Source organism: Hyalella azteca, unplaced genomic scaffold (genome assembly GCF_000764305.2).
Source record: "Hyalella azteca isolate HAZT.00-mixed unplaced genomic scaffold, Hazt_2.0.2 contig11784, whole genome shotgun sequence".
In the NCBI taxonomy this organism is placed as follows: Eukaryota; Metazoa; Arthropoda; class Malacostraca; order Amphipoda; family Hyalellidae; genus Hyalella; species Hyalella azteca.
In genome coordinates, this window is record NW_025941768.1 from 1 (window position 1) to 129049 (window position 129049).

At 38.3% G+C, this 129049-nt stretch overlaps 4 protein-coding genes across 11 annotated transcripts; 1 reads left to right on the top strand and 3 right to left on the bottom strand.

Moving 5' to 3' along the window:
- The first annotated feature begins 6472 nt into the window (after positions 1-6472).
- LOC108679714 lies at positions 6473-35784 on the top strand. 3 transcript variants are annotated; one of them, XM_047883002.1, is made up of 18 exons: positions 6473-6755; positions 10250-10400; positions 10940-11083; positions 24974-25206; positions 25667-25828; positions 26558-26724; positions 26992-27116; positions 27633-27812; positions 28163-29174; positions 29589-29691; positions 29928-30027; positions 30244-30612; positions 30724-31077; positions 31234-31335; positions 31486-31917; positions 32167-32292; positions 33084-33191; positions 33894-35784. In XM_047883002.1, the coding sequence occupies exons 1-18, from the start codon at positions 6700-6702 to the stop codon at positions 34110-34112; spliced, it is 4143 nt and encodes a 1380-aa protein (XP_047738958.1). In that variant the 5' UTR covers positions 6473-6699; the 3' UTR covers positions 34113-35784. The 3 variants fall into 3 exon arrangements, with proteins under 3 accessions (XP_047738958.1, XP_047738959.1, XP_047738960.1); XM_047883003.1 differs by having other exon boundaries at positions 26612-26724; XM_047883004.1 differs by lacking the exon at positions 33084-33191 and having other exon boundaries at positions 6474-6755.
- Positions 35785-36970: 1186 nt separating this feature from the next.
- Positions 36971-45014, bottom strand: LOC108679760 (spermidine synthase-like). The gene is made up of 9 exons (XM_018168484.2): positions 44935-45014; positions 42893-42995; positions 41815-41873; positions 40182-40302; positions 39838-39933; positions 39328-39508; positions 38714-38796; positions 38410-38556; positions 36971-38004 (listed from the first exon to the last, which is right to left on the bottom strand). Exons 2-9 carry the CDS (start codon positions 42962-42964, stop codon positions 37864-37866), a joined length of 900 nt encoding a protein of 299 aa, XP_018023973.1. The 5' UTR covers positions 42965-42995; positions 44935-45014; the 3' UTR covers positions 36971-37863.
- A 7512-nt stretch (positions 45015-52526) lies between these two features.
- LOC108679732 (transmembrane protein 41B) lies at positions 52527-60473 on the bottom strand. 6 transcript variants are annotated; one of them, XM_047883008.1, is made up of 9 exons: positions 60456-60473; positions 56864-57074; positions 56471-56599; positions 56137-56186; positions 55708-55819; positions 55362-55537; positions 53999-54090; positions 53375-53503; positions 52527-52914 (listed from the first exon to the last, which is right to left on the bottom strand). In XM_047883008.1, the coding sequence occupies exons 2-8, from the start codon at positions 57067-57069 to the stop codon at positions 53426-53428; spliced, it is 843 nt and encodes a 280-aa protein (XP_047738964.1). In that variant the 5' UTR covers positions 57070-57074; positions 60456-60473; the 3' UTR covers positions 52527-52914; positions 53375-53425. The 6 variants fall into 6 exon arrangements, with proteins under 6 accessions (XP_047738964.1, XP_047738962.1, XP_018023938.1 ...); XM_047883006.1 differs by lacking the exon at positions 60456-60473 and adding an exon at positions 60105-60233 and having other exon boundaries at positions 52527-52895; XM_018168449.2 differs by lacking the exon at positions 60456-60473 and adding an exon at positions 60105-60232.
- A 1216-nt stretch (positions 60474-61689) lies between these two features.
- On the bottom strand, positions 61690-67878 carry LOC108679723. The gene is made up of 4 exons (XM_047883005.1): positions 67820-67878; positions 66902-67222; positions 66363-66832; positions 61690-64309 (listed from the first exon to the last, which is right to left on the bottom strand). The coding sequence occupies exons 3-4, from the start codon at positions 66444-66446 to the stop codon at positions 61796-61798; spliced, it is 2598 nt and encodes an 865-aa protein (XP_047738961.1). The 5' UTR covers positions 66447-66832; positions 66902-67222; positions 67820-67878; the 3' UTR covers positions 61690-61795.
- Between the last annotated feature and the right edge of the window lie 61171 nt (positions 67879-129049).

Consider the following 129049-nt stretch of genomic DNA (forward strand, 5'->3'; position numbering starts at 1 on the left):
TAGGCTTGTCAAAATAAGATACTAACCTAGCTGCCTAGCATACTTGCAGACAGATCCAAGTCTAAGTTCATTTTTGGTATATCTCTGCCTGTGGCTGGATTCTGATGAATCTTAATTGTATTAAATAGGTATTCTGATATTAGAGCTACTCTACTGGTTTCCTGACTCTAGTGCAAACAAAGGATTTTTCTGGTAACTATTTTTATTTTTGCAATTCACTTTAGAATTTAATTCAATATCTATTGCAACTAAGAATTTAGAGCAAAGTCTAAAGAAGATGCCAAGCAAATTCACCATGTAAATTTGAAAGCGTTTTGATTTAGTCTTTAGGGAGTCCAGCTCCATCATGCATCAATACCAGCATCATCAGTATGGCAATCTGCGTAGGATGTTGGAATGACTTCACATAACTTCTACATACGGGTTTCTGAACACCGCGGACGGAGCTAGCATTTGAACTTACTTCTTGGTAAGCCTCCCCATTCTTCCATTCCATGCGCCTCCATTCCAGACAGCAGACAGTGCAATGTGGCTGTATCTGAGTGATTTCAGGATACTCAGCTCTGCTTCTGGTTGCTCGGATTTGGGGATTTTGGTGTCTACATATCTTCAAACAAAAACCATCCCTCAATAATGCATTTAGTTCATATTCTCTTGAAATAGTGAATTGCTAGGCTTTCATGGTTTAGAGTTTTTTCCTCAACTTTTATTCCTTTTGCAACCCCTAAGACTGATACAATAAGTTGTTCTGATCTAGTTCTGTTTTTTGTTATGATGTTTTGTTTGGTCTTGTTTGGTTTTATGACCTATTGTAGAATTTTGACTTATAAAATGATTTTAATCATTTCTAGATTGTCAAACTTATGATGGACCTGGACTCCAAAACATTTTCAATATCGATATGGTGAATTTGCTTGGCATTTTCTTTGCTTTTAAATTCCTTGTGAATTTGCAATATAAGTACTATTGCAACTATACTGGTATGATGGAATCCATGGTAGTTATTGGTCCACTTGTAGGTTTTAAAAGTGAAAAACTAACTAGTTAAACTGAAAAATTGGGCCAAAGCCAGCCACAAATAAGAGAGAATCCTGAGCTTGTAGTCAATTCTGTAATTTTAGAAAAATTCTGGCCAATATTCCATATTGGCTTAGAAGTTCTTGTTTGGAAAGGTTAGGCACTATCATCAGTCTTCACCAGGCTAACTTGCTCTTGGTTTCAATCTCAACAAAATTATATGTTGATAAATATGAAAGGATAATCAAGTAGACTTTTTATCCATTTATTGCCAGGCTTACCTTACTAATACATGTTGAAGAATTATATCAATACATCTGCTTTTGCTTGTGGAAAATTGAAAAAAAGTTTTCTAACGAGTAGGTTAACTTGCCTTGCCATGGCTGGGTAATCCCTGAAATGAATACTAATGGAATAATGAAGCTAACTTATGTTGATTAAATAAAGACTTCTTCAAACCCATAGTTTTGCATTTAATACAGAACTTAAAGATGACCCTTTCCTGGAAATGTGGAAATATTCCGTGTCTTTTAAAGCATATTTATTGTTTCCAATTATAAAAATCAAATTTCAATGTTTTATTTAATCTATTGCTCCCATTTTGCCCATTTTTTTTTTTTTTTTTTGCATTGCACTTTGCAATGACTTACCATTCTTTCACTGAAAATAAATTTGTAGGTCCAGGTAATATCCTGGCACTATAAATATAGGAAAGACCCTGAATAGCCCCTATGTATATTATATTTTTGTAGTGCCAGGTCTTGTACACAAACAAAGTTTGGCTGAAATATTATAAATGGGGAAGAATAAGCAAACCAATACAGGGTAATTTGGTGCTTTAACATATGAAATACACTGCACCATCAATTGCTCTTGGCTTACTGAAATCTTGGTGTGTCATCTCATTATCACTAATCCATAGATATTTAACACATGTAGTGATGAAGCAGTGTTAGAACAATGCACTCTTCAGTTAATTTGAGTAGAATTAGATTTATGCACTTGCATGCTTTCATGCACTTAGAGGCATACCTTGTGTCATATTGTGATTTGTAGAATTCATTTTGCCATTTATTTTTATCATGTTTTCAGGTTGTAATTTGGGAGAACATTATAATTTCTTTATTTCAAGTATGTTGTTTGTTTCTATGAATTATGTCAGCTTGTGATTTGCAGTAATATTATCTGCTAACATTCCTGCATTTGCTTTGCCATCCTTGTCACTGATCTTGATATTGCAAAAACTGATATCACAAAAATTGCAGGCTTTGCTAAGAAGAAGCACAGACTTTATTTATGGTATAAAAAAAAAAGATGATCCACTGGCTGTGTTAAGTGATGTTAATGATGAAGAGGTCTCTGCCATACAACTTTACAAGACATTCTGAAAGGCTTTGCTGGCTTCATCTAAATAAGGCTTTTCATCCTGCATAGATCTATCTATTGCATATCTTGCACACCTGTTCAAGTTCATTTGTTTTCCCTGACTGACATCACTGTGATATAAAACAATCTCACAAATATTTTTTTATACCTAATAAAGTAGACCTTAGCAATAAGATGTATAAATTAAATTAACATTGATAATAATTGATTTGATTAATTAAAATGTATCTAAGGCCAGCTTGATATTGCAAGTGTTCTGTAGGTTCTGAATTATAGAGAATTGTTTATTTGCTGGGTCTCTATAATATGCTTAGCACATTTCAATACATTTTCCTTTGCAAAAATATTGCCAAACTCATGCAAATGTGTATAAATGGCAGTGTCTACAGATTGTGAATTGCAATTGATACATAAATCACAATAAAATTACAAAAACTTGAAAGCTTTCTTAGAGAATTTTGGTTCTCTTCTTATCCCCTGTAGTTCATGTGAGGTTTCTATGACTCAAGTCCCATATATTAATGTTACCCTTTTGATTGGTTAAATTAAATTGAGCTTGTTGGTTTTAGGATACATTTGTGGTAAAGTTCTGACATGGAAACGAAGTGATTCCTTGAAGTCCTTGTTATTATTTCTAAAACAGGTGAACTGTAATATGCATTTTATTTGTCAATATAGAATTTGAGGTGTTATATTCTTTATCAGCACAAGAACAATTCAGTATTTCTGAAAAATCTTTAGGAAAATGGGAATTTTGCCAGCTAGACATTTAAATTATTTTATAATAAATAAATGCAGTTATCAGTTTTGGTGATAATGAAAATTTGTTAAATCATGTAATTGGGTCTGATTTAAAAAAAATTGTCTCGAGCAAGCCTTGATTTTTGAGCCTGGTTCTTCCATAGTAAATTAAATCAATTTGATTGCACATGTTCTAGTTTGCAGAGACCAGAAGTTTCCGTTTGACTGTACTTATTTTAAACTTCTCGGAGAGCATAGGACCCCATTTTACCTCACATATTCTCTCAAAGACCAGAAGTTAGGATTTTAGCCATGCTTTTCTTGTTAATTGTCGCGGGCAATGTTGCGGAGGAGAGAAGTAGGGTGCTTTGTTTTCCATCTCAACACGGGCGTCGCCTCGAGTGTTATTCCTTCCGGTGCGCTAATGCGTCTAGTCTTACCTGCACACGGGCAAGGCAGAGCCCGCTTCTGTACATCTTCAGTATGGACAGATTTACGTGTGAATGAAGTATAATATTTTCCTTTACTTATTTTACGTCTAGAATCATGTAAATTTTAGGCAGCCTGAAAACGAGCTGATAAAAACAGTCCTGTTGAAATCTATACCCGATAACGAGAACAGATTAGCAGTCATGTTGACATCTATGCTCGTTTTTTACTAAAACCGCCGCGAATGCTTATGTCGTCAGATTCCACTGATTGCTTGTCAAATGATATGGCAGTATTCGTATCTATGAGTATTGCCTTTTCACATTGTATGTATTGACTACTTCCGATCTATCTGCCAAACTGCCTTTATCAGCCAGCTAATTAAGATGTCGCCAAATGTTTCTTTCTGCTGGTCCGGTATTCGCAGTTAATTAAATAATTTCTTTATAACCCGATGAAAAATTCGATGCTATTAATTAACGGATGAAGTTAGCGCCCCTAATATTAATATTCGTTCACAGTCAGTCTGTCCCTGCACTTGGTCTGTAGTTTATAGGGAGGGGCCTTATTCGTCAAGAGCTCAGTGCCGCTTATAGCGCGTAAACCAATCCCCTACCCAGCCAGCCGAACTCCCACTCTAGTGCAGTAGTTCTCATAACTTCATTTTAGCGTTCCGTTGGTTGTACTTTATATAATAATCGTGGTTAGTAAAATACTGGTAGAAGTGTTTGTGTTATGCTTTACCATGTAAACTATTGTCAAGATACATTCAAGCGGCAAATGGATTAATATAGCACGCTGAGTTTGATAACATGTTGAAAAATTGATAAGAAATAAAGACGCCCAACCAGGCGGTACATGCGTGTTAAATAAAGCTCAAAATCTTGTCGCATCATCCGTTACCTGCTTCCAAATGTATACATTTTTCGAAGGTAATCCTAATGAACCTACTACTACTAATTAATGTCCGTAAACATCAATCGTCGCTGAAATCGCAGTTGCGAAGCACACTGATGTTTTTCCTCTTTCGTTGAAGGAAAATATGTACGCATTTCTGTCAAATGAGGATACCTTCTACTTGTTGCATGGAAGATGTCTTAGAAGAAAAAATTATTTGCTTAGGTACATGTCTGCGGTAAATTTTTTTAATTACAAATATGCTTACTGCTGGTATAGAATACTGTTTGAGAATCTATGAAAGTTTCAATATTATTCACTTTCGGGATAAAGTACCTTGTAAAGTCTGTTGATATTTACTGTGTTTGTATGGCTGTGTTGGAATTTAAATGGCCTGGTGCCCAGCCCTGCTCTCTCGAGCAAAATATGTAGCCTGAGTGCGTCCTAGTGGAAGCATCAATCAGCTGTGAGTGTTTACGAACGGGGCCTGTGCTGCTTTACTTCTATACTTTCTGCGTGTGTTGCCCTTCTCTACTGCTCGTTTCACCTTCTATCCTGTCTTGCTTGGGAACATTTTTCGTATCTTATTATGGCTTTTTCGGCTCGTTTGACTCCAGAGAAGGCAAAATTCTGCCAACTTTTGTTTGGACCTGTCATTTCTTTCGCTTTCGGTACTTGTGAGTTCTAATTATTAATGTTAACAGTTAGATTTCGTTAGCTATTCCATGTGCACGTTTCCAGATGTGGATAGACGTGCTTTCTGTTTATCAGCCTAAAAACCGTCAGTGTTCGATACGAGTAAATTTACTGTGTTAACTAGTTTGTGCCTTCGCTCATTTTCAGTGTCATAGTTTTATCCAGTTATTTTGATTTCAAATTCCTAGATCAAGTCATTTATTTTGTTAGTTACAAATTTGAGTAAATTCATGTAAAATGTCACATTTTTATTATATATTTTATATCTAAAAAATTTCTTCAAATTGCTTGGTCAGTCTCCGATATGTTCTATTATTGACAAAAAAAAATGTAGACCTGCTTTCTTCCTTTAAAAATTATGAGCTTTTCTTCATCAAACGTTGTACTGGCTTAGCTTTCTATAGGTCATAACATTTTCACGATTCATAGCCTCAACTTTTACTTTACGACGCACTTACTTGGTGTTGAGGTCCCACCATTCATATTACTTCAAGACCACTTGCTGCAATGAACCGAGTGGTTTTCAAGGGTCAAAACTCAAAACATATATTTTTCGATCTTTGTACATGAAACGATGAATTAACCGCATGATTACTTTTTCTCTTTCATCTTCCCTTGCTCTTTTATCTTTAAGTATTTTTCCTACGAAGCGTTCTGGTTAACGTGGCGACCTGCACTCAAAAAATTGATGGGTTGTATAGTCCAAATAGTGACACACTATCTTACTTATTTTCACGAGCAGATAGCGGACGTTGCAATGACACGCCATTTTGCGTTGTTGAACCGGATACAGAACATGACCCATACTAGGAAAAACAGGGCATCACTATTGGGACAACTGCTCACTCATTTCCCTGAGTATGTTGCGTTAGTGTTCCCTCTACTAGGCGATGTGAGCGCCCTGCCCTCAGTTGGGGCACGGACTTGGCCCCGAGCGTTGCCTCTATAGCACTCGTGACACCTAGACGTTGCTTGCTAGAAACTATCCATCTTAACAATCACCGTCAAAAATATTGGTTATTTTTATACTTCTTTTTGTTTATTTTTATCAGTTTATTTTTTATTATCCGTCTTAACAATCATCGTCAAAAATATTGTTTATTTGTATCCGTCTTTTTGTTTATTTTTATCCGTTTATTTTTTATTATCCGTCTTAACAATCACCGTTAAAAATATTATTTATTTGTATCTTTATTTGTTTATTTTTATTCGTTTATTTTTTATTATTCGTCTTAACAATCACCGTCAAAAATATAGTTTATTTCCCAAATCGTTCACCTAATCATGTGGTTTTAGTTGACGGTTTTCACTAGATGAAAGTTTGTTGACAACCGTAGAGGAATTAGTACAGCCTTAGTGCGCAGTAGCATTACTTGAAGTATATTAGTACAGCATTAGTACATTACCAGAGTTGGAGCCTCTTCTGTCTACACTTTGATCTGTTCTCGAATGGACATTGGAAATAGGTGAAGATAATTCTCTGGTGTTAGTAGTCGTTCCCTTGTGAAGTTTAGAGAACTTCTTGACTTTAGAATGGACGTCGCAGAAATGCGAGCGCACCGCCGAGTATGGTCGTGGATACAGCGTTGGTGAGTGCCTTTCATACGAGCCTCTTTCTTAGACATTCTGAGAAATGAGGACACTTTGTTCAAATAGCGATGCACGTATTTCCCTTGTGTGGGTCATCTTGATCTAATTTGGCCCGGCAAAAGGGTGTATCTGTAATACGCCCAGGAAATGTCGCTATTTGGACAATAATTCTTTGACTTTTCTCAGTGTAATCGCTGACGTAATCATAACTTAAGTAACTATCGTCATTTTGCGTTTGAATGTCTGCGATCGCTGGATTGCTCAAATTGTCATTATTTTGGGGGTTTGCAATATTAGATTTTTTTATAAATCCGCTCCCGTGACTTAGTTCTCGAGTTCCCTACTGCATAAACTCCATCTATGTAGTATTTACTTTCCGATCAGTCGTACTTCACTATTTACATCTTAGTGGACTCTCATTCGTCATCACACATTCCATCGGTATGCATTCACTTCTCTCTCGTAGATTGTAAACAGAACCAGTCTTAGGCTAGGTTAAGTATTGATGTGTTCAGAGTGCACACTCACCTTAGTGAACCCGGATTACCTGATCATATCTGCCCGGGCAGCAGCTGTGGCTGCCATGTGCGCTACAGCTGAATGATAGCAGCAGCTGTGGCTGCCATGTGCGCTACAGCTGAATGGTAGCAGCAGCCGCGGCTGCCATGTGCGCTACAGCTGAATGATAGCAGCAGCTGCGGCTGCCATGTGCGCTACAGCTGAATGATAGCAGCAGCTGCGGCTGCCATGTGCGCTACAGCTGAATGATAGCCACAGCTGCAGCGTTGGTCTTATCGCTCCACTAGCACCACATGGCCCAGCCTCAAGTCTTGACTCTCATATCATCGCTGCCTCCATCACCGTATCCTCATAAGGGCTCTAATCTACATCTAGACTTCCGACTCCTCTGTCGACTATATCTTCATTCTAGAACATGGTTCAAAGCGCATATTTGAAATTATTTGGGGTTTAAGACTGCCCCGTAATTCTTTCAATAAATCCCTAACCTTACTGTGTAGACTTTGTACACTTCTCTCTGCAGACTTCAAGGCGTACGTCGTTGCTTTATTTCAACTCGACACTCGTTTATCCTGAGTGGTGTCCGATTCGCCATGGCGCATGATGAAATTTGATTTCTCCAATTTTGCAATGATTTTGTTTATGCATAGGACCATGCTTTTAATGCAAGATTCGCAATTGATATTTCATGCACATTATACATGACAAGGTGCGGTCTATTAGGAGAACAAATGCCGGCGAGCTTGGGTACTTGACAGCTAATCTGACGAAGAAGTACTTAATCGCGTTGCTCCTAGATATCGTATCAGCGAATCATAGACAAAGAAAAAATGTCAGAGATCAGTTTGAATTGATACTTTATGTATGATGTATGTATATCAATGAATGGAAATTAGCTTTGTTTTAAGCGTTTAACTTTCCTTACACTGGGCAACGAGTTCTGAAGAATGTAGATATTTTTTTTGTGCCTAACACTAGTTGTTTTCTATCGTGAGTCTTATTTTCATTACAATTTTTGGGGGAATTTTATCAGGGAATTGTTTCTGAGATACCATCGCGATCGTTTTAGTAGCAAATTGGAATTCGTGTTTTCTTCTTCAAAACTATTTACTTTCAGTGATTTTGCACTTCCATTCGCGATTAATTTTAACATAAAACTGTTATCGTTCTGTCGATATGAAACTTAGTTATGCTTGCTCGTTAAGCACCATGATCCAATTGGCTTGGAAGACATGTTTTTGCACTAGTGTCTTATTTTAATGAGAATTCTCTACTGTCAAGCTGACACTCCTCTCGCTGGCGCTTGTTTTCAATGTCGGGGACGAGAAACATCCTCTACTCCAACTTCCCCCTTACTTCCTGATGTGCTTCTTTTGTTGCCATGCCCCTCCCTCTTTCCCTTCCCGCTGATCCTAAACTCACGTCATCTCCCCGGCATGTTGCTGCTCTACCTGCCGCCTCCCTATACCTCTACTGTCCCGACCTGTTCGCTACTCATGGTCTTGTATCCTATTTACAAGATTCGTACGCGATACTTATATACGTATACATATGTTCTGCCAGCGAAATACGTATGTCATTTTTTCAATATTATGCCCACTTGTAAGCTGTGTTTAAATTCTTTTGTCTGAATTCGCTGTCGGTCCCTAGTATGTTACTTGTTTGTTAACGTTCACAATTTTACCATAGATAATTTGAATTGCAAGCTTGGGCTTGTGGTTTGCTTTATTCCGAGTTGAACCTTCGTCTTTTGGTTTTATTGGCGGCTAACCACCGTGGCCGTCCACAACCTCAGATTTAATTGCGCTTAGTATTTATTACTTCCTTGAATTCGATGGTTTGAATTGGACTGCCGCAATTTTAGTCATAGTTGAAAACATGTTGTCATACTTCAAACATTATATTCACTGAGAAAAATGTTTCAGTGTAAAGCAATGAATTGACAATGAACATTATAAGTTAACAGTTTTACATAAAATTGCCTTATTTTTGTGTTTTTAGTAGCTACCGATATTTACATGTTTCGCCCCCAATAATTACACAGTTTCTTCGATCTATCTGCATTATGATAGATCTATCTCTACTAGAATGGTCGAAACCAGATTTCATAAAATCAAATTAAACTTTGAGCTCCTATTTCTCCTCTGTGAAGTAGGCTGTGGTTTTGCGGCTGTAGTGCCGCTATACTCATTAATATTTGAGGTTTTATGCCTCTTTACAATCCTGTGGTTTCGATTTGGAATGCGCCTCAGCATTCCCAATTGCGTGTGCCAGTTCAATAGTATAAGTTTTTGTGGGAATGGAATTCTGGGAATTTTTGTAGGATTGGAATGCTGATGTTTGGAAGTTTCAAGAACCTAGTGACAAATCGTAGCTAATTATAAAACAATTTAATAATTTTCATGAACCATAAGCTAATATTCGCCGGATAATCGACATCTCGATTTTAATGCATTAACCGATTGAATAGTCGGCAATTTAAAGTCGCGGAAGAATTGCCTCTTAATCGATCTTGGTGTTAATTTTTAATCAGCTTTTTATAAATGAGTGATCTTTCAATGCAGGAACGAAGGCAAGTACACGGTTGCATTGTTTTGTCTTGTCACAATTAGTATTTTGTTGAACTTATTTAGCTCGGTATTTAAAATGGAAGTTTTTGATGCCCATAAAACACAGCGAGTGCATATTAGCTTTATTTCATCAGATGTAATCACGAGTATCGAGTAAATATACATATCCAGTATAAAATAAATCCATTGTATAATATATCCATATATAGTTCTAAATTAATTTCGAAGTTTAGAACGAATTATTTCGCTACCCAGGAGAAAGACAGCGAGTGCATATTAGCCTTATTTGATCAGATGTAATCACAAGTACGTACCGAGTAAACATATTATATCGATTATAGAGTATATCCATGTATCCCTCTAAATTAATTTCTATGTTCAAAACGAATTCTTTCTCTACGCAGGAAAGACAGCGAGTGCGCTAGCGGCGGCGAAGATGCGAGCGACGACAACGAAGACGAGGGGTCGTTAGAGGACGAGAGTCTCGCCTCGTCCTCGTCTGGCGCCGCTAAGAAGCACGTCAACAAGGGCCGGTGGACTAAGCAAGAAGACGAGGTGATACTAATATTTTATACTAAATTATATTATATTATCTCGTTATTATTTTCATAATTGATTCATACACAAGAAATCTTGCTCTTCACTTGTTTGTAACATCAGGTATAGTATGTAGTAGCGGTAAACCTTCACCGTACTATAATATATTTTAAGAATTATTCAGAGGTTTCCCTTATTTTGTCCTACTCTTTTATTATCTCGTCATTATTTTCATAATTTCTTCACACGCAATTGAAATTGAAGAAATCTTGCAATTAACATTAACTTTGACGTCATGCACGTTGATGACTTCCTTAAGCCCATTTTGATATGTATTTATCGATTAGGACCGCTCATTTTTCACCTTCGGACCTGGTTGATGAAACAAACGCATTCTCAGATCATAAAATAAATTGACGTCTTAAAATGATTTTCCGAGTATCGAATGCGTTGTTCGCTGTCATTAATAATTTTGACAATCTCATTCGAAGTTCTTATATTTTTGTCGTATCAAGTATATAACTGATTATAACTGTAGGTTTTGCTTTACCTCACAGAAACTGAAGTGTGTAGTTGAGGCTGAAGGCGAGAACTGGGAAGCCATCTCTTCACACTTCCCTGACCGCACGGAGCTGCAGTGCCAGCAGCGATGGCAGAAAGTCGTCAACCCAGAGCTCGTCAAGGGGCCCTGGACCAAAGAGGTCAGTTTTTTTCAATCTAATTAATTAATAGCTGGAATCAAATTAAGGTATATCTGTGTAAGGAATTTGTTATGACAAATAGCGGTTATCCCAAGTTTACAACTAGATTGCGGACCGAAGTTGACTAGGAACAGAATATTATAGTTAGTAGGGTTGTTGACTCTAAGTTCCTATCCTCGACGAACGTCTTTTTCTGCTGTGTACCTTATTGGTACTAGATAAATGTTGTTGTAATAAACTATATTACGGAAGGAAGTGATATGTACCATATGTAGTGAAGAAAGATGACTTGGAGAATATCGAACATATTACAATCTGCTATCTAATTAATACATATCTGGTATCTAATTAGATATCCGATTCCTGTATTAATAAAAAAAAAATATATACCAGTAAATATCTTGAATCTGATCAAAGTCCATCTGAAATCTATTTAAACGTAGTAAATTTGTTCTCCAAAACATCGTTGCAAGTAATAAATTTCTATAAAAATTAATTTTATATTTAGAAAGTAGAAATATAATTTCTTTCGAGATTATGATTGTGATAAATTCATTATTACGGGGATCGTTCGTACCACATTATCCGTTCGAAACTCAGGTCTTTTATTGACGACTTATTCCATAACAAGAGCGAAGATAATTTTCAAAAAGAAGTGCATTTCTCAATCGTATCCGCAAATCACTCCACCAGATAGTTGGTTTACTGTAGAATTTATCTATCAAAGTTAGCACGTTTTCAGGTACCTAATCTGTATAGCATGTTGAATAACGAGCTCTCCGTTCAATTTCTTTTACTCACACTTAGATAATTTGGGCGTATTCATTATATTACAAATAATTGTGAAAAAAAAAGGCATTGAAGAATTCTATTGTATTGTTTTGAGCAATTGTTTTGTGAAGGCTTTGACATTTCTCTCGTCACACCCTTCCAGCTCACTGATGAAATGGATTAAAGTAAGTTCCTTTGAATTGTTCAAGTTGATATTTTGAGGGCCAAAATTATTGTTTTGTATTATTTTTGTTGGTGTAAGATAATAAATAACTCATTTAATTAGTTTTTGATTATAGATGCGTGTTTTTTTGACGGTTAATCCGGAATCGCCTGATCCTGCCACATTCCTCTTCACACAACACAAGGCACTGTATATACGATATGACCTGATCCCTCGGTCCGGTTTTTTTCTTTTTTGTACTTCACTGCGTGCGACGTCGTTGGATTATTTCAAAGAACTGGAATGCTGAGTTATTTCCATATTTTGTTGCCTCATGTCAGACCCTCTCTTGGTTCACACGTCTCACGCAGTTGCTTTTTTAATAAAAACGACGGAACGCGGATGAGAACAATCGGTGTCAATTTCATGTGTGTTTTTTTTTCATATGTGTCTTTTGTTTATGTTTCACCGCTTATGTTACCTGTCAGTAAAGCACTTCACTTTAATTGTGTCCTGGGAATGATATGCGTTCCTATAGTATTGGAAATTGATTAAGGGATTGATCGTTATTAAAGAAGTACTTCTCGGCTCCCATTACCAAAAATTATTGCAAGAATCAAGCTTTTTGATGCAAACGACTGGTGAATTTGTTTATAAATATTTTGATAAATTCCTTCTTAATGAAGAAACGGTGAATTTTTGCAGTTTTTTTCCATTTTGAGTTCCAATGTATTCTTGCTTTCAATTAGCTATAATTTTTGTAACGCATCGAACTTGATTGATTATATGTATCTTGATATTACATATGTATATATGTACAGGGGTCTCGTAAGCCTGTACCAATATGTCATTAAATTATACGAAATTTGAGGACTCAAATGAACGCTAATCGAACCCTCCGCGGTGGGCAGCCCTCCAGCCTATTTTTTGATGGCTTGGTATTAGGTTTTGTTCAGAAGTAGCCCGGCCTCAATATTGCGGGCAAAAAATATCCAGATTGGTACCTGAGAACCCCGATGCCTTAGTTTATACTAATGCCCATTACAGATGCATGGAACTTTAGGTTGGCCCGCTCTTCAGAATTGCTTAGAAAAAATTAACCCACACCCCCTTATACATAGACTTTATGCGTCTTTTCTGCGATACTCGGGAATTGAGTCGCGCTTATCATAGTTTGATGAATTGACAGGTCCTAAGCCGAGCCTTCAATAACTTTTTCAGTGCGTTTTTCCCTCAATAGTTTTTTCTTTAAGGCATTATAGGTACAAGCTTCAAAAAAGTACGTACGATGGCTTGGATGGTAATTTCATGGTATCATCGATGCATGAAGGTACCAGAGTTAGCTTGCATATTGTCATTGCTCGAGCCGTTCCCTGTCAACGTCCGTTCAGCTTACTGGAAAAAAATATTGCTATCAGAAAATGCTTTTGGTAATAAATTTTTTAATTTCATGTCTTGACTCTTGAGTGCACGTTTCTTCCATCCTCGCTCAAAAACCGTAAAAATGTTTCTATTTTTTCGTGTACCCAGTTTTTGGGATGTTGATGCATCTTGTGTTACTATCGAGTTAGTTTACCAATATAGAAGAGTATTTGATAATTATTTCGTTGGTCCGTGCCGTGGCTTTTATTCTGCAAATAAATATGAAGAACGTACACAAGGCATGGACACTCATGAACTTCATGAATATTTCCTCGGCAGAATTTTACAAACGTCGTTTTATTCATTTGTGAGCTGAATGATTTTGAAGCGCATTTTCGTCTCCGTATATCTCGAGCATTCTCCATTGGCGCGGTATATATGCCGCAAATAATTTATTAAAATGTTCACACTGACACGATCGAGATTCAGAAAAGATTTGTCGTACTAAATATAGTTGCTAGCATTAATGTCTTGCATACATGTTGCACGCAAGCATTGCCGCCACCAACTTAGTGTGCTTCTAGACATACTTGCAAAATATTCGGGATAAGTTTCCGGCGTAATAGCTGCTGTTACAATTGGTATAATTTGTTTCTTATGTATCTAGGCATTGAAATTGTATAAGAAATGAATTGAAATAAATTTTGACCTTGACCTAATTGTGGGGTTCTTTCGCAAAATTTGCCCAGTTCTAGCGGTACATAAGCGACCTGGCGCGCGCACTGAGCAATGAGTCAGGGTCAACATTATGCCCCAGCGGGACCATGGGTTAGGCCTACAGTCCGACCAGCTGTTGTGGTTGAACATTAGCGAGAGTGAGTGGTTCTGCTCTCTCTACAGAACAGGCCAGGGGTTGTCCTGGTAATTGTTCTGCTCATGCTGATCTCATTTCATTAATTTCAGCCTCAGTTGTTTTTTTAGTTTTTTTTAGTTGTTGTCACGACTTCATCGGATCGCTCCGAATAAAAATTATTGCGAAATTGCGTGTACACAACGATGAATTTGCGGGAACATGTCGTGACGAAAAATTGTGCATATTCTAAAGTAGTTTCGTTTTTATCTTTTTCGATAAATGTTTTTTTCCTTTACACTATTGCAAAATGTTTCGTAACTTCCATTTAAGCGCACGTCTTTGTTTCCAAAACACTAGAGTAATTAAAGTTAAGGATGTATTTTTTTACGTTAAACCAACCGTCATTACGTTCTGTTTCGTTATAAGAAGGCATGTTCCGTAGCTTTAGTTAACTAAGAAGCGTCGTTGCTGCGATGATGTTGCAGCGCTGAGCACACGATAGCTCGAGGCTGGCGCCGTAGCTGCGTTCGTGGGAACGCTGCCTCAGCTTCCCGGCTCGCGCGCGTCCTGCATTCCGACCGAGCTGTGTTTGCTCAACGCGTTGCCATGGCGACCTGACTCACTCCTCCCTCCCTCCCGCCTTCCTTTCTATCTCGTTGTGAACCAGTTTCCACTTTATTTCGTCTTTATCTCCTCCCTTCCTCTCTTACTTCCATCTCGTCCCCTAGCCGTAGGAAACCAGTTTCCTCTCTGCAGCAACTTCGCGTGGTTTTCATATCGCCTTCCTCTCATCCTTGTCTTTCCTTTTATCTCCTGCCTTTATTGTAATGAACACGTTTCCCCTTTTGCTGCATCTTCGTTTTTTATATCACGTGCTGAGTTAAGTGGAGCAGTGACGCAATTTGTACGATAGTTCATATTCTACTCTATCATGAGCATCGATCCTCTCATTAATCTATCTCGCGTTCTTATGTAGTTCTGTGACGGCTGTAGTTACTGGAATCTCAGTCAATATATTATATGCATAATAATAAGTTTTGTATAGTCGGTTTGTTAGCATATTTTCATCGTGGAATTCTGCAAACAAATTGAGAAATCGCTTGACGATCATACTTGCTCGAATCGGTTTTACTTTTTTCAAGTTGTATGAGCCTCTACCTGATCCACTTACTTTTGATCTACGCAATATTAACTCGAAATGTTAACTTTGATTCTACGCAATATTAATTCGAAATGTTAACTTTGATTCTACGCAATATTAACTCGAAAAAGCACGTTGGTTATTTCGGCAAATGATCAGTTTTTTTAGTTATCTACATCGTATATTATCTGGAAGCTCGGCTGATCATGACAATTATAATTTTATTATTGCATCATAGATGCTCACCGCTCCCTGCCTTGTAAACTGGTTGCGTTCAATCGGCGGATATATCTGCTCTTTTGTGCTTGTGATCTGAGAGCCATGCTTTTTTGGAGCCGGTACTGCCATTGTCGGAGTGAGGCATGATCTGAGCATCTCGCGCCCAAAGCCTCATCTTACGCAAGATATCGAACTCCGGCTTTATGACCGCCTGTTCCGCTAGCTTTGTTTGATCGCAGCTCAGCAACTATGGGAACCTTTCAAAACCTGTCTTGGATGCTGTTCTTTTGCGGCTTACATTGCCTGCGCCTCTGCGAATTCTGCGTGCGTATTTTTTCGCTAGTTAAATCTGAGTTTCGTGGTGTAAATTTAGACATAGTACTAGCTAGCTTGTGTCGCGCCGTGCACGAGTTTTTGACAACTCCATGAATTCTCAATCTATTTTGGGTTTGTCTTCTCTCGGTAATATTGAATGAATTTTGACAATCTTGCTTGCTTCATGTTAGCCAGCAAGAAAAAACAGGACCGACGGTATATTTTCATTTTGATTTGTTAAAAAAAAATTTAGTTACCTAAATCCTTGAAGATTTCAGTGCGTGTTGTCCATAAATGTTAAAAAACTAATTTTTTTTGTTCTAATTTATACTCCTGATAGTGTAGATCAAAATGGCTTCCTATTTCTTTCTTTGGCGAGAGCGAGAGTGGAAGTGGGGGAACGGTAAATATAGGAAGAGGACGTAGACGGGCAGGAAGCACAAAAGCGTGGTTCGGCTCAATAGGGCGGCACAGCTCAGGCTGGTGCGCTGCCTTTCACAATTATTCATTCGAGTCTCTAAAGAAAAGTTTAGGTGAAGCGATTACGCAATGACGCTCATTCAACGACAGGCTCGGCTACTCTTGAGCAAGACTTGCTCTAAAGTCTCGTGCTGCAAGGAGTCTTGCGTCTCGCTGCACTAGTATGAAGAAATACTCAATTTCTCAAGTTCATGTAAATTTGTAATGATGCTATGTGGGTGCTTATTATTAATATTCGTTAATTAGTAACCACAAAGAAAGATGGAAAATATGGATTGCAAATTAATTGGTTGATACGACCGCGAAGGTTTGTCCTGGATTTATGATTGAATATTTGAGTTTTTAAAAAATTTCACGTTATGTTTCGCTCGTCTCTTTAAAATCATAATTTGAGGAAAATTTTCCGGGTATGGTAGATATACAAGTTTTGTGATGAATTTTTCTTGTCCGTTTAGACTTTTTCCTAATTTTATAACAGCATGTGAAACAAAACTTGATGCATCAATTCTATCGTGCACTCGCCTATTTTCGACACTCACCTATTGTGTCTTATTTTCATTGAAGAAACAAATGTTGCTAAGCACGTTCTTCACTGGAATAGATATGAACTTTCTCAGGTTTTCATACGTTTTTAACGTCTTAGTTTGATTGTTATATCTCTCGTTTAATAACGTTGCCATCCAAATGCACGTATTTATATCACGTTGTTATCGCTTTCGTACTAATTTATTTATCTCATCTATAAGACCTTATACCTCGAGTTTAGCTGGCTGATTAACTCTAGAAATAATTGATCAGCGTTAACACCAGCCCACCTTTCATTGACCACTCGTGATGGGAGGTAAGGATTTTTACTTAGACGAGCGCCGCAGGCTACTATGGGCAGTCGGTCAGGTGCCTCTCTGTCTTGTCGATGCCCAGCCAGCAGGTAGGTTTCCATGCACGCTTCGTCGATACCGCCAATTTCTTCCGCTTTTCTGTGGTCACACTTTCTTATAATGCGTGTCAGGAGATAGACCAAGGGTCTTGTGGCTGGAATGGGAATTGTTCCTGTCTCTGAACCAGAACGTGATTTCGTGCTCGTGAGATGTTCGTTGCCTGTGGCGAGTAAACGCGAGCTCCATTGTTAGTCTGGCGTTTATGACCATTATAAATTTTCAGAGTGTAGTGAACATGAGTTTGCGTAACGTAAAATTTTTATTTTTATTAAATGTAACAACTATCCGACAGTCGTTGAAATTGTAGTCGATACTAGGTTCGTTGAAAGCTCGGGTAAATGATTGCAAGTAACGTATGCGCACAGTGTACTGTTGGGTTTCTTTAATATGTACACCCGCTTCTAACGCTAAAACGGTGCTTGTGCTTAGCTGTACAAATTATCTAAACTTGAACCACAACAGAGTAAAATTTCCATGTCAAGACGCCGTATAACAATAGCACACTTTTTTGGCTCTAGTTATTTGTCCATCAATTGACCTTTGTCAAAACATGAAAGAGCGAAGAGCCTGGAGTGTTTAGCCGTTCTTCCCGCGACTATATAGTCTCTTATTATTTTGATGAATCTCAGAGGAACGGCTGTTGATGTAATGAGACACCGAGCTCGTTAGTGCTCTCTTTCTCGTTTTCTCAAGCTTAGACTTTTTCTCTGACTATTGAAAGGAATTCATCGTGCGCATTGTGGGCCTATGTTTGTTAAAGTGCTTTTTTATCCTGTTTCGGCTTAGAACTTCAGTGAGCTTCTTCAAGGAACTGGGATCTCGCTGTCCAATCCTTTTCTTGGGCGCTTTTCTTTGTGTTATTGAGGGAGGAAAGAACTATACGGCATTTTATTGCAGGTGGGCTTTGGAGGAGACGTAGATTCGTTTAGTTAGCTCTTTCTCAACAGCTAGCCTGATAATGCCCATACATGATCTCAGAGTATAAACCCTAAACTCTCTGCGCATTGTAGATTCAGCTCATGTTCGTCAAGTTCTCTAACATACTTGTGTAGAGTTTAAGAGATGTTTCTAAGGTTTAGTTACTCCACGAGCTGGTATTTTTCGCCACTGCTATACTCATCCAATTAAATAAATACGGGGTCAAAGTATTTAATTTTTCTGTACTATTAAAATAAAAAGTATGACTTGATTCGCATATGTGATGTATTGGTAATAATGAGGAAACTTATGCGCAGAGAAAGCTTTGAATATTAGAGCCCTTTTGAAATATATACCTTCACATCACATTGAGAGGCCTGCACTGTTCCTGCTCTACCTGTTTTGCATGGGGCGAGTGCGCGAGCTTCCTTCCCCCTGTGGCTGTCACAGTCCGCTGCTACCCTTCCACTTCCTTTCATGTGTGCTCGAGGGGCTCAGACTCTCACGCTCCGTTTTTTGTTTCTCTTCCTTCTTATTCAACCTGAATTCCTTGCGTTTGCTATTCGCATGTTACACTGGGGTTGCATAACCCAACATTGCGATGGGCATCTCATATTCCACATCTCAGAATGGCGATTTTTTTCTTGTTTCGGATGGTAGTTGGTTGGTTTAATTTATGAATTCGTATATATTAATGAACGTATGATGTTTGAAACCCAATGCATGTTAATGCTTAGACTCTCTTAATTTCGGTCGCTAAACTGAACCTTTCACTCGCCTGCCTCGTGAAAAGTGCTACAAAAGGATTTTTCGAAACTAGTTTAAAAGAATTTATTATTTATGCTGCACTTTGCCAATATATCCGAGAGTATTAAATTCTTAGGCTGAAGATTACCGTAATCATATAAGGCGTAGATGCCAGGTAATCGTATATAAGTTTGAGCCGTCACGGCCGAAACGAGTGTAGCACGCGGGTTGCCTGCTGTGATGGCCTCAGCAGCTGCTGCTGCTACTGTGCGCCGGGCCTGCGCGTGCTGCGGAATGCGGCGCCTCTGAGGGATGGTTGGGGGATCTGCTAGTCGGCCATGGTGATGGTTAGCGATGCTAGGTCCAGATGATAATGAGTAAACTGATACTAGTTCCAGATGATAATGAGTAAACTGATACTAGTTCCAGATGATAATGAGTAAACTGATACTAGTTCCAGATGATAATGAGTAAACTGATGCTATTACGAGATGATAATGAGTAAACTGATGCTATTACGAGATGATGGTGGGTAAAGTGATGCTAGTTCCATGTGATAGTGTATGCAGTGTTGCTTGTTCGAGATGATACCGAGTAAACTGATGCTTGTTCGAGATGATAATGAGTAAAGTAATGCTAGTTCGAGTTGACAGCGGTTAACGCTGTGCTAGTTAGAGATGATGGTTAGCGATGTGGTTCGAGGTGATGGTGGGTAAAGCGATGGTTGTTCGAGATGACGGTGGTTAATGCAATGACAGTTCGTGGTGATGGTTAGAGCGATGCTAGTTTGCCAAAGTGATCTCTATAGTGATGGCTAGCGATGCTATAGTTCGTAATGATCGATGGTGGCATGGTGAATGCCGATGCTAGTTCGTGGTGGGGACGATAGCTGGCAATGCTAGTCTGTGATGGTTGTGGTGATACCGCGATACTAAATCCGGTTTCTAATGATGGGGCGTTGCCACTTTTGATGTAATGTGGCGCTAATTCCTTTGCACGCTCAATATTGATCGTTAGACTGAAAATTACGAGCGTCGAGAACTGTGAAATGTTTAGCGTGTCTACCTAACTGTTGAAAAACTAAATTAAATAATAATAAGATCGATGATGAAGAAAGTGAAATGCCGATTCTTTTTTTATTCTCCTGTCGTAGATTTTTAATATTAAAGTTAATACCTTAAAAATATTAAAATATTGGGCGTTGTGTCCTAAATAGTTTTTGGTATTATATAACAATTTACACTGTGATAAATTCTCTCAAGTAAGATTGAAATCAACTGCGTTTTATATTAAAAGTGCAAGTTCATTGATGGTAATACATATTATAATTTATTTTTTATATTACGTTATTTATTTTTTAATTATAACTTTTAAAGATGTTGGAAGATTTCCCCCTTGGTGTTTAAAATTTCAGTTCTACGCCGTTTGGTTGTACGCTTCGTTATCGGTGTTAACCATCCTTTGGATAATTAGGTTTTAAATCGACGTTGCTGTATTATTTCGGCAGGGCTTAGCTGATGACAGTCTTCTTTGTGTATAATAAGCCATTCAAGAGCCTATGTATTCTTTCATCCTCCATGACAAGCGTGGGTGAGGGACTTGAGTTCTAAAAAAGTCGCCTGCACAGCCATGCGAAATAATAAAGTGACATTCCTTAGCGAGGTAGGACAGGTTATGGCAATCGCTATTATTTGGCCCCTGCGCTCGGAATAAAAAGTGTGTGACTGAGGGAGTTAGGGTTGAGGTGTTTGAAGGGGTGTTGGATGAGGGTGCGAAGAGGAGGGAGTGAGAGGGAACAGTTCGCGTTGTTCCGGTCCCGCCCTTAACTTCCGACTGCCACTCCCTGTGAATTCGTCTCTGGCTGGCTGCCGTCGCCGCTTCGCTTTTTTGTCTGCATGAAATATTTCGGCATTTTGTTTATAGTTATTCGGGTAATTTTATTTAACAATGAAATTAGTAAATTTAATATATCTTTTGAGTATGTGGATGGATCGCTCCTTCCTTGTAGTTTCAGCCGTTATATTTATTACCTCTATTGCCGAAAATTTTTTCTCGGTGGAACGAAATTCCCCTCTGAATTTCAAACGAGGGATTAGGTGATGGTTTTTAGCGCATTTTCTCGTTTATGGACAAAATGCACTACTGTGCTCACCATGTCCGTCCGTCTGTCCTTCCGTCCGTAACTTCACGTTTTCGTCGACGAGAAAATGCGCTCTCTGTCACTCACTGCAGTGAGTACTGAGTTATATTTTTTTATCTCGGCGTGTAAATCTAGAGTTTGAGGCAACACGTTGAATTAAAGTAAGTAACGTGGTTTCGCAAGTACGTTGCTCTTTATTCATGCATTATTAGTTCGGCTCTAGTGAAATTATTTTGGTTCATTTATTGCGGAGCAGCGTTCCATTTTCATGTCGATAAAATCGAGTTTTTATGCGTTTCCTGTAAGTACGTTGAGATTTTTAAGTGTGTTTTACTTGATATAAATTGTGTTGTGTCATTCATGTTTTTTCTGCCATTCATGTTAAAGCGTCAAATCTCTTACATCCGCTGAGCCACGAACATCGCGTATTATGCGTATCGGTGCTGTGCACCTGTGCCGTAGGTACGGTCTCTTCCCTGCCCAAGGTGGGCTACTTAGCATCTGTCCCGCTTCCGCTGCTCCGGGCCATTTTGTATATCCACGTTCTGCTTACAAAGCGAAAATTTAGGCACGGATCAGGATGCCGAAACAGTTCTCCGCCTCAAACATGGCATCTTGCCATTTCATGTGTTTCTGATTATGTTACGATAGGGCTATAGGGATGAGGCGTTACGATAGGCTATAGGGAAAGAAAATTTATAAATTTATCGCTTCAAAGATGCAATTATGCCATTTTTTGGTTCTTTACAATTTACATCACGTTACTAATCCATTATTGAATATTGATTACCGCCCAAAATCTGAACTTTGGTCTAGTGTAAGCAGTGTCCCACATCAATTACTGCTAAATTAACACTTCTCAGTCGTACCTAGTTGCATGGAATATTCCTAGCCCTCTTCTCAGTGAAGTGTCGAGACATCTTCGGTGCCAACTCGAGGGACTCCCTGCCATGTATCACCGGATCGTGGGAAAGCAGCACGGCACAGGTGTGCGCTGTACCTGAACGCGTCGCGGGGAGCTGGTCGCGTGTTTAAATTTTTGGCGGCAGTGGTGCCGGTTGGTGCGTGAATCTAGTCGTGACCCTGCGCTGGCCTCCTTCGGTATTTCCCACGCTGCCATCGCCTCCCCACATCTATAATTTTTTGTCCTTCAACGATATCCTGTCGATATTATTTCAAAGATATTTCATTATTTGAAACTAAGACTTTTCCTTCTGTCTTTGAGAACTCGAAGGTGTAAACGATGAACCGATTGCAAAATACTATCAAAGATGCTCAACAGGCTGTCTAATTACTCGGCCTTTTACTCAGCACTTCATTAGACACTGTTTCAGTTATGCCAAGATGCTTGTTCCTTTCTTGAATATTTTATCGATGCATGCTCATATCTGAGCCTGATAAATCTTCCTTTATATTACCTTTAACACAACGATCTGTTAACAGGGGGCAAACATTGCCAGTGGACAAAACGAATTCCGCCAGCTAAATGAACAGAATGCCAAAAGATTGCATTGAATTCATTGTGTGTAAGAAATGAAACAAAAGCTTTTCATTCTTTGAGGTGTCAACGACACTTGCGATGTGCACACTGGCCGCTTCCTTCCTCTAGAGAAGCTTCCTGCGAACCCGCGTTCCGTTCCGGGCGATGACTCACTTGGTCTTCTTTTTTTATGTGAAACTGATCTCTCGGCCTTGTGTTTGTGGGAGAAACTTATATGTACAATTCAAAATGTATATATTTTTATATATTTGTTTATATGCGTTATATTTATTTTATATATGTACAATTTACGGAACAAATTATTACTTCGACATACCTTGGGATAAAAAGAACCCGATTTTTTTTATTGTTACGCAAGTTTTGTCATTATTGCCTCGTGATCCAACAGACGTTTGATAGATTGCTTAATTCTACCCTCAACTGGTGGCATGAGATTTTCTTGCAACCCTCAAACCGAGCTACAGACCTTGGCGAACACCCAATTAATTCCATCATTAGTATGTGACAATTTATTTTACTTCTGCATGTTCAATTGCCTCGTTGCTACTTGTTGTTGATTTTTTTTCTCGACAATTAGGAATCGTTAGCATATTTCGTTTTATTAGGGCCTTGTTTCTAGCCTTGTCACGCCTCGCAAATAAGAATGACTGCCGTGGTCGGCATTGTGTGGAACGTCGCGCAATTGCGTGGGCGAAGCACGTGCGTTGACAGCGTCTCTTGTTCAAAGTTTCCCGCCAAAGCGCGAGTGACGTCACTCTCTTGACGCTCCCTAATCTGGGGGTCCTGCCTCCCCCTCTCCCCTCTCATCCCTAATCGGGGGTCCTCCCTCCCCCTCTCCCTCCGTCCCTGATATGGGGGTCCTGCCTCCCCCTCTCCCCCCTCATCCCTAATCGGAGGTCTTCCCCTCTCCCTTCATCATCCCACAATGGAGGTCCTGCCTCCCCTCTCCCCTCTCATCCTATATCGGGGTTCCTGCCTCCCCCTCTCTCCTCTCATCCCTAATCGGGGGTCCTGCCTCCCCCTCTCCCCTCATCATATATTTGCACCCTGCATTACGTCACGCATCAGAGTGTGCCAGGCAAGCGTGATGTTGCACTTCTTGTCTCTCACCTAAATCCAATGTGGGATCCATTTGTCCTCTATGTTTTTAAGCCTGCACAATCCATACATCCACCACCGCGATAGAAATAGTCATTAGATTGTCATTCATATTAATTTCGATTTTCTCGATGTCGTCGATATAAAATTTCATGAAAATCACAACATTCATTTTTGAAAAGTTCTCTCAATTTTGAATGTCATGCGTTGTTTGCGAAGAATCTCGATGTCATCTTGATGGTTCACCGAGTTGCCGGTAGTGACCCGTCACCATCGTTCTAGGTGCGGCCTGGCTGCTGCCGCCAGCCGCAAGCAAGGGGATTGCAACGAGCCTTAGAGGTCACTCCTTCAAGGTCACATCGTTGGCTCCTTGTTTTCTTCTCTTGGCTTGTTTACGATCATTGCTCAAGTGTCTTAGCCATGTAGCACTTTATGTACCTAACTTTGTCTCTTGGCAGTTGCACTTGACGTTAATGTTGACATTTTGTGTACACAAGAATACATGTATATGTTTTCAGCGTAGAATTTTCTCGTAGCCTTGATTGTATTTGCTTTGTTCGGCGTTGGTTTCGTTGACAATGAATTCGCAACGTTACCACTTCGGTTGTTCTGTATTGGCAGTAAATATTGATATTTCTCAATTCATTCTTTGATTCCTCGTCTCAAATGCGATCAAATTTTTAACTTGAAAATTTATGTCTCCCCTAATCCCGAACTATTGCTCTGTTACTCAACCGTCTCAATAAGCGCCGATGAATGAACCTGACACCGCGCAATGTTATCAAGTACGATGAAATTTGTGTGATTGGCGCGCATAGTACCTCGTGTTATTAATGAAGTATGTTAAAATTGTGTACCAATGGCACGCATTAGACGTAATAGCAGTAGTTAAGCTGAAATGGTGTCAGTATCTGGCGAGCATTATTCGTCATGGCATTAAAAGTATGCTGATTTTGTGTGCATGTGGCATGCATTATATTTGATGCGAATGCTGTTAGTTATGCAGAAACGGTGTCATTTCAACAGCGCTCTCAGGACAATATGCCAACAATATTTACAGCGTCCTTACGTGAATGCAAACTTCATTAACTGGCTTGTATTTCAGGAGGACGAGATGGCGGTGGCGCGCCTTGTTCGTCATGGCATCAAGTATGCTGATGTTGTGTGCATGTGGCATGCATTATACTTGTTACGAATGCTGTTAGTTATGCTGAAATAGTGTCATTAACTGGCTTGCATTTCAGGAGGACGAGATGGTGGTGGCACTGGTGGAGAAGTACGGCGCCAAACGGTGGACGCTGATCGCCAAGCAGCTCAAGGGCCGCATTGGTAAGCAGTGCAGGGAGCGCTGGCATAACCACCTCAACCCCAACATCATCAAGACTGCCTGGACCGCTGAGGAGGATGCCGTTATATACCAGGCACACAAGCAGTGGGGCAACCAGTGGGCTAAAATTGCCAAGCTCATCCCGGGAAGGTTTGTATCTTATAAGTGACATAGAAGCATGAATATTTGTATCTTGAAATAGGATCATATCATACAAGTCCCGGGCTTAGCCCTGTCAGTGGGAGAATATTTTATCGTTTTTTATTTTCTTGATATTACTTGATAAGCTTGGGCAAAAAGTTGGCGTTTTTAAACTTGGACTAGTGTTATCATTCTTAATTTTGAAATATGAAATGTATGAAAAATGCGTTTCGAATTTCAAAATGGGCTGGTTTTGATTCTAATGCCTTAGATTGTGTTTTATTTTCATACATGATGACGCAAATTAATTGTGTATGGAAAAACCCGTTAAAAACTTGCTTCTAGACTTAATTTTTCCTGTAATATAGTTCTATAGAAACCGTACAAGAAATTTATAGTCATCAATTTCCATGTGATGAAGATAATAAATTGAATATCAAGATAACTGACGTCTAATTTATTTCTTCAGAACGGACAACGCCATCAAGAATCACTGGAACTCGACGATGCGCCGCAAATACGAAGCTGAGATGCTGGCCGGCACGCGGCCTCAGGCGGCCAAGCGCACGGCGGGGATGGTGCGTGTTGGAGGACCTGTTACTGCAGGAGCCGTTGCTCAGCCGCTCTCTAGGTAACAGGGTTAAATATTAAGCGCTGGTTACATGAAGTTATCTTTGTATTTAGGATTTATTACGTTTGAACTTCGGGTACATTTAAAACTCAGGTTATATTGAAACTCTGGTTACATCTGAAACTCTGGTTACATTCTAAAACTGGTTACTTAGAGAACTCGGGAAATTTTGAGAAGTTGGGTTACTCTGAAAAGTCTTGGTAAATTAAAATCTTCTACTAAATTAAAAACTTGAGTTAATGTAGCTGCTCATTACTGGATAAGATGAACCCGAGCGTTCTCGATTTTTCGTGATAGCAAATCAATATTGATGGAGAAGCAGAAACTCGGCATGAATTCTCTTGTGTTACAAGTTCTGATGAATGAAAAAATAATAATACTAACTTTGTTATGTTTTTTGGAACTTTGTTTTGAAATTATTTACATTAGAATTTATTTTTGCAATATTAAATGACCGTCTTGAAATAACGGTATTAATCTTCTGTGTTTGTCGGAATACTTAAATTTGCACCGTGGAAGAATTCTGTCTTGAAAATGATTTAACTAAGCAGTAGTTGCGGTATTGGTGTCGATAGTTTTCGCTAGGCCTGCTTTTTTTGCAGTCTTCTTTCTTTGTTAATTACCCATTCATGTATATTTATTTCCTGACTGATTATTTTGTTAATGTAGATATTTTTTAAGTAAATGAACTTTTTAAAATATATGGAATACAATAATTTGTGTGTGTAGTGGTGAGAGTATCCTGGGTCTGCCACACATGAGTCCCCTCTTGCCGTCCCCAAGCTCCGCTCCACAAGCAGACTACGGCAGCATGGCGCTGCATTCTTCCCCTTATTGTGGGGAAATAATCCCTGCTTCTGGTCCCGCTTTCAACCACATCAGAGAATATTCGCAAGGTTAGTTGTTCATAAAGTTGTTGGTCAATTCATAACTTTGTAAGCATCCTGTGAACTGTCAGTGCTTGTGTTATTTTTCGATGTGTTAATGTGTGTGTCGAATAATTTTGTTATATTTTCACTGAATGAAATTACTTTTTGAATCATATATGTATTTAGTTATATGTTACACTTTCTTTAATATTCGCGTGATTGTTGTGCTGTCAATCAATTACTGTCATCATTTATTCTTATTCATGTATATCTTTAATAACTTCAACGCCGCAGAAATGTCCGGCAGTCCGCACTATCCCTCGTATGTGAACTCCACTCTACCGCCCTCATCTACGCCGTCGCCTCTGGTGCCATGCAGCAGCTCATCTCCGTACAGCCAGGACGGATTTGCTGCGCAGGTATTTTTCAAATAGGAAACCATTTCAAATGTTAATATGTTCTCCTTTTGTAACAGCCGGTATTATATGAGGAAACCATTTCAACTGTGAATAAGTTCTCGTTTTGTAAACAGCCGCCTATGGTGAAGTAACTTACGTCAAGATTAACTTGTCTAACCCTTTACTATAAGTTTTTGGCTTTAGATGTTATTCTTGTCTATGGAATAATTAGCATATTCTAAACTTTTGATTACTTATGCATTTAATTTTGATTTTTAAAGTTTCATTTGATGCTCAGAGTTTTTGTTGCTACAGCTTTCTAGCTCAGAGTGGGGACGAAATTTTTATAATTTTATTATCTGTATATTTATTTGAAAAAATTGTAATTAGAATTTTATAAAATATAAATTGTTTTGTTAATTCTAGGCATATTCAATTGAAATAAAAAAGCTCCAACTTTGTTCTTAGTATAAATCAAGCTTGTTGCTTATTTTAAGTGGAATCAATGAGAAAGTGAATGGATCGATCTCGCCACAGGCATACATGGAACAGAATAGTGGATACAACAATAGATTCTTATCTCATCCTGACGAGCGGCAGCAGCACATCACTCAACAAACTTACTCGGGCAATGGAGTCACCATTGCTGCTCCTGCTGAGCATGAAAGTCAGACTTCTGCACAGCCGCTTCCTGCATTTGATAGCAGACAGTCTCTTGTACGTGCTGTCATCTTATGAGAGCTAATTTATTTAATACTGTTATTTATAAACCTAATTAACAATAAAATCTAATATCGTGCTATTGAGGTGACGGGAGGAGCTTAGTTTCAATCATGTTGACGGCGGTGTTTATCCTGTACCTTATTCATTTGCGGAAATTTCGTTATGTATGTTCTAAGCCTGCCATCTCGCCAATGTTTGTTTTTATATTGGTTTATATTTTGGCTACAATTTAATCATTTTTGACATAAATTTTCCTAGAATGGTGCCATAGTGGCGAGGTACATTATGTGTGATTAGCACGCAACAGCTTACTTTTCACTGACATTCGGTTTATGTACGTGCAGGATCCTGTTATCACTCCTCCACACAGCGGCACTTCCCCACCATTGCCTTGCAGTTCTCAGTTTTCCCCTGCGACAATCCCCCAACTAACACCTGGGGAAGACACCCAAGTTACTTCTCATTCACACATGCCTTACACTGTCGGTGACATCATAAGGTCCACGCAGTGTGTGACCGGTGTGACGAGTACACTCAGTTTTATGGACAACGCGAGCAATTCTCACGTTGACGTGTGCCCACCCAACAGATATCTTGATGATACACAGGATTTTGTTGGCCACGATGGAAATATTGGAGCTAAAATTGATTCTCAAACACGTAATTCTGAAATACCTACGTCTGAAGGTGATATGAAGAATCTTATACGCCAACGTATGTTTCAACATGAACACCAGCAGCAAGTTTTACGGCGAGAGCAGCAGTTGCATCTGCAACAGCAGTACACTGATCTTGTAAAGGCGCAAATGCAGCAGGAGAGGGAGCCCTATTCTTCAGCCCACGCTTTAACAGGAAGTCAGCCCCAAAATCACTTTGAAGCGCGATCGCTGTTAAGAAATGAACTGGGTATCAGTCCTTCGCTATCTGCCAGTAATGAAGGAAAAACTATTGATTCTTCTAATGCCACGACCAATGTAAAACTAGAGAACACAGAAGATTTTCACGACGTTCCGGACGGTTCTAGTAATTATAACAGCCAACCCTCTAACGGTGAAAATGATAATAATCAAGTTTCTGGTCACATCCAACCTGATGGGAAACTGGAACTGAACAAAGATTTCAACTCACCCGAACATATAATTTACAAGGTTGAAGACATCCCGGACTGTAAAGTGTCATGCAACCACATTGAAAATCAGCAGTGTGCAGAGGAAATGCCTAACCAAAAGGTCATAGTGAGCCACAGAGAAACGCAGCAGTATTCGACTGCAGGAGCTGAAAATCTGGCTTTTGTGCCCTCGTTGGAGATGCCTGCTCACAGTAAAATGCTTGCTCCTGATAATCAGCGCAAACAAAGTGAGTATCATTTGATGAAGATTGAAGATTCAAGACCCAATACTATTTATAAAGATATTACAAATGTGCAATACGAAACTATCATCAATTCCCATTCGTACTTAGCAACCGAGCGCCTCAATTCTGCTGCGAGTTGATGTCAAGAGTTTAATTTAATATATTGAATATTAGAGAAGTATTGCTACAACTTATTGGACTTCTTCCTTTCATTAGCTCACACATAAAAATGTAATGGATATCAACTGCAGATATTCTTGCAAATAACTTATTAAATGTGTCATTTTACTTATTAACTTATGTGTCATAACTTATTAAATGTGTCACCCGTTTTAATTATGTCTCACTTACATTAATTTCTTCACCAATGGTTTTGCCTCTGTAAGATATTTCACGTACTCATGTTATGGTATGCAGGTAACCACGGGTCTTCAGCCAGCGTCTCGCCTATACTAGATAGTGCATTCTTGCTCACCCCTGAAAAGCACGCTCTGGATATAGACTTCCTATCATCATTCAGGTAACTTGGTTTTTGAGGCAGTAAATTTGCCTTTATTATTTTTAAGTTTAGTTCCCATAATAATGAGTTGTGGACTTAACTATTTAAGCTATCCATATTTTCGGCAATATTTGGCTCTGGTGCCTAGTTTTTGATAGAATTTAATTCTATTTAGATTTCAGCACAATTTGGCTCGCCCAAATACTCTAGTTGTCTTATTTGCCATTAAAGTGTAAACTTACAACATCAAATTGCAGGGACTTGAACGAGCTGAGGAATTTCTCTCCCTTGCGAAGTAACAACCTGGATTTCCTCGGCTCTGGCGCCTTCGAGCTTCTCACTTTTTCGCCTGTTAAAGTAAGATTTTGAAGCATGTTAATGTTCAATGGATTGAATATATTTAGTGAATTGTTATCATTCGTGCCTAAAATTTCAAATTTCCTCTTCATTCTCTATTATTGGAGATATCATTCGTTGAGCTGTATCATTTGTTAAATGTAAATTACTACGATAAATGAAAATTTCCGCTTTTCGCCTACTTTCCTGACACTTGTATATTTTTTGATCCACCAGATAAAAACTGAAGTGTGTGAATCTCCATCTATTTCGACGTGCTCTTCCCTGCCAAAGCCAAACATAAGGTCCTTGGCTTCTACTAGCTCTATCTCGGGTGAAAGCAGATATAAAATCGCGGACGAAAATGCTATGCTTCGTTGCTCGGATTCTGTTACTGCTGCGTCCACTAAAAGCTCAATCAGCATTGCTCCGACTTTATCCTTGAATCAGTCTTTGAATAAAAGCCTCCTGAACTCTTCTTACACTTCCCTCAATTCATCGAGACTTTCTACTCCGCCCATCTTGAGGCGTAACCGCCGAAAACAACCTACACCAACCAAGCGCATTCTCCAATCAATCTCAATCATGGATTCTTCTAATTCTCAGGTAAAGTAATTTCCCGCATTTGCGCATAGTCTTTTGCAGTTGTTTTTGTATTTTTTTTTTTAATTTACTTTAATAATTTAAAAATTAAAATTCATTTGTGTGATCTTGCAGGAGGATTCATTACTGACAACCCCCATCAAAATGACGCCTATGAGGCCGACACTGACCAACAGTCCACTGCATATCCTGAGTTCTCCTCACCTGAACTTCGAACAAATAATCTCAACTCCCCATTTTTCTCCCGTGGTCTTCCCTCCCGTGTCTCAAAGTACACCAGTGCAGTTGCCTCATCCACATCCGTCTATCCCTCCACACCTACTAACGGGACTCCATTTCACGGGGGGCTTCTCCCACAGAACACCCAAGTCTCGACGAGCTTTAATTCAACCAGCGCCCAAGACTCCAACTCCTCTTAAAAACGCACTCAAGGAAATCGAGAAGAAAAGTGGCCCCCTGAAACCACTCGTGAGTTATTTTTTAAATTATTTGAAATCCGGGATAAATCCATACATTCTGTATGGAGCTTCAAATTTTTATGAATTTGTTTATTTAAATTGTGCCAGTTTCTGTACCTGTTAGATAATTAAGAAAGTGGTCCACTGATCTGGAATTTTTTTCTAGCCCCAGACCCCGACTCGTTTTGAAGATCTCGCTGAGATCATAAGACAAGACACTGAATACTCGCTGAAGCATGAGACTCCCGTCACTCACTCGGAACATCAGGTTTGCAGACTATGAATCTATCATGTAAAAGCATTTATTTCAGTTATGACGAGCGAATTGAAAATATAAAACATTTCCTTGAATTGTGATGGAGTTTGGTTTTTCGTGCATCTTATTTCCAGTGTTGATGATACCGTTTTTATTTTACAGTCAAGCCTAATAGACAGCGGGATAGGATCCTTGAAGCGTTCCATCGCCACTGCCGGCATCACTCACGGAAAGGAGAATTCGCCTCACAAGAAAGCCAGAAAAGCTTTGGCGCTTTCGTGGAGTAATCTTCACAGCGGCAATCCGCCTCTTGCTGCTACTAATTTCAACACAAATTCCCATGTCGGCTCAGCTGATCAACTAAATGATGGATCCACATCAGCTACTCATCACCACCCTCCATCCACTTCCTCCCACTCCCATTTCACGCAGAGTAATTTTTTGACAAGCCTCATGGGAGCTTCCAATTCTGCCAGAGGCTCCATGTTTATCAAAGACTCGCAAGCTACGCACGGACTTGCAAAAAGTTTGACCCCCAGTCTCAACACCAGTGGCTACTCCTTCAGAATGGGTTCTCTGTCGCCCGAAACACCCGTGAGCTATCACCTGCCTTTTTCACTTATCTCTGACATTTAGAATTGTTATATCTGTTTACGTTGGAAACATATTTTCATAGGAATGGGTCCACGCTTGTCAATAATTATATATTCATTTTTTTCTGTTTGAGCATGATTTTTCCCTTCAATGCGTAAATGTTTTCATGTGTATATTCCCATGGCAAATCGTGGTTTAAAAATTTTGTACTGTTGTCTACACGAATTAACCTTATAATTTATTGGACAGTCTAAATCCCTCCTGGGCGACTCCTCTTTGGTGTTTTCCCCGCCTCTGCTGCGAGACACGCTCTACCAGGAGGAAATGGTAGCAGCTGCTGTGCAGCCACAGACTGTTCTACTTGATCGCACCAAGGTAATTCAATTTTTATTTTGTGTGTATATATGCTAAATTTCTTGGATGCCATCTTGTGTTGGCATGGCAAAATAATTAATTTCCAAATGTTGCGATCCATTTTTTCTTATGTGTAAAGATAATTGCAAAAATATTTAGCTCCATTTTAGTTTATCCGTCTTCCATTATTAGAATTTATTCAGCCTAAGTATAATTTTTAGTAATACAAGTTTATAGCCTTAAAATTAGAATTTTAATTCTTTAGTAATTAAGGCTTGCTTCTGCATATTATGTGTTTATCGTCATGCGATTTGTTTTTTTCTGTGACTGTCTATCCTAACATCTGTTTCTACTTTATCAATTAATGTATTTGGGTTTATTGCCTCTGTGTCTACTTCAGACTCGCCTGACCTTTGTAATGTAGTTTTACTCCTTAGTTTCTTGTTATTGTGATGTTGATTTGACTCACCCATGTTGTAGAAGGTTGATCACCTTGAAGTTTCATAGCGCATAATGAAAATTGAGCCTTGGTATTTTTAATAATATCTTATACCAAAAATGGCAAATAATCTCGCACAATGGTCATTTTTAATAACGAGCAATGTGTTCCTGAAAATACCCCGTAAATTATCCGATCATCCGGTCAAATGTTTAGTTGAGCTCTTAATAAATCACATGTTATGTCAATGCTTGTGTAATGTTTGGTGAATACATGTAGAGTTGAAGGAACGTGTGCCTATTTGATTATGAAGTTTGAACAGTTCAATGTTCCTTGCTGCATGGTAGTGCATAGCTTTGATGTGTTTTTGCAGCTTGACAAGCCTGCAACATCAGCAACCAAGGACAGGCTTGCTTGTGTCAAGAAAATTTATTTTGGTGAGACGCCTCCTGAACCTCGACGTGCGCTCAAAGCTCCACAGGTAGCTTTCGTCGGCTCGGCATGTTTTCTGATGTCCTAATGTAGCTTGCGTTTAAGATATCACTGATGCACACACTAACTTTACTGTTATGCACTTCTTTTACACTATTCTCTAACACAATTTTATAAATCATGATGCAAACTTTTTGCCGATAGTTGAATCATTAAATAATTCAGAATTACTGGTATAATTTGAAAAAAAATCATCGTGCGCCGTCTTGGCTCCGATTATTAAGTATTCTTCAAACTAGCTTCTCTTTAACTTACACGTTCATGTAATTTGCAGACCTGATGGCATGAGTTTTGCTAGATCTTGTATAAGCTATCTAAATTTCATTGGTAAAAGTAATCAAAACAAACAACTCTGTTCCTGTTACATCTGTCATAATTATGAAGTAAAATCTGAAGATTTCTAAACCTTCCTCTCATCTTTCCAGTATAAAACGAGCTAGTCGCTCATATCGCATGTAAACAATATTGTTTAGGCCCTATTTCTGCCTGCTGTGTTGAGTTATATTTTTACTGTTGTTGCACTGATGGTATTGAATGTACATTACCTGCTCTTTATTTCTATTCCTCTAGCAAATTTTTGTGTTTTCTTAGACTTCGTACAATTCTAGTATTTTTCGTTTTGCATTACACGTACGCCTAGGTTTATTAAATGATGCCAGTAAATAAATAAGTAAATGTGCCAAACTTTCAGTTGGACGTTCGATGGGAGATGGTGGCATGTGGTCGAACTGAGAACCAACGGCGCCTGACTGAGCAGGCGCGTCAAATCGTCGGCCAAGGAACCGCCAGCTCAGCTACGCCTCAGCATAAAGAGCAAACTTCATCACTGGCGACGCAGAGACCACATTGTCCTGAAGAGACGATACTACAGTCCACGTCTCATTATAGTGCATTGCAGACGCGATACTGACTTCGAAAACTGAATTGTATTTTTTATAAAGAGAATACCTTACTTAAGGTCTTGCTAGATTCACAGAATCTACTAGCAAGTTGAACCGGCGTGGCTTCTGTTGTAGAACGCTGGTTGTTGAGGAAAAATGTTGAACGGTATGCTGAATGCCTAACGTTACAAATGCACAACACACGGAGAAAATAAAAGATGAGGAGATACCAACCTTACAAGGTGGCTTCATGCAAACCGTCATTGCTAGAATACATTCAAAAACGCAAGTTGAAATTTTCTCGTTTAAGTGCTTTAGAAATTATCTTTTATCAGAGGAATATTTTTCGCATGGATTCGTTTTTTTTTTCTTGAAGTGGAGTTGTTGTGTCTGTATGTTACCAAAAATAGATTATTTGCATCTGTGAAGAATTGAGCATAATTGATACATTTAGACGTTTTATGTGACTGACGAACTGCAAAGCAACGAATATCTCAAGTCTGAAAAGATTTCGAAAAGGAGCATTCAGTGTTCCAAAACCAATGTCTGAGCTTGCTTCCGAGAAGGCATTTTTTTAAACAGAATCGTTTATAACTAGCGTTTCTAATTCGTCAATTCGTTGGAAATTATGAAACCTTTACATTCTCTCTTCCTGACTCACTGGAATGCAGCGCGGTCCAACGGGAAAATTTAGCGGTCCAGATCTATTGTACTCTTCCGCTCGTGATTTCTATGTTAAAACATTTCAAGAGGAAAGTTTTTATTATTTTCTTCTGACCAGTCACATTCTGACTCCAGTGAACATATTTGATCCCGGTACCATATCTTGAAACAGTGCAGACATGTTCATGATCGGTGCATTTTTCTACAATAAATTGTTTCAATTGCTTAAAGTTGCTCGCAGCTTCTCGAAGAGATGCTGTCATTCTCATGAAAGAAATAATTATAAGTAATTACTTTCATTGCTATTCTAATAATTTAGTGTGCTGTTTTAACGCCCGCTTCAGCAGATTTTTTAAGAAAAATTTACGGTGCAAATTACATTTCTTACCATTTCGTCCCTCATCTTCGTGGCATTTGTTTCCATCTGCTGAAGCGGTCAGTGAATTATTAATCATAATCCCTGATTTATTTTAGTGAAAACTCGTAATGTAACAATCCCTCAGTCCGATATTTTAATTGCTTACTTCACACTTCCTTTAGAATAACGGCAAGGTATGATTTGAAGAATCAGATCTTTATGTATAATCTTTGGTGGTCAATTTTGTTATTACTATAGATAAACAGTACGGTTAGTCGGTTACTGCTCCTAACGCTGAATTCATGTTTAATTTCTATAATTGATTCTTAAAATGGGATATGTACATAATACGAACATGAGGCAGTGATTAGACAGCGAGGATAAAATTTTAGTTTGAATTCAATTCGAACGCCATTGTAAACATTTATAAATACGTATTTATATACATTTACATATATTGCAACGACTTTTAAGGAACGTTGCAGTGCATTTGTTGGCATAATTTAGGTCAGGTACTAAAAACTTTTGTGCGCTATGTTGATAGTTATTGCACTAGTTAGGTTTAGCCGTTAAGCGTCATCTTCATTTATTCTAGCCTTAAGACCTATTGAACCAAAGGAAATCGTTAGATAAATTACGATCATTGATTATATCCGTATAGTAATGTGAACGGATTTTGAGCTGTCACTATGCGTTGAGAGGTGTCCTGCTAGTACAGGACATGGAATTTGTAATTACACCGCTAGCATGTTGAACTAGTATAAGGTTGACCCATGAGAAGATCATTTTTGCGGATGTAGTTTATTGCTCGCCTGTGACGTCAGTGATCTCAGTGACGTCATGGGCATCAACCAATCACCGAAATTCTATCAAACCAGTCAACTAATACGTCATGGGAATGACTGGATTGTTAACGTTTCTCGATCTCAGTGACTTAACAAGAAAGCTAAATTGAAAGACGGAAATCCTCGTGGGTCATTCTTATACAATTCAACCATAAACCGCTAGGGCAGTGGTTACCAAAGTGGGCGATATCGCTCCCCTATCGGTGAGGAAGGGGCAGTAGGGGGGCGGGCGGCAGTCCGTGAAGTCATGTCAGTTGTTCGTACGTTTGTTTGACGATTTGTGCAGAACATGACTCCTAATCGAATAAATTTTCACGAGTTGAAAATCACAGTTTGGTAGATGGGAATATTCAAAATTTTGTTCGAATCTGTTCAGTAGTTTGGAAGAAATTCTTTGATCACTGCGAATTTCGGCCCATATCGTCACATAACTCCCGAATGACGGTGAAATTTAAAAATTTGTTGACGAGCTAAGTATCACCGCTAGACCCGTTCATTAGTTGGAGAGATATTCCTTGGTCGCTGAATTGAGAGATTGGTGTTGAGAATGGCCACGATTACGGCCGTAAATTTGTCCGAGCCGTCTTGAATTTCTAGTGCCGAAACAGTTCTAACTGAAAAAATTTTTTGCTTTACTTTGTACAATTTGTAAAATACACATTTGTGTTGAACCTTCCTCTTTTGAAATTGCAGCGTACTAGATATCAAGTAAGAGGTCTGTCTATACGTGTTTGTCGGGAGAGGGGGCTAGGAATTAATTGGGGAGGCAAATGAGGCGTGAGCCTGGAAAAAGTTTGGGAACCACTGCGCTAGGGCGTCATTCCAAAGAAAACCCTATTTGAAAAAATCTTGTCCATCGGAGCCTGTAACATTATACTGCTAGTCAGCACGCGCACGTCTGTCATTACTGACGTTTTCAAAAGTATATCTGATCGTCGCGCTTCCTTTAATCATTTCAATTAATGTCCATTGTGAAACATAGTACCGGCTTCATGAGAGCAGCTAGCATTTAAACTCATTGTAAACTTAAGTCCTTTATTTTGTTCTAACATTGTACTATTTTAAAAAGATTGCAAGACATAAACGATGAATAATATTCACAAGTTTTGGAAACCTGTTAATTATACACGGCTTGCAAATAGGACATGTTATGGATGCATTCGAGAATATTTGATAACAGTAAATACCGTACCTATTTTGCAACAGTCATTTTACTAATGACCAAAATGTATTAGAATAGCGGAGGCAGTTTGCTACATTATGCTGTAGGCATTATCGCCGATTCAAAAAAAATTGCATAACTTCCTTAGTTACAAAAGTGTACTATTCACACTGCTCTGTACTACATCGCCCAACAACCTTGCCGGTGTCAATCATTTACAGTTGGCTTTCGTTATCTAGCCACAACTAAATGTGCCAGGTCTGGTACTCCGATTATTCATGTTCAAAATGTCCGATTGCCACATCTTCTATTATTCTTCCATTTTTTTTGGTACTATTATGAAACTTAAGTTGCCAGACGTTCTTTTTTTTTCGGACAAATTCAGCGATTTCGTTTTTCACCAATTGCGTATGCCGGCTAAAAATTTTTGTATAGGACTACTTCCTAATCAAATTAAAAAAAAATACATTTCGTGGTGCGCATATGTACCATTTCTGAGTCAACGATTCAAGTTGGACATCTTTCATTTGGCGACAATGTAACACCAATATTTAATTATTTTCTTAATTGATTACGTCAATGACGAATTACGTCAATGACGCGATAGTTTTATTTCAAGTTACTTGAATGCGGAAAATATTCCGCCTTGTATGCATTGTTCTGTTAACTTCCAAACACCTGTAGCCCATACTTAAAATTCGAGAGATTCCTAAAAGCCAGAATGATGCAAATGCACCTCTGAAGTAAACTCCTTAATCCGAAGATAGAAATTCCGTCATGAACGTAGGCAGGACAAATGAGGCGGAATGTATGTCGGTGTTGTAGTATTTGAGCTTGAGACGCTTCACTTCCTCCGACGTCCACTTGGTCACAGGTACGCGTAAGTTCAAAGTCTGCAAACAAGAGTAACGAGTTAGATTTTTACCGACGTTTCAAAGTAGATGATAAAAAAAATCTCACATTATTACATATAAGCATCTTTCACTTCTCATTCTGCGCGGAGAAAAAATTGATCAGTAACTCAATCTAAATTTACGACTGCAATCAAGGTATACGCAATCCTTGTTCAAACATGAAGCCATCTTTAATGAGGCAGAGCTCATTCTCAACACGATTTCAGGTCTAAATACCTCTTATTCAAATCTCGATTGAATAGGTCGCATTTAGTTGCAAATATTAAGCGCAACTATTGCACGTCTCTCACATCAATTCAGTACCGTGCAACAAAATCATTATAACAGAAAAAAAAACTAAATTCGGAGATAATTAAATTATTTAAGAAAGATATTTTTACGTACGGGGTTTTTACTGCACAATATGAAGCCGATTTGACCACATGGGTAGGACGGCGTGCAAGTGTAAGCGTACTCGACGACAGGGTACAGCTCACGACTCTTCTTCATAAGCCCTTTAATGAGGTCTTTGTGCAGCCACATGCTCTCTCCCTGCAACGTAGCAAAATTGCTTAAAAATAATTACAACACGAAAATCTTATCAATTAAAATCTTAATTAAATACCAGTTGTACGTCTGAACAGAAACAATATCTCGATTGCTAGTGAATCGTGCTTATGCTTAAATTAGTTGTGATGAAATTCACCACCTGACACGCGAGAACGCCTTCAGGGTTGAGTTTCTCGTGGAGCCGAGCATAAAAAGCGTCATTGAAGAGTGTGGCGGCCGGACCTGAGTGATGAAGCTCATGTTACTCACATTCGTGGGCAATACTCCAGCGCTAAGGGAAAATTTTTGAGCACGAGTTACATTACATATGCCGAAGCCTATCACATAAAGCACTAATTTCATAAAAAAAAACTAACTCCTCGATAAATTGAGTTTTCGCTGTCGTTATGCTATATATGAATATACTAATATGCATTCCAAGGCTGCATTCAATTTAGGAACATTTTTAATCATCGTTTCTTTTCATGATAAATTTAGTATAATTTGAGTGAAAGTTCTTCCGGGAGTTTAATTGAATGTTTCGTTTAATAGAATTAAACGAAAAAGTTAAGAATACATATACGCACCTTAATGACATGCAAATTAGTGGTCTCAAGAGCCGAAAGCACAAAACCAAAATTGTATAACATTCACGTGAACGTACATTTTTTTAGGGTACTTTGGTAGCAAAGAAAAAACTTTCCTAGTAAAAGAAGAATAAGTAACGAACAAATCTAATCTAAATAAATCTCAATTTTGATACAATGGAGTCACCATCTTTTCCAGCTTCATCATCATCAGGCACCACGGGATCAGAAGCGTCGGTGATGATGACATCAAATTTCCCAGCATGGCTCCCAAGAAACTCCATCCCGTCGCCAAAATGTAGCGTCACTCTCGGGTCTGAAAAACCGCTTGCCAGTGATGGAATGTGTTCTTTGCAAGCGGCCACAACCTGTTTCAAATGGTATTTCAAGTTGAACTTCTAATATAGTTATTCTAAATTTTTGGTATGTATTACAGCCTGGAAAAAGCTGTCACAGATATACGTTATCTTTCAGGCTTTAGCTTTTCAGCAAACCCAAGTTGCATTTTCAGAAAAAGTATAATTTTATTCATTTCTAAGATAATTGTTTCCTCAATTACAGTGCTTTAACTAAAAACTAAATAATATTATACTGCTGACGAACTCGTACCTCTCTCAGATTCGACGCTCATTATCATTCAAAACTGAATAACAGAGATTATACAGTGTCACTGAATAAACTTTGTCATGTCACTAACATGGTCATCGATCTCGCACATCACGATCTCCTTCACGGCAGGGTGCTTGGCCACCTCTCTTAAGATACCGCCATCACCTCCACCGATCACCAGCACCTAGACAAAGTATTCAGTACAAAGAATTAACGGACAATGTTATGATTATTAGTACAGTTAATTTCGATAATTTAAATTTTATTTCCTAGCACTTAAATTCTCAAGATTGAGACAGGACACCAACATTAGTGAATTTAAACAAACTAACCTCTTAACAGGATTAGTTTAAATCATCAAGGGGTGAATAAGATAAAAAGAAGCATTGGTGCCACAAATGTGAACTGAGTGAACTTAAATTATTGGGTTACCTTCTCTGGGTTTGGATGAGAGTTGAGAGGCAAGAATGCAAGCATCTCCTGGTAGGAAGCTTCATCCCGTTCAGTGAGCTGAATAGCTCCATCCAGCACCAGCATGCGACCGTACTTCTCTCTACAAAATATAAAATAAAATAAAAAAATATCTGTAATATGTGAATGTAGTACTAAAACCAAATACAGTCGACATACAAGGCACGTTTTCATAGTCGGTATCGTTTTGTCATAACGTTGGTGCAGCAGTCGGTGTGTTGTGCATGTGTACATACTCATTGCCAACATATTTTGCCTATGCACGGATGCAATAACAAGGATTCTTCCTCGTTTGTGTTGTTTACCAAATATTTGTGAAGCCTCGCATAATAGTGAGTTTTGCTGACTGTGAAATACAGGTTGCTTTAATATTTCTCAGTGATAAAGGATAAGAAAACTGATCGATGCTTGTTTTGAAGTCTGTGCAGCAGCTTATTGAGGAATGTTAAAAGCAGCTTGTTAAGAAACATTTACCAATCTGCATCCTTCCATCCAGAACAAAAGACGTACCTAGTAAGTCAAGCAGAGGCATCGTTTATCTGAAAGAAAATGCCCATTCATATTTGACTAACCAGAACAAAAATCTCAATACCTCATTTCAATGGGAAACAAGACAGTCATCCATACAATCCTGGGTCTGTCCAAAAATAGTTCTCCAATCATTGACCAGATTTCCAGTAAAACCCACCAACTACAGACAAAAAACCAGCTGCTATGCGTATTTAGGCAGCTACGTGTACTATACTTAGGCTATATGTCCTAAGACCGCTACATGTACTTGAGCAAGTTTTGATGGAAAAGCCCCTGATCTGGGCCCAGTGACTATTATCTGTTCCTGTACTTTAGTAAACAAACAACTAGGCAGTCAGAACACCGGCGATGCAGTCATTAGGTATTGAGGCCTCTGGAGTGGGTATCTCAAACTGGCATCATGTGCCTCAGTATTTCAAGAATCAAACTGGCACAGTAACACTATAACAAGTGCCCCTTCATTGGAGGAAATTATCTAGAAAATTTTATAAAGGTAGACTCTTTGATGAAAAAAAAATAAATTGTAGACAGAACTTTTCACAAATTTTCAGCAATACTTTATCAAAAAACATGCTTTAAATCCACTTATCATTTAAGAGACACTGGAACCATTCACAATACAATAAAGCAAAAGTGTTGCAGAAATATTTGTCTATAGCCATTGATGCAGACAATACATTGCAACTATTGAATTAGCCTCATCACTGTTATACAATACATTCAAGCGTATACCATCGAAACAATGGCTGAAGAAATATCCATAATCTTCAAATGAAAGTTTAATATTAACTTAATGTGTTCAACAGAATTCACATTTAAATGCATGGCAGATAAACAAATTTAAAATGAAAGACATAAAAGACATGTAACCCTCCTCCCCCCCTCCAAAAAAAAAAAGAATGGAAATACGTAAGCATCATGCATTGGCATCAAATTTTAAAATTCCATGTCAGACCTTGATACAATTTTATGCATGGTAGGTTTACCATTAATTCAATAATAAAGGTGTGTTCTTTATTCCAGAATATACTTCAGTAAGTATGTATCTTTACATAAAACTTACGTCTCATATATTTGGATATGCTGATACTGGCTTTTCTTGTCAAAAATTAGTTTGTTGATCTGCACAATTCACAAAAATTATCAATGAAAAAGTAAATTAAAAAAGCACAAGAAAGCATGCAACTACAAAATAGGCTTGAAAAAATGCTATGAATTCACAAAGCTTTAAAAATAATTCAACATATAATATTTTAACTGACAAATAAATAAATATAAACATTTTGGACTCGGGAAAGATTTCAAGTTACAGTATTAAAGACAGAAAATTCAACAAAAATTAAAATTAAAAGGAATAAAGTCTAGGAACTAAGTTCACATGCTAGATCAACAATGAGCAAAATTCTTGTCTGGCAAGTTTATGATGCAAGATAGGTACATTTAAAGCAGAAAAGAAATGCAGATAAAAGTATTGTTAACACGTTGACTACGATCTTGTACTATTATTTCATTTTTTGTACTTTTTTCAAGCAGGATTGCCAGACGGTCATTTTTTCCGGACAAATTCCGTGATTTAGTTTTTCTCAATTGCGTTGGCCGGCTAAAATTTATGATAAGGGTACTTCCTAATAAAATTTTAAATACTGCAAAAATAAAATAAATGGAATTTTTATAGTGGAACCTACAAATAATCTAGTATGCATTGAATTATCGGCCTTTTTTGTTCTCGGATTTGGCCGATTTTAGGCAACCTGAATTATGTACCACTACCTCCTGGAGAAATACATTTTGTGGCACGCATATGTACCAATACGTAGTCAACGTGTTAATTTTCTGGCAAAACTGGATTCATGCAAAAATATCAGCAAGCAATAACTAAGCAAAGGCCATTGTCAAACTGGAGCAATACTCTTACCTTAAAAACAATCAAGTCTCAATGTTATAACCTAATTAAAATGTTCAAACATGATTTTTCACTTGGCAAATTTAATCAATTTTATGTGCAGTACAGACTAAAATTGGTACCATGAATCTCAATATCTTCCCTCACCTCCGGCAAACATTCCAAATAAAAAATATACATAAAACGAAAATAAAGTAAAATGAGATAATAGGCTGATTTATGTCAAACTCTATCTAACCTTGAGTGAGAAGGCCTGTCCTGGCCACATAGGAGAGCATTCAGTAAACCATCCGTGGAATTTGAGATTCATTTTGCAGCTAATGGATATTTCAACAAGTTTCCTGCAAGAAAATTAACAAAAAAATACTTCAAGTTCAAGCAAAAGATAGCAGGAAAAACTTTACATCATACAAACAGAGCCTGAAGTCTATAAAAAATTAAGTTTCACATTCATATGGCACAGGAAATTCAATTTATGACTATTGTAACAAGAAAATTACTCCCACTCAAAGAGTAATTAACTATGATAACGGAGAGTATCCATGAATTAAGTCACAGCTCAGCTATGAGTGGTGAAACAATTTTTTAAGAAGGAATATAGTTCTAACACAATTGAATAAATAGAGATAGTAACAATGGAGCAGTGAGAAGAGATCTACCATTCAATATTTACATGTAATACTTCTGATGTCTTTGACAAGTAGAATGATCTATTGCTGTTGCCATCAACTGGGGTGATTTTGGCCACCACTACAACAGAAACAAATGGCAGCAAAACAAAATAATAAATGTTGGCCGAAGTCACCCTGGTGGCCAAAGTCACCCCAGTCACTTTGGCCAACATTTATCATTTTGTTTTCCTGCCATTTATTTCTGTTGTAGTGGTGGCCATCCTGATATCACCCTTTGGTAGCTGAAGTCACCCCAGTACCAGTTGACGGTAAGTGAATTTTTTTGGACGAGCAAGGGAAATGCAATCAAAATTATTTGTTGTTTATTGATTTTTTTGTCAACTGGAGGTTGGAGTCTTTGCTAACCTTAACCAAGGTTCTACTGTAAATGCATTTTTAGGGGTGTACCTTAACTTATTACCATGTCAGACATGTCATGCAGAAATGAATGAGTGAGTCCATAGTGGCAAACCCAGAGATTTTTTAGAATCAGTTCATTTTTAATTTCCTCATTTACTCAATATTTAAACCAATTTCTTATGTATGATAATGCTGGTATCCACGATACTTTACTGGTCTACACTCTACATATAGTACTCAAAATTGAACTTGAGAGAGAGTCTAAAAAACTCTCTGCTTTGCCACCATTACTGCACCATAGAAAAAATTAGAAATGGCTGCAATTTTTTTTAATAAGCTACGCAAATTTGGTCAATGACATTTTTAGGCCAGCACCTGTGTGTAACTTTTGTGAAAGTACCTAAAAATTTTCAATACAACAAATATTACTTTTGTGTCAGACCTTTCACGTCACCTTTGCAGAGGTACCTACTGCCTATTCAAAAATCTCACTTTTCATACTTTTTCAGTGATTTATTAGAGGTACCATTACTACCATAGACAGTAAATGTGTGATTTCTCAATTTGCTTTATGCTACAAAGATAGTAAAAATGAAAGTTTACACCACTTTTATTTAGTTTTTCAATAGGGGCTAGCCCTAGCCCCTAAGCTGCTTCAAGTCTTCAACATTTCTACAAAATGTGGGAAGACTGTCCCTATTTACCCTGCCCATCCCTTATTAGGTAGGTACCCTGTTTGATGGCATACCCATACACACTAGATAGACTAAGCTAGTCAAGTAAGTCAACACTCTAGTGACTCTACTAACAGTACTAAGTACCTACTAATGATTGAAATAGTAAAACTTTCCACTAAAATCTCTTGGCTTCAAATTTTCATTGATTCATATATAGTTTTGAAACTTGCAGCTCAATCAGTCAATCTTGCAGTCTTCTTATAATTTAGAAAGATGATGATTTGTATAACCAGAATCCAGAAATGCTTGTGAGTTGTCACTTGTGACAATATTACTCCGGTATCCGGTTAGACTGGTGTTAGTCATGTCAGGCTGAGACTGTAGAGGGTTAAATTGATCTATTTATAAAACGAATATTAACAATCTAAATATAAACTATCAGTATCAGCTATTCTTTACTATACACTTGAATCGCCTAGTGCACGGGCAAACCAAAGGCTTAAAGGAATAGTGTTGGACAGTAATCGGTATTGGTTAGAAATCAGGGATAATAAACGTGCGCGGTATCTCACCTCAATGTACCACCGCAACCTAACTTGGAGACGACCACAGGGGTAATGAGCAAACGACACGCACACGCTTGGGCTTAGCAGGCCGTGAATTTCAATGACATCAAAATAGTTTGATAAAACTAAAAATTATAAACAATTACTAACAGAAATGCTTTTCAGTCGAAATAAAAATTATTTTGCTCCTAAGACCTACATATACTATTCTTTAACAAGAGTAGAAACTAGGAAAATCTGTTAATAACGCCAGTTTAATTATAAATAGAACACCGGTAAATTACAACCAATTATGTATATATCTATTTGCGTTGAAAACTAGGACTGACTTCGTGTTTCCAGGGTTTCGCCGGAGATAACTGCCGGTTATTTCCACAGCAGTGACTGAGAAAATATACGCAGATATGTCGCTTCTTTTCCGGCTCTCATATACCCAACGAACACATCTGCCACTGGTGCAAACGTAACCTAAATTATCTCTCCAAAAGAGCATGTAATACATAGGAACATCCGAAAAACCAAAAAAGTACCTTCCTGCCACACTTTTGCAGCCACAAGATTTGCACCAGGTAAATTTCACCCATTAAATCATTATGAACAAAAAATTCAAAGCTGAAATATTTTAGAAATGAGACAGACTTTTCCAATCCTGCAGAGCTTTTTGTGTTAAAGCGAAATCGTAACCAACCGATCGCGTCCTGAACATATCACGTATCGGCGATTGAGCCCTGCACCTGTTAAGTATTGATGATCCTGCTCTGTACGCATCACGTATCAAACATCGCGCTCTGTATATACTACGAGTTGACGATCGCGCTCTAAATATATCACGTAGTGACAGTCTTGCACTGCCCCTGTTGCGGATTGTCTATCGCGCTTTGAGCATATCGAGTATCGGCGATCAGCGAAGCCTGCTGAAAGAATCCCGATTGGCCCGTTTATAATGTTGCCAAAATAAAAAGAAAATTCTGCTTCATTTGTAAATCTAACAGCGATTACAGTATACTCTTCTTCATAAATCGCAGAAAAACTAATAAATTCACCACATAGGCCCTCCAGTTTAATCCGTAAAATAAAATAAATAAATCAATTAGGATTAAAAAAATTATTGTCTTGCACAAAAATATGAAATATAGAGCGTCGACACGTTGATATATTCAATTAGATATATTGGAAGAACGACTTCATAATGTCGCTAACATAAGAAAACATTGCAAGTTCAATGTTGATCAAAGCTGATGAAGCATAATTTGACCTCACAAAATAGATTATTTCTCTTTGGAGAACAATCTTCCGTTGAGTCTTCGACGCCAGAAACCGACAACTCATTTTCTCTGCTTACCGTAGCGCACTCGGCCACACTCAAGTGCATGAATGAGCTGTGTGGAAAATTATATAGGACTGGCAGTCGTCAGAGGTTTGTTGTCAGTTTGCCCAACACAGATATTTGCACACAAGTGACGATTATCTTACGGTTCTTCAAATGCAATGAACTGAGATGGTGCAATTTTTTAAATTCGTCACCTTCAATATTTGAGACAGAACGCACAATCAACTGATTCACACAGAGATATTTTTCTCGCTCATTGCATATTAGCCCTCATAAGATTAAGAAGGTGTAATGCTGGTGATCTTGGATGAGAAACATATTAAATGGCGCATTATGACGTTAGTGAAGCCAAGAACCCATGCATACTGAACACTTCATTTATACGATAGTTATAGGTAGGGTTGAACCCTAATAACATACGTTTAAAAATTACTTTTTAAAGACAACACTTCTAAAGAATCCAGTGTCTCCAATGTTACAGGTGTACAATGAATTTCTCCTTTTATTTTCGAATATTAAACAAATCAATTCTTCAATTTTTTTAATATATAAAATTTGTTTCAAAATTATTTATTCTGTCAATTGATTCATGCATTGCCTCCGACTTCACACAAGGGGAGCGCAGCCGTGTATGACGGGATGTTTATTTCGCGGTATATTTTTGTTTCTAGGAAGCATTGCAACTGTACGTTCTATTAATCTTGTGCTTAGATTAGTGACTAGTCAATTGTTGGTAATATTTATTTCGTGACTGTAAGATGGAATCTCGTCTAGCTGCGATATTTGTAGGATTTAGTTGTCAGTGTCTTGGGACGAGACTGAATGCGTAGCTTCAACGTGATTGGTTGAGCTGCTCCTGGCCTGGCGACGGTGCGCGCTATAGTCATGAACGATGGAGAGTTTGGTCACTTTGGAATTAATTTAAGATTATTTGACTTTTAACTGTGATTAGTTTGCCAAATGCTTAAAAATATGATGACTTTATTGTATTATAGTATCTATTTTTGCACTTAGAAAGTGTTTACGGTCTGATTTGTACATTGTAAACGGGATGTTGAGGTAAGCTCATTTTGGCTGAGTTACCCCTCGCGGAAAAGTTGTGTGTGCTCAGTGTTACTGGATTGGGGTGACACGGTTTCGACTTGAAATAGGAAGAGCCAAATTTGGCCTTCTATGATTAAACTCCATCGTAGTTCTGGGTATAACTCTTAATGAGTTTCACTAACGGAGTGATAGTGGCATAGGTTGAGTTTTTGGGTAGTTCCGGATTTTGGCTGTGTTATGCGGTTAACAGCCGTTCCATTCGAAGCACCCTCGCGTCGTAGTAAACCTCTGCGCTCGAGTAAATTGTCAGTGGCTTTTTGGAGGCTCGTACCCTTCAATAGACGTGCTTTTGAGGCGTAACTGCCACCCCGGTTCTGTGTTCTTGGCAGTGCATTAGGGCTCGAACCCCTGATCATTGCGTTGGTTGTCGGCATTGTGGTGCGGCTCGTACCCGTATCCTTGCTGTCCGCTCTTGTGGTCCTCAGTAGTTTATTAGGATTCCTCAACGTTGTATCCCTAAGGCTGAGACCCTGTTTCCCGGAGCTTTTGGACCTAATAAATTGTGTGTCATGTACAGTGGAATTGTATATCGCCCGAAGATCACCAATATATAACGAAAAGTTCCTCGTGTTCATTCCTCCTCTCTCCAACGCAATGGAATTTAGTGCTGGACCAAAGAGCGACTCTTTAACCTTTGTGTTAAAACCAATACACAAGTCACCGTCAAGTCGGCACGCTACCCGTAACTATTTCGACTTCGCGGCGGTGTTTCCGGTTACACGTGCACCAATAAGCCCTGAATCGAACGCCTTGGATCTCTCCGGACATCCAGCAATCAGCCGTGAACCACTCGGTTTTGTCCTCCTCTGGCCTTGTATAAAACCTGCCGTGCACCACCAGACCGCGGATCGAATATGACTTCCGGGCATCGTTAAATTACGTAATTTTACGTTCACCGCAACTGAGGTTGGGTTTCAGAAAGCATAGTTCGTTTCCAAAATTTATCGTCCTGCGGCGAGTGGCCGTTCGACCGAGGGCTGGTTCGACGCACGGCCTAGATACGGACGGCTTGAAGTGTTGAAAGCTACCTTCCGGAAGGCAGGAATCATGATGGTCCATTACATCCAGGGCAGTGGTGGTCTTCGGCAGGCGACCTCACACAAGTGTGCAAAATTTCAGATCAATTGGACATTTAAAAGTGTGTCAAATATCAGTTATAAGATTTGTAGCTGACAAAATTATTCTTTAATTTTTTTTTAATATTAAAAAAATTTAATTTTTAAAATCATTTATTTTATCACTTTATTCATGCATTGTCTCCAACTTTACGCAAGTGTGCAAAATTTCAGATCAATTGGATAAGTAGAAGTGTGTTAAATTTCGATTATAAGATTTGTAGCAGAAAGACAGACAAACAAGAAGTGAAGTTGAAGAGAAGTGTTGTAATAAAAACTGGCTTAAAGCTTAATTGACGTATTTTCTGGTGAAAATTGAATTTTTCTAATGTTTTTACGTCGACACATCTTTTCAATTGAAAAAATTGACATTTGAGGCAAACCTGTTGTTATTAATCCAGAAAATGATCGCCAGTTTCTTACATAAAAATATGCCGTTATGTGTTTTGTATATGCAGAATTTGTCACAAATTTTCATAAAACATCGAAGGAGTATAAATGCATTGACCAAACCTTCATTACTGCATTTCTTTTAACAATAATTAATGTTCTGTGAGTCCGACTGAGGAAAGTCTAATTCTCAGCTCGGATTTTTTTGTAGAAGGCCCTAGACTGATTTTCGGAAAGATAAAACATAGAATAAATTTTCATCTAAATGCATTACCTAAATATTGATCGAAAAGAGGGCTAAATAGTTTCCACGTTGATTAAAATTATTGGATGTGCTATACTGATTTTTAAAATGTGTTCTAAATTCATGTAAAGAGAAAAAAACACTTTTTGCCCTCATGTGATGGTGCCCTCATTTTGACGGTGACTTCGAATCTTAATTCCGCACCAAAGGAAGGGCAACTCAGACGTCGTCCACCACATGTAGATTGGGATAATTGGGTCTCTATAAACAAAATTAGCGGAGCCTCACATACCAGATGCAAACAATCAGTCACATGCAGGCTATATAGGTCATACAGGTCATTTTTTCGTAGATCACTTATTCGCCACGTGTGAGCGATCACTTATTCGCCACATGCACACGATTAATTATTCGCCATACACATACGATTAATTATTCGCCACGGGTAAGCGATCACTTATTCGCCACGTTTGAGCGATCACCTATTCGCCACATGCACACGATTAATTATTCGCCATACACATATTCGCCACGAGCGAGTGATCACTTATTAGCCACGTGCACATGATTCGCCATATATATACGATCGACTATTCGCCTCTTGCAAACGATCGATTATTCGCCGCAATCGATCAATTATTCATCAATCAACTATTCGCCACATACAAACGTACACGTATAAGGACCATTTATACGGCACTCAGGAACGACCGCAAAAATGCATCGGGAAAAACTGGTAACCCAGTCTGCTTTTCTTACAAGTTTAACTTTGATGACACGGGTCTGAAAAAAATCTGAAAATTGTTTTTCTTTCTGAAAGGGTGACTGTTTTTTGCACTGATTTCATTTTGGGTCACGATAACTTCAATTAATGCCTTGAAAGGGCATTAATTTTAATTGAACTCTCATTTTACATTTAAATAAATGTATACAGGATCCGCCATATATATGGCAACGGATGTTTGCTATATAAAATAAACTGGTTTCTAGGAGACTATTCTTTTATAATGAAGGTTAATATCATCTATTTTATATTGCAGAAGTCTAAGGAGTCTAAATTTACTATTACTTTGGGCTATGGTAGTAGATAGAAATGCAATTGTAACCCTTTTTTTTAGAATTTTTAACGACGTCAATATTTTAAGCTTTCCGTTTCCATGTTATGCGATTTCTAAAGCGTAGAAGTGCACATTCAGCACTAGTATTAGTGGATATCAAAATTTGTTAGAAACAAGAAAATAGCTAAATATTTTTAATCATAGTGTTAGACAATAATTTACTATCGACGTGTCAAGTGTTCATGGAATAAAATCACGCAGGAAAACAGCGAATAACATTACCATTGCCTGCCTATTATTTGTTAGCGTGAAGTTTTTAAGAGAAAATTATAGCAGAAGTATTTCAGTTCTTTTGATTTTGCCGCTGTTAAAATGCATTTTTTCGAACGCCATTGTCAATCATTATTCATTAAAATTGAGTGCCAGCAATCATTAGACGTCGACGCAACGTCATTGAAGACTTATTACGACGTAATCAACCAGCAATTGACGATGTTACAGCGTTAGTGGCGCGGTGGAGCGGATCTGCCTAACTGGAGCGCTCCTCTTGTACAGGCAGAGGAAGAATTTTGTAAAGACCTGTGTTTTGTAAAGACCTGTGGAAGAATTTTGTAAAGACCACAGTTTGTGTTTCATATATGTTTTTTCAATTTTTTTAATATTCGAAATTAAAATTAGAAATTCATTGTACATGTTTTACATTGAAGACACTGGATTTTTGAGAAGTGTTGTCTTTAAAAATTTTAAACGTATATTTTAATGGCTCATATTTTATCAGTTTATTATTCTAAACCAAAAAACGCAAGTAAAATGTCACCATATATAAAAACGCAAGTAAAATGTCATATATATATATATTTATAAATTGCACTTTACCGGACTATGATTATTTTTGACCCAATGACGTAAGTAAAGTTGTGAAAAAAAGTAAAAAAAACCTAACCTGGCTGGACCTAACCTTAGTAGAAAGGTGTCAAGCTATGTAAAGAAGGGTTTTATACACACCTAACCCAGCGAGGTTGGCGTTTTTTAGAATGTCCAGTAGTGTAGTTCATTTATTTTCGTGTCCGGTTTTTAAGTACAAACTAATTGTAAGATATATAAACGGACTCGACTCTGTCCGGTAATTGTTCGAAATTCTTTTTAAATTACGAATCGAACGAATTTAAATTTCGAAATTAACGAATTTGAACGAAGCAAGGCAACTTTGATACTGGTGACATTTTACTTGCGTTTTTTGGTTTAGAATAATAAACTGATAAAATATGAGCCATTAAAATATACGTTTAAAATTTATTTTTAAAGACAACACTTCTAAAAAATCCAGTGTCTTCAATGTAAAACATGTACAATGAATTTCTAATTTTAATTTCGAATATTAAAAAAATTAAAAAATACATAAAAACATAATATATAAAAGAAATTAAATTTCAAATGATTTATTCTATCAATTGATTCATGCATTGTCTCCGACTTTACGCAAGTCTGCAAAATTTCAGATAGATTGGACAGCTAGAATTGTGTTAAATATTGATTATAAGATTTGTAGCAGACAAAATAATTTTTTCAGTTTTTTTAATATTAATAATATGCGTTTAAAAATTACTTTTTAAAGACAACACTTCCAAAGAATTCAGTGTCTCCGATTTTACACATGTACAATGAATTTCTAATTTCATTATCAAATATATAAAAAAATAGTTTTTACAATTTATTTTCAAAATTTAATATAAATTTAAAGTTTTCAAAATTATTTATTCTGTCAATTGATTCATGCATTGTCTTCGACTTTACGCAAGTGTGCAAAACTTCAGATCGATTGGAAAGGTAGAAGTGTGTTAAATATTGATTATAAGATTTGTAGCAGACAAACAAACAAGCAACAAGAAGTGAAGTTAAAGAGAAGTGTTGTAAAAAAATTATTTATTTTGTCATTTGATTCATGCAATGTCTCCAACTTTACGCAAGTGTGCAAAATTTCAGATCGATAGGATAAGTAGAAGTGTGTTAAATTTCGATTATAAGATCTGTAGCAGACAGACAGACAAACAAGAAGTGAAGTTAAAGAGAAGTGCTGTAAAAAAGCAGTTTGGACAGTAAAGTTATAAATTAATGCAATTATGCACAGAGTTAATGATGAACTTAATCACTAAGGATATTCGAACCTTTTACTATTCATGGGTTACTGTGGTAAAAAAGATCAATAATGAATAATGTTTTCATTTTGAACTATTAGTTTTGCTAGGGCACGTTGAAAAAATCCTCATAGTTTTCCATTATTATAAAGAATTAAGTTACATCATATTGCATAAATCAAGTAGGCAAGACTGGGTCGAACGAAAAGTAGAAGCAATAAAGTTAGACATTCATCTTCATAAAATTGGATCCTGCAATAGCTTATCCAAATAAATGAGAATTTGTAAATTGGGAAAGCTTAAATCAGTAAGGAGTAAATGAAATAAAAAAAAAGGAACTCTAGAACCTCATGACGCGGCAGAAACATATATTATCCATATTGAGCTATAAGAAAAGATTTTTGCCTTATAGAAGTTTTAACGACTAGTGAAGTAGACCATTTGAACATAACAATTTTGACGACAAATGTCCACACAAAGTTAAATATTTTTGCGCAAGTTGAAGCGTTTTTCCCACTAAGTCTCGAACGTCACAGTAAGCACGCTCCTCCACTCCCGCAACCACGAAACGAGTCCCGGCGCTTGCTGAAACTGATGGCAATAAGGTCAACTGCAACGAAATTGAGAATAAACAATTATGGAATTTTAAACGATGTAGATTTTAGACAGAGGAAAAAGTTCATGGTTTAGTCCCTCAAAGATATTTAGGTATAAATCATGACCTTTTCTATTACAATATGTTGTGAATTTTTTGTCAGTACAAAAAAGAATGTCAATAAATTTGAAATGGTTTCGTAGCATATAATCTGACCACACAATAATACTATGAATACAATACGAATATACGTGAGTATATCTTTCTGTGGTTAAAATATTCACGATCCAGTTTGCCCTAAAATTAATGATGTATCACAATAATATTGCCAACGATTCTCGCCCCTTTTAAGTATGAACAAAGGAGTTTTAAAAAACTAAGATTTACGTGTTAAAAAATATTCATTATATAGATGTTAGTCCCAATCAATGGAAATAACTATTGTAAATAAATATACAAAAAGTAAGTAAACAACCTCTTGACATGATGAGAATCAAATGAGCGTAAAATTGCCATGACTGCGCACTTAATCAAACTTCTGGCGCAGTTTGTGTTTCAGCAACACGGGCACAAGGGAGAGCAGGGCTGCCGCCGCCAGCAGCATCTGCCGTGCAGCACAAACGTCATCAATACGGACAAAGAGAGATTGTGAATCATTTAAAAAATAATATCAATTTAACATACAGAGAGCACGATCAGTTCTAACGTACAAAGATGTAAATATAAATTCAACATACAAAGATCAACACAGGCAATGAGAAATTGCAAATCATTTTGAATAGCAACTGAACGTCTCAATTTCTATTCAACATACATCCTGCGTTTCTCCTCAACAAAGTAATACAGAGTGAATTATGTATTATGTAGAAATTTAGAAAAGACGTGTCACAGAAAGTCATTAATCATTGTCAGACTGCATAATTTTACAGCGTTATAATCATACCGAGTTTAGGTACAATCGTACTTGTGCAACAATTGTGTCTATGTAACTCTAATAATATACTAAGGAGAGTATCAGCTCGGTGCAGCAGTGGTAGCATTAATGATAAACTTAGTATATAAATATTTATGAGCAGCAGAGGCGGTACAGAGTACAGACCACAGTAGTGGTGGAGAAAGCGTCCTGATAGGAGATGAGTTCGTAGAGCGTCGTGCCTGCCTGGACGGCTACCAGGCTGGGTGGCGCAACACCTGTACAAACAACAAATCATGATGTGCTGTCTCTTAACAGGACACATAACTGGCATGGTGACTCTGAGTAAGACTTGAACAAACAACAAATCATGATGTGCTGTCTCTTAACAGGACACATAACTGGCATGGTGATTCTGAGTAAGACTTGAACAAACAACAAATCATGATGTGCTGTCTCTTAACAGAACACATAACTGGCATGGTGATTCTGAGTAATACATAAACAATAACAAACTATGTTTCCATTTACAATCCTAAAACGATATTCTAAATGAAAAAAATATATATAACTCAGTACCGTCAACTGGGGTGACTTCGGCCGCCTGGGTGGCTTCGGCGGCGTTTTTGATTTTGTTTTGCAAACAAAAGCGGGGTCATAAACGATGGCCAGAGTCTCTCCGGCGTTTATGACCTCGTTTACGACCCTGGCGTTTGTGACCCCGGCGTTTACGACCCCGTTTTTGTTTGCAAAACAAAATAAAAAACGCGGCCGAAGTCACCCCAGTTGACGGTACTCACTGCAGTGAGTGACAGAGAGCGCATTTTCTCGTCGACGAAAACTTGAGGTCACGGACAGACGGACTTACAGACAGACAGACGGACGGACGGACGGACATGGCGAGCACAATAGGGCATTTTTTCCATAAATGAGAAAATGCGCTAAAAACAACATCGGATTATCTGAAGCCACTGACATGTCAGTAACCAAGCGCTGCTCAAAAGAGCAGCCCTTGGGTTTTGACTGGCAAGCACCATCTTTGCTCAAATTTAATAGCGAATTTCATTTAATTACCATTATGATAACATCAAGTGAATTTCAATAGCAAGATAAAGTAGCAAATTCTGAAAAACGTGTGTGTATAGGTAATGAGCTGAAACAAATAGTTTGAATTATTCATGTATATACGTTTTGTTTACCCAATTATAAAAATAACAGAAACAGAATTGCAATTGTAATCAAACGCATATAAATTCAGAAAATTGGCTCAGTCAATGAGACCAGTAGAACCCCCCCCCCCATAGGCAGGAAAATATATGGGTACCTATAGATAGAAATACCCTCTAGAACATTGATGCTAGCTTCAAGTTCTTGACTATCGCTTGAATTCTAAGGTATGAATAGGTTTACTCCAAAACCACTTTTGAATGCCTGAATGGCACTTAAGAAACTTTTCAAATATCATGTGTATTACAGATTACATTACAAATATAATAAGCAACTATGCCAAGCTGAGTACCTACAGCAGAGGATTTGCTAAAATTCCTACCAATGAAAGTGCCAAGGAAAAATGGCCACAGTGGCACATTAATGACTGGACTGGTGATGTTGATGAACCAGTTGGGTAGGAAGGGAGTGATGCGCAGAAATATCATGTAGAACAGCAGGTTGCCTTTCTGCTTCTCAACCTTCTCCTGCCAGGACTGTGCACGCTTCGGGAAATATCTGCCCAAACTCTAACCAGTTACAGGAAATATTAATGGAAAATTTTCAAGCATCTATTTGAAAAAATTGCAATTTGAATCCTGAAACTTGATATTTAACTGCATTGGTTTGGAAATTGATGCTCACAGACACGAGAGAATGATTTAATATTACAGATATTATCCACTCACCTACTGACTATGGGCCTGCCTGCTAGGTAAGACAACAGGTAACAAAATGAAGCTCCAGTAGCTGAGCAAAAGCAGATGAGCAGCAGAGCCACCCAGGAGGGGAACAGAAAACCTGTTATGTCCAAACACAAACGATTACTCGGAGGAATGATTACTAATAATGGAGGAATAAAATGATTTTTTGAAACCTATATGCATCATTGCAAATAAATTTCAGCAAAGCCCTAAATTTCTCAAACAAAAGTTTGGTCAGATAAAGACTTCTTTGAAAAATATCAGTTTCTGCTGAATAAAACAATGTCTATTCTTTTTGCAGCCAAAATCTTGATGAATCACAAATTCAACAGACTGACTAGAAAATCCTAGATAATTTTCATGAAATAACACATTTTTAATCAGACTCAAGAGCCTAATTATTAAAAAACTCACCAGAAATGATGGAGAGAAATATGGACCCTGGTATAGCAAATGTTTGAAGACTGGATAAACATTATTAAGGAGACATGAACACAAAAATTCATGAAAATAGTTCAATGACAATGGAAAAATACGCAAGAAATTCATTAAAAATGAGTGTGAATTTTCAAATATATAAACACAAGATAATTATACATAAACCACAAATGAAATAAATTAAAAGTTTACACACATAGGTATATATACTTAGGTTTTTACACATGTAAATTTTTATTAAAAATTCACTGGAGAGTTCAAAATTACAACACATCATGACTAAAATGTAATTCAAAGATGTAAAGGATACAAAATATACATCACAAATACAGCAGTTAAGACAACAACGTAGTATCTGTCTTTGTAATGTGACAGAACTCGAGCCAAGTTTTGAGCATCCTCCATGCACCGTGGCAGCTTGATGTGTTCACGTTCAGATCTGGAAATCATTCAACAGCCAATGAACATAAGACAGTCTTTGGAAAGGCTTTAGTATAAGCATAGTGCACAGAACACTTCATCGTTTTGAAATACACAAATTCAACCAAAACTGAAATAGTTAAAAATTTACATATATTTAACAAACTTTTGTAATAATTTATTTCCAGTATTTCATTTGTTATGCAACAAAAAGGCAAGCAGCCAGGCTTTCTAAGGAGCTTTGGAAGGCAGGCTACAAGTTTATGTTTTTTTTGGTACTTACACTTCTAGCTTAGGAAATTTTGTGTATACAAAGTATAATGCCATTAGAGCTATAGAAAAAATTACAATGAGACATAATATAGCTTGTTGAACACTTAAAGTTTCTTGAGTGTCTTTTTTATGACTAGTTGGGCCATGATGTATCCTACTGGTTTTGCTTTTATTAGCAAAACCAGATGTGGTTGTATTGGTTTTTGAAGTTGTCATCTCATCTGGAAAATAAAATCAGTTAATAGTCTCCAATTTCTTGGAAATACCTATATAGGAATAGGAATCATACAAGTGATGCATTGGAAAGATAGGCAAGAAGTTTGTATTTATAATGTTGCATTGGAACTAGAGATAAAACTATAAAATTGAACAAAATGCATTGATAAAAACACAAAAGTTTGAATTTCTAACATAAATTAAGAAGTTTTTCTGCTATCATCTATGTGCACCAACCAGGAAAATTAGGTAGATGCCACCCATGAATAAGCCATCAGTAGGACAAATGGAAAATTTAAGTAATTTAAGAGTCATAGTAATTAAAATGCTCTTGACATTTTTTATCTAAACTCATCTCTGACCCTGAACAATTTTATGCTATCATATGGCCTCTGAGAAATTTTTCCCCAAAGAAATGAATTTGAATAGTACATTTTTTCTAGCAATTCTTTAAAATCAAGTGATAATCAATCATTTAAATAGGTACCTAGTTACAAGATTAATAGCAGAAATCTACAAATATTTTGGTTTGATATGCAGCTGCTAAATGAAAAAATCCAGTTTTTTCCTCATAGCTACCATTTATAGCTACCTACCATTTGAATAGTACATTTTTTCTAGCAATTCTTTAAAATCAAGTGATAATCATTTAAATAGGTACCTAGGTACAAGATCTNGAGTAGCCCCGTTTGACGGGGCTACTCGGGACACTTTTTTTGCTTCTGGCACCTTACAAATAGCATATGGAATCTTTTTGGAGAAGCCATGGAAAGCCATTTTTGAGCTGCAAATTCATTTGCTAAATTGCAGATTTTACATAATATTTCTAGCCTCCAATATCAGGCAAAATTTTCCAAAAATTACAGGTGAAAATGATTTTTCCCAGAGTAATTTATAAAACTCATATATAAAATGTGTTGTTGATTTCAACATTTACCAAAGAAATTGGGCAAGGGCTATAAAAGTATGTAGAACTGCCAACCTAGAATATCAGGAGAATTTCCCATCAATCATGAGTAATATGGAGTATTTTCTTAGAAAAAGATTGTTTCATGCATATCTTTGGAATATTGCAAACTAAAAAGTGTTTTATTTAATCAAATTTTACAAAAGAAATTTGTCAAGGACATTAAAATTAGGAATAGGTGGAAATGGAATTGACCACAAATAAGGGTGTTATGTCTCATTCAAGGTTGTACTCTTTTCCCTAATGTAGACTTTAGGCTTGTTAGATAAAATTCTCTGCAGTCTGCATCTCTGCAATGGCGGCCAGTGTGGAATTCTAGAGGGGCTCTAAGGGGAGCATCTTGTTCTTGACCTTGAGTACAATTTTCAATTTTGGCTTTTCCAGTTTTTAATCTCATCTTAAAGCTAACATTCTGACCTATCCAACAGTGCCAAAACCATCTCTGTACGTTGATTTATGCGTTCAAAACAGATTGCAAAAGGGTTAGGTGTGGTGGAGTTCTTTCACATTTTAAATAGGTGGATATTACCTGACGGGCACATAAAAGGACAGATTGAAGATGCTGTACCTTAGTTTCCCAGCAGCTGTCATGTAGGATGGTGTTCATGCAGTTGTTCCCTCAATCTGTGACTGAATTTCAGCTCAAGTACCTAGCACCTTGTCTGGTACCCTTGCCAACTTGAATGCCTATTTCAATGCGCTTGGGAATTTGGGACTTTGTTGCGTCTCTCTACTGAACATTCACACATATTGTCACTGCAAACCACCTATCTCCTTGAGTTTTTAAGCTACAGCAATGAGAGATATACCATTCAATTTACAAATAAAAGATCTAGAGATTGTTTTTTTTTATTTTTGTTATAATATGAAAATATTTTGAAAAAATAAAGGGGGAAAAGGGGAAATCAGAAAATTTTTGGAAAAAGTTCCAAAAAATGTAAATTTCAAATTTTTGTGGGTGGGAGGGGCCCCCACCCAAAAAAATTTGAATTTTGGAAAAAGCCACAACAAATCAATATATAGGTATGTCTTATATGGTGCTTTCTCTGCATTGAAAATGCTACTAAACTGCACAGCACATGCGTGTACATTACATGGACATCAGGACATGGGTTGTTTTTTCCAATTTCCAATGTATTACAAGTTTACACTTTACAACTGTTCATTCTTCATTAGTTCATTGTTCAGTAACTTCAGTTTCTGTTCCTTTATCAATAAAATTTATACCCTGGCAGGCCTGGCTCCATTTGTATGGTCAAGCACTCTAAACTAAAGCTGAAAAGCTATGGAAAAATATATGTTAAGACTTGAAAGTCTTGAAATGCCTAGCACCATATCAAACATGGTGGAAGTCTAGTAGCTAGGTATTTCAAACTATGGTCAATCCTGAAAAGATCTGGTCAAATGACATGAATTTAGATCTTCTGTGAAGTGTGAACAATCACAAAAAGTACAAGAATTGGTGACAGGCCAGTGGCCACATCAGGATTCAGGAGGGCTGCCAGTGCCGGACGCCGGTCATACTCTTCAGCACCGACATCACTATGTTATGTTATTAACATTATGTTAGTGAGAAAATACTACACCAATTTTGCATTTTCATGTATTTCAACATTATGTTAGTGAGAAAATACTACACCAATTTTGCATTTTCATGTATTTCAATTTCTACACGGCAACAGTAAGTTAACGACAGAACATGAACTATCATACCATGTGACATGTCCTTCAAAACCTTAAGATTTACCTTTAATTTACTTAACAGTTTCAAATCTTAATCTTATTATAAGGCCTATTACAGATTACTAAGCCTTTAGGAGTTAGGACTAGGAGACTTATTTCCGTAAATAAAAATGAGTTACAAAAAGCGATAAGTGTTATATGATTATACTTTAGAGCAGGTACATATTTAAAATGCTGATTTTTGAACGTGTGGCAGTGTTTTACTTGTACTGTTGTACAGATGTAACTGCGGCCACAGTGTGCGTAAAAAAACCCAAGTTACACATTTTTTTTTTCTTCGGAGTCACTTTAGCTGTTTAGCAGATAACTTAGCGCGCACACCAACCTTGCATTTCTGCATTGAAATCGGGCGGAATGAAGATCACGGAATGCTGTTTTATATCATTTAAATTTGAATTAATCATTTTATTTGAATGAATTTAACACAGCAGAAGACCTGCTAGACATGGTTGTTGATGCTGAATTACATCATTCACGATGACAATCATGTCACAACTGTTATCAATTGTTATCACATTGGTCAAGTGGTTGCTCTTGGGTTATTGCGAAATTGGTGCTCTAGGATTATCCTAGGTAGATATTATTTCGTGCGAATAAACATGGTTTTTCGTACATAAGGGCGAATATTGACTAAATGGTTTGAAGATTCTTATTGCAGCGCATTGGTAATACCTACTTATATTACAAATTTGAATGAAATCCGTTCCGTATTGAAGGAGTCATGACTGGGCGAGTTGAGAGTTAAGTTAGGTTTTGCTTTCGAGTGGGGAGCGCAGCCGTGCACCACCAATTTTGTGCACCAATGAGCCCTGAATCGAACGCCTTGGATCTATACGGACATCCACCAATCAGCCGTGAGCCACTCGGCGTTGTCCTCCTCCGGCCTTGCATAGAACCTGCCATGCACCACCAGGCCGCGGATCGAATATGACTTCCGGGCATCGTTAAATTACGTAATAGATAGCACAGTTCGGTTCCAAAATTTATCGTCCTTCGACGAGTGGCCGTTTGACCGAGGGCTGGTTCGACGCACGACCTAGATATGATTATCCAGAAGTGTTGAAGGCTACGTTCCGGAAGGCAGGAATCATGATGGTCCATTATTTTTATTATGGATTATGGCAGGGTGGCCCAGTGGTTAAAGTTCAGAGTACTGAGATTAGAGCAGAGAGGTGCGGGTTCGATCCAAGCTCTGTGCACCAGTTTCTGGTCAGAATCGGCGAGGAGGCCGGGCGGTTAGGCAAAGCAAAATAGAGGCAGTGAGTTGCGTGTTTATGACCGAGGGCTGGTTCGACGCACGACCTAGATATGATTATCCAGAAGTGTTGAAGGCTACGTTCCGGAAGGCAGGAATCATGATGGTCCATTATGTTTATTATGGATTATGGCAGGGTAGCCCAGTGGTTAAAGTTCAGAGTACTGAGATTAGAGCAGAGAGGTGCGGGTTCGATCCCAGCTCTGTGCGCCAGTTTCTGGTCAGAATCGGCGAGAAGGCCGGGCGACAGGACTACGGCCTAATAAACAGGGCAGTTGTGGTCTTCGGCAGGCGACCCTTCGAGTGCGTAGAATTGTCGATTCGGTGAAGTAGACGGTCTTAATTAACCCAAGCGCTGCGACATCAGGAGCGACTGAGACCGCGAATGAATTGTGCTTTTTTGGGATGACGTTGATGAGGTAAATGACTTTTTGTTTTTATGCCAGGTGAAGAAATTTTGTCTAGCACACTAATATCTGAGTGGGAAAGAAAGGGAACATACAAATGAAATGAAAACGAGAGTTAATGAGAAAAAATTGTAGACATACTCTATTTTCGCTACATTACTTCTATCTCAAACCGAAGTATTACAATTTGTTAGAAATTATTTTTGGATTCCAAGGGTAATGAAATTCAAATAAATAAAATATAATTATTGACATCTGATCCTTTTTACAGACAATAATATTATCAACTGACTAATTAGATTAGAAAAACATGCATCTACAAATTAGTTTTATAACCCTACAATTTTAATCAAGCTATCCATTTCTTATAACAGGCCGCGATTCAATCTTACTTGAGCTCTCGATTGATACCTGCAAATCCTTTGGTTTCGATTCATTTCGCGATTTTTTTCTTTTATCTTTGCCAGCAGCAAAATCTTCGAATTTCGTTTCGTCGTTATCGTTATTTAAACTAGGAGAATTTAGGTCATCTTTGGAAGCAGTCTCAATTTGTTCGCCAGAACTAAGCGACTTCCCTAGTGAATTAGGAAAAAAATTGTGAGGGGAACCTTCTCCAAATGTGTGAGGTAGGTCACGAAGGGGTAAATTTTTCCTGTCAATCCCGTCAATATCGAGGTTTCTTCTCGGCGACAGCTTCAGCTGTACGGGTTCTGGAGTCGGTGATGTCCGTATTTCTTCCGCATTACCATGAAGTTTAGCGAGATGAGGAGGTAGGAAGCCAGGAGAAAGTCTAACATTTCCTGCATCGGCCGCATCAGGTGGAGCAATACCATGTGCTGCAAAGCTGTTGGGATTTATGACATGACCGAATCCAGATGAAAACTTTGAAGCGGGATTTGGAGAGTAAGTACCACCTACAACCACGTAAGGGGCTGCCAGGCCAACAGTGTTGGAACCACCTCCGTAAGATGATGCTCGGCGACTATAATCCACTATTACCGATGGCTCATTGTGGAACACTGACGCGTCAGGATCGATGATGAAAGGCTTCTTGAAATGCTTCAAGTTAATTTCGTTTATTGGTTTGAAAATGAGATTCTGGTTAAATTGGTTGCCACTTACAGGCCATCTTTGGTCCGGCAAATGTTGTTGGGCAAGAAAAGGTGAATTTGTCACATAATTCGAGACAATGAATGGCTGTGGAGTTGGGCGTCCTTCTACGCTATAGGTAGAGTTCTGCCTATGAGGCAACCCAGCAGTGATAGGTCCAGAAAATGGATTACTATCACCTGGAATTTGCTGAGATTGATGATTTGAGAATAAATTTGGAAAATCATTAAGGTTGGTGATTTGTCCAAATTGATTTGGGAATTTATCAAAAGAGTTCGTTAATATGTTGTTCGAAACAAAGGGTCGACTGTCTCCCTCGATGTTCGTTAAGAGATGGCCTCCATTTGGTGTACCATACTGGAAACCAGGAAAACCGTAAGGAGAAGCTGTTGGTTGAGACGAACCGAAGCCATGTTGAGGACTTAGCGGATCAAGAGCTGATGGAATATATGTGTTGGGAGGGAATTTCCTCGGCTGCTTCACTAAGCTGGATGACGGTAATTTGTAAAAATCGTTGAAATTTTTATATTTCGTCGTTGCAAATGAATCGTGACTGTTAACACCGAAAGGCTGCTGAACTCTGTTGAAATTTTGTTCTCCTTGCGACGGCAGCTCATGAGGTTTGCTGAAACTGCCTTGGTCGACAAAATTAAGAGGTCGTGGTTGTTTCTCTGGAAAGCTGTGGTACGATAATGGATACTGGTAACGAGAATGAGGTGTGAAGGGTGGTGATACGGAATTTTCGACTGAGCCACTATGAGATTGGAATGGGATGGAATAAAGAGGAAGCGTCTGCTGATAGTCTGAAGGAGGGAATGGCACAGTTGGTACAACAGGAACACCTGATGCTTGTGGAGGTACAAGCGGAGCACTTTCTGCAGTTGGAGGGACGACAGGAATGCCGTCTGCAGTGAACGGGACAACAGGAATTCTTTTCCTTGAGAGCTGAACGCTTGGATGTCTTCCTGAGGGTAGAGAAATACTCGGAAACCTTCCTGATGGCCGAAATAGATCCTGATGCTGATGAGAAGCTGCAGTCAAAGGATGATACCTTCCAGATTCTGAGATTGAATGTGAAAATCTATTCTCTTGACTTGCAGGATGAGCATGACGTTCAAATGATGTTGCACCCGTAAACTGCTGGCTCTGCGCACTGGTCACACCGCCATCTCCTCTAAACGTAGAAGAGGTATTTGCGTAACTTCCAGGTAACTGGGGTAGTGGCTGGAGATGCCGATGTGCTGTTTCTTGATAATTGTCATCGGAAATTGGAACACTATCGTCGTAGTCAGCATAATTAGTTTGAGGGACTATTGGAATTGTTTCGATTGATGTTGGCGGTTTATGAACAGTTACTGGCGCCTGTACGGCAGCAACAGAATCACGTCCAGCCGATCCAAGAACTTCTCGACTCTGTTCAAAATTGTGGCGGGTGGCATGTGAGGGGATGGTCGAAGGTCGGTTCAGAACCGCGGCTCCGACCACTGGAATTGGTCTGCCGGCAAGTATTGGAGGAAAATTCACAGTTCTAGACGGTTCGTTGATAATTTTATCGGGATGGTGCGCTAGTCCATCGTAGGAGACCGTAGCACGGTAGCCGTTTTGGTCTGCCGTGTACTTGACTGTCTGTATGCGGCCATCAGGCAGGTGCACGGTATACTGCCCCGTCGTGACATGACCGTCACGAAACTCAGTGTGTGCGTACGCTGTGCCGGAGCCTTCGTCGCGCACGCCGTACTCGAAGGCGTACCCGCGATCCTGGAAAAAGAAATTTCCTAAGTGTACTCAAAATCATTTTATCAACACGTTCACATTAATTTTACTTGGTGATTTTGCATGCAACAATGCAATATTGAATCTGAGTATACTTAATACCCAATCATTTACAAGTCGATTCCGCTTGTACTTGCATTTTGCATGCAATATCAGCAATGGCTTTATTGCTGAAATTATTGATAATCAATCAAAAAATTTTTTCTGCTATTTCACGAAGAACATATCTGATAGGTGCGTTCTAATTGTTGCACAACTGGATCGTAGAAGATAAAGATTATTCAATTTAACAAAAAGTAAATATTATATAAACTTGCAAGTTGCAACATCAATAAATTAGAAATTTACACGGCAACTTGAAAAAATGTTCGTCCTTCATCGTCATTATCTCTCTACCAAATTCGGAGTTGTGCTCTCAAATTTATTACATTTTCGTTTAGGTATAGATTAAAATATGCATGGAGCTGTTTTTAGTATGCAATACTAGTTAACAGATAAATTAAAAGTTTATTTCTATAGATTTATAAATTAAAATCAAAATTCCGAGATTGTATTTTTATCAGTTATTAATATGAAAATTTATGTTGTGCTCATTCCAGCGACATTTTCAGATTAAGCAAGTGCCGTACTGAAATCACAAAGCTATGTTCATTATGTAAATAAAAGCTCTGGTGGCTACTTACCGCCAGTGTTGTTTGATTATGATATTTTATTTACTTAAGTGACATGCTCTTTTTAATTTAACTATTGTTTGTTGAATAATTATGATGTAGTTGTTTATTTTAAGCATGTGGTACTCGTTATGGGCTGCAAATACAGGCATGTTGTCCCTGTATAATGCTATTTTTAGTGTTGCTTCTTGACGTTTGTGCGGATATAAAATGCACAAGGTAATAATGAGTTGAAGTTAGCTGCTGGCCTGTTGGTCTCTGCTATTAGGTGGTTAAAACCGTGTAAATTTCGTCGCCTGCAAGGGGCGAAAAGCCATAACAGAAGTTATTTACAAATTACTGAATTATTACATGCCATCAATGATACACGACTCGCTAATTTTTTAAAAAAGCTACTCTCCTTTTAAAACTATGAATCATATTAACGAAATTGTATAAGTACTATTTCCTACAATTTCAAAATTAGTTATTATTTTTCATATTAAAACAGAACAAAGCGCATTTCTGAACCAGTATAATGTTTCCAATCAAGCGCAGTGGTGATTTTCATATCATTGACGGTAAAAGAATAGTATTTCACCGAGAAACATCAACTGATATTCACCGAGACCTTGCAAGATATTACAGAGAAGGCATCAATCTGACAGGAGTGACCCCACAACACATTGCTGGCTGTCTTGGGTCACGACCTGAGTCATGCCATTCGAGTCCAGTGTATCGTGGTCCAGATATATCATCTCGTGACTGCTATGTTGGAAGTTTTGAATTACCAACAATGACCGATTTTTAGTAAATCAAAGCGAGGTTCACGGTCTTGGGCAAGGCTGCCCTTAGCACGATCAATACCATAGGGGTGTGCGGAGATAAGGAAGTTATAAATGCGTCCTACTGAATGTATATAGTTTAATATCAACGATGCCATACCACAAAATATTTTGAATAAATTTTAAAAGAAAATGGGATTTTTGGTATAGCTTTGGAGAATCATGGCTGTTTATGTACGTACTTCAGTCCAATCGGATCTTTTGTCATAAATTGTAGTTTTTTTTATTAAAATGAGAGTCGCAGTTCTCTCAAATTCAATTGACATAATATTTCCAGTCGAGTTAAAAAATGAAGGATGATAGGTTATTTTTGGAGGTACACTGGATACAAAAAAGTAGGGAAATTACCTGTAAGAATAGAATTGTCCCGCATGGATGCAAAACAGCCCGCTTTAATAAAATGAATTAATCAAATAAATTGAACAATGATGAAGCTATGAATTTGAAAGAAATTAGAGACATGTAAGGAATTAGTCAAAAAGTGTCAGAGAGGTTGACATAAATTATGGATTGTTTCTTAATTAACCAGAACTGAATTTGAACCTGCGATGGCGTAGGCTGTTGTGCCGACGCAGCCACAAGCAGTAGCAGCAACAGCTGGCAACGCAGTCGTCCGTTGTCGCCCATCCCGCTGTCAGAGTTGCTGTGATGAACGCGGTTGATCGCTGGTGATGAACGCGGTTGATCGAAGTCGGTGAATGCGGTTGATTGAAGGTGATGAACGCGGTTGATCGAAGTTGGTGAGTGTGGTTGATCGAAGTTGGTGAGTGCGGTTGATCGCTGGTGATGAACGCGGTTGATCAAAGGTGATGAACGCGGTTGACCGAGGTTGGTGAGTACGGTTGATCGAAGGTGATGAACGCGGTTGACCGAAGTTGGTGAGTGCGGTTGATCGAAGGTGATGAACGCGGTTGACCGAAGTTGGTGAGTGCGGTTGATCGAAGGTGATGAACGCGGTTGACCGAAGTTGGTGAGTGCGGTTGATCGAAGGTGATGAACGCGGTTGATCGAAGTTGGTGAGTGCGGTTGATCGAAGTTGGTGAGTGCGGTTGATCAAAGTTGGTGAGTGCGGTTGATCGAATGTGATGAACGCGGTTGATCGAAGGTGATGAACGCGGTTGATCGAAGGTGATGAAGGCGGTTGATCGAAGGTAACGAAGGCGGTTGATCGAAGGCGATGAACGCGATTGATCGAAGGTAACGAAGGCGATTGATCGAAGTTAGTGAACGCGTTCGATCAAAAGTGATGAATGCGATTGATTGAGCGACGGTGATGAACGCGTTTGATCGAAGGTGGTGAATGCGGTTGATGGCTGGTGCTGTACGCGGTTGATCGCTTGTGATGAACGCGACTGAGCAGATGCAGGAATTTCGCGCAGGCAGGGCGGGCGGATGTCCAGATTCTGAGAGAATATTCAAAACTCTGTGTTGGAAATTTATTGTATAACCAATATTGGGGTTGAGAACTACACCGTCACATCGCAGGCATAAAACACGTAGGGCAACATGGGGCAGCGCGCCCTCCCCTTTTTTTAACTAAATTTTTGATGAAGTTTCAATTGATACGAGATGGTTCTTTGTTTTGTTAAAAGGTACAACTAATGAGGAATGTATGATGTGAATTAGACGAATTTGATCAACACAACATTGGTCGAGAGTAATTAGATATAACAATGTAGATGGATTTGATATTATAAATTGAGGTATGTATACATAAGCGGTTCAGTGGTTCACCATAAATTCGAGGCACAGTGGTATACTTGTAAGCAGACATTATCTATAAACTTTTCACTGAGGACGAGAATGCATTTTTATAAGACTCAAGTGGAGCTGACACCTTATTTTTACGAATTCTTCACGCATGGAAGTGATGCATACGAAAATGAATCGTACTGATTCGAAGACGCATGAATAGACTAAGATTAATTATAGGCTAATGATATTACATGAGTGATTTATGCAATAAAGTTAAGAAAATTGCCCGACGTAAAGCCAAGTACCAGAATTTGCGTCCTTGGTGTGTGGAGGGCTGCGAGGTAGAGGGAGCAGTATAGGCGCTGGGTGGGGAGTGAAGTCTCACGCCTGATCACGTAGAATTACTTCAAGATTACCCAGCCTAGATAATGGCACAGGCCGTAGATCGATTGTCGTACTCAGGACAAGATTTACTGATCGTTTGTTCGTCGATGATATGTGACGCTTTTATCGATGGATGTAGCTTATTGAATTAAGAAATGTTCATTTCTTAATGCATTTCGCGCAGCTTGTTTGGAAATAATAGAGGACGTTTGGTAGACGATGCGATACAGGACGAATAAGGATACAGAAGACGGTGAAAGAAGTGCTGTGTTCACTTCGGATCGCTGGAGGCAAAAATTTGACAGAGATGCTACTTATTTTCGCTAAAAGCTTTCGATGACTTTAGTCAAGGAAAGCACTCAGTAGTCGTGTCAATAAACAATCATTAAATAATTAATTTTACTGCGTATAGGCGCTAGTGCGCTAGTTTGGCTAACCAAGAGTTACTCATAGGACTCAAACTTTGTAACTGAAAGTCGTGCTAATGACGAACGAGTTTCCGCGTAAGTTTTATGTTGGAGCCAACTAATTTTTTCGTCGATCATTGAACGACTTTGAATGTATATTTTTGTTGCAGATTTTCAAGGCTTCACGTGCTTTTTTGTTCACTGCTCGTGCTCGATAAGTCGTGATGTCGACAGCCGACGCTCCCCCTTGGACCGCAATTTATCGGAAAGCCACTGAAAATATTTCGGCAGCAACGAGTGACCTCAAATTCTGAAGCTGTTGACTCTTACCGAAGTTTCAGTTTGCGCTGAGAGAAATTGTCTTTGACGATTCTCATGCAAATTTGAGGAGAGCAGCGCTTGCTACTTCTTTTGTATAGGTCGAACTAATTGAGGGCCTACTTCACGAACCTCTTCGTACAGGTCAAACCAATTGAAGGGTCTTTGTTCTAACGGCCCAATGCTGAGGTCAGTCTCGAGCGAGATGTTCAGGTCGCCGAACTGGCAAAGTTATTATCTCAAACCTTCAGCATGGATTCTTTGAAAGTTGACCTCGTACATCATTTTTAATGGGTAGCTGATGCTTACAGCGTAGTTACACTATATAGCATTAGGCAGTCGCACGGAATGAATTATTCAAGGTTGAACTTTATTTCCCCCTTAGGTATTACGTATAATATTTTCCACTTATACTAAGTATAATTAATGAGTTTAACGTGAAATTCAAATAACTGAGTGTCATTCGTCGATGAAATTGTGTTAGAATAAGACCACGGACGGCTTAGAATTATTCGAAAGCGGTGTCCAAGAGATCGTGGTCGTCGTGTTCGTTAGCGTGCTGCTGCTGGCGGTCGAGGTCGATGGTTCGTGTCAGATGAAATCGTTAGTCGAAATTACTAATTATTGTACAAAACAATGCTTGTGTTCGTAACTGCTAGCTGCTGCTGGCGGTCGAGGTCGATGGTTCGTGTCAGATGAAATCGTTAGTCGGAATTACTAATTATTATACAAAACAATGCTTGTGTTCGTAACTGCTGTAACGAGGGCTCCACTCCAGCTTGTCCAAGCTGGGCTCGGTGATTCTGCGAGAAAAAATAATATTAAATTATTAAATTTGCGAAAAATTGTATGGAAATTTATAAAATAAATTTAAGACCGGAAAAATTATACTGAAATGTGGACAGTTGAATATGAAAGTGCACAAGTAGCAGAAATGACGCAATCGGTGATTACTGATAAGACGAGCTTTGCACGAGAACGTGCATTATCGTGAAAAAAAAATAAAAAAACACCCATTATAGGCAATGGGTTCATGAAAATTCAAAAATCAACTGCTTGCTGAGTCATGGTTGATAGACAGCTTGGAAGGAATGATGTCGTTGCGCTATTCTTTAGATAGCAAAGACTAAGCCAGTGGCGGGAGTATAAAAGACGACGTTTAAATTAAGAGATGCTTCGTTTTTATACACATTGATTTTTGATCAGAAGAGCACACGAAAATCGCTTGTTGATTACATTTCCGTGCCTTGAATGATAGAGAATAATTTTGCTAAATTCTGTGGATGCTGGAAGTAAATACATAACCTAGAAACGGCCTTCCACATATTACTAGGTAAATTAAATAATAAAAGCGTGATTCTTGTCTAATTTCAAGGACGGCTTAAGGTATGCCATGAGTGTACCTGAGCAATTTTGACGAGTACGAACTATTCTACTGTTCGAGTTTCTGGAACCTATCAACGATACGAGTGCGCAATGAACCACTCATCATCCGAACTCATTTTCTACACTCATTAAATATTTTCTTCAGCCTGAACCGCCTCACAGGTTTGTGAATATAATTGTGTGTGGTTTAAATTCGTAATTTTAAAATGACGTAATTTGATTGAATGATCGCACACTGTTTTATTCACCAGCTCGGGTTCAACGGATAACTAAAAGTAATTTACTTTCACTGTACCTTTGATCTAACTTCATTGTAGTCTCACTGTACCCTTCCCTCACTCTACCCCCACTGTGGTCTCACTGTTCCCTCACTCTACATCTATATGCTCACTCTCCCTCACTTTAACATCACTCTGCCCTCACTGCACCCTCATTCTACATCCACGGTTCCCTCATTGTACGTAAATATGCTCATTCTCCCTCGCTTTACCATCACTCTGCCCCCTCTATGGTCTCACTGTTCCCTCACTCTACCTCCACTGTTCCCTAACTCTACGTCAATATGCACACTCTCCCTCATTATACCCTCACTCTCCTTCACTGTAACCTCACTCTCCCCTCATTGTGGTCTTCCTGTTCCCTCACTATCCCTCATTGTACCCTCACCCTACCCTCACTGTGATCTCACTACTCCCTCACTCCACGTTAATATGAACACTACCCTCTCCCCTCCCTCACTCTACCCTTTACACTGCATTAGTGAAGACGCGTCTCCGTGCCCCGACCTTGAGCCCTGATGCCCTCGGATGCCCTCGCTCCGATCTTGATACACATTCTCAAAAATAATACCGAGGTCGTTACATCATGGAATTTAATTATCACAAATAATAAAAAAAACACAGCTTAAAATTATACAATTGATCGGCTCGTGACGTTACTCAGTTTTAAAAATAAATCTGCCAATATATAATTATCCTAAATATTCGAGTACCTTGAGAATTTTTGGGGATTCAGCTCCTTATTCATCATCGCAGTGCATCCAGTTATTTCATGAATTGATGAATCTATCAAGTGTTCTTCAGTTGGCTGATTATACGCCCCTTATTATGAAACGTGTATTGATTTGGTAACGCCACTGAATAACATGCTAAATAATTCCCCTCTTTCTTTTTATATGCTATTCCTACCTGCGCTGCAAACGCAGGAAAATTATCAAAGGAAATCCAAAGCTACGCGGTAAAGGGCGTCCGTGAATCGCGATTACAGAGGCGGCGATCTTCTTCTTTAAGGTCAGGGTTTTGTTGACTGCGGTCGGCACTGATAGATTACGAGCGTATTTTTCACGCACGCGGTTCTAGGAAAGGCAGATGATCTCGTCAGCGAGGACGCGGTATTGTGGAAAAAAAGTCGTCCGGTGATCGTAAGTCGTTTAGAGAATCCAGGCTTCAACGTAAACGAGTTCTTCGTATATTTGATCAATATTGATATCGCAAATATATTTTGATCAATATTGATGTCGCAATCAATTAAAGGTCTGATTAATTTTGATTTATGATTAATTTTGTGATATTCGGGTACTGAAAATTCGAGCCACAAGCACTATAGAAAAAAATCTATAGATATACCACAATTATTTGGCCATTAACCGCATATGTTCAAACAAGCCAATTCTCTCAGCTAATACTAATTTTCCAGAATATAAATGAATTACTGCGCTATATTAAAATTAAATGAATGACGTAAGTGTGCGGAGTTAACCTTGAATGAAACAATTCAACATTTAACTCTCAAATTCAAACTAAAAACATATTATACAATAAAAAATATAAAAAATATACAAAGAAAATATTATCAAGATATTGAGGTCATCCGGGGAAATTTCGCGAGCGGCTTGAACTACAAGTTTGTTTGGAATTACCTAGATATTTTCATGGAATTAAAGTTTCAATTTTTATTATTTATTCGGTACTTCAAGGCTATAATTATTATTTACATAATCTATTACTTACAAAGATCTATGTTTTATCACTACGAAGAGATTTAACAATACCGGCTACTATATGAAACAATTTTACCAACTCTGGCCACTTATATACGAGAAGAATTAGACAGCAAACTTAACAAATGAATCGATAACACATAAACAAGTATAGAGGCAAGTTACCGACGAAATATGACTTATAAACTTTTAATAGCTATATAATAAACAATTGAAGCGAATTGCAGCGATTCCATCGGGGTTTTCCTGTAGATTTTTCAAATAATATCATCTTATTTTAGTATCTTTTTAGTATGAGTATCTTTTTGCTTTTGACATAAAAACATTTCATTCATCATAGTAATTTTAATTCAACAGTTTCTTATGTCTCGACAGTCTAGCGTATCATTTATAATAAACTGTTGATTCATAACACTTCATTCTACAGTTCTTTTGGTTTCGACAAGGTTGCATATCATTTATCATTAAGAGTTTCATAACATTCCATTCCACAATTTCTTTTGGTTTCGACAAGGTTGCAAATCATTCATCATTAAGAGTTTCATAACATTCATTTCCACGTTTTTTTTTGTTTCGACAAGGTTGCATATCATTTATCATAAAGAGTTTCATAACATCCCATTCTATAGTTTCCTTTGGTTTCGACAAGGCAGCATATGATTCATCATAAACAGTTTCAGTGTATTTCATTCTACACTTTCTTTTAACAGTTTCTTTTGGTTTCGACAAGGTTGCATATCATTTATCATTAAGAGTTTCATAACATTCCATTCCACGTTTTTTTTGTTTCGACAAGGTTGCATATCATTTATCATAAAGAGTTTCATTACATCCCATTCTACAGTTTCCTTTGGTTTCGACAAGGCAGCATATAATTCATCATAAACAGTTTCATTGCATTTCATTCTACACTTTCATTTGGTTTCGACAAGGCAGCATATACTTCATCATAAACAGTTTAATAACATTTTATTCTACAATTTCTTTTTGTTTCGACATGCAAGCCGTCTGAACCTGCCAAGATGGTAGAGGCCCTTATAAATCTTGCCCTCGCGTCACGCAATATAACGCAATTAACATGACCGTTGTCCCTGTAAGGAACCCAGCGACCTTGTCTCGTACGTCACCAGCGACGTAAGAACAATGGAGAAAACTCACCATGTTACATCACAGTCACATAATTTGGTGAAGTCGTAATCTTCAATGCTAATTTCATATGCTACAGCGGGAGTCAAAATACGCGTGTGAAGGCACCCGGCATTCTCAAGAGAAGTAACTCATTAAAATACATGCTATATAGTGAATGTATTCCCGTAATGGGTAAAGTAATCTTGAGTTTTTAAAAATAGTGTATCAGAAACTATAATGAAAATCATAACTTGAAGAAGAGGAAAATATGCTATCATACAAATGCGATGACGAATACTTTTCGACACTTCGACGCTCATGACCTCGCGCTAGAACAGAAGTTATTGAACTGGTCGCAAGACTATTGTGGTATTAAATTTACGGTGATCGTATATATACGGGGTCGTATGAAATGGTAGTCGTTAGTTTAATTAAGTTGATCATAAGTTTACGGCGTTCGTGAGCCGTGAATTTTTCTGAGTGTAGGTCGGTGGCTTGCCAATCAATTAACTGGCTACTGACGCTCGTATTTATGAGCTGACTTTTGATTGGCTGACGGAATGACGATTTATTAGACAAAAATTTAGAAAATTAAAACGATATTGTTTCACTCAGTAGGCGAAATTCAGCATGTACACTAAAGTTACTTATTGAGGACAAAACTGAAACTTGAAATGATACTAGATGATAAGTTCATTATAAGATGATAAGAACGCACAGCGTATGATGGTCTTATTATGCTTAAAGATGATCTTGTCATTTATGACCATCGATTATATCGGAACTAGCTTCGAATCAATCAAATTATTTCAAATTAAATGTTTCATGACCACGTTAATATTTGCGACCACGTTAATAATTGCGATCGCTTATAAGTATCAAGATCACAACTGCTTAAATCACGAAGTAATTTAAAAGCAAAGAAAGCGGCCAAAAAGTTCACCATTTCGTATAAAGAAAACGTTTCGGAGTCCAGCTCCACCGTAAGTTCAAAACCTAGTACACAAGTTTTGGTTTATATATATAAGGTCTCATAAAGATACAGGTCTTCTTCTTGTAAGAGAAACGTTTTCGCCTATATAAAATAGTGAAATTTTCGGCTATTTTCTTTGATTATAAATTCCTGGTGGTTCCGATTGTAGTAAGACTTGTATTCATCGAGTAAGAAACTATTATTGTTCAAATTTAGATAATCGTGGAACTGATGATTTTCGAGTAACTGTAGACAGATTATGTTGAGAGCGAGGCCAGAATATAGACAATAATTTAGTTGAAGATGTCATTGTATTCGATGCTTTAAGAAAGAGAAAAAATTTGAATCATATTAAATTTGAATGTTGAATTAATTTGCATACCAAATGCTGGGCGATGTATACACACAAACTTTCTTATTCAAGTTTGATGAGAACTCATAACAAATTTCATACAATTATAATTAAAATAGAGCAAGATGCTCACAAGCAGTATTTTTGGCTGAATATTATGCTCATACAAGCATACAGAACGTGCACCACGTCCACACAAATTACACTTGATCTGCTCACACATACAATATTCAATTTACAAACGTGTCACTTAGTTAAACGTACACGAGGTATATATCTAATTGTAGACAGGGCACAACTGTAGACAGGGTACAACTGTAGACAGGGCACAACTGTAGACAGTGCACAACTGTAGACAGTGTACAACTGTAGACAGGGCACAACTGTAGACAGGGCACAACTGTAGACAGTGCACAACTGTAGACAGTGTACAACTGTAGACAGGGCACAACTGTAGACAGGGTACAACTGTAGACACGGTACAACTGCAGACAGGGTACAACTGTAGACAGTGTACTACTGTAGACAGTGTACAACTGTAGACAGTGTACAACTGTAGACAGGGTACAACTGTAGACAGGGTACAACTGTAGACAGGGCACAACTGTAGACAGGGCACAACTGTAGACAGGGTACAACTGTAGACAGGGCACAACTGTAGACAGGGTACAACTGTAGACAGGGCACAACTGTAGACAGGGTACAACTGTAGACAGGGCACAACTGTAAACAGGGCACAACTGTAGACAGGGTACAACTGTAGACACGGTACAACTGTAGACAGGGTACAACTGTAGACAGGGTACAACTGTAGACACGGCACAACTGTAGACAGAGTACAAATATACAATTTCTATACAATTTCGCATGCTTGCAGCTGATCTACACACAACAAAAGACGAACTTGACGTTTTAAAATACACGATGCAAGCGTTTACATGGAGCACGTCATGTAATGTAACGGCACCACATTGCGCTGAGAATGTTCTCTTCATTGACCTGCATGACTTGCACTTTCTACTCAAAATTTCGAGCTATCAAAACAATTTCTTCGCAGTAAAGTTTAGAATTGACGCCTCAGGGAACGATTACTGTTTCAGATCGGCAGCTTCTTTCGTAATATCCCATGTCGGCCGCTAGTAAAGTTTCGTGTTTTTTTTATACAATGCAGAAACATGATGCCCTTGCAACAAATTTATTAGTGGGAAATCTGTTGGATTGATTTTGTGGAGCATTAAAATCACGTAGAATTTTTAACTTTGGATCGGGGTGGCTATATCCATGAACCACACAAGAAGATATTTTTTTAATAAAGCTTGGATGCGATTGATTAGATTTGAAGCTATATATCTTACGTATACGTATGTGTGTTACAAGGTTGCTGGATTTACTAAAAATATGTAATCAAAGAAGGTTCATGCTATACGTTGGGTATTTTAAGTAGCTAGTCAAAATAAAGCATACGTAGGAAATCGTGTAGTAGTGTAGGTGTAAATTGCTCGATTGTAAATAACTTTCAAATCCTAAATAACTCGATTTTTCTAGTCTTTGAATGGTTGAATTTGATGAAGTTTATTGTAGTATTAAAAGATTTAGGCCATCTTCATCATTCTTGGAAGAATTCACAGAATACAAGCATTTGAAACTTAATGTGACCTCTTTTAATCCGGCGTTACGACATGCAAAACGAATTAACAACAATTATTTTATACGAGTTATTAAAGAACGGACATCAATTATTGGTCAGTTATTTAGTTATTGACATAAGTCTTGACCTCGAGCGTCATTTATCAGTCCAGTATTAAATAACAAGAGAAAAAGCGCTTGGTAATACATATTTTATTTATTAGATTTAATAGCATGAGAGTAATCTTACTTTTTTTCTCGACTTCTTACAGTAATTTAAGGTAATAGAAAGGGACAGAGAGAACTTTTCACCAACGTCTTTTGGTAGTTCATAGTAAGAGATTGCCATTAATTTTGAACCGATCGCTTACTAGTTACGAACAGCAGAGAGAAAAGCTCCATCAAATGCAGCGCACAGCATTAGAAGTCAGTTTCTGAATGCAAATATGTGGAACAGCCAACGAATAATTATAATTAGCATAGTCAATGCACGTACCTACCTTGAACTTGACTTTACCGGTTACATTTTCTATAGCACGAACTTGAACTCTGTTTAAATTACCAAGTATAGAAGAGCATGAAGCGGTAGAGAAAATTGCGATACGTTGTACGTATACTTTTCAATACACTACGGATCATTACTTAATAAGTTTGTAAATTTCACCGCGATGGATTAGGTTATCATCAAGGGGATATTTCACCAGAGAATAATTACTGTCCAAAAAACATTGAGTCGAGTAATATTGAGAAATTATTATAAGAAAAATTCATGGAGATGAAGAAACATGCATCAGTGTATGATTGTAGGCAGTTCAAGTTAGTGCACTTAATAACACGAGTAGGCACAGTAGAGATGGCCGGTAATCTGTATAATATTGGGCAATAGCCATAAAAAAAGAACAAAATTATGTGTAATGCACCTCTAGCATAATTGCAATGTAGAACATGACCTTATTCTAACGGTTGTGTCCAGATCGAACTTTGTGAGCTAGAAATAATGAAGGAATCGGTTTCACTGATTTCTCATACAATGTTTTTTTTAATTCGCGGTCAAGTTCAAAATAGGATCCACTTACCCTTGAAAAGTTCATATATTCAGTACATATTATTTAATATGGATTAATTACTTATTAATCTATGGTAACTATATGAAATTGTCAAGTCAATAAGGCAAAGCTTTTGCACGGTTAGATGCGTTGTGATAGTTAGCGATGAACTTTATAGTTTTGTATTTGAAGCTTAAGGGACGAATATCAAAAGTTATTGACGTGTTGGCGTGGCATTTGGTAGCTAATCAACCATGCTATCCAGAAACAAGTAATGGTTATATAGTTTATCAGATAATTCTCAATCAACTAACAAAATAACGACTTGATTCATAAGTAAGAGAGTCTCGCAGTCTTAATTTACAAGCTTTGCACCCGTAAATTAATGCAAATCTTAGTATGCACTACCGTTGCATTCTTCACTTGCACTGTGCACGGACTTTTGCATTGGCAAATATTCCTGTCATAACCGCTCGGCTCTCTGATAGAATTTACTTTATAGATCAGCTTTGTGTTCTTTAATGCCTCAACTTCAACCCATAAGCCATAGAGCGAACAAATTGTTTCTTAGCTACGGACTCCCTAAACGATCAGGTGCCTCCAAAGGCTTCGATGAACTTTTGACCCTCACAACGAATTCATTTCTTTCTCTCGAGACACCATTGACAATTGAAAGAAAATACTTGTAATGGCCGTGACGTTTAGCCTCCATACCTAATGTATACTCAAAGAAGCCGCGTGCGGTCTTGTAAAGCTGAGATATATTCGTGTAAGCCAAGCTCGTTCCATAGATATATTCACTTAGTCGGTTCTTTATTCTGATTGTGGCAGTACCGAGACGCGGGCATCACCTCTGTGTATGTCTGAAAGAAGTTCTTAATTCATACTCTTAGGCAAAGGAATAAGTTTGTTTCGTGGCTTGGTAGCAGGAGAAATCTTTGGGAGCTTCTATGAACTAAAATTCGAATATTTTGATGTATCCGAGATGCTCACTTGCCATACCTTCTATCTATTAAATGTCAGACCAGGGCCCGTAAAATCTGGACACTTATCATTAAATTCATCAAAAAACATCGATTTCTTTTGGCTGCATGGGCAAGTGATATATTTTGATTTTAATAACTGAGGTAGGGAATGCAAACAGCATAATTTTAGTGCATTGAGAAACTGTTCGGCGCCACGCTTCTGATTATGGGCACCGAAACTCCATGGACTTGAGGAAGCGTTTAAAAATGCATCCTGTTCAGTGAGCATCCACCAAGACAATACAAAATAATACAATTTATTATTGAAGTGAAATTTGTTACCACAGAAATTCCATCAAGAATTTTAAAGCAAAGAAAATAGCCAAGAAATCACCACTTCTTTTTCAGAGGAAACGTTTCCGAGTTCCATCGTCAGTTCAAAATCCTAGAAGACTACAATCAGTAAACTGAATTCACATTGAAGATATAGACCCAAATCAACAAATGAAAACACTTCCATGTAATGATCTTAGCAGACAACGGATGCGGTGTTAAGCGAACGATTTCGCCATTCAAGAGCTGGCAAAAGTCATGTCTTGGACATTGCGGCATATCATTCCTCATCATGATCAATGTTTCGGATGATCATGATGAATGCACTACATGATATTGACGAACGTGCGCCGTCATGATGATGAATGAGCATCATGAAGTTGATGAGTATGACAGCTTGCGATCTGTACCATGTCTCCTTGTTGGATTGCGACTTTTTTTATGACGGGTGAATGCATGGGAAATGAGCAATTTGTAAAATTAATGGCAACGTGGGTTTAAAATTCATTTGAAGTTAATTTCCGGATACCCGATCATAAACATACCCAACTTGCACTCTTTATGAGTGGTTTATAAGGAATAATTTTCGAAGATATGAATGAATATTTCTTAATTCGATTTTATTTAGCCGTTGCTGGACATGCATTTTTGTTAGTATAAAATATATTCTTATGTGATTCAATAGAATCGTACCAATACCCGTAAAATTGATATTGTTTAGGAAAGCTAAAATATATTTATTGTTGTGAAGTAGCAAGCTTATAATTGTCTCATAAAACTCTGAATACTTCAATTAATTAATTAATAATAATTAAATTAATTTAACGAATTATCAAATTAAAAACAATTACACGCACAGGATATAAAACGAATTGAAAAGAACGGAACATAATCAAATATAACTTGCTTGGGTTAACTAAAATGGAGTCGTTGGTCAGTGGCGTGGTCGATAATCTTAAAGGAAAAACGTAATAAAAAACGTTTACCGGTGATCTGATCAACAACATTTGGAATCACAATAAGCGTTCAGAATATTGCGCGATTTCAGTTCCTCGCAGATCGAAAACATTTTTTCCGTTAAGAAATATGTCTCTAGATTATACATTTGTGGCGAATCCTTGGCCGCTCTATACTCAGGAACACTTAACTCAGCAGCGATGATTTCATGATAGGAAAATGATGATATCATGACTCGGTAAAAACGTCACACTTGTATAACGTATGTCTTCTGAATAAAAATATATACACGTGCGACTCAATACAAGTGCGACTTGAATAGAGCAAAATTTCGCATAATATTTTCTTAAATTTTTTACTGTAATGTTTATAGCAGTGAACTTTTACTGTGGTTTGATCATCGATATTATAGCACCTAAATTCAAGGACTAGGTTACATGGATGACATCTTTACACGCGACGGCAAATTACCGACTTTCACTTATACTGTGCCAACCAACTCCAGAAAACCGCATCGGTACAATCTCTACTTTGACATTTGCTTTTCGCTCGAAACAATTACGATCAATTGAGCGGCGTACGGACTCCAAGCTTCTGCTTTAACTTCCTATATACTTTCAAAAGGTTTCACAAAAATTCAAAAAATGAATGAGTACAACTCGCCCCTTTATTCACCGGGTTATCACAACCTGATGAATACGACTAAGTACGAGTATTCATCAATGACCTAACCACTCAAGACAATAAAAATTATTGACTTTCATGGTTAGAACTCCAATTGCGCTCACGGTCACAGTCCGCCTTAAGTTCCAATGCGGGTCCAAACGAATTAACCCATTAATTATGATTTAATTAGAATTGTTATTTATTGATGGCATTGGGCGCAGAGTGAGAATTGGTTAGTCATGTACAGAATACACCTACGTAAGGCTGCGCCCCAGGGAAATCGTGGATGATGAATTCGATACAGTGACTCCAATGAGTTCAACGCCAATGCTGTGTTCAACCTTCAGAGAATTCAGCGTCTCGAAATTTTTTGTAATGAAAATATAAGGTTTCATAATCTCAACGCTCGTACTTTGCCTTTAAATGAACGTTTTGAAAGTTCGATGCTTATATAGGAATAATTATTAGAATAACAAATAAATGATGTAGTATTTTTTATCCCTATGCTAATCTGGTTTTGGTATCGTAAGGAAATTTATACGCGGACTTTTTCGAACCAAAAGCTACCAGCAAGCACCTGCACACAGCATTTAACAGTCGTTTAATTCGCAAAATTTAAATTTGACATTCCAGATTAAGTAATATACTTCATAAATTTAATTGGACCCCGAGTTAGTTATAGAATAGAATAGAATAGAAGTAAGTTATAATTCTTATGACCATCATGGATATTCTACTGATAAAATCCCCATGCAGCAAGTGTCTCATTGTAATCATGGAGATACTTAAATTACATGCATATGATTGCTGGCAGCAATCTGCACTCAAAAATGGAATGGGTCAAAATGTCCAAATAGTGACACACTTTCTGCACGATGCAGTGATACCTCTCTTACGGCGGGTAAAAAATGTGTCAGGATGGCCCACACGAGATTGAGAAGTAAATCGCTATTCGGTCAAAATGTCCAAGTTTTCTGAGTGTGCAGTCGTTGCTGGGGCTCGCTATTTAACTTGGTAATGATCGAAGACGCCACGCCTCGCAGCTGCGTCGCCATAATCCATGTGAGCAGAGGCTGTACTTGTTCAAGGAAAAATATATTTTCACTGAACATGAACATTAAATCGTATATTAAATAATCTTATATTATCGTATATTAAATACTCGTATATTATCGAATATTAAATAATATTATATTATCGAATATTAAATAATCGTATATTAAAATCTAAAGCAATATTCTTTGTTAAAAAACTACCGTAATTTTATAAGGCAGATACGATCACCGCATCGCATCTAATTGAAGTTACGATCATTGCGAAACATAATGCGTTAATAGTTGTAACTCTAAAAAATCTGCTTTAGCAGCCTGATTAATGAGGATATTGGTTAATGAAAAGCCTAACTAATTACCCTAAAAGCTAACCATGATAAAAATCATAGATGATTTTTCGGCGACAATTAAATGTCCGATGATCGGGAGGGTATAATTTATACGTTCGTGTTTATCTTCACAAACTGTGCATAAGTTTCAAGCTGCATGCATGGAGCCATTCTCAAGGAGAATGAATGGCATGCTTTTGCTCATGCACAAAACGGTTTCTGCCAAGGAAATCCTTATGAAAGTATTGCATCTCAAAATCAACATACGTATATCGGTATATGCGTCATATTTTGAGCAAGAGATTGATTCAGGGTTGTAGCCGCATTGAACTCAGCTAACTATTGAGAGAAAGAAGTTATTACGAGAACGACACGGAGCGGATTGTTATGTGACAGGGTAAAATGACATGAATACCGGAGTAAGATACTCTGGATAATAGCCTATGTATGTATGGTATATTAGCATAGTACATTAGTGCCGGGGCTGCAGAATAGGAAAAAAATGTTATGTACCAAATATTAGTTTGGGTTACAAGTCTGTTCATGTCAAGCGTATTCTAGAAGCGTAATTTTGATTAGCTCCACCCCGAATTTTCTACAGTATTCGCCCCTCCTAAGGGATGAAAAAGTAAAACACTTCATTCAAATCAAAAATGCAGCCAAAGATTGCTTTGGCTGCAAATTCAAATTGCTGCGCAGATTATTAATTCTTTGCTGCAGCTTCACCTGCCATTGATAATTTTCAGCTTCGGAGTTCTCAGAGTATAAAAGTTCGAAAGGGCGCTTTCACAGCTAAAACATAAATGCTCGAAGCAGCTTGCAATTGATAAAGTATTGCAAGTACATTTCAACGCTATGCAGTTACTCAGGCAAACACCTTCCAATTGTTAAAGGGATAACCGATACATTTGTAAGCTTCAGCAAACGCCCAGATTGCATTCAATAGATTTATCGGGAGCACAAGTGCTCCTTCTCCAACATGCCTGCTTGCTGCTCTCTCCGGCCGAGAAAAGGAGTGTTATTCACTTGTGAACTTTGTAGCCCATAAAGAAGAGGTGAAAGCGCTGCTCTAGTACTGGATGACTTATAAACATTATCTTCACGTTGAATTTATCATGAAGACACGATACGACATTCAAATACGACTCTTGTAGCGTTTGTCCGAGTATTATGGAGAATAGCTCAACTCGTTAAAGCTTGCCAGCTCCTGCAACACCGAAGCAAAGACTTGAAAATTAATTTTAAATTCTGCTCCGCGTAACGCTGTCGAAAATTCCTAATCGAAGTACACGGTAAACCTTAGTAATAGTTTTGTTATTTAGAATATTGCAGCTCCAAATTTTCAATATAAGAAAGGTAAGCAAGTAGGATGCACTTGCAAATTGTAATCCTTGACCGAGATATTTCCCAGTGAAACCATCACGCAAGAAGCAAATGGGAACGTTTCAAGTTCATTCTTTTGCCTAGTGGGTTAACTGAGTATACGAAATCACGAGATTTTCCCTTCAAATGATCGAGATAAGATCCTAATTTCGATCGAACTTTGCGATATTCTTTTCATGGAGCAGCGTTACTGAAATCTTGTCACGACGTGAGTCGTGACTACATTTTTTGTAACGTGCGGATAGGTCCAAGTCAGCAGTTCTATGATTGGAATATTTGACTCCCAAACGCAGGGCTCATAAAGAGGGACTTGAAGAGATGCTTCGAAGAAGGGAAATTCGATGGGATTCATCGAAGAGGGGAAATTGATGGGATGCATCGAAGAGGGGGAATAGATAGGATTCATCGATTCGATGGGATTCATAGAAAAGGATATTGATATGATGCCTTGAAGAGGGAATTTGATGGGGTGCGCCGAAGTTGGGGCTTGATCGTTGGTCCCGAAGATTGGGACTTGGGGGTAGGTTTTAAATGATGCGGACATTATTGAAGGCTTCGAAGACGGAGGCTTTTGAAGGGGGGCCTCAAAGTAAAGGAATTATAAGGTAAACGTTTGCGGTAAAACGATCTTGGTGCGTGTCCAACACTGTCTTGATATGTCAGACAAATAAAGGCTATAACAACTGCCTCACAGCGTCCTCCTATATACATTTAACACTGCATTTACGGTATATATCTGTCAACCGCATCGAGGCGAATAAGTGAAATTTCATACACTTTACTTTAAATGGGATTTAATTAAAAAATCTCAATGAATTAGATATAATGCGGCTCATTTGATGCATTATTGCGGCAATGACAGAAGTGTAAATGAATCCCGGTTTTTGAGCGAGTCGCAATTGAGAAGAGCCTTACATCGGGCAAATGAACGGAAAACTACGCATTATATGCAAACTTAAAATGATTGTTGATGGAAGCGCAAAAATTACGATTTACTGAGACTTCACTGGATTTTCTGGCATTTCGAGAACTTATATATTACGATTTAAGTTACATAGATAGAAATAAAACCAGGCTGGACGAAAGCCAAAGGGCAAGTTGGTTACCCGTTTATCTGTCTGGGCTAAGTAAATACAGTACCCACTTACCCACAAGATAAGAATGTATAGTAATCGCGACTGTCCAAACCATGGCATATATCCACAGGATATTTGAGTTAAGTTTTCCAGATGTTTCTTCCCAATGTATCACGATCCAGGTCACAAATGCGCAATTGTTTGGAATTTATGCAAAGCTTTGTTAACAGCGTTGGTGGCGAGGCCCACGAGCTGTTTTATTTTATTTAATGAAGCATAATTGCGATGTCAACAACCAGCCACGCGGAAAATAAATGAAGAGATTTAGGCTTGTGGACATTGGGTCGAAAACTTTATTTGAGGTATTATTTATTAAATTAAAAGAATGAAAAGGGAATTAAAACCCTAGTCAGCAAACATAAAGTTTAACACGCTGACTCCGAAGTGGTACATATATGCGTACCACAAAATGTATTTCTCCAGGACGTAGTGGCACATAATTCAGGTTGCCTAAAATCGGCCATATCTGAGAACAAAAAAGGCCGATAATTCATATTATACTAGTTTATTTGTAGGTTCCGCTATAAAAATTCCTTCTATTTTCTTTTTGCAGTATTTAAAATTTTATTAGGAAGTACCCTTATCATAAATTTTAGCCGGCCAACGCAATCGAGAAAAACTAAATTACGGAATTTGTCCGAAAAAAATGACAAACACTGTCTGGCAACACTGTTTAAAAACAGTACAAAAAATGAAATAAAAGTACAAGATGAAGCAATCGGAGTCAAATTGTTCAAAAATAATTAGTATTGCATTAAAAATCCGCATGTGCATATATTCTGCGATTCTCTAAGCTGTAAATACGGACATTCTTGAACATCAATCGAGAATTAAATTGTGATTCACTGCGGAAAAATGCATTGGTATGCATTAGAACTACGTTATGGTATGCCTATTAAGTTTGCACCTGGAAAACTAATGAATATTTTATGCAGATTTATGATCTTCAGAAAAATTTAACACGCTGAGTGCAGCACGACCCAACAGCGCTGCCAGATGGCCTAAAAAGGGCCAAGTCCGCGAATAAAAAGGCCTATAATTCAAAATATACTAATAAATTTGTAGGTTACGGTGCAAAAATTAAATTTCTCTTTTGCCGTACTTTTTTAAAATTTAATGAGGTGGTACTGCCATCAGAAATTTTTGTCGATCGTCGCAATTGAAAAAGAAAAAAACTGATTGAAAAACCGGTTTGTCGAGCCGCACTCAACGTGTTCAATTCCAGTTCAAGCCTTCAGGCACTAAAGTATTAGACTAATTCATACAAATTAGTGGGCGTATCAGGTCCTTGCATCTCTTTTGAATCCAAACAGCGAGTTTCCCTGCGGAGGAGAAATTGTGAACCCTGATGTCGGGTTGCCTTAGATCGCAAGACGCGAGTTATTTGTGACTGGTAGTAAGTGCATGTTCAGTAAACTACTAAAAATAAATATTTCTTTAAAGACAAACCTAATCACCAGGCATCTGATGTTGAAATAACATTGATTAAAAATAGAATCAACTCGTAATAGACCTTTTTTCAACGTCTTCAGCGTATTTTATTTTCACTGAAAGACAAGCTATTGCTCAATATATTTCAGAATTTTCTCCCCGTATACATGGCCTAAATAGGGTCCTAATATTGGAAGGTGGAAGTGAACGAGGCAGTTCAGGTCACGTGTTCGATGTGCCGATAACGACGGTCGGCGGGCACAGAGATTATCATCGGCGATGAAAAGGCGTTACAGCGCCTGCGGGCGGCGCCCAATATCAACGGCCTTCAGTCACAAAAAAATGCAGTGCATTGTTAACATTATATTTAGTGTAACAAAAACATGCAGTGCATTGTTAACATTTTCTTCAGTAACAAAAACATGCAGTGCATTGTTAACATTTTTTTCAGTAACAAAAGCATGCAGTGCATTGTTAACATTTTTCCAGTGTAAAAAATGCAGTGCATTAAAATTTTTTCAATGCAACAAAAAAAGCAGTGCATTGTTGCAATTTTTTTTCAGTGTAACGTAAACAGTATTTTCAGTGTTCATTATATAATGTATTCTCCGCAGTATTTAGCGCGTAAGTTATTGACCGCATATTCAATTCACAGAATTATTGATGTTGGATTATAAAGGGCCTTAATTGTCAACATCTGTTGACTTGAAACAAATTATAATTGAAAGTTAAAAAACTTACACGCATGGAACAGTTGCGCAAGAAATCTTGATGAACCACTCATATGTTGGGAACCTAAACGCTAATTAAGAACCAATCTACTTTGTACCGAGTTTTTATATATCTAAGATTTTTTTCTTGTGTTCGTTTGCTCCTTAGGATTTACGCTTAAGTTTAGAATAAAATATAATATCAAACTTATTATTAAATATGCTAAACCTACGTTCGATAATAAATACGTTAAAGATAGAGAGATGCTGGAGAATCAGCTATAACTACCCCAGCTTCTTAACGTTTTTGCATGAAACCTTAACTACTAATAGTCGTTATATTAAATATATATGCGGCTAAAATGACAAGTTTCTTGATCCTTTGCGGGAAAATGGTTTCGAGTCAGAAATCATCAGCTGTTTGCAAGTTCATGAGCACGAAATATCATCAGGTTATTAATTTCATATCTGATTTCAGTCGTTAATTAGTTAATTACATACTAACTCAATTATTAATAATGTTTCAACAACGAACATCCTCACCAGAAACTTCTGGTCGTTAAATCGAAGCACAAAAGATTTTCGAAAGATCTTACTATATATTTTCTGACCATCGAAGAAACAGAAAGTGAGTGGACCGTTCCGGCGTCCTATTAGAGTTCCATGTGTGCAGACATACTGTGCTTTCAGATTCTCAAAAAAACTACGATATCATACATTTAGCATCTAATCACTTCTCAGATATTAAATCTACCGAAAGTGGGTGTATAACAAGACCATTTAAGACCTTCGAAGAACTTGAACAAGCTATTGTAAGCGAGGTTGGAATAAGACCTTCGCGCAGCTACATGCAGCGCGGTGATCAATTTTGGTGCATGCAGACCACACTCATTCAGCGTTCATTCCGAAAGTGAGAACGAACGGAATGATACAAAGCCAGCACTTAGTTGGCGAGATTCATTCATTGGGTGAATTTCATTAATGACTCTCCTTAATCTGAAGGCCATATTCCAGGCCGTGTTTGAAGTAAGCTTGTCAGCCACATGGCGCTCTCGCCTGAAGGGAACGCATACGAGGATTATCTTCAACTTTGTTTAATGGCATTACTTCAGAATAACCTCAGCAAGAAAGTTAAAAATAACCTCCAGTGTATTAGAGTTGCAGGTAGGAATAACGTTGATGAGGCTAAAGTTTCTACCAGCACTTGAAGGAAGATTAGCCTTATATCTCGTCAGGCCATAGAGGCTAAAAGTTTCTGGCGAGCAGGTGCAGTGAATGGCTTTCTCGTGCAGGTCAGCAACTCTTGAGTTGGAGGCATACGATCTTAAATCATGAATATTTTTTATACCTAAGAGAGGCACGCAATTAGGCGAGATTACGAAGAAATGTCGGCGTATGTGAAGACAGACGTGAAGCAAAATTTCCGACCTTGCGCACTCAACATTTAGAAATCATGCTCGGATCATGGGTGGCAAGTCATCAGGCTGTTTTTGGCCACCAATGGGCCTACCAACATTAAGCTTTGTGACATATTGCTGATGTCTACTTAACCCACGAAAGTGGGAGGACGTAAATTTGCATGAAAGGAGTTGATGGAACCGCTCAAGGCGATCGATTTTAGTATCAAACTGGAAATGATGGAGAATCTTATATATAACGGGGATTGATGGCGTTAACGGTTGATAAATAATTTGATGTCACGAACTAAAATTATGAATAATTGTTATTGAAACTATTTACAAATTACAACCCGTCTGAGTTTTTACAGTAATAATTTTTAAGAACTGGAAAATAGTCAGTTATTTTGAAAGCATGTAAATGTGACTTACCTTAAAAAAGCCTAGTACGAGTTTCAAAACATTGACATTAATGAAATTATAATTTTCAGCATTAAATTTGCAGACACGATATCAAGGTCATTATGAAATCGTAAATCTGTTAGCCAATCATTATTCAGGCTTCAGTTTAAATTAGCTGATGTTAAAAAAGTGTTTTAATGCGAATTCATGAACATCCTGAAGCTGAACAACAGATCGAATTTTTTAACTCATACAATCCTATCTACAAATGGCAGTTTCCTCATCAGCGTGCTAACAACTCAATAATAAGAAGGATATTTTTGATTATATTGAGCAAAAAGTTTATGCTCTTATGTTCGAGGGAGAGTTTTTTTTTTTTCATCGTCAAATTATCAGATGATCTGAAAATGACGGTCACAAACGTCCGCTTCCTGAGGGCAGCGAGGCTAGACTCATCGACGATTTCTATTGTTCGTAAGTTTTTGCTCAGATCTGTTCTTATTGAGGTCTGCTAGTGGCAAGTAAAATTAGGGCCTGTTTTATGTGATGACAGAGACTGATAAGAGGATGCGTGGTGCAGGTGGTGAACGCAAGGTTAAGGTCAGTTATATTCACCATACATATTCGTACACGAAGAGTTTGTGTATTCAGAAAGATTTGCAAGTGTTGCTTCTGACTCTACACTCATTATATAGGTGTATGAATACAGGCATCTACCTGAGAGTCGAACCCTCTATACAAAACTCGGTCATGCACAAAAAATGACGCCTCTACAAAAGCTGTTTGTGCTGCTCAGTTGCATAGCAATGATTTACATGTTGTGTAAATGTAAATCAGAACATTTGTACACTGAGGCATGGTCAGGTATTTGTTCATATGATAGACAGGTAACTTAAAATGTTCATGTAATCCTCCTTTTAAGTTTCTTTCAAATTTAATGAAATCATGTCATTTATTTTCAGGCTCATTTTTAGCAACAATTAATACGTTGTTGAAATTTCTGTCAAATAAATAAAGAGAACCTGATTTTTGAGCTTAAATGAAGATAAGAAAAATGTAAAATATTGACTCGTAATTCAAGTGGAGAATTATATTTTTGCGATAGTCTAACCGTGAAACTTGAATTAAGTGCGGAATTCGTATCAATAAATTCAAATACAAATCAAATTAATTTTTTAGTACAGTAATTTCTCGATTTCTTGCGAGGGAAATATGATAANAAATTAATTTTTTAGTACAGTAATTTCCCGATTTCTTGCGAGGAACAGATGATAAAACGGTCATGTCAATGTGTACAATATAAATATGTGTATGAGGCCGACAACGACTTATTAATTTTTACCCTTTGAAATTATATTTTCAGTAAAATCTCAACAACATTTTTAAATTTTATCTTTGAAATACTTCTTCCGAATAAAAATCGAATTAGCCACTTCTTGTGTCTTTCGATTAATTTTAATTATTAATGTAATAATATCGATTAAAATTTCGATTATATTAATTACACACACCATCGGTTAATGAAGAATTTCGTTACGAACGTGAATGGCGTCTTGCTGAATAGTCTCGATGAAGTCATACTTATATTTTCCATCACTTCCCTCAACTCCTGCGCACACCCAAGATAATAATTTCGATTATATTAGTTACACACACAATTGATTAAAGAAGGATTTCGTTACGAACGTGAATTGCGTCTTGCTGAATAATCACGATGACGATGAAGTCATACATCACTTCCCTTATTTTACTTCCCATCATTTTCCATCACTTCCCTCAACTCGTGCGCACACCAAGACCTCTCACGAAGCAGAAGAAGATCAGGCGAGAATGGCTGGACTGAGACACGAATTTTGACGAGATGGTGGCCGAGATTACCGCTAATGCTTGGCTATACGAAGCTTCTTTGGGCATCTGCGTCGGTTATCGCAGCGCCGCTCGTGCTCGAAATGGAACTTGTAATCTCATTCGTGAAAAAGGGATGATCTCGCAAGATTTGACGTAACAGAAAAACGAGGTTCACGTGCCAGAAATGTTATTTTTAGAGTTGTACAGACCACAAATGACGTCTAAAAAGGAAGAACGTAAAATTTATTGAAATGAAACATTAAACTGTAGAGCCACGGGCTACCAACGAAAACTTGTGAAAACGGAAATTTTATTTATAATATTTATAATGAAGTGATTTTTTTTCGTGAAAATTGATTTATAATTGAAAGTGTGCAGATTGATACAACTAGCTATATAGTAGATGGAATACCATACTGCCGCTATAACAGGTGCCTCGTCGTCCAAGAACTGCTACACTTCTTGCATTCCCAGTCCCTATACTCTTACATATAGGGACTGGGAATGTAAAGGACTCTTACATACATCGCCTCTCCATCAACGGGTCTCTCCATATCAACGGGTCTCTCCAATACCAGCCTCTTCCATGAGCACGCTTTACCATTAAAATACCCTCCGTTAACGGATCTTCCAGGAACAGGCAATTCTTTGAAAAGAAGGAAGATTTTCTAACCAAGTCCACTTTATTAACGAGCTCCTCCAACAACAGCGCCCTTCAGTAGCAGACTTTTCTTTTAACAGGTGCCTCCTTCAACAGGCCGCTTCAACAATAGTTCCATTCACTGACAGGCCTTTCATTGACAGGCGTCTCTATTAACAAGTCCCTCTATTAACAGGCTCCGCTACTAAGAGACCCTTCCATGAACTAGCCTCTCCACTAACAAGCCCCTCCATTAGCACGCCCTTCCATTAACAAGGCCCTCCATTAACAGACTCCTCCACTAACAGACTCCTCCATTAACAAGACCTAGCTTTCAATACCAATCCCCCTCCATTATAGCACGCCCTTCCATCCACAAGCCCCTCCATCAACAGACTCCTCCATCAACAGACTCCTCCATTAACAAGACCTAGCTTCCATTAACAATCCCCTCCATTAGCACGCCCTTCCATTAGCAAGATCCTCTATTAACAAGCCCCTCCATTAAATATACCCTTCCCCCGCCCACCCAGAATCACCAGGCCCGGAACAGCCCTAGCTGCATATCATGCAGCAGACAATTCCAGAAGACAACAGAAATGTCAACACAGGCGCATGCCCCGTAATTCATGGCGCCTAATCATGCGTCTCGCGAGCAGCTGTCATCGTGCGATGTTTGCATTGCGGGCTGACGACAACATCGACGCGCGCCGCAAAAAAATAATTAAGGTCTAAAACCAATTGTTTATCCATGAAAAAAACGATTGAAGCCCATGCTCGTCCGCTCGATCTGCAAGAGGATCCTGCTGAGTCATCGTGGTTATGACCCAGGCTCCAAATAAATTTTTTTTTTTCAAATGAGAGTCTACGGTAGACAACGTACGTATATATGTATATATGGAGCAAAATTGATGCTGTTTTATATATATTTCTCAGCGAAAATTTGCAATAGAATAAATTAATGAGATGTGGACAGCGGTAATAAAGTATCATGCAGAGTTATCGTCAGGAGTAATGACGTATCATGCAGAGTTATCGTCAGGAGTAGTGACGTGTAGTGCAGAGTTATCGTCAGGAGTAGTGACGTATCATGCAGAGTTATCGTCAGGAGTAGTGACGCTGTCTCTTATACACATCTAGATGTGTATAAGAGACAGCTCTGNGTGACGTATCATGCAGAGTTATCGTCAGGAGTAATGACGTATCATGCAGAGTTATCGTCAGGAGTAGTGACGCATTATCTGATGTATCAGAGTTCCATTCAGAGTATGGGCAGCTAGCCGCGGTGCCCTGGCTTGAGTAAGGTCATGTAGCAGCAAAAACCAGCAAATGGAGGCTTAAGATAAACTCAATTGAGTTAACAATGGTTCTATTGCGCAATTATGTCCGGCTTATCACTGGTTTAAAATTGGCTTACAAACGCTGATGAACCTGCCAACATTTTCATCAAGGTACGCCCTGAATTATGTATGTAAAAGGAGTGGCTTAGATGACCTTCACTTTATGTCTTGTCAATATATATAGAGGCTCAATTTCTTTCTAATTATAGAACAATAAGGAGCCGTATAATTCGCTGTAGAGAAAGCCGTCTGTTGGAGGTCTAAAAGAATATTACAGCTGCGCTCATTACTTGAAAAATTATTTCAGTTGAGTTTAAATTTTCTACAAAAGATTGAGTAGAAATTTCCACTCGCAGTAAATATATTATTTTGAAAAGAAAAATGTATGAATCACGAACATAAATAAAGTATATACAAAGGTTAGACAAAGTCGAAGAGCTACAAGAAGGCCTTACTTTCCTTGTGGTAGATTGCTACACCATTAATTAAATATTTGCCATATAAGAAAATATTAACCAGAAAACTCATTTCAAAGAAAGCGCTGAGAAAAAATAATCAGCACTGTTCAACAAGAGCCTCGATGGACTTTATAATCAACACTGTTCAACAGGAGCGGCAAGATGGGGACTTTTATGAGCGCGTATAAAGTTTGGGTGGACGGGTTCTAGCCGCCCACATCATGCATGGCATGATTTTTAATAATATTATTGTTATCATTTATGAAGACAGTCTCGCGACGTCTGGGCAACAAAATTCTGAACGAACGTTACGTATTGAGAAATAAGAATAAAATTAAGTTATTTATTTATTTTTATTTATTTTTTATTTATTTATTTTAAAATTAAGAATTTATGGCCGCTGTTTCCAGTACTTCCGAGCAACACAATTAAGCGCAATTATTAAGAACTTTAATAATATGAAGCCAGAACACCAAATTTTGGGAAGGTAGTCGAATTACTCCATTTTCTATTTACTCACCCGGTAGTCGTAGGGTCGAGCAGATATATTCTCAGTCGTCAGGCTGGAAAGAAAAAAAAGTGTCAAAGATGCGTTTGAAAACGACATTCTATGGAACTTTTCAGGACTATTTCAACATTTTTAAACAAATCATCTATCCCAATAGGCGTTAAAGTGAAGCGCAGTGAACAACCCTATGGCAGGCATTGAAATCTTTAGAGAAGCTGATTTACGTGCTGTCCGAATCCTAGGCGGTTCCTAATTCAGGGTCGCCACCAACTCAAAATTTTGATAGGGTAGCGACTGCCCGTGACTGTGTAAAATGGAAATGTAAGTGAGGGCAGTAAATAACGAAGTAAACAGGGAAGCAAACAGCCATGGTGCATTATAAGTGTTTGTGCAGGGCAGTCAATCTCTGTAGCAGAGGGAAGGAGATAGAGGAAGGAGTGAGGGGAAGGAGATAGAGAAAGGAGTGAGGGGAAGGAGTGAGGGGAAGGAGATAGAGGAAGGAGTGAGGGGAAGGAGTGAGGGGAAGGAGTGAGGGGAAGGAGTGAGGGGAAGGAGTGAGGGGAACGAGTGAGGGGAAGGAGTGAGGGGAAGGAGGGAAGGAGTGGGAGAACGATTAAAAGGAATTAAGAAGACAGGAGACGAGGAAAAAAACGAGGGAATTGAGGAAAGAGGGGAATGAGTGAGGGGAAATAGAGAGGGAATAGCCTTAGAGGACCGCCTGCTGCGCGTGATCGGAACGCTTTAATAACGATTTAATGCGGATATTAAATTACTAAACGAAAAAAAAACATCGAGGAAACACTACATTTCAACAAGCTGAAGGAATGTTTGCACCAGTACATCAGGCAATCATGTTTTAAACGGTAAACAAAAAAGGAAGGAGTGAGAGGAAGGAGTGAGAGGAAGGAGTGAGAGGAAGGAGTGAGAGGAAGGAGTGGGAGTGAGGAGTGGGAGAACGATTAAAAGGAATCAAGAAGACAGGAGACGGAGGGAAAAGGAATGAGGGAATTTAGGAAAGAGGGGAATGAGTGATGGGAAATAGAGGGGGAATAGACTTAGAGGACCACCTGCTATGCAGCGTGTGATCGGAACCCTTTACGCGTTATAAAAATGTTCTCGTAGTATTGATTTAGGACATACATGGCCATTTAAATACATAAACTGATTGATTCGACTATGAGTATCATACCCACAGCTTCGCCTTATTACCATCATCATTCAGTTGAAGAAGTTGGGAGTATGAAAATCATTGCCAACTAGGCAACTACCAAAAATCCGAAGGGAGACTGCGAAATGTACCCAGTAATAAATTAACCTGGACGACGATACGGCAATAGTGAACATAGTCATACCAGTTAGAATGATAATGTGGCAGGTAATTAATTTAGAATTGTAATTAGCATTTAATACGCATGTTTTATATGCAAGCAGCTCTGGAACAGCTCATGAAATAAAGACTAAAGCGCGAGTAATAACGATTTAATGTGGATATTAAATTACTAAATGAAAAAAAAACATCGAGGAAACACTACATTTCAACAAGCTGAAGGAATGTTTGCACCAGTACATCAGGCAATCATGTTTTAAACGGTAAACAAAATTCGACACTTAATAAATAACATTTTATAACATTTAATAAAGTAATAACAATAAATAACTTAATTTTATGTTATAGTTCATACTATAAATGAAATTTTTTTGAGGACATGTGTTGGAAGCGATTTACACAGGGCGATTCTCGGAAAATTCCAGTTTTATATTTCACGCCAGGCAGCCAGAGTTTATAGGAAAAGAGCAGACAGTATTTCATATAAAAGGCAAGGTCATGAAGTTTTGTGTCCCTCCTAGTCAGTTGCCACTATGCATTGGACAAGGGAGCATCATGCGTTTGCTGTCGAGGCGTATACTTTTCTAATGGCCGTTTTGCATGCAGAGTTGTCTTCGTCTGAGACAACATTTTGCAGAGCGCCTCATCTCCTTCTTTGACATGCCCGATTCCCCAATTTAGCTCAGTGGGATAATTTATGGGGTTATATTAAATCAATTGTTTACAATGGCTGTCCAAGGATACCACCTCATTTGAAGAACAACATACGCCAAGCCATCGCCAACATACCCGTCAATATGCTTCAGCGACTAACTTTCAGCGATATGCTTGCAATTTAAGAATTGACTAACAGAATGCATTGACAATGCAGGCGGTCATTTGTCCGACGTCATCTATAAACATGTGCTACAAAATTCATGTAATGTCTTTCTCAATACAATTTATATTGTAATGATACCTACATTAGTTATTTTTTATTGAGCTTTCAAATCAGGAAGTTTCCGTGAATCACCGGTACATCCGCCACCGCATGACAGCCAGGGTGTCATAGAGGTGATTTATGACGGCATTGTTGGCGATAACGGCAACAATTTCAGTGACAGCGACTGCGATCAATGAGTTTAATAATTCATTTATGGTGTTACGTGACTTCCTTGCCTTCCAAGCACAACCCGCACCTGAACAATCAAACTTAAAGGAATTCATCGTGTGTCCTTCCTATTCTTAGTATATGATTCGGACGCAGCAGTCCCAGGTCACGCTGGAACGCAGCCTATATATGTAGATTGGATATCGATGGCCTTGTAATATAGAGCGTGAAAGACGATTATTTAGACCGGGTATTAAGATTTTAATGAAGCAGAAAAGCTGTAGCCGTATCGTTAATATCACCGATGAATTTGGCGACTCACTCAATCAGATTTAATTAATACTTTCGAAATTTTAACATCCGGTATTGCGACCGCAATGGAAAATGCAATTCACTGATCTGATTTTGCTGCCCGTATCCAGACGGCAGCCTCGTTATAGATTTCAACCAAAATTCTTACAGATAGCCAAAGCTCAAACCTGCATTACACTGCTTCAATCTTGACCACTTGTCCACCATAATTGATAATGCCTTCGCATGACAGGTAGTTTTTAGCGTTTATAGCTACTGTCAAAATCTGATGCAACTAAGTTTTGAACATCCTAAATGCAGTACTAATGTTGATACTAGATATGACTACGTAAATCTATGTAAATACAGAATCTTACACCAGCATTTCGACGGCAGCTGCTGATTATCTTATCATTAAATTAGATCTTACTTCATTTTATTGCCACACGGTAAATATTTCACAAGAATGTGGTTTGCGCTCATCCTCTCACATTGTACACGTTGAAGGCTCAGTATCTTGATGAGCAAGGCGATTTTTCATCTTACAACATGCAATTTAAAATCATAAGCGCTGGAAAAGTTTCTGGTAAAAGGCCAGCATTGATACGGCGGAAACGTGGCTGGGATTTCTAATGCTGCTTCATGCGTTCAGTACTAACGCTTCCCACGTCACTCAAGTTGCCAGTGATGGATGCGTCTCAGTCAACACAAGAAGTTTTCTCAGAATATTAAATGCACCGTAAGTGGTGATAGGATGAGGCCGGCCGTTTGCTCGTTTTGGGGGCCAGAACCTGTTTTTGCGTTAAAAACTCATTGACTGCCTTTCACTGAGCCTGATATGTTGGTCTTCTGAAGATGAACGTCACTCAACGCACAGCGAGCAGCCTCTGTATAGGGTCTAGGTCGCGTGGCGACTTACCAAGGTTGGGCGACTTGTTTACCTTATAGGGTTAAATCTGGATGAAGTAATGAAATAATTTAGTACTAAATATAAAACCTTTTTTCTTTATGATATTATAATCAATTTAGCCTCTGATACTCCCATCAGAGAATTTGATAACGAATAAAAGAGAATAAAATTAGACGAACGCACATCTTTCTCTTGTGACCCGATCTACAGGGCCGCAGAGACTGGTAAGTGACGGCTGTCACAGATATCAGCACGAGAGAAGATGAGCCTAATGTAATTTAGTAAATTAGAGTCGTGGTCGCTCCGGTCAACAGCGCCATTCATTGACCCGCTGCACGAACAAGTTTTTTTTACATCACTTATGGCTTCGAAGAATCGGTCCAACAGAGATCATAAGGTCATTGATTCGTTCTCTTCACTCCAGCAGACGATAGCTTCTTGTAATCGTGATCACGATCTTCTTCAGACACGGCATGGATCCGCACATCTTGCGCAATGAGACATTTGTGGCTAGAGCGGCGGTTTCATTATAGACACTATATACTGCTTCACTAGACACTAGACTGCTTCACTAGACACTAGATGGCTGCAAAAGGCACTAGATGACTTCACCAGACAGCTGCTGTCGGATGCCTGCAGGTCATCACGAGATTGCGTCCAATATCGACGGTCACGCGTTGTACGAAATTTGACATTGACAACTTAGTTAACTCTGTACAGTAATCGTGTCAAATATATAAAATTTAATGTGAATTTGAATAGCGGAATTCATTATCATGGTGGTAAAAATTGTATGAAGTTAATAATAACAGATTATATTAAAAATAAGACCAATAGTTTTTTAAATATTTTTTTCGTAAATTAATGATGCATAAACAGCCGCACTCGAAAGCTAATATAATTAGTTAATTTTAGCAAAAAAAAAGTAATTGTGACAGTGACAGCAATTGTTAAAAGAGCAATAGCGGCCTTGCCATGACGCACGTCTTTACTGAAGAAGATGCATGAAGAGCTTCACCATGTATGCAAATGAAGCGGCATCATCAACCTGTAAATATCTTGTTTGAGGACATGCAAATTTCCGTGGCCTAAAATGAAATGAGTGTTAGGAGAAAGTAGCCGCGCGTACACACCATTAATTTGTGATGAAAGGATATAAGGCACAAGTAAGAATTGTTATAATCAAGAACGGTTCTAATCCAAGAATTGTTCTAATCAAGAATGGTTCTAGTCATAATGGTTCTATTGAAGAATGCTTCTATCCAAGACTGGTTCTAGTCACAATGGTTGGGTTTTTTCAAGATTGGTTCTAGTCAGAATAATTTTTCAAGAATGGTTCTATGTCAGGATGGTTCTATTGAAGAATGCTTCTATCCAAGACTGGTTCTAGTCAAAATGGTTGGATTTTTTCAAGATTGGTTCTAGTTAGAATAATTTTATTCAAGAATGGTTCTAGTCAGAATGGTTGATCTATACAAGAATGGTCGTCTTCATGAAGCAAGGTCTGTACACAAGTCGCCCGTCTCACCCTGCATGCTAATGAGGCAGCATGCAGGCAGCCTCATGCTAATGAGGCAGCATGCAGGCGCAGGAGGCCAGGCAATCAAGCTGCAGTCGTTCTCCCTCAGCTCTGGTATCCATGATACCCTCACACGCTATACTACGGACTGCAAACTAGACGGTACTTACGACGTCGTCGGTCAGTAACACAATCAACTTTCAATCTAGTCAGAATAATTTTTCAAGAATGGTTCTATGTCAGGATGGTTCTATTGAAGAATGCTTCTATCCAAGACTGGTTCTAGTCAAAATGGTTGGATTTTTTCAAGATTGGTTCTAGTTAGAATAATTTTATTCAAGAATGGTTCTAGTCAGAATGGTTGATCTATACAAGAATGGTCGTCTTCATGAAGCAAGGTCTGTACACAAGTCGCCCGTCTCACCCTGCATGCTAATGAGGCAGCATGCAGGCAGCCTCATGCTAATGAGGCAGCATGCAGGCGCAGGAGGCCAGGCAATCAAGCTGCAGTCGTTCTCCCTCAGCTCTGGTATCCATGATACCCTCACACGCTATACTACGGACTGCAAACTAGACGATACTTACGACGTCGTCGGTCAGTAACACAATCAACTTTCAGTTCAGCTCTAACTTGGACAGTCCATTTGCCCATTAACGTTCAGTTTAGCTCTAATTTAGACAGTCCATCAGCCAAATAACGTCCAGTTTAACTCCTACTTGTTCAGTCCATCAGCCAAGTTCAGCTTTAATTTAGATAGTCCATTAGCCAATTAACGTTCAGTTCAGCTTTAATTTAGACAGTCCATCAGCCAAATAATGTTCAGTTTAGCTCTCACTTGGACAGTCCATCATCAAATTAACGTTCTATTTAGCTCAAACCTTGTCATGGTTTTTCAAGATTTGCAGCCTGCCTTTCATAACTTTGAAGATGAGAGAATAGTATTAAAGTTCAGGAATTCAACAAAACATGTTTGAAAATACTAAGAATTAGTTATTTTATATGTAAAGATTGGAAATACGAATTTATAATTAATAATTGCATCCTAGTTTTCCCATCCAAAAGTATTCGCAATTTACTGGCCGTGATGTAATACACTTAAATGCTAGACTTGGCAGTATTTTAACAGCTCGTGACGTGCGGTGCAAATATGCAAGGTTAAGCAGTTATAGAACGTGTTTCGTATTTAGAACGTATATAAATGATAATAGTTCATTACCAAAGAGATCGAATGCAAGACCATATGACAGTCTCTAGCGCATCATCACGTGAAAAATCATTGATTTTACGGGCAGTATAGAAATGAATAACCGAATCAAGAATGGTAATAATGCTCAAATTTTCAATGCTGTTAGTCTATCCACATAAATTTGACGGCACCAGATCGTCTTTGCATGCTGTAAACTTTGTCCTCTTCTCACTGACTGTTGTCTGACCGTATCCCCCAGCACAAAATCTAACCCATATTGGTAATAGGGGATCGTCTCTTTCATCTGTGCGAGCAATCGAGCGCTTGCCAGTTACTGCCAGAGCAACAAGACTTCCCTCTCGTTTCAGCGGGAAAAATAGAACGATTTGAAGAAACAAACAGAAATTGTGGGGCTGCGTTGCTACACTACAATCACCAACACCGGGACTTCCTCGAGCTCTCCTGCAGGGCGGCAGACGAGCAGAGCGAGTACACACTCAGGAAAATTCACGGGTCACATTGTCCCAACAGCGACACACTTTCTGCTGATATGGCATGATACCAGGCCAAACTAAGTCAAAATGACCCGTAGAAGGGAAAAAGTGCATCGCTATTTGGACAAAGTCTCACTCATTTCAAGATTAGTATAACACTCGATTTTATCGCTAATATCAAGCTAGGAAAGACAGGATGGCATGAAGCCATTTCTTGATTTCCCGGTAGACAGGAAAAATAGAACGATTTGAAGAAACAAACAGGAATTGTGGGGCCGCGTTGCAGCACTGCAATCACCAACACCGGGACTTCCTCGAGCTCGCCTGCAGGGCGGCAGAGGAGCAGAATGTTTGCACACTCAGCGAAATGCACGGGTCATTTTGTCCCAACAGCGACACACTCTCTGCTGATATGGTATGATACCACGCCAAACTAAGTCAAGATGACCGACAGAAGGGAAAAAGTGCATCGCTATTTGGAAAAAGTCGCACCTATTTTAAGCACATCGAGTAAAATCGAGTATTACACTCGATTTTATCGCTAATATAAAGCTAGGCAAGACAGAATGGCATGAAGCCATTTCTTGATTTCCCGGTAGACTAGAATAAAATGAACCAGGTTAAAAAATCAACACTAATTAGCGTTTTGTTCTGGATTTAAAAATGTGTAATTATTGTCATATTTTGGATTTCTTAATGATATAAATGATATTTTATGAATATCTTATACGATCTATAAATTGTTATATAAGCCGATCAGATGATGGATCAGCATCTAATCGGTTGCTGATCCATCAGGCCAAAAAAATCATTCTTTTATATACATTTGAAAAAATATTCAATGGGGTGCAAGGAACTGAAGATTTTTGCGTTGTATTGATGTTCGCTTTATGTAAGACGAAGATGAAAAAACCCAGAAGAAAACTTTGTTTGTTGTAGTTCCTAAGGAAAAATAGCTAAAGTTTCTCTATGGGTTCGGCTGGGAAAAGGAAGTGGCGGTATAATGATAGGATTAAATTTTTTCTTAGAGGAAAATAAAAGCTTTAATTTTTTCTAAGAGGAAAATAAAAGCTCTTTAGGAGCATGATTCCGTTTTTCAAGGGATGGAAATTTTTCAGTTCTTCAAAGATTTCTAAGGAAGGATACCGTAGCGATGAAAATAAGATCGTGAGAAGAGTACAACTTCTTTTTAAGGGAAAAAAAGCGCTGGGAGCAAATTTAGTTTTAGTTCTTGAATGGCGAACGGAAGGATAACGAAGGAAGTATGAAAGAAAGAAAAAATCAAAATGCGTTTTCGGATTGCACGAAATGAGAGTCAGAGCAGGGGTTATGGAATGGTGTGTCAAATTTCTGTTCAATGGGTCACATAAATCAATTAAAGTCTCGCGCACGAGGCATTCATGCCAACGATTGCCAGTAATTAGAGAAGGAAATAGTCTAATTGAGTGACAGGCGTGAGATGTAATTGAATGTGAAGGCATTACTCCGTCTGATATTATGTTTACTGATGAGAACTTCATTGCAGTGCTGGCTCAAAGTGATGTCGAAGACAAGGAAGACGTACGCTAGTTAAAACCATCAGTCTGTACGTGACGACATAAAAGTGTGTGAACTTCCCTTATTTTCATGAGCTATTCCGACATTTTCCCGCCTCATAGAGAGCCGCTGTGAAGAAGCTTCAAGATTTGGCACTGGTTTACCGGACTTGTATCGTTTATTTAAGGGTAATTTGCTGAGAATATTACAATCATTTTATTGTAGTGAGTAAATGAAGTAATTGTACACATGCAGACAACAAATACTTTGAGAAGAATCCAGGAACCGTTCTAAGGATGTATGAAAATGATCAATTAGTGAAGCATACACAAACTTAGAACGGAAATCATTCCGTTTACTGTGTAAATCATTCCGTTTCGATTTCGTTTCCTGTTTTGATACACGCAACAAAGACAATTATTATAGTCGACTTCATAATATAATATTGTTTATATGTATTACGGCTAAGTGGTTACAGTTCAGAGAACCAAGATTGGCACAGAGAGGTGCGGGTTCGATCCCAGCTCTGTGCGCCAGTTTCTGGTCAGAATCGGCGAGGAGGCCGGGCGGTGCAAAGCAAAATTGAAGCAGTGAGTTGCGTGTGCGAGACCGCAACAAGCTGTGAATGTTCTGCGAAGTTAGGAATTGGCGACAGGCTTACGGCCTGATAAACATTGAAGCCGCTAGCATTATTATTATTATTATTAGAATTTGATTTTAATTTCAATCAATTTCACAACAGAACATGTTAAGAAAATTAATCGCCAATTTGTTATTAAAAACCGGAATAGAGATTCTTAGACACTAGATATGAATGCTGGTGATTATTATCGTTCAAGAGTTTAAATCCCCTATGCCATAAATGTTAAGAAAATTAATCGACAATTTGTTATTAAAAACCGGAATAGAGATTCTTAGACACTAGATATGAATGCTGGTGATTATTATTGGTGCTTCAGAGACGCGTCAATAATAAATACTACAGTGGAATGCTAATAAATGGAAAAGGAAATAATAGTACGCTAGTAATAAATATAAAAGGACATGAATGCTAATAAGAAAGCAGTAATAGATGAAGAAGTGTATCCTAGAGCTCGGTGATACAAATAATTGATTGATGCATCCTATAGAGTAGGTCCCACGTACACAAAAAATGTGAGTTTTTACACTGCTATCATGCGCTAGAATAAAATAAATCTCTCAAACAGTAAATGGCCGGAGGAAATACTCTTTTAGAAAGAATCACAACCACAGTATTATTGGCGCTGAGGTTACATGAGGGACACTTTAACTAGATATTCAAGATTTGTCTCCGCGCGTTATAATTACTGTGTGCACATTCAATTCAGATACATATCACATTTACTTCGGACATTATATGACCGAATGACGACATATTATGCAGAAAAATTCTGTATAATATTTCGTCACTAAACATTCAGCGATACGCATAAAAACCCGTAATTAATCCGTTATTTTACATGCAGGAATATCAAATTACCAGCACCAACTTGCCCGAACAGGTTTGAAACACGTAGGCGTCTCATAAACTTCCTTTACCAGTGCAGAGGCTGCGTCTCGGAACGAATATTCTGAAGTGGTACGAGGGTTGCGAAACAACAGACGACTGAAGGATCTTATCAGCGATTTCTGTCAGTGCGAGCGAGGTGCTGGATGCCCAGCATTGTGCTGGGTTGGTAATTGACGCTGAACTTTGTGCCGTCACCGGCACAATAATACCTCAATGTTTTTTATAATAACGCATACATTAGATATGTTCGGAACATTTATTTCGCGCCATCTTCGGCCGGATATTGGCCACGGGTACGGCTTCTTTGTGAGAGTTGAGCCTGAGGTTATAACTGTAGACAGGTAATTCATTCTGAAGTTATACGCGAAAAACTAGCATCTGTTGGCCCACGTGCTCACATTTAGACAATAAGAAAATTGAGGGAGACTTTGTCCCAGTTACGATGCACTTCTTGCCCATGTGTGGGTTATTCTGACCGAATTTGTTCCTAACAAAAGGGCGTATCAGTGCTACAAGCAGAAAGCATTTCACTATTTGGACAACTTGATCCATTATTTTTTTTAGAGTATGATTAAGTGCTTCGCAATTNAGTCCATAATTAGCCGCAGCCATCAATTTGAATTTGAAACGGGAAGACGGAAAATTCAAAGCGACTGCGCATGGAAAGTAAAGCGTGGGGGCTGATCCTCCAGATGGCCTGGACCGATGAGTGGCCCGATGTCTGGTCCGGTGCGTGGCCCAGCAAATGGTTCGGTACGTGGTCTTGTGAGTGGCCCGGCAAGAGGCCAATCTCGTGGTCCGGGGCCTGGCCCAGCGAATGGTCTGACGCGTGGCCCTGCGAGTGGCCCGACGCGTGACCCGATGTTTGGCATGGCGCGTGGCCCAATAATAGGGCCGACACGCGGCCCGGCGAGTGGTCCGATGAGTGGCCCGACGCGTGACCCAATGCTTGGCCCGACGCGTGGGCCAGCGCGTGGCCCATTGAAAGGCTTGACACGCGGCCCGGCGAGTGGTCCGATGAGTGGCCCGACGCGTGACCCGATGTTTGGCATGACGCGTGGGCCAGCGCGTGGCCCAATAATAGGCCCGACACGCGGCCTGGCGAGTGGTCCGATGAGTGGTCCGATGAGTGGTCCGGCGCGTGCTGAGAGGCTGAAGCAGGTCGCGATAATTAGCTGTAATTGGCGTCTAAGTGCCCCGCTCTGCATGGAGGATGACTCAGCACATTTACCTCACAACAACAATGATGGACTTTCATAATGCAACAACCAACATGAATTGTCACTTCAACTCCTCTTCTTATTTCAACGAAATAAGAGTTAAATTTTATTTCAAATCTCCACAGGGAACCCATAAACAGTAATTGTTGTTGATTAGTTACATTACATCATTAGTTTAGGATTAGGATTAAGAGGAAGACCATTAACTAAATTACAATAAAAAATTTGACTGTAAAGACTGACATTGAGTGCAGAATTTTCTTCAAATTGCACAGTATGGAGTGTTATATTGAAAGGATTTTCTAATGATGAAAAGTGCGTTAATCAGGGAAAACTTCGCGTCAAATCAGTTCATTTAGGCTCGATAAGCCTCGTGTTAAACTACAGAATACAGGCCTATATACAGAATTGCTGAATTAAAATTGTTAGACATACGTACACTGGCTTTGAGAATATTTTTGCTCGTTATTTGAGCGACCAACGCTATTGGATTTAGTCATTAAATAAGCTATTATCGTAGGTGCATAAAACACAATATGTATGAGGTTTTCACACAAGCGTCAGGGTGTCAAAGAAATAATCAAGGAAGCTTTTATTTTAACTTATTCAACCAGTTGAGTTTGATTTGGACTGGTTTTGCTTCATTGTAATGCGCACAAAGTTCAGTTTTTTAGAGCCTAAATGCAATCTTCAGAATACGTTAAACTTGAAGGTGGCGAATTGAAAGAATACGCGACAAATGAGGGACGTAGAAATAAAGTTAGGCCGGCCAGTCTCAGGATCAGATTAAATGTATACTGTAGAAGAAATAAATTTAAATTATAAATCTTACAATATGCCAGGGTAACCTAAGCACGGTTAATAAAAGATGATCAAAATAGCACTAGTGGACGGATAACACTACGAACCTTGGGTTTCAGTGCCCAGTTTGGTGATCACTTTAGGAAGGTAGAATAATTGGAGGAAACTATATAGTGGAAATCAGATTAAGGGGTGGAAAGTTGGACAGGAAAAATAGAAAGAACAGTTGAAGGTTTTGATGCTTTGAAAATTGAGATGAAGAATTAAGGCTTTAGTTTGAATAACGATCTTCGCAGGTAACGTAGTAAAGTACCGCACTTCTAGAGCAAAGAACGCTAAAAAGTTGATCGATTGATTGGATTTAGATGAAGTAATAATTAAATTTAAACCGTGTGATTTGAATATGAGTCAATTTAAAATTGTAAGTCTTAAACTAAGTCCAACTTCCCAACAGAATAAATAAATAAATTTAATAAAGCAAAATAATAAACAAAACTAAATTTACGCGACATTCATACAAACAAAGGAATAAAGAAACAGGTTTATAGCGAGTTGGTAGAAGTACTTGGAAGGTGATGCAGGTAAGTTGTTAAACGGCGCAGAAACGGCAATCTTCACGAAAGTTTCGAGTTTCTAAATGAAGCATCACATCGATATTTGAACACTACATCAAGACGTTACTACTCTAGGCTGTCACTGGCGGTAAATATAATTCGATACAATTCGATAACCACTGGGCAGGGTGGCCCAGTGGTTACAGTTCAGAGTACCATGATTGGCGCAGAGAGGCGCGGGTTCGATCCCGGCTCGGTGCGACCGAATCGACACTTCAGCGGACTCGGCTGCGAACTCGCCGGCGGACTCAAACGCAAAACCTAACTACACGCTCAACCGAAACACTCATAACTCCCACAATACTGAACAGATTTGCTTGAATTTTGGAATATAAGTAGTTATTATCGATACGCTGCGGTAGGAATTATTACAGATTTTTGGATAAATTAGTTTTCAATTAAAACTAATAAACGTATTTTTTTATCNAAACGTGGCTGGGATTTCTAATGCTGCTTCATGCGTTCAGTACTAACGCTTCCCACGTCACTCAAGTTGCCAGTGATGGATGCGTCTCAGTCAACCAAGAAGTTTTCTCAGAATATTAAATGCATCGTAAGTGGTGATAGGATGAGGCCGGCCGTTTAGCCATTTTGGGGGCCAGAACCTGTTTTTGCGTTAAAAACTCATTGACTGCCTTTCACTGAGCCTGATATGTTGGTCTTCTGAAGATGAACGTCACTCAACGCACAGCGAGCAGCCTCTGTATAGGGTCTAGGTCGCGTGGCGACTTACCAAGGTTGGGCGACTTGTTTACCTTATAGGGTTAAATCTGGATGAAGTAATGAAATAATTTAGTACTAAATATAAAACCTTTTTTCTTTATGATATTATAATCAATTTAGCCTCTGATACTCCCATCAGAGAATTTGATAACGAATAAAAGAGAATAAAATTAGACGAACGCACATCTTTCTCTTGTGACCCGATCTACAGGGCCGCAGAGACTGGTAAGTGACGGCTGTCACAGATATCAGCACGAGAGAAGATGAGCCTAATGTAATTTAGTAAATTAGAGTCGTGGTCGCTCCGGTCAACAGCGCCATTCATTGACCCGCTGCACGAACAAGTTTTTTTTACATCACTTATGGCTTCGAAGAATCGGTCCAACAGAGATCATAAGGTCATTGATTCGTTCTCTTCACTCCAGCAGACGATAGCTTCTTGTAATCGTGATCACGATCTTCTTCAGACACGGCATGGATCCGCACATCTTGCTCAATGAGACATTTGTGGCTAGACTGGCGGTTTCATTAGACACTATAGACTATTCTGCTTCACTAGACACTAGACTGCTTCACTAGACACTAGATGGCTGCAAAAGGCACTAGATGACTTCACCAGACAGCTGCTGTCGGATGCCTGCAGGTCATCACGAGATTGCGTCCAATATCGACGGTCACGCGTTGTACGAAATTTGACATCGACAACTTAGTTAACTCTGTACAGTAATCGTGTCCAACATGAGAAATTTAATGTGAATATGAGTAGCGGAATTCATTATCGTGGTGGTTAAAATTGTATGAAGTTAATAATAATAGATTATGTTAAAAATAAGACCAATAGTTTTTGAAATCTTTTCGTAAATTAATGATTTATAATCTGGCCGCGCCCAAAGGCTAATAGAATTAGTTCATACTAGAAAAAACGGAATAATTGTGAGAGTGACAGTAATTGTGAAAAGAGCAATAAAGCGACCTTGCCATGACGCACGCCTTTACTGAAGAAGATGCATGAAGAGCTTCACCATGTATGCAAATGAAGCAGCATCATCAACCTGTAAATATCTTGTTTGAGGACATGCAAATTTTCGTGGCCTAAAATGAAATGAGTGTCAGGAGAAAGTAGCCGCGCGTGCACACGATCAATTTCTGATGAAAGGATAGAAGGCACAAGTAAGAATGGTTCTAATCAAGAACTGTTCTAATCCAAGAATTGTTCAAATCAAGAATGGTTCTAGTCATAAAGGTTCTACTGAAGAATGCTTCTATCCAAGACTGGTTCTAGTCAAAATGGTTGGGTTTTTTCAAGATTGGTTCTAGTCAGTAGAATTTTATTCAAGAATGGTTCTAGTCAGAATGGTTGATCTATACAAGAATGGTCGTCTTCATGAAGCAAGGTCTGTACACACGTCGCCCGTCTCACCCTGCATGCTAATGAGGCAGCATGCAGGCGCAGGAGGAGGCCAGGCAATCAAGCTGCAGTCGTTCTCCCTCAGCTCTGGTATCCATGATACCCTCACACGCTATATACTACGGACTGCAAACTAGACGGTACTTACGACGTCGTCGGTCAGTAACACAATCAACTTTCATTTCAGCTCCAACTTGGGCAATAGACAATCCATTAGCCAATTAACGTTCAGTTTAGCTTAAATTTAGACAGTCCATGAGCCAATTAACGTTCAATTTGGCGCTTATATATACTAGGACAGTCCATCATCCAATTAACGTTCAGTTTAGCTCTTACTCGGACAGTCCATCATCCAATTAACGTTCAGTTTAGCTCTTACTCGGACAGTCCATCATCCAATTAAGGTTCAGTTTGGCGCTTATACATACTAGGACAGTCCATCATCCAATTAACGTTCAGTTTAGCGCTTATACATATACTCGGACAGTCCATCATCCAATTAACGTTCAGTTTGGCGCTTATACATACTAGGACAGTCCATCATCCAATTAACGTTCAGTTTGGCGCTTATACATACTAGGACAGTCCATCATCCAATTAACGTTCAGTTTGGCGCTTATACATACTAGGACAGTCCATCATCCAATTAACGTTCAGTTTGGCGCTTATACATACTAGGACAGTCCATCATCCAATTAACGTTCAGTTTGGCGCTTATACATACTAGGACAGTCCATCATCCAATTAACGTTCAGTTTGGCGCTTATACATACTAGGACAGTCCATCATCCAATTAACGTTCAGTTTGGCGCTTATACATACTAGGACAGTCCATCATCCAATTAACGTTCAGTTTGGCGCTTATACATACTAGGACAGTCCATCATCCAATTAACGTTCAGTTTGGCGCTTATACATACTAGGACAGTCCATCATCCAATTAACGTTCAGTTTGGCGCTTATACATACTAGGACAGTCCATCATCCAATTAACGTTCAGTTTGGCGCTTATACATACTAGGACAGTCCATCATCCAATTAACGTTCAGTTTGGCGCTTATACATACTAGGACAGTCCATCATCCAATTAACGTTCAGTTTGGCGCTTATACATACTAGGACAGTCCATCATCCAATTAACGTTCAGTTTGGCGCTTATACATACTAGGACAGTCCATCATCCAATTAACGTTCAGTTTGGCGCTTATACATACTAGGACAGTCCATCATCCAATTAACGTTCAGTTTGGCGCTTATACATACTAGGACAGTCCATCATCCAATTAACGTTCAGTTTGGCGCTTATACATACTAGGACAGTCCATCATCCAATTAACGTTCAGTTTGGCGCTTATACATACTAGGACAGTCCATCATCCAATTAACGTTCAGTTTGGCGCTTATACATACTAGGACAGTCCATCATCCAATTAACGTTCAGTTTGGCGCTTATACATACTAGGACAGTCCATCATCCAATTAACGTTCAGTTTGGCGCTTATACATACTAGGACAGTCCATCATCCAATTAACGTTCAGTTTGGCGCTTATACATACTAGGACAGTCCATCATCCAATTAACGTTCAGTTTGGCGCTTATACATACTAGGACAGTCCATCATCCAATTAACGTTCAGTTTGGCGCTTATACATACTAGGACAGTCCATCATCCAATTAACGTTCAGTTTGGCGCTTATACATACTAGGACAGTCCATCATCCAATTAACGTTCAGTTTGGCGCTTATACATACTAGGACAGTCCATCATCCAATTAACGTTCAGTTTGGCGCTTATACATACTAGGACAGTCCATCATCCAATTAACGTTCAGTTTGGCGCTTATANTACACTGCTATCATGCGCTAGAATAAAATAAATCTCTCAAACAGTAAATGGCCGGAGGAAATACTCTTTTAGAAAGAATCACAACCACAGTATTATTGGCGCTGAGGTTACATGAGGGACACTTTAACTAAATTGTCATGGGTTGTCTCCGAGAGGGGGTCTCTTATAATTAATTTGTGAGAGGGTGCGTCACTGTACTGGTAGCGCAGTTGTTATAGGGCCGCTGTATGCGCAGTGATGACGGTAGAGCGGCACCGAGACGGAGGAGCTAGGCGTGGGTTCGAGCCCCGGGAAGTTCAGTTAAAGTCTCGGTGTCACTAGTGGACGGCGCATAGTCGCCGTCAAAAGGTGGTGCTTTCAGCATGGCCTTGGGTGTGTGTCCCTAAACACTCTGGGTATGTTACCTGGGGGAAACTTCCTATACCAGAGGCTGCGTCTCGGAACGAATATTCTGAAGTGGTACGAGGGTTGCGAAACAACAGACGACTGAAGGATCTTATCAGCGATTTCTGTCAGTGCGAGCGAGGTGCTGGATGCCCAGCATTGTGCTGGGTTGGTAATTGACGCTGAAATTTCTGCCATCATCGGCACAATAATACGTCAATGTTTTTATTATGAGAACGCATACATTGGATAGGTTCGGAACATTTATTTCGCGTCATCATCGGCCGGATCTTGGCCACCGATAACGGCTTCTTTGTGAGAGTTGAGCCTGAGGTTATACCTTTAGGCAGGCAATTCATTTTGAATTCATACGCGAAAAACGTACCATATGTTGGCCCACGCGCCTTTTTCCTACCCTAAAAGAAATGAGTGAGAATTTGTCCAAATAGTGTTGCACTGCTTCCCATGAATTGGGTTATTCCGACTTAGTTTGTCCCACAAGATGGCGCATCAATGTTGTGATTAAATAAGTGTGCCTTAATTTGGACAGCCTGACCATCAATTTTTTTCAGTGTACACTTCAGTTTCTGTTAGCACGAACTCTAGATTTTACAAGCGAGTGTCGTTGATTACTGGCTTAAGAAGCTCCGACAGAGATTGAGAACCAAATGTTCAGGACTCGCAAGCTTTACAAATTATTGGTGATCTTATCAGAGCCGGCGGTCGGCAGCCACGCGGCCGTCGATATGACTACCAAGATCTACACACAGACAAATGAGTGGGTCAAATTGTTAAAGTATAGTAACTCGCATTCTGCACAAATATGCTCCTTTTACGCCGCCAAGTTGTGTCCGATTGACAAACATAATGGTAAAACGTAAATAGTTATTTGGACAAAGAGCCACTCATTTTCATGAGTGATGGAACAAGTTAGCAGACAAGTTCATGAAGCTGTGACGCGAGCCATGAATAAAAGCATGACTGGCAAGTCATCAATCTCACCATTCGAACACCACAAGAGGGCGGCATTTATGCTCTCCACACATCACAGTGACGACAAAAAGCCTGTGTTTACTCGTCGAAATGTGGCTAAATTTTCAAGTATTTTCATCGACCAATTCAGTAGAGCTACAGTGCAAGAACAATGAAACGGTCAAGTTCCATTTAGATATAACCCATTGTAATAACATTTTTATGTTATGCCTAATTTAATGTTATTCATTTGTATGATGTAGCAAGGCATGCTATGTATAGTGATGAATACATATAGTAAGTACGTGGTGCAGTATTATTCGTTCGTTGATATAATATGCCAAAAGTATCAGATAATGTGTTAAGGTAGTTGATGTCATCAAAATAATTAAAATGTCTAAATTTATTTTATTATCATTATTAAATTTATTCGAGTGTGTTCATTAATAAACAGCTTGAAGTATTTTCAGGAGTCCATAATTAGCCGCAGCCATCAATTTGAATTTGAAACGGGAAGACGGAAAATTCAAAGCGACTGCGCATGGAAAGTAAAGCGTGGGGGCTGATCCTCCAGATGGCCTGGACCGATGAGTGGCCCGATATCTGGTCCGGTGCGTGGCCCAGCAAATGGTTCGGTACGTGGTCTTGTGAGTGGCCCGGCAAGAGGCCAATCTCGTGGTCCGGGGCCTGGCCCAGCGAATGGTCTGACGCGTGGCCCTGCGAGTGGCCCGACGCGTGACCCGATGTTTGGCATGGCGCGTGGCCCAATAATAGGGCCGACACGCGGCCCGGCGAGTGGTCCGATGAGTGGCCCGACGCGTGACCCAATGCTTGGCCCGACGCGTGGGCCAGCGCGTGGCCCATTGAAAGGCTTGACACGCGGCCCGGCGAGTGGTCCGATGAGTGGCCCGACGCGTGACCCGATGTTTGGCATGACGCGTGGGCCAGCGCGTGGCCCAATAATAGGCCCGACACGCGGCCTGGCGAGTGGTCCGATGAGTGGTCCGATGAGTGGTCCGGCGCGTGCTGAGAGGCTGAAGCAGGTCGCGATAATTAGCTGTAATTGGCGTCTAAGTGCCCCGCTCTGCATGGAGGATGACTCAGCACATTTACCTCACAACAACAATGATGGACTTTCATAATGCAACAACCAACATGAATTGTCACTTCAACTCCTCTTCTTATTTCAACGAAATAAGAGTTAAATTTTATTTCAAATCTCCACAGGGAACCCATAAACAGTAATTGTTGTTGATTAGTTACATTACATCATTAGTTTAGGATTAGGATTAAGAGGAAGACCATTAACTAAATTACAATAAAAAATTTGACTGTAAAGACTGACATTGAGTGCAGAATTTTCTTCAAATTGCACAGTATGGAGTGTTATATTGAAAGGATTTTCTAATGATGAAAAGTGCGTTAATCAGGGAAAACTTCGCGTCAAATCAGTTCATTTAGGCTCGATAAGCCTCGTGTTAAACTACAGAATACAGGCCTATATACAGAATTGCTGAATTAAAATTGTTAGACATACGTACACTGGCTTTGAGAATATTTTTGCTCGTTATTTGAGCGACCAACGCTATTGGATTTAGTCATTAAATAAGCTATTATCGTAGGTGCATAAAACACTCCTTACACTAGGCGGGGCACTCCATAGGTGAGATAGCGACGTAAGTGAGGGCTAGAGATTTATTTATGACGTCGTAAGAGATGCTTAATACAAGCACGAGGCTTGAGATGTATTTACGATGTCGTAAGAGACGCTTAATATAAGCACGAGGCTTGAGATGTATTTACGACGTCGTAAGAGATGCTTAAAATAAACACGAGGCTTGCGATGTATTTACGACGTCGTAGGAGATGCTTAATACAAGCATGAGGCCTGAGATGTATTTACGACGTCGTAAGAGATGCTTAATACAAGCATGAGGCCTGAGATGTATTTACGACGTCGTAAGAGATGCTTAATATAAGTAATTATAAGCACGAGACCTGAGATGTATTTATGACGTCGTTAGAGAAGCTTAATACATGCACGAGGCTTGAGATTTATTTATGACGTCGTATGAGATGCTTAATATAAGCACGAGACCTGAGATGTATTTACGACGTCGTAAAAGAAGCTTAATACATGCACGAGGCTTGAGATTTATTTATGACGTCGTAAGAGATGCTTAATATAAGCACGATCGAGGCTCATTCTAAGAACCGAGGGTCAGAACGAGCACATGTACGCAAGTCAAAGACAATAAATCTGGGTTTCGCGTTGCTACCGGTCGAATAAACCTGGTCAACTTAAGACCTGGACAAAAATCACTTTATTCGGCAGCAAATTCCAATATCTGAAGACTCGTGAATCGCCTTCGGAAAAATTTAGTTATAATACAAACATTAAAGTAATAGTTATGTAATCTAGCTAATAGAAATTGAAGTTAAAATTAAGTTCAACACCTGCATAATCAAGTGGGATCAGAAATTCCTGCAGCCTTACTATTATTTACTTACAATTATACTACAAGCATCACATTATTATGACACCATAATCACATTATTATTATAGTACCGTTATCACGGTATTAAACCAACATTATCACATTATTATAATAACATTATCTCTCTATTAAATAGTTATTATCTCACAATAGGCAAGGGATTATTGAGCGAGCAGTTCAGTGCGGATGTCGGCCTTTGAAAAATATATACGACCAAAAAAAAGTTCTATAAAATACATTCTCTGGTCTTCAATCGAGCTTGTATATATATATATATATATGAATAATGCATATTAGTGGCTCTGAAGTGAGCTTAAACATGACGGTTTAAAATTTGCACAATACATAGGAAAATCTATCGAGAGAGTAAAACGTTGATGCTGAACGACGTTATTCTGTGTTAAAGCAGGGACCATAATACCATAATTTGAAAAATAGTAACGATTTCTTAACTCCATCAGCCAATCACTGGCGGTTTTTCAAGATAAACCCACCAATCACAGACACAGAATCAGCCGCTACGTTCACTTAAACAAGTTATGATAGTGCGGTCAAAGGTCATAATAATGTACATCAGCTTAGCAAGCCCGACACTCTTGAAGCTCTAGGGCTCTTGACTGCTTCGGTCAAGTGTCGAAACGTCGCCGCTTTAGTGAAGAGCTGACACGATAGTCGATGATTATATGGCCGGCGATAGGACGGCTTTAATTATCAAGAGGATACCACATAAGCAAGTTCAAAGAGCGTCTCAAGAGAGGCCTTTCACAAGACAAATTGAGACGTCCGAGTGCGAGAATGTTGATGATTGTCGAATTTAAATCGCTAACAATATGGATATACTTCAAGTGAATGAAATGATTTCATATAAGATAGAGTTTCTTGTATGCAAAAGATTAAATTAAATAATATTCAATTAAAATTTTAAAACGTATTTTTTTCAGGTGCCCACAAGCTTGTGAATAATTTGGCATGACATGAAGTTCATACCACAAGACTCGCACTGTAACAATACATAAAATAAGGCATTAATAAAGCAGAATCCCCGTCTTGTGAAATGACAGTGTTTGCAATCAGAAATGTTGTAGATTCTTATTTTAAATACCCGATGAAAATTCCCGGACTGTATATAGACGGCAGAAATAGCCAGGCCCTTAACCGACTGCAAATGGTGATGAGGGTCAACGGCGGTTATCAGAAGACAATCCTTCCTCTGGCTGCATGGTGCTAACAGGTTCTCGTCTGCATGGAAGCTCATTAGTTGATCAGAGATCCAAGAAGATTGATGTTCCTCATCCCTTATACGAGCACGTGCATTGCAGCAGAAACAGCATGCAAATTCTACGTCTGCCCAGGTTGGACTTACGCGTATGTTAGGCGGATTTGGCTCAATCTTGACTGAGATTGTTGATGGTTGAATGGGGCTAAATGGTTGGTTATCACACAATGCTGTGCAACGCATTTAAAAAGATATAAGGTGTTCAAATATATTCAGGTAGTATTTAGCTCTTCAATGATGGGGCGTCTTTTATTCCGAGGACAACTAAAAAATATTCGGAAGCGTCATCCCGTTAGCAATTCCTGTCGGAATTTCAAAGTGCGGAAATCAATGTTCCAGTTTTGGAACCTGAAATTTTTACTGGCTTCTCAATTACCATCCCCGCATACGAGTATGAAAATTCCTGTCCAGGTCAAAGATCTGTAGGGTTTAGATCTGAGTTTAAAACCTTATGTCTTGAAGAGAGTTTGTCGTCAGATTTTACTACAATGTCGACCGCATCGTAAAATATCCGACTTATCAAATAGCAAGCGCTATCAAAAGTTCTTAAACACAATTTAGTGAGATTAACGTGGGACTACTAATTATCTTGCTGGATATTAATATCATTAATCAAAAAATTGTCACGTAATATTGATTGATATTTAATCTGATTATTTATTAGTAATAATGAAATTTACATTTTCGGTAAACGAGAATTGCTGAATACCAATGAACAATTTTCTACCGTGAATAAAACAAACATTGAACATTCAGATTTATAACGAATCCTACAGATCCCTTGTACAACACAGATAACATTCTATAATTTAAAATTTTTGATAGAGATTCCAGAATGCGTCTCCTTATCCCATAATGGCTTCTATAATGTCTAGGTACAGTTTACATTAGACACGCGAGGCTTTCACTTGCAGCTTACCTATGCAGGCTTGTCAGGTCCTGCAGTGTCTAATATTTAGGCGCTATAAAATAAAAGGATGACCTCCAGCATATCGTTCCTTAACTTTATGACAGATAAATGCAGCCTGAGTGCCTCGAAAAACAGCAGACTGGACACAATAAATGAGTTTAACGATCATTAAATTCAAGCGAGGCCGTTCGGCTACATAATCGGTGGGAGATATGGTCGCCAGAACCTGTTAAACTTATGCCTGACTTTCCCAACGTGGGCATGAAGGCTTCATGTTTATGGTAGCAGGCCTTTGGTCGTAAGAGAGGTAGACTTTGTTATGGTTACCGGCAGAGAACTGAGTGAAAAATACTTTATTTGTTGCCTGCCGGAAACTGAGCGAAAAATACATTATTGTTTGCCTGGAACTGAGTGAGACATATTTCTTTGTTGCCTGCCTGAAACTGAGCGAAAAAATATTTTATTGTTTGTCTGCCTGGAACTGAGTGAGACATACTTTATTGTTGTCTGCCTGAAAATGAGACACTAAATGGATCAAATGACTATCCAAAATTAGAGCGTAGTCATGCAAATAGTTACTTTCCGCACTTCCTTTAAAGACTATTCCGCACTTTCATTAGGATCTGCACTTTCATTAAGATCCGTACTTTCATTAAGAGCGAACAAACAAATAAGAGAAAACAAACACAATCTAGTATCACGTGATGAAGGAAAAAACTCATTCGACAAGTTCTGCAACTATTCAGTTCTACAATACATTTTTCAGCGAATTTTTATCTTTCGGTAAAGTTCTCTATGAGAAACTCGGGTCTGTAAGCCTCTTCGGTCTCCAAAAGCTTTGGCAGCAATTAAAAGGGCAATTGCGGTACAGCGCGCGGTGACAAGCCTTCTGTGATAAGACCCAAATAAATGTTAGTTGATAAAACGATAATATCGCATATAACGCACTCTTGCCTCCTCTCTTTTCTGCAGAGGACAAAGTTTAAATTAGATATGAGGGCAAGTCCCTTAGATAGAGGGAGAATTAAAATTCTCTATCAAATTTTATAAATTATATTCAAATGATTCTTATTCAAATTATAAATAATTCGAATTCTATGAACTTTAATTTTTTTAATTATACTATGCAGAGTTATTCTAAATAATTGACCCAATTTAACAAATTCTTTTTTATTTGATTGTAAATTCAAAATGAATAATTTATACACCAAAATAGAGAAAAGGATCCAAAGTTTTTTTTACATATTTATATATGATCAATTTGTCCCCCTTGTGCTGCACGGCAAACATCTAAACGGTAGCCAAACTCGTCCCACACACGAGAAAGCATATCTTCTGTAGACCTGGATAGGCCTGTCGCCGATTCTTGTACTTTTCTTTACTAGACTGGCCTTTTGATCAAATCTTTTCAACGGAAGGTAGGTTTAAAATCGTTTATAGATTTCAGTTGTTCCGTAGGATACGAGGCATTCCAAGACTAATCCTATGCTCCTGCATGGCCTTGTCTAGTCTGCTCCTGAAGGCGTTCATAATCGGAGAGTCAACAATATCTTCAGGGAGGCAACAATATCTTCAGGGAGGCATTCTAATACAATTTCTTTTGAGTTCTACCCAACGCTCAGCAAGTGACTCGTTCAAAAAAATTTCGGACACAAAGATGCCAATGGCGACATATTGAACATTCATAAATATGTAAAAATAACTTTAAATCTTTCTCTTTCCAATAGTGTATAAATTATTCATTACAAGTTTATACTTGAATTAATACGAATTTATCAAATTAGGTCCATCATTTAGAATAATCTGTATAGAATTATACTAGAACTGGACGGTGAGAGAAATATGAGCAGCGTGCAAATAATTAGCAATATCGATCTCAGTCACTAGGATGATTTAAATTTCGGATTCCACGTCGAAGTTTGAAAGGCCAGAGTAAAATTAGGAAAGATGAAGAGGAGGCCTGATGGACGGACGAATTGCACAGAATTTCGAGTTAAAGGAGAGAAGCATTTGTCTTGTGATGCATTTTGTTTCACGTACAAACCTGAATACAAATAGTCGAAATCTTAGTTGGGATCACGATCTTGGTTTGACCTTCCACTCATCTTCCAGGAAATGAAATTTGATTAACGGCCGACAAGATGAGAGGTTCGAGTGAATAATCATTTAAATTCTAGGTCGACATTGATAACAATTAATCATTTAGATCCTAGATGGACATTGATAGCAATTTCTCCCTCCAGTGTGAAGTGCAGGCAGTTTGTTTCAACGGAAGTGAGAAGGCCGGCCGTCGGTTATCAGCGGCAATTATCTTCAGTGTTCCAAGCACGTCGTGCGTTACCAATTTTAGACGGGGAAACTCGGCGTGAGCTCAGTCAGCTTCATAATTATCAAAGTCAGGCTTTTGCTGGTGTGAAAGTAAAATTTAAACTTTGTTATGAAACTAATTCTTTCACGAACAGTATTCATTGTCAAATTATAATAAAGCGATTAGATAAAGTTTTGCTCAACAAACGATGATTAGCTTCTTCGCCTTATTTAAATGTAATTGAGCTTAAGCATTTAAACATAATTTAAATAAGTCCGTCCAAATAATTCCGACTGAAAGGCAAGATCCCGTTCAACTTTCTTCAACCCAAAGTTGCTTATCACGAATGTACTTTAGAAAGCTCAAGAAAAATTCGTTGGAGATAGTCATAGCCACTCTTATCTTGACATTTTTTGCAAGCGGAATGTCAGTTCGTCCAGTGAAGGGTCCTTTTGAGAGCTTATCAGTTTTTTTCGGGCCGTCAAGAACTGCATCGTCCGGTGGTCCGAGTTCAATTTATAGAGCCGGATGCCGGCACGGGTCATTTTTTCTCTTCAATGACTCATTGAAGAATTTGGCTGCGTTTTGCGAGGTAGGGTCTGGGCTCGGGAAATGCAAAGTTGCATGATAATCGTCGCGGTTAGGTTACATGATAATCGTCGCGGTTAATTTACATGATAATCGTCGCGGTTAGGTTACATGATAATCGTCGCGGTTAAGTTACATGATAATCGTCACGGTTAGGTTACATGATAATCGTCGCGGTTAAGTTACATGATAATCGTCACGGGTTAAGTTTGATGATAATCGTCGCGGTTAAGTTACATGATAATCATCACGCATAATTGACATAATAATCGTGGAGTCACTCAGTCACTGACAGTAAATCGCTGTAACTGTTTTTTAATCTTGCTTTTAGTGCGTTGCGTGGGTCAATGTTCACGTCTTAAAAATTCTTCAGAACGCTAAAGTATGCGTTACTGCATGCGTGTGTGATAAGCGGAGGTCAGTTAGGTCGGAACTTTCAAGAAAATTATACACACACCCTAAAGTTTGATTGCCACGTTACTTCAAGTTCTCCGTAGGCAAGTCAACCAGAAGCAAATCTTGAACCCATTTTTTGATGCATCGTCAATCATTGGGTAATTTACTATTCTAATTTAAAACAATAAGTGCTGATTACCGTTAAATAATACAAGTTTAGGTAAATCATACTTTTTTAAACAAACTCGAGACTTTCAGGCATTTGCCTCCAGGATGTACAGTACAGACGTGTATTCTAGACTGCACTTTAAGTAGGTAAGTGGCAGGCACTGGGCCGAGGGTCCCATGAAGTAAGTAGGAGGTTGCAAGGTTCCGAAACGTCGGGTTTGTCACCACGCAATTGTGCAGCTTTACCGCAGACTGCAAAACCTACACGAGTTGCTGCATTTCCTACATGCTGGCCTGTTACCAAAGTATAGCCGGTTTATGGGCAGACGATAGGTTAGTGGATGGTTGGCCTACGATAAAACTGCGATAGTTTTTAAGAGAAAAATTAGCTTAGGTTACGCAAGATACGCAAACAAAGTCAAAAATTAATTTGAAAGTATGTTTCCATATTGTAAGTCTATTTTGAGGTATTTGGTCAAAATTTCAGATGCCGCCAACAAAGCCCCCCCACCTGAACTCTGAACATGAAAAATAATTTAATTTAAATAATTCTGTACATTCGTGAAAAAGGCGAAACTGTGACAATTGATCAAAGGCGCCAGCGTAAGGTGTTGGTTTTCTTATAAAACTGCCTTAGCCGTGGGCCTGATATGATCAGAACATGAAATGTCGTTTGAAGATAAGTTTACAATGATTAATTTATACTCATTAAAGATTAAAATATTGATCATTTTTGCGTTGCCATCACCTGGATGCTATGGCGCCGTAAAAAAGGCCCCCGAAAAGTAAGTAAAATCTTGTTAGTGAATCTGGGCCAAAGCCACGAGCGCGCACTAGGGAAAAAATAATCTATTCAATCATCCGAGTCTTGATTATTAGACTCGGAAGACGGCTCAAAGACCTTGCTATAAATAACCATGGTAACTATTCAAGACACTTTTGCTATATCTATAAGACGAACTTGCTATACCCTTGGCTCCAGAAACAAGATCGCCTCTGTTCATAAGCATTAGAGGCGCCCATATATGGCCATAAATATTACTGATGCTGTAATTAAATCATAAATTATTGTTATCTCCTGAAGCACTTGAATGGTCGTTTTTTCTAGCCTTCTATCAGTTTGAACCACTTGGATATTTCCGAGTTAATTGGTTTACGGATTTATAGCATCAAATTTATCATTAGTCGCGAACACGTACCGGCCGGTCCCCCGATAAGACACAAAAACGACAGCAGATCTGTCGGGAATTAAGAACAGGTATAACTCAAATGCGTGTCCAAAAGTCCAAACAGCAGCAGTGCGTTGAGAGAACTATAATGGGAACTCAACTTGCGATCTATAACACGTCTAGTACTTAGTTAAACTATGCACAAAAAAATATATCAGTAATCTCAGTGGGTCATGCGAGCATGCAGTGCACCTGATACCATATTGTCTATTTACAGCGCATCTCTGTTATACAGTTTACAGTTTAAAGGTGATCGTGATATATTTACCAGCTAAAATACACTTAGCACGTACATTTTCACACATTAAATATCTATAAATATTCACGACATATAGCAGCAGATTTGATCTCCGGGAATTTGAATAATATTTTGTGCATCATCAAATAACTAGAACTCAGTAAGTTAACTGAAAACAAGAGTTCTCGTTTTTGGATCACTGAAGGCATTATGTCGTGTCCAGCTTCTTGAATCGAATTACTAACAGCATGAAAATGATGGGATCAAGTCAAATAAGCAATTTAAACTTTGCAAAGATACGGAACATTTTTAAAGCGAGGAAATGAGCATGCATGCAAAGGGTAATGATCAAGAATTTGGGAATGATCAAGCTAGGATATAACGAAGCATTAAGGGAATAATTAAGTCAATCATTTCAAAGACAGCGAAGGCCGCAAACACATTTTTATTTCAAATATTAAGAAAACATTACAATATAGCATAATAAATCCAACTTCGAAGGAAAAACTATTTCGAGCTCTCAAGAAAAAAAAAATACTATAAAACAGCAGCTCCCTCACGCCCATATAGCACGATGGTCAGACGATGACTGGAATTTCGTGCAGTGCCAAACAGTGCCACGAAGACACTAATAATTTGAAGGAAATAATTATTTAAGATCATGAAATCAAACCTTCAGTAGCGGGTATACGAGCTCGACCTTGCGCTGCGGTTGCAGCGTCGATGTCTAGCGCAAAAGCTGCGTGCGAGATGGAAATTTTTTGCACTATCCAAATGACGGTCATCGAGAGGGAAAAAAACACAACAGTAGAGAGTTTCAAACATTAGAAGAAATTACGAGGCGAGCATACTGGTTCACTGTTATCGTATGACAGCTCAGGAACACGCCAGTTCCATTTAGCCGCAGATTGCGTGGCGCTAAAGCCAAAATAAAGCGCAAAAAAACAATTCTATAAAATAAGTGGAGACGCTCGTATACAGAACACTTTGCAGGTTAACATCAACCAATCGAAAGTTATACGTCAGATCTAGAGCAACTTTGCTGGTATTTCAGAAGCAGGAGTAAAAAACAGCACGTTGCGCGTGCTCAAGGTCTGCGGCCATGCAGTAGGCTCAAGAAAATTATTTTTACTGTGCAAATCTGTATTCCAATCAACATTCAAATAAATACGCTGTACCTGCGATTTGCAAACTGCTGAAGGTCTTATACATATATTTTTATATACTTTTTGAATGACTTTAATTATGTTCAAAAATTTTTACCGTAAATTGAATGGGGATGCTTGGAAGGCCAACTGCATACTGCAGAGCGTTCACGCTGGACACAAATGAGATCTGTAGAATCCTAGCCATACAGAATAATGAACTGAAATGCTGAAATTCCCATATATATATATTCTTCTTTATTCATACATTTATTTCTCGTCTATGGGCATGAAAATTAAATTTAATAGACGGATCTTATATTGAGGGATTCGTGCACTACCGTACAGTGAGGCATTTGCGGTGGTAAACGTCAATTTCCATGTAATGTTGTATATTAGACGATTGGTTTTATACAGCATTGGGTTCAGTTTCAAAATCTACGAAACGGTTGATGTTTGAAACTGATTGAGTTTCCACACAACATAGGCATTAAGTGATTAAAATTGAAAGTGATTAGAATTTTAGAAACAATTGAATTATTGGGGGCGAACAACCGAACCCAGCAATGAATATTTTTGCCAACATTAAAATTGGAAAATTGAATGTATATGGATAACCGTTCAATAGAAAAAAAATCACTTTTTTGCCATGATGGCTACAGTCCCCGGAGCTATAGGTCACAGTTTGTACGGTTTGTGGTATGTACTTAACATAAGATTTCAACAGCAAGAATTCAAATCACGTCTATATACTTCACTTTTCGACAGAATTTCAGTGGCCGGCCGGCATGTTAAAAAAACACTGTCACCGTTTTACGGCAAAACCGTTTATTTCCACGGGGAGGGCCGGCCACTAAAACACTAGTCAGACCATTTTTTAGGGTTATTTCGAACAGCATCAGTGTTAATTTCAACCACGAAAATCCTCTATACGTTTAGAAATGGCAGTTAATTATGGGGCACTTCTTGTCAATCGACAATCACATGCATCAAATGTAAATAAAATGTTAAAAACTGCAATCGTATTCGAATAATTCAAAATCATTTTTATTTTTCGGGCTTCCATCCGATGCTACAATAAACAATAGATAATTAGCAGTAAGGCCGTCGTCATCCAGTACAACTGATAATTTAATTATCATCCAATAACCACGCGAGCAGCTAACTGAGGGCAGTTAGGAAACTAGGGCTTTTATTTGTTGACCTTTCGCTCACATTTTCAACAAAGCATCATAATGCATACATTATACGAGCATCTTGGATGTTGAAATTCCCATTTTAGAGAGTGGAGTAAAACAGAATAGTGTGGGACTGAAAAAATGACCTAGGAAAATTCCTCGTTTTCCACTCGGGTTACTTCGCGACCGCAGAAGCCAACTTGGGCAAGGCAATAAGTACTAAAATAAAATATTATTACCAACATATAAATATATCCAACAATATTCGCACAAATTTCCCACCAAGCCAAAAAACCATTTGTGTAACATGACGATTAGATCATTACAAAACTTAAACATGTTCGACATTGCGGTCACCTGACCTCTATATTCAACACTCCGCGCTACGCCCAATTTTAACAAGATACGCTTCCGATTCGAGGCGCATGTTTTGTTGTTGATTTCCGCAGATTTTATGAGCACGGCAGCGACATCTAACGATCTGACATGACTGCCTCCCCAAAACATCTGCATTACGCCGGCCTGAATTACAGCGGCGCCTCTAGAATTTCAGCAAACTAGACACGCCCTACGTAGCCTCGTGCGAAATTATTGCAAGTCAGGTATCAGTTTTTTTTCTTAAGCTCTACTGCAATATGAGAGTTTAGTGATAAAATACTGTTATAAATTTTTAAAAACTGGACAAATTTATGAAATTTCAATTTTTTATTGTTATTAATCAACTTTACTTTCATCAAGTATCCATAAATAATTTTTACAACACATTTTTTCGGTAATCAGTGATTGAACGAGGTTTAACAATAAATAAATGACTTAGTTCTTTTTGTATATATATCTATAGCACGAATCTTACTTCCTCTTAAAATTTCCATTGTTCAACACTCCAGCTGCGAGGGAAAAAAAGTTCATTAATCTGCGCAAGAACTTTGAGGAAGTTCATATCCTGATGCCTCCTGACCTTAGGTAAAAACAATTGAGATCACGAGCCTGTATTGACGTGTTTACATTGCATGTTACTGTATTGACATGTTTACACTACTGTATTGACGTGTTTACATTGCATATAACTACTGTATTGTCGTGTTTACATTGCATACAACTACTGTATTGTCGTGTTTACATTGCATACAACTACTGTATTGATGTGTCAACATTGCATATAACTACTATATTGAAGTGTTTACATTGTATATAACACATTGCATATAAACACATTGCATATAATTACTGTACTGACGTGTTTACATTGCATGTAACTACTCGAACCCACCTTATCGGGATTGATATCCCTCGGAACCCACCTTACTTGCACCCAAAGGTATTAGATTTAAAATTACCACGCCTTTTATTCGCTCAACAGTTGTTGTGCAAATTCCAACGATGAAGAGCTGTTGAAGTAACAACTACTGAAGCAGAGCGCGGTTATTCCGCTCAAAATTACGATGGGCTTATTAAGAGCCGATCATGTTTATGTAGGCGGTCGCTGAAATTATGTTGAATATCGGATACAAGAAAATACTTTAATTTATAGGCTTTTAGGACGAAGGAAATATTACTTGCTGAAGAAACAAAAGACAAGTCAACTTAAAATAAAAAACATGTGCGTCGTAGTGACGTAATTTCAGACAATCAATTGTTTCATTTTTAAATAATTTAATTAAGTAAGGTAATACTTTTTGACCGCTTGGCACACATGACGGCATCGCAAGTCCAAATAACCCAAATTAAACGTAATGATGTGCCTTTCAAATTTCCGTATATGTTTTCACCTCCTTGCTTCTTTTTCCGTCACGTATCCAGCCTGAGCAACTTTCCCTTTTGTCATTATTTCTTTTAGGAAACAACTGAAAAATCGTAATTTTATAACGAGAAAGTGTGCCGAAAGCAATTCAATTAAGAAACGTGTGTCAGCACCAGTGAACACTTCTATGGCTGACTGGCAAGAGTACGGGCATATTGTGTATTATTTGGTTTATTATGTACATGTCATGGCTGTGTACATTTTTACCTGTAATTATAAATGATACCGAACAATAGGCTTCTGTGCATTGGTTGTATTTCAAATTATTTTTAATTGCAACCATGAAGCCGACAAGGAAGACTCAGAGACAATCATTTTAACAGAATACTAATTAACAATTAAAACATAAAACTTTTCCAAAACAATAAACAAATTTCAATTTGAAGCGGGCGGCACAAAATTATAATGCGTGTCTGAATTAAAAAATATATATATGAAGATTAAACGTAATGATGTGCCTTTCAAATTTCCGTATATGTTTTCACCTCCTTGCTTCTTTTTCCGTCACGTATCCAGCCTGAGCAACTTTCCCTTTGGTCATTATTTCTTCTAAGAAACAACTGCAAAATCGTAATTGTATAACGAGAAAGTGCGCCGAAAGAAATTCAATTAGGAAACGTGTGTCAGCACCAGGGAACATTTCTATGGCTGACGGGCAAGAGTAAGGGCATATTGTGTATTATTTGGTTTATTATGTACATGTCAAGGCTGTGTACATTTTAACCTGTAATTCTAAACGATACATATCCATAGGTTAGCGATGCATTGGCTTATGTGCATTGGTTGTATTTCAAATTATTTTTAATTGCAACCATGAAGTCGACAAGGAAGACTCAGAGACAATCATTTTAACATAATACTAATTAACAATCAATAGAAACTTTCCCATAATAATAAACAAATTTTAATACGAAGCTGATGGCATTAAATTATAATGCGTACAGGAAATAATAAAATATATCAACAAAACAAGAAATCATTCAAAATGATAATAAACACAGAGACTGTAAATTTTATCCCAGAACTTTTCTTAACAAATTCCGAGAGCTATTATAGATGTCTGAGAAAAAATATCCGATCGTTTTTCATAAGGGGAACGAGTTTTTTGTCCGCCCAACTCTAATCTGAGGCTCCAACCCATCAACATTTCATTAACCTAGACATGCCGACCCAGGAACTGGAGGACAGCCAAACTCTTGCCCTCCCGCGTTTTTATGTTTTGAAACTTTTGTCTAAATATATTGGAACTTTAGTCTACATATGTATACTGAAATTTATGTCTACATTCATTGAAACTTTTTTTTACATACATTGAAACTTATGTCTACATTCATTGAAACTTCTGTCTACATACATTGAAACTTTTTTTTACATACATTGAAACTTTTTTCTACATACATTAAAACTTTTGTCTACATACATTGAAACTTTTGTCAACATACATTGAAACTTTAGTCTAAATATATTGAACCTTTAGTACACATATATTGTAACTTNTCTATATACATTGAAACTTTTGTACACATATATTCAAACTTTAGTCTACATATATTGAAACATTTTAGGGTCACCGTAACTTTCTCATGTGTTTTGGAAACTTCTGGTTGTGAATACGAGTATCGTATTACCTAATATCCAAATTACTTAATGCAATAATGGTGATTTCTCCGTTTGATTTAATATATTACTGCTATCATTACCTAAGTAACTATAATAATGTTAAAATTGGACCGATTTAATCTTGGTATAACATCAAGTGGATAACTAATTAATGACTCAGAATGAATTGTTTTGAACAATTAAAATAAATAAAAAAAAAACAAAAACGATATGCAATCGGCATTAAACTAACTTATTTTCGACAATTTTTTTACGGTTCAGTGAATGCTCTCTGTGGCCGGGACGTTCTGTTAAAACCTAAATTACATTGACATAATGACATAGTGATATATATTAGCAGCACACATTCAAAGAAGCACCACAATTGTTTAATGTATATGCACCAATACATGAAATATTTTTCTTCTAAGTGTAGACTTTCTCCCTTAAAAGACAGACTCCAAGCGATGAGGGTGTGGCAGCCGACGCGTTGAAATGAACTATGGAATCTGATAATGATAAGCTTCGAGTTCTAGGCCTGCCTCAACGGATTTTGACTGATAGCTTTGAGGTTAAAAAACTCTGCCCTGCACCAGTAAAGGGCTTTGCATTTTCGCTCTTCAGTCGACCGTTTCAGCAGTGCAATATACAACGCAGAGGTATGTGAAAACCCAGCTCCTTGTTATTCACATGAGGTAGATTATCGATGCAGTCGAATTTAATTTGAATGTCATGTGTTTATTTGGAATTACTATAATGAGTTGTCGCTTGGACTGAGTATATAATTGTTCAAGAGCAGGTTTAACAGAGGTGAAGTGCAGGTTTAACCTTACTTCTATTAATGAAAAATTTTTTTCAAGTATCACTCCCATTTAAATCTCCTCGATTAAAAATGTCAGGGAGTAAATAGTAGTAATAATATTATTCATATGTAGATAATAATGTCAAGCATGTTCAGCGGAAAATTCACTAATCTTCTTTTGCACTATTATCTGTTTCGGTCGATGGAAAGGTCGAAAAATTAACCGACAGCAAAACTTCGGTGTAAGCGCACTTAATCTGTAATTATTGATCTGAAAATGGTTTTTTGGTGGGTCAGTAGAAGGTTTTTTACCGAGTTGTTCAAGAGGTCGAAAAGAAACTACACCTTTAGGCTCATCTCGCTGTAGCCGTAGTGAATTACAAGACTAATGGTTGCTCTTAGATTATGTTTCAGTCTATACACATTTATATTAATGATGCAAGATGGAATTAATGATAACAATAAAACTGCTAATGCTGGAGGGGACTATTATGAAGTATGAGTATGATGAAATCTTCTTGCCTGAAACCAATTCAAGAGACGTGTTTCAATATTTATATTACATGTAGGTAAAATAATTACTTGAACCAACGTTCTCATTGGCGAAACATTTGAGTGCTCATATGCCAACGAGTTTTCTCAAAATGATACTAAAAAACTACGAAAAAGTTGGTTAAATTGTTAACGGATTTCTTGACTCTGGGAAGGTGATGATGATTGTTAAACCAGATGAAATCTTTACAGATCTTTAGCTCGTATCTGTGTTTGAATTTATTTGTGTGCATTTTTTCCCCAAAATGTATTTCATATCAGAATAAATAAAGATATACAAGCCTGCAGACCCAACAGCCACCACATGTCTGGTTGCAACAGAAGTACTGCAGTAACGCAGCTCCAAACTTCAACAGTTTTGTCGTTAGTAAACGTGTGCTAAAATGACTGGAAAATCTAGAGCATTGATTTATTTTCCACTGTAAAGAAATCGACGCTGGGTTGTAAATGGCCAGCGATTGGTCCTCGTTCGGCAGGCGATACTGTTAAATATATTTTCCATAAGAAAATCTTTAAATGCTGCAAATAAAATTGATATTTTTGACTTATCGTGACACAAAATGTATCTTTCTGGCTAAAATTGTTTAACGCTGAGAATAACCATATTGTAGGAGTTCATTAATTCGTCAGGCTCCATATGCGTGTGATAAAACACAGATTCCCATGCATGAAGTATTTTCAGTCTAAAATTTCTAAATAAAAATCGATTTGTTCTTCGTCAAATATAAGTTCGTTTCCCAAGTAGAAAGGCATAATGCCTAAAGAAAAACACGACAGCTTCCTAATGAATACTAAAATGTTCTATCGCTATGACTGAGTGAGCTTTTTTGAATATAAATGTTATGAAAGTGAAAGTGTGACTAAATATGAAATGAACGGTTATATCTAGGGCAATTTTACCTGAACCAACGTAACCATCGATCATTTAGAATGTTCAAAGGCATGCTTATACAAGAGTATGGACTTCAGAGCAAAATTAATGAGATAACATCGCAATCATAACGGAACTTTACTGTAGGAAAAAGCTTGGCCGCTTGAAAGCTTATGAAAAACTTATCAGTAGCCGCTGTTTTCGAGTTAGCAAAAGCTTCATCAGAGTTTCTCAGAAAATAGGGCTCGCACATAAAAATAGAACATGGAGATCAAACGAGTTTGCACTCATCTGAGCCATCATATTCAATCAAAATACAATTTAAAGCATTCAAGATTAAAATATAAACTACACAATGTATTTCATACGTATGCTATAAATGAGGCGTTCTCTATAAGTAATTCCGACATCGTATATATCTATTAATGAATCTTAATTCAATTTCAAAGTAAAGCCTCAAAATTACCTAGAGTAAATTCCGCAATTCACACTCAGCTACTGGACTGATGAATTCCGATCCAACTCTCAGATAAATTAATGTGTCATGTTGTCCGAATAGTGAAACATTTTCTGCTCGTAGCACTGATGCGCCCTTTTTTTATGGGCAAACTCGGTCAGAACAACCCACACATATGGGCAGGAAGTGCATCGTATACTTGGACAAAGTCTCCCTCATTTATCTGAGTGCATATTTGTGAGTGATACTCCAGGCGTAAATTCCGATCTATGAATAAATTTAAAAATTATAACTCAGTACTCACTGCAGTGAGTGACAGAGAGCGCATTTTCTCAAAAACGACGAAAACGTGAAATCACCAACAGACGGACGGACATGACGAGTACAATAGGGCATTTTTTCCATAAATGAGGAAATGCGCTAAAAATTATCACTTAATCAAATTAAAAGTTGGTCGGTTAACCATCTTCATTAACAATCCGTAGGCAGCC

Excerpts from the sequence above, each read along its gene's own strand:
- LOC108679760 (XM_018168484.2), bottom strand. The coding sequence starts at position 42,964 with ATGAATCTCAAATTCCACGGATGGTTTACTGAATGCTCTCCTATGTGG. Across the intron at positions 38,797-39,327 it reads TGATGAAGCTGGAAAAGATG|GTCCGGCCGCCACACTCTTC; the intron begins GTGACTCCATTG and ends TTCATCACTCAG. Across the intron at positions 38,005-38,409 it reads TATTGTGCAGTAAAAACCCC|ACTTTGAACTTACGCGTACC; the intron begins GTACGTAAAAAT and ends TCTTGTTTGCAG.
- LOC108679723 (XM_047883005.1), bottom strand. The coding sequence starts at position 66,446 with ATGGGCGACAACGGACGACTGCGTTGCCAGCTGTTGCTGCTACTGCTT. Across the intron at positions 64,310-66,362 it reads AACAGCCTACGCCATCGCAG|GATCGCGGGTACGCCTTCGA; the intron begins GTTCAAATTCAG and ends TTCTTTTTCCAG.
- LOC108679732 (XM_047883006.1), bottom strand. The coding sequence starts at position 60,183 with ATGATTAATTCAAATTTAAATGATATAAAACAGCATTCCGTGATCTTC. Across the intron at positions 55,538-55,707 it reads GGCAGGCCCATAGTCAGTAG|ATATTTCCCGAAGCGTGCAC; the intron begins GTGAGTGGATAA and ends GAGTTTGGGCAG. Across the intron at positions 53,504-53,998 it reads CTTTCTCCACCACTACTGTG|ATGCTGCTGGCGGCGGCAGC; the intron begins GTCTGTACTCTG and ends GCTGCACGGCAG.
- LOC108679714 (XM_047883002.1), top strand. The coding sequence starts at position 6,700 with ATGGACGTCGCAGAAATGCGAGCGCACCGCCGAGTATGGTCGTGGATA. Across the intron at positions 25,207-25,666 it reads GCCAAGCTCATCCCGGGAAG|AACGGACAACGCCATCAAGA; the intron begins GTTTGTATCTTA and ends TTATTTCTTCAG. Across the intron at positions 31,078-31,233 it reads GTGGCCCCCTGAAACCACTC|CCCCAGACCCCGACTCGTTT; the intron begins GTGAGTTATTTT and ends ATTTTTTTCTAG.